This window comes from Mesoplodon bidens, assembly GCF_964165515.1.
Source record: "Mesoplodon bidens genome assembly, chromosome: 3".
Taxonomy (NCBI): Eukaryota; Metazoa; Chordata; class Mammalia; order Artiodactyla; family Ziphiidae; genus Mesoplodon; species Mesoplodon bidens.
Genome location: NC_138178.1, coordinates 8,621,306 through 8,727,472, shown reverse-complemented (window position 1 = coordinate 8,727,472; position 106,167 = coordinate 8,621,306). Strand labels below are relative to the sequence as shown.

The window sequence follows — 106,167 nt, the reverse complement described above, 5'->3', positions numbered from 1 at the left end:
CCTGGCATCTGCTTCAGGGGAGGTGGGGACTCTAGTCCTGGAAGCTGAAGCATGCGGGGTCGGGGGGGTGGGGTGGTGCTCAATGGGTGACTTTGACTCAGCTGTCAGGCCAGGAGGGACCGTAAAGGCTGGAAGAGCCCCCCTTAGTGTAACTCTGGCATGGACACGTGGGCCATTCTGACAGTAGCCCCCGACTTGACATGTCCCCAGCTGATGCTCACTGTCAAAGCACAGACCCCTTGGCCTGGGGCCCCAGAGCCCTTTCAAGACATCGAGCAAGAGAGGCAGTCAGCCTTCCACGGGAGAGAGGCGGAGCTCAGTGTGTAAAGAGCCCCTCCTCTGGGCACGCTTCTCACGGCACACCCCGTGTAGGGGAGGAAATGCATTCCCAGCAATGGGAATGCTGATGGAATCCGAGCCCTACGGGGCCATCAGAGCCCAGTCCCTTAGGAGCTTTGTTCTTGACACTGTCATGTATTTTGAACCATCCAGAGAGTTGCCTTTGGGCATTGTTTAGAATCGTCCTAATAGTGACCATCCCTAGAGCCACCCACATGAAGCTCCCCTTTCATTAGACACATGTAGTAACATCCCACATGTACTTGGACCATTGGCAGGAAAAGAATGTTAATAGCAGAAAAATAAGCAAGGCACAGCAAACAAAATAAATGGGTTGTTTTCCAGTGGAGGGAAGTGCGGCTGGCACCTCTGCCAGCACTCGGTGGCTGTGAGCACACAGGGCTCCACTTCAACACTGGCTGACCTCACTTAACCAGGCGCGGGTGGCTGCTGCGTGATCAACCCAGGAGGGGCAATACCCATGAGGACACATCAGCAAGGATTCATCTGTCAGGTTGACTAGCTGTCACTTGAAAGAGGGAAGGGCCACGAGACGGAGCGATGTTGATGGGACTTGTGGGTGAGAAAGTGGGTGTGTGAAATACCTGTGACATCCTTGATACACTAATTCTTCTTGCTGCCTTTTTTAGTTCCATTCATTTCAACCATGAATATTGATCGAATACCTGCTCGAAGCCAGGCACCTGTGCTAGTCACACGCTCACCAGCTTTTAGTAAGTCTGCCCAACGTTTCCAAAGTACCTTACGCCTCAGGTCGGACACTGTGCATCCACTGTCCACGCAGAAAGGCTTAGGGAAGAATCTCAAGCCCTAGGAAGTTCTCTCGGACCCAGCCCGGAAGAAAAGGGCAGGAGCTCCAGAATTCACTGAATGGAGGATGGAGGCTTGCAATGGGATGTAAGCTTTGTTCTGGAAAAACAAGCTTACATTTCTTACATACCAAGGGTGGTGGCCTGAGATTTCTATCAGCTACACTGATGTGCTCCAAGGAATGGTCTGGCCATGGCTGGTCTCAAGTATAATCTCTCAGTTCTTCCAGAGATTTCTCTCCCTCTAGACTCTTTGGTGTCTACACTTCCCACCCTTTTTCATTTTCCACCTTCAGCTCGCCCACCTCTGGGGCTGATCACTGCACCTGGCTGTGCTGCAGAGGTGGCCTCCTCGTGACATCATCCCCCAGAGTATAACAAGCCACCCACCTCAAGGCAAAAGCATAATTCTAATGCAACTCTAATTTTATGAATATACTAAAACCCATTGAATTGTACACTTTACGTGGGTGAATTGCATGGTATGTGATCAACATCGCAAAAAAGCTATTACAAAAACACGTGCATAGGGTACTTCCCTGGTGACACAGTGGTTGAGACCCCGCGCTCCCAATGCAGGAGGCCAGGGTTCGATCCCTGGTCAGGGAACTAGATCCTACATGCATGCCACAACTACGAGTTTGCATGCCACTACTAAGGAGCCCGCCTGCCGTAACTAAGACCCAGTGCAACCAAATAAATAAATATTTAAAAACAACAACATCAAAAACGTGTATATACACATATATTACACAATATGGAAACAGCTTCAGGATACTCATCTATAGGGGTCATGGGGGTTGGGGGAGGGTCAGGAAGACTTTAAAGAAGCACTGATGGCTGAGGTGAAGCTTGAAAGATGAGGGTTTCCAGAACCCGGTTAGACGGAAGGCATCGTCAAAGGGCCCAGAGAAATGAAGCCCTTTTGAGAAATTGCAGGCAATGAGCAATAGCAGAGCACAGGAGCACACGGAGGGGCTGGAGGTAGCCACGGCCTAGGTCACGGTATAAGGGGTCTGGCCTCCATCCTTGTGAGACTAGTATGACAGCTGTAAGCACATATCCCGAGGCCAGTCCCCCAGTTCAGCCCCAGCTCTGGACTGAACCAGCTGCATGGCCTTGGGCAAGTCATTTTATCTCTCTGCGCCCAATTCCCTCCTCTGTCACACAGATTGATATGAGGATTGGAGACAATGCATCCATGGTTCTTACAACAGTGCCTGGCATGCACAGACCATTGTATATGTGTTTGATCTCATGACACAATAATGAACCATTGAATGATTTGAGCAGGGAAGTGACATGAGGGTTTTTTTTAGGAACACCACACCCGTGATGTGGAGGGTGAGAGGGATTAGACTAAAGTGGAGACACTTAGAGAAGGTTCTTGCATTCGTCCAGGTGAAGGATGATGTCGGCAGGGGGCAGGAAGCTCAGGAAAGGAGAGGACAGATATTTAAAAAGATTGAAGAAATAGAATCAGTGAGACTTGATGACTAATTAGCTCAAGGGAGTGACAGATTGGGAGGTGTGCACTTCAGGTGGCTCCTGAGTTTTTAGTTTGGATAACTGTGTGCATGGATGGTAAGATCATTCTGTGAGGTGGAGAAAACAGAGAACGTTCAAGGGGTGTGTCATTGGGCAAATCAAGTCCGGTGATCTGTGGATACAAACCAGGTCTTCTGATGTCAAATCCAGTGTTCTTCCCATTTTCCCACAACCGTAATTTTGTGACTATACTATGCCATCCCCACAGTCAATTTTAGAACACTTTCATCACCCCCAAAAAGAAATTCCATATGCATTAGCAGTCACTCCTCATTTTCCCCAACCCTCAAAGCCCTGGGCCACCACTAATCTGCTTTCAGTCTCTGGATTTGCCTATTCTGGGTATTTCACCTAAATGGAATCATACCCTATGTGGCTTTTGTGACTGACTTCTTTCACTTCCAATACAGTGTTCAAGGGTCATCCATGTTGTAGCATGCATGCATACTTCATTCCTTCTTATTGCTAAATAATGTCATGCTGTACAGATATACCATATTTTATTTATCCATTCATTGGTTGATGGACATTTGGGTTGTTTCTACCTTTTGGCTATTATAAATAATGCTGCTATGAACATTCTTGTGCATGTTTTTGTGTGGGCATATGTTTTCATTTCTGTTGGGTGGACACCTAGGTGTAGAATTGTTGGAACATATGGTAACTCCATGTTTAACTTCTGAGGAACTCTCACATTATAACTAAAATGTTCATTTACTTGCCTGTCTCCTTCAATGCTGTGAGGTCCCTTTGAGGAGGAGTTTCCACCTTGTTCATACCTGAGATGGTCTCTGGCACCGAACTGGTGCATAAATGTTTCAATAAACATTAATCAAGGAAAATACTCTGGGGTGAGGACATTAAAAGGAAACATTTATGAGCTCACTTCAATGGGCTGTTCATAAGAAGATACCTACACAGGGACCTGAAACTTCCAAGTTTATGTATCACTGGGTTCAGGGTCCTTCTCAAGCAGCAGACATGAATTCTGTGGTTCATTTGTGGATTGTCTCAGAGGGCAACCAAGATGGCCTTCATGTTCCCCTCAGTTTGACTGAACTTTAGACAGGTTTCTTTCTGACTGTAAGCCCCTGACCTCCCTTTTGTAAGAACATTTAATTTAGAAAACATGCACTTGTAAATTCTTACCTTGCACCTATGAAATGTATGCAAATCTTCTAACCTCTTGCCAGACATTCAAGCCAGGAAGTGTCTTTCTCAAGGACCTGGGAATCATGTTCTTGAAATGAAAACACCAAAGGAGATAGCACTTCTATCTCACACCAAAGGAGATAGCATTTTTGTCCTCTGTGGGAGGGTAGACACCTGACTTTAGTGGGCACTTTATTCCAATTGTGACGGCCAATTAGCAAACACAGGTGGCCTGTGTTTCCCTCTACCCTAGCTCTTAAAACCTCTCCACGTCTACCATACCATCCAGCAATTCCGCTCCTGGTTATTTATCCAAAGAAAACAAAAACACTAATTCAAAAAGACACATGCACCCCAGTGTTCATAGCAGCATGATTTACAATAGCCAAGATATGGAAACAACCTAAATGCCCATCAGCAGATGAATGGGTAAACAAGATGGGGTATATATACACAATGAGGTATTACTTAGCCATAAAAAAGGACGAAATTTTGCCATTGGTAGCAACATGGGTGGATCTGGAGGGTATTCTGCTTAGTGAAATAAGTCAGGCAGAGAAAGACAAATACTGTATGTTTTCACTAATATGTAGAATCTGAAAAGTAAAACAAATGAACAAATATAACAAAACAGAAACAGACTTACAGATATGGAGAACAAACTAGTGGTTTCCAGAGGGGAGAGGTATAGGGGGAGGAACAAGATAGGGGAAGGAAATTAAGAGGTACAAACTACTAGGTATAAGGCTGTAATGTACAGTGCAGGGACTATAGTCAATATTTTATAATAACTTTGTATGGAGTATATTCTATAAAAGTATCAAATTACTATGTGGTACACCTGAAACTAATATAATATTCTAAGTCAACTATACTTCAATAGGGAAAAAAAATCTCCAGCCCTTTGTTTCAGTAGAGTTGAGATCAGTCTCTCTCCTCTATTGCAATAGTCTTTTTATGTTTTATTTTTTAATTTATTTGGCTGTGTCGGGTCTTAGTTGCGGCACGTGGGAGCTTCGTTGCGGCACGCGGGATCATTCGTTGCAGTGTGCGAGCTCTTCATTGCGGCACTCAGGCTTCTCTCTAGTTGTGGCATGGGGACGGGGCGCTCCCGAGCATGTGGGCTCAGTAGCTGTGGCGTGCAGGCTTAGTTGCCCCTCAGCATGTGGGATCTTAGTTCCCCGACCAGGGATCGAACCCGCCTCACCTGCATTGGAAGGCAGATTCTTAACCACTGGACCACCAGGGAAGTCCCTATTGCAATAATCTTGGATGAATTCTCCCTTGCTTTGTCTGGTGCAGTTTTAACTTTGACAAGGGCACTGACTCAACATCTCATTTGATCCACCAGGGAAAGAGGGCATAACTCATGTAAGTGGAAATGATCCTTAGCAAGTGGGTCCGTGCAGGTGAGGTCACCAGATGCCATGGCCCAACTGTAAGTGTTATCCTGAACTAAATGTAGAAAAGCCCGTTGTCTATAACTAATACTAAGAATATATTATGTTCTTTCATTTCGCTTCATTTTCAATGGACCAATTTTGCCCCTGAGCACCTCCCCGTGTGGTAGAGGTGAGTTAAGGATTGTACCAAAAGGGGGACTCATGACCCTCGGAACCAGGAAGTCCTCAGAGCTCGGCCCCCTCGGGAGCCCTCACAGAGCACGTAGATGGACACCTTTCCTGCCGCCCCCTCAGTGAGAGGGAAACACCCTGTAGATGTGCATGTGAAGGCTTATTTGTTGGGCAAGAGAGTGATCGTTCACAAAAATAAAGTTTCAACTCACTTGAAGTCCCTCTGGATCTGACTGTGTTGACACAGGTGGGTGTGGAAAATGAGAGCTTCGTGAGGCAGGACAACATTTCTAAAACCTTTCTGGTTTCTTATTTTCCTGTGAAAGACATTCATTTCTCTAAGCACCTAACCAGAGTGTCATAGAGCTTCTTTATAGCTCTTTCCCTCATGTGCCATGGAAATATTATCAGTCCCTATGAAAACGGTGTCTAGAAGTCTCCCCCTGAAATTAAGTCTGGCAGGAGATGTCTCCATTCAGTGCCATCGGCATCACTAGGCTAATGTTCTGTTCTCAGTGGGACCAACGACTTCCTTGAGTTTATAGAGAATATTATAAACCTCTCTCTGTGTCTTGCCTTCCCCGCATGCCATACAAGGAAGCCAAGAAGCATTTGTCTTCCACCATCACCGCTAGGCTATATGACACATTAGCGGAGAAAGCTCTGAAAAGGGCATGGGGTGTTCTACAGCTGCATGGTGTCCTGCTGTGAATATCTGGGTTGATATTCAGCAGGCAAGCACTGTTATGGCTAAAACAAGTTACTAAAATATCAAAGTACTTCCTTATCAATTGTTCAGTAGCCACCTTCCTGAGCCATCTGTCACCCACTGTTGCGCTAGGTACCCCAGGCTCCCTCCCAGGACCCCTACTCTCCATAGTCCATTATCCAAGGGGATGATGCTTGGCCCAGCAGGGGACCCTGCTCTCCTCCCACAGCTGGCCTTGATTCTGATTGGTCAATGTCTGTCCTGGGTCAGCTAAACATATTAATATCCCTCTGAATGCAGAGATTTCTCATTGCTCACGAGTCATCTAAAATCACATTATATTTTTTCCCACCTCTCCTCTTTGCCACCTCTTATGTTTCTCACACCGAAGTACTATCCCTAACCCTCACCAAAGATCCCACACCTATTACAAAGACTCATGTGCACCGAGGTTTAAAGTATCTATACTTACAAAAGTGAAAAGTGGAAACAGTCTAAATCAAACAGCAGGGCACACATTATGGTGTATGTGTGAGAGAAGAGTATGTACCTATTGGAAATGTTATGAAAGATGGAGAACATGATGGTGTAATAGTTGCTGATGAGAAGCCACAACAGTGTAGATAGCCACATGCTCTACCAGAAAGGTGTTCCACCGTGACAGGTTCTCCTGGTTTGCTGAGGAATCCCTTTAGGGTAGGGGTGAGTAAAGTAAGTTAGTGATGTAAGGGAAAGGTGAGTTGGGCCCATTTTTCTGGAAGGAGATCCATCACCTGGAATGGGTAGACCCTCACTGTTGTGAGCATTAGTCACTTTGGCAGGTCTTGTGGGACGGGGAGGGGTTGGAGGGGTAGAGGAGGAAGAAGAGGGCGTGGAGGGATGTTTCAGGTCAGTGAAGGGGCGGGGGGGTCTTGGGCAGGTCCTCACCCAGCATCCCTTGGGCTTCTTGTCAGTGGAAACAGCAAGAGCTGATCACTAAGACTGCTGAGACTTGTCAAGCTTGGGCTGAAGACCTTAGACTGAGACTCACCTGGGGCTCATCTCTCCCCAAAGAAACAAACTGAAGGACCTTTGTTCTACTACCCGTGGCAGCAACTAGACCAGAACACGTAGCTTCCACCTCTGGAGCGCCCTGTGCCACCATGGTCACCTGTGCCCTAACCGTAGGAGCCTGAGCCTTCTGACCCAGACTCACTGGCTCCCACCTTCCTCAACAGCCTCTTGCCTTTGACCCATGAGACTGAACCACTGCCCACTTGCCGAGCCGCCCCAGGCTTTGGGAGGAGCATCTTGGTGCCTGGGTTATTGGTACACCACACCCCTAGCCTTCACTGCTCAGAAGTGGACCCGTCAGGGATTTAAAAAGCCTCCCAGTCAGAGTGGTTTCAAGCCCCTGTCCTGAAGGTGACACTTGAAGGTGAGAAGCCCACCCCCAAGGGTTTACTGCTCTACATGATGACAACAGCTTAGCAATTACAACCACTTAGGAACTGAAGATTTGACCCAGCCTGCTGACGGACTCAACTCACCGAGGCCAGGTTCCAGCACAAACCCTAATCTCACTAGGCCATGGTCCCAAGATTAACCTCCCAAGATGCAACCAAGGCAGATTGTAGGTCCAGCAGCCTGCAGGACCCGTGATGTACAATGGGAAAGAGACTGAACTTCTGGACTCTGCTCTTGCTGTCAGATGAAGAGACTTGAATGTTCTCACTCTTGGGATGGATGGATATACATTAGCTTTACTCTAGAGGGTTTAGAGATGTGGTTCGCAGACCTATGAATTCAGATCTCCCTGGTGCTTTAAAAATACCAACACTGGGGACTCTCCTGGCAGCCCAGTGGTCAAGACTCCACAATTCCACTGCAGGGGGCACCGGTCCGATCCCTGGTTGGGGAACTAAGATCCCAAATGCCACGTGGTGCGGCCAAAACAAATAAATAAAATAAATTATTTTAAATAATACCAACATTGGGCCTCAACCTCTAAGAGTCTTTGTGTGTGTAATTTGAAAAATTCATGTCTTTCACAAATGAATGTATCTATGAAACAGAATCAGGGACCTAGAGAATACACTGGTGATTGCCAAGGGAGAGGGGGGCTTGGAGAGGGATGGATTGGGAGTCTGGGATTAGCAGATGCAGACTGCTTTATGTAGAATGGATAAACAACAAGGTCCTACTGTATAGCCCAGGGAACTATATTCAATATCTTGTGATGAACCATAATGGAAAAGAACGTGAAAAAGAATGTATATATATGTATAACTGCGTCACTTTTCTGTAAAGCAGTAATTAACACAACGTTGTAATTCAACTATACTTCAATTAAAAAATTTGTTTTTAAATTTTGCAGGGACAGAGGTATTATCGATAACCTAGGTCTGCAGTGGCACCTAGAAAGTTGTGCATTTTTCTCAACAAAGGTGCGCTATCTCTCTGGAGATGAAATACAGAGCTGCTTTCTGGTTTCAGGATGGGCTCTCTGGGGGAACAGAAAGGCAAGGCCCAGGGAAGAGCATACAGATGAGGTCTGTGGGACAAGAAGTGTGGGCCAAGCTGACTGGGGTCCCTGGCCATCCAGGAATCCTGTGAATATAAGGCTTATATCCTGGGTTTTCCACAGTCTGGACAGCTCGGCACGACATAAGGCAGGCCCAGGGAGGAGAGAAACTAAGTCACGTCAAGAAGCTAGGGCCACGGCTGAGCCGTGTTAAAGGAAAACAGGCACACAGTCCCCCCCGTCTTGCCCAACTTGTGGGGACAGCTTTGCAGGCAAGACTGGGGTGCAAGGGGACTCTGTTAGGCTAAGTCCTACATGACAGGCCTGGGGGACCAAAAGGACTGGTAAATAGCAGGCAAGACCCCTGACCCTCTTCCTCCCACCAGACGCCAAAATGCATCTCACCAGAGGGAGAGGGCATCATCCTGTCACTCCCAGTGACAGCCCAGCCCTGGGGAATATTTTAGGGTGTAGGTTCCCCAAAGTTTGGACACCCTCTACTACAAGATACTCCAAGATGGAAGGCTTCCAGGGTCAAATAAATTTGGGGAGTACTATATAGACTCTATCCTCCTGCTTTGCGCCAGATTCACAATGCACAGACAGGAGCATATTAAAGGCTCTGACAAGGCCTGCAGCTGGAAAATCTGTTTTTGTTTAGCATTCCCCAAATTGAATTGACCACACCATCTTTATTCATGGAGTACCCTTTAACATCCCATGGCCTATTTTGTTTTATTTATTTATTTTTGGCTATGTTGAGTCTTCATTGCCGTGTGCAGGTTTTCTCTAGTTGTGGTGAGCAGGGGGCTGCTCTTTGTTGCGGTGCGCGGGCTTCTCATTGTGGTGGCTTTTTCTGTTGCGGAGCACAGGCTCTAGGCACATGGGCCTCAGCAGTTGTGGCACACAGCCTCAGTAGTTGTGGTACACGGGCTCAGTAGTTGTGGCACACGGGCTTAGTTGCTCCGCAGCATGTGGGATCTTCCCGGACCAGTGCTCGAATCTGTGTCCCCTGCATTGGCAGGTGGATTCTTAACCACTGCACCACCAGGGAAGCCCCCATGGCCTATTTTGGGAAGATCTGACTTGGTCATTTAATAACAAGAGAGTCTGTAGCTAGAATGGCATTTGTCAATAATCTAATTTCCAAGAACAAACATAATGTAACAAGTGTTACATAATAATTATATAGTACTGCCCTCAAATAATATACAGTCCAGGGCTTCCCTGGTGGCGCAGTGGTTGAGAGTCCGCCTGCCGATGCAGGGGACACGGGTTCGTGCCCCAGTCTGGGAAGATTCCACATGCCGCGGAGTGGCTGGGCCTGTGAGCCATGGCTGCTGAACCTGCGTGTCCGGAGCCTGTGCTCCGCAACGGGAGAGGCCACAACAGTGAGAGGCCCGCGTACTGCAAAAATAATAATAATAATAATAATAATAATAATATACAGTCCAAAAATGTGATACAAATGAAATTATTCACAAAACAGAAACAGACTCACAGACTTCAAAAACAAACTTATGGTTACCAGAGGGGAAAGGTTGGGGTAAGGGATAAATTAGGAGTTTGGGATTAACATATACACACTATTATAAATAAAATAAACAGCAAGGACCTACGATATAACACAGGGAACTCAATATTCTGTAATAACCTGTATGGTAAAAGAATCTGAAAAAGAATGGATATATGTATATGTACAACTGAACCACTTTGCTGTACACCTGAAACTAACACTATATTGTAAATCAACTTGTGGGATCTTAGTTCCCCGACCAGGGATCAAACCTGTGCCCCCTGCAGTGGAAGTTCAGAGTCCTAACCGCTGGACCGCCAGGGAATTCCCTGGAAACAGTTTTTTTAAATGACAATAAGCTGTGAGCACCTCAGGCACTGGGAGAGATAGAATTGTCTAGGAGAGCAGTCAGTGTAGGCAGGGAAGCTTCTAAGAAAGCCCTGGTGTAAAGGAAGATGTGAGATTTTGAAGGATGAACACAGTGTGCCTTCAACGGAGAGCAGGGGAGGAATTCCAAACTGGGGTTATTGGTCTTCTCATTTGAAAAAGCAAAAACTCCAACAAAGGAAGGATAGGTATAGATATGGACATATGAAAGAAGGAAAATCATCTTCCTCATGCATCCGACTTTGGGTCAACTTGGAAAGATTCTGAATTCAAGGTCATCTCTTCGGACCAGAGGGAACTTCAGGTGAAAATGGTGTCTTGACCTATGACCTGGTTAGACTCTGAGTAGCGCCGTTTGAAAAACAGCCCAACTTAGGGCATGGAAGCTCAAAAATCATTCTCCATTTGCACATGACCAAAACCTAAGCATATGGCAAATCTATCCTAAGAACCGTGACTCTTTACACCTTGTTGCAGAAGCACCATCCTTCACATCATCAGTTCTCCTGACGTCCCTGGTAGGACTCGGGGCAAGTGGCAACCTCTGTTCCCAGGGCAGGCTCCCACTCCAGCGCTCTGCTGCCAGACAATCCCTAAGAAAGGCTTCAAGCTCTGAAAGCTCTTGTTTTGTTTTAATTTATTAATTTATTTTTTACGTGGGCCATTTTTTAGGTCTTTTCTTGAATTTGTTACAGTATTGCTTCTGTTTTTTTATGTGTTGGGGTTTTTTTGGCCGTGAGGCATGTGGGATCTTAGCTCCCCGAGCCAGGGATCGAACCCGCACCCCCTGCATTGGAAGGCGAAGTCTTAACCACTGGACCACCCGGGAGGTCCCTTAATTTAGTTTTGTTTTCACTAAAGGAAAGCAAGAAAGTGGCTACTGCAAGACCTTAAAGGGTCTTAACAGCATGAGTTGTCAATTCTGGTGAAATTATTAAAAAGGAAAGAAGCACCCCCTCTCCCTACTACAAATCCTTGCCACTTGTACTTTTTGTCACAGCTAATTTCAAGGAGGACACCTAGTGTTGGGGCAGGCAGAGAAGCAGCCCCCGGAGGGCTGGGCAGGAGGGTTAGTGATCTATGAAGCTCTCATCCTTCTGGAAGTAGCTGGGGAGCGAGAGAAGCAGAGACTGGCTATTGTGTGGCATAAAAGGGGCAGGCACAGAGCTTTCCAAGCCTAGGGACAGCTGTTGGAGGAAAACATGAGAAGGGAGCTTGTGTACGATTGATCTCCTGTGATGTTCCAGGACCTGCATTACCACACTTGAGTGTCAGTATAACCCCGAGGCAGGAGGTGAGTGGGGATTTTCACCAGTTTAGGGATGAGGGTTGTTGGGAGCCCCCTTCTTCTTACTGGAGTCCTGGACAAATTAAAGAATAAAACAGAGTGGAAGGTGATGGTTAACTGTCACCTTTATGACTCAAAATCTAGAGGGTGAGGAACCAGGAATGTATAGAGTTCCAGTTGCCCTACATCGTCACCAGCATCGGATGCTAGTGTTTCTAATTTAGCCAATCAAGTGGGCTTTAGTGAAACCATATTACATTATGGTTTTAGTTTGTATTTCCCTAATAATTAAGGATATTGAGCACTTTTTCATGTTCTTACTGGCCATTTGTACTTATTCTTTTGTAAAGTTTCTGTTTAAATCTTTTGCCCATTTTGTATTGGTATGTCTTTTTATTATAGATTTTCTATATTCTTGGTATACTACTTTGTCAGATATAATTTTTTTTTTTTTTTTTTTTTTTTTTGTGGTATGCGGGCCTCTCACTGTTGTGGCCTCTCCCGCTGCGGAGCACAGGCTCCGGACGCGCAGGCTCAGCGGCCACGGCTCACGGGCCCAGCCGCTCCGCGGCATATGGGATCCTCCCAGACCAGGGCACGAACCCGTATCCCCTGCATCGGCAGGCGGACTCTCAACCACTGCGCCACCAGGGAGGCCCTAAATTTTTAATATATTTTTTAAATACTTGGTCAGTAAATATCTTCTCTAAGTCTGTGGCTTCCCTGCTCATTTTCATAACTGTGTCTTCTGATGAGCAGCAGTTTTTATTTTTACTTTTTTTATTTTTATTATTAGTTTCTGCTTTATAACAAAGTGAATCAGTTATACATATACATATGTTCCCATATCTCTTCCGTCTTGCATCTCCCTCCCTCCCACCCTCCCTATCCCACCCCTCCAGGTGGTCACAAAGCACCGAGCTGATCTCCCTGTGCTGTGCGGCTGCTTCCCAGTATCTACCTTACGTTTGGTACTGTATATATGTCCATGCCTCTCTCTCGCTTTGTCACAGCTTACCCTTCCCCCTCCCCATATCCTCAAGTCCATTCTCAAGTAGGTCTGTGTCTTTATTCCTGTTTTACCCCTTGGTTCTTCATGACATTTTTTTTTTCTTAAATTCCATATATATGTGTTAGCATGCGGTATTTGCCTTTCTCTTTCTGAGTTACTTCACTCTGTATGACAGACTCTAGGTCTATCCACCTCATTACAAATAGCTCAGTTTCGTTTCTTTTTATGGCTGAGTAATATTCCATTGTGTATATGTGCCACATCTTCTTTATCCATTCATCCGATGATGGACACTTAGGTTGTTTCCATCTCCGGGCTATTGTGAAGAGAGCTGCAATGAACATTTTGGTACATATCTCTTTTTGAATTATGGTTTTCTCAGAGTATATGCCCAGTAGTGGGATTGCTGGGTCGTATGGTAGTTCTATTTTTAGTTTTTTAAGGAACCTCCATACTGTTCTCCATAGTGGCTGTACCAATTCACATTCCCAGCAGCAGGAGCAGCAGTTTTTAATTTTAATAAAGTATGACTAGTGACCATCTTTTTCATGGTTTGTGCTTTCTGTGCTCTAAGAGCTCTTTACCTACTCCAAGGTTTCAAAAATCTTCTCTCTTTTCTTATACAAGTTTTATTTTTATATCTATGATCCATCTTGAATTTTTTTTAATTTTAGTTGCTTTATTTTTATTTATATATTTATTTAATTGAAGTATAGTTGATTTATAATGTTTCTGATGTACAGCAAAGAGATTCAGTTATATATATATATATATATATGTATATACACATGTACATATATATTCTTTTTCAGATTCTTTTCCATTATAGGTTCTTACAAAGTATTGAATATAGTTGACTGTGCTATACAGTAGGTCTTCGTTGTTTATCTACTTTATATATAGTAGTGTGTATCTGTTAATCCCAAATTCCCAATTTATCCACCCCCTTTCCCCTTTGGTAACCATAAGTTTGTTTCTGAAGTCTGTGAGTCTGTTTCTGTTTTGTAAATAAGTTTATTTGCATCATTTTTTTTTAGATTCCACATGTAAGTGATATCATGATATTTGTCTTCTCTGACTTAACTTTTTAAAAATTAATTAATTAATTAATTAAATTGCGCCAGGTCTTAGTTGCAGCAGGCAGGCTCCTTAGGTGTGGCTCGCCAGCTCCTTAGTTGCAGCACGTGGGCTCCTTAGTTAGTTGCGGCAGGCGGGCTCCTTAGTTGCGGCACATGGGCTCCTTAGTTGCAGCATGCAAACTCTTAGTTGCAGCATGCACATGGGATATAGTTCCCTAACCAAGGATCGAACCCGGGTCCCCTGCATTTGGGAGCATGGAGTCTTATCCACTGCGCCACCAGGGAAGTCCCCTGTCTGACGTACTTTTGTGTATGGTATGAGATAGGAGTCAATATTCATTTCTTCTCCTTATGAATATCCAATTGTTCCAGCACCATTTGATGAAATCTTTTTCTTTCCCCATAGAATTGCTTTCATGACTTTGTCAAAAATCAGTTAACCATATTCCTGCGGGGATATTCTGTTCCATTGATCTGTTTGTCTCTCCTTATGTCAGTTATGGCACCACACTGCCTTAATTTTTGTAGCTTTTTATAGTGTCTTAAAATCACATAGTGTAAGCCCTCCAACTTTGGTCTTCCTTCTGCTATTCTAGGTTCTTCTATATTTCCATATACATTATAGAAACACTTGAAGGAGATTAATTTGGAGAGAACTGCAATTTTAACAATATTAGGTCTTCCAATCAATGGACATGACCTCTCTCTCCATTAATCTTGATCTTCTTTAATTTCTCTCAGCAGTGTTTTTTATGGTTCAGCGTAGAGGCCACGCACAGCTGTTGTAGGTTTATCCCGAAGTATTTTATGTGTTTTTTAAAAAGGAATTTAAATTTTTTATTTTCTGCTTGTTTGCTGCTAATATATAGAAACACTATTTATTTTTGTATGTTGACCTTTTATCCTGCAACTTAGCTAAATTCCCTCACTATAGTAGTTTTTGTAGATTCTTTAGGATTTTCCATATCCACAGTCTTATCGTTTGTGAGTAAAAGTTATCCTTTTTTTTTCTAACCTGTATTCTCTTTATTTATTTTCCCATATTGCAGCAGCTAAAGCTTATGGTGCAATGTTGAATAGAGATGTTAGAGAACCATCTTAGGGAAAAAGTGTTGTTTTTCATCACTCAGTATGACGTTAATGGTTGGTTTTTTGCAGATATCCTTTATCAGAATGAGGTAGTTTCCTTCTATTCCTAGTATAATACACTGAGAGACTTGTTATTGTTAGTAAATTTTGTGAAATGCTTTTACTACATCTATTGAGATACTCGTATGATTTTTCTTTTATTCTGTTAATGTGATGAATTATATTGATTGACTTTCAGATGTTAAACCAATCTTGTATTCCTGGGGTAAATCCTACTTGGTTATACTGAATTATCCTTATTATTTATTGCCGAATACTGCTCATATTTTGTGTAGGATTTTTGCATCTATGTTCAAGGGTATTCACCTGTAGTTTTCCTGTAGTATCTTTACTGATTTTGGTATCAGGTAATGCTGTCCTCCTAGAATGAGTTAGGAAATATTCTCTCTACTCGTCTGTTTTCTCAAAGAGTGTGTGTAAGATTCATATTATTTCTTCTTTAAATGGTTGATACATTCACTAGTGAAATCATCTGAGCCTGGAGTTTCCTCTGAGCCTGGAGTTTTGTGGGAAGTTTACAAATGACAGTTTTCCATGTTGTTAACAGATACAGGACTATTCAGATTTTCTATTTATGCTTGTGTCAGCTTTGGAAACTTGTATCTTTCAAAGAATTTTTCCATTTCATCTAAGCTGTCAAACTTATTGGCAGAAAGCTGTACATAATTTCCTATTACTAAACTTTTTGTGTTTCAATGACTTTTTTAAAAAAAGATTTATTTATTTATTTATTTAGCGGTACACGGGCCTCTCACTGCCGTGGCCTCTCCTGTTGCGGGGCGCAGGCTCAGCGGCCATGGCTCATGGGCCCAGCCGCTCTGCGGCATGTGGGATCCTCCCAGACCGGGACACGAACCCGTGTCTCCCGCATCGGCAGGCGGACTCTCAACCACAGCGCCACCAGGGAAGCCCTCAATGACGTTTTCATGTCCGCTCTTTCATTCGTAATATTGGAAATTCAAATTTTCTTTTTTCTCTATCAGTCTTGCTAAGTATTTATTGACTTTATTAATCTTTTCAAAGAACCAACTTTTGTTTTCATTGATTTTTCCCCATTGTTTGTCCATTTTGTGTTTAATTGACTTTGACTCTTAGATCTTTTCTTTTACTTTTTTTGTTTAATTTGTCTTATTTTTTCTAGCTTCTTTTAAGAGGGAAGCTTAAATCATTGATCCAAGCTTATTTCTTTTCTTCTTTCTTCTTTTCTAATGTAAACATTTAAACTCATAGATTTTCCTCTCAGCACTGCTTTAATTGCATACAGCAAATTTTGATATGTTGTATTTTTATTGTCATTCATTTCTTAATGTTTTCTAATTTCCCCTGTGATTTCTCTGACCTGTGTGTTGTTTAATTTCCAGGTAGTTGGGGATTTTCCAAGTTATCTCCTCCTGAAACATTTTATGGTCAGAGAATATACTTAGTGTGATTTCAGTCCTTTGAAATTTATTGACACTGGTTTTGTGACCAGCATATGGTGTATCTTGATAAAAATTTGGGTTCACTTGCAAAGAAAAAGTGATTTCTACAGTTGTTGAGTGTAATGTTCTATAAATGTCAGTTAGCCTCTAAAAAAACTTTGAAAAACTATGATTCTCCTCACACATTTTAAGATATTATCTACAGTTCTGTTATAAATTTAAATAATTACAAATAATTTTAGAGATGTTATAGTCATTAACATTTTTAAGTTAACATTGCTCTCTTTTAAACATATTCAAGGAACTCTAAATACAGTAGTGATTTTATAGCCACCATCATCCATTTGAAAAAATACATAAATGCTCTTCTTTAACAATTGGAAATTTGACATATTTTCCCTTTGCCCTTTGAATTCTTTTTCTTTTTTTTTAAATTTATTTATTTATTTTTGGCTGTGTTGGGTCTTCATTGCTGAGCCCGGCCTTTCTGTAGTTGCGGCGAGCCGGGGGCTACTCTTCGTTGTGGTGCACGGGCTTCTCATTGCGGTGGCTTCTCTTGTTGCAGAGCACAGGCTCTAGGCACACAGGCTTCAGTAGTTGTGGCTTGCAGGCTCAGTAATTGTGGGGCACGGGCTTAGTTGCTCCACGGCATGTGGGATCTTCCCGGACCAGGGCTTGAACCCATGTCCCCTGAATTGGCAGGCAGATTCTTAACCACTGCGCCACCAGGGAAGCCCTGCCCTTTGAATTCTTATATCAGTCCACTGGGATGAAATAGCAAGTGCTAAGGCCCTAGGGCCTTTTCATTCGCTTCTTCACAAAGTATTTTCCTAATGCAATATGTCTTTAAGCTTGTAAGTCTTTCATTTATCACTCTGTCACACTCTGTACATTTTTCTTTCTGAAACCATGGTCCCTAGTGTTAATTTCTTTTTCTGGATTGAGTTTTATTACAATTAATATTAGTGCATAACTGATCAAGTAATTGTTATCTGTTATATGGTAAACAAAGGTTATTTATAGATGTTAATCGTTAAACATTTCCTTGTGAATTGAGCATAGTTGTTCTTCACAAATTAGATTTTATATATATATATATATGTGGATGACTCTTACTTATTGCTAGATTGAGACAAGATTCAGCAATATTCTTCCTACTTTTTCATTTTCATTGGTAGAAAACTGATGAAGCTTTTTCCCATAAATAAATAGATGAAGCAGAGGGTTTTATTATTATAGCAAGGTCACTCTTTGAAATTCTTCAAAAGTTTTCTGAGTTGTATGCCAAAAATCACATAGGTGATCTGTCGTCAAATGTCATTCATAAGGACCTATCAGCTGACAGATCTATTACATCTTTTTTCAATTTTGATGAAAGCAAATTGGAAACCACCAGAGTTGGAAAAGCTTGTGTTACCTGTCTTTAAAGTTATTTGCTTTCCCAGCTTCTGGAAAATTGAATAAGAAGGATTTTATCAAGAGTTCTAAAATTATTTATTATTAAGCATTTGCTAATAAATTATTTTAACAAAAATTTCATCACAAGCATGTACATATATATGTATATACATACATATATAAATATGCATATATATATAAATACACACATATATAATTTTTTGCCTTACATATATATTTTTATCAAATACTGGAGCTGCATATTTTGCTCTTTACTTTAGGGGAAAGCCTGACACCTCACCAAATTGCAAAGTGCATTGTGTCCCCTCATCATAAAGTCAGGCCAGCCCACACAGACTTTTTTTTTTTAATTGTAAGATACAATGAAGCATTGAATCTTTTTATTTATTTGTTTATTTTTGGCTGTGTTGGGTCTTTGTTGCTGCACGCGGGCTTTCTCTAGTTGTGGTGAGCGGGGGCTACCCTTCGTTGCGGTGCGCAGGCTTCTCATTGCGGTGCCTTCTCTTGTTGCGGAGCACGGGCTCAAGGCGCGCAGGCTTCAGTAGTTGTGGCACGTGGGCTCAGTAGTTGTGGCTCGCGGGCTCTAGAGCGCAGGCTCAGTAGCTGTGGCGCACGGGCTTAGTTGCTCCATGGCATGTGGGATCTTCCCGGACCAGAGCTCGAACCCGTGTCCCCTGCATTGGCAGGTGGATTCTTAACCACTGTGCCAGCAGGGAAGCTCCACACACAGACTTTCTGTCATCAAATGTCTGACTTTATTTTTCAGATTAAAGAAATCTGCTAATCCACTTCCTGGAACAACCATCTCACTTCTGAGTTCTGCTTCTAGGTGAGACACAGAGCTTTGCCATGAGTTTGTCTCTGTGATGAAATCATACCTGTTCCTACACCTTTTCTTTCTGACAGTCTCTTTGCTTTATTCTCACCAGATTTTACTCAGAAGGAGATACCCCTGGCGTGTTTTTTTAACCCCCTGGAACAATGAACCTCAGTAAGATTCAGGGAGGTTGTGGGAGCAGGTGCAGGTCTTTTGTTAAAAAGTGAACAGGGGGGCTTCCCTGGTGGTGCAGTGGTTGAGAGTCTGCCTGCCCATGCAGGGGACACGGGTTCGTGCCCTGGTCCGGGAAGATCCCACATGCCGCGGAGCAGCTGGGCCCGTGAGCCATGGCCGCTGAGCCTGCGCGTCCGGAGCCTGTGCTCCGCAATGGGAGAGGCCACAACAGTGAGAGGCCCACGTACCTAAAAAAAAAAAAAAAAAGTAAAAAGTGAACAGGTGAGAGGGGAACCCACACCTCCATCTGGTGATGTTCTCGGGCAGGGAAGTTTTAGGAAAGAGGACATGTGCAAGTTGAGGAGCTAGGTCTTGGTCCCCTTAAAACTCTCTGTGGTGGCTTCCCTGGTGGTGCAGTGGTTAGGAATTCACCTGCCAATGCAGGGGACACGGGTTCGAGCCCTGGTCCAGGAAGATCCCACATGCCGCAGAGCAACTAAGCCCATGCGCCACAGCTACTGAGCCTGCGCTCTAGAGCCCGCAAGCCACAGCTACTGAACCCGCGTGCCACAACTACTGAAGCCCGTGTGCCTAGAGCCTGTGCTCCACAACAAGAGAAGCCACTGCAGTGAGAAGCCCGCGCACCGCAACGAAGAGTAGCCCCTGCTCACTGCAACTAGAGAAAGCCCGCACGCAGCAACGAAAACCCAATGCAGACAAAAGTCATAAATAAATAAAAGAATAGATACTTAAATACCTAAAACAACTTAAACAAACAAACAACTCTCTATGGCCCAAACACTTAGGAAGACCTCAGGCACTTCTCTTATGTCAAGAATGAGGAGAGAGAGAAGAGAAAAGGTCTGAGACACCTCAGGCAGGCACAGATTTAGAGATCAGGGACGTAAAGAGAAACCAGCAAAGGAGATTGGTAAGGAGTTGCTGGTCGGTTAGAAGGCTCAAAAGAGTAAGATGGGTTGATGGCAGAAGTAACTCCATACCTCTGGTCAACCATATACATCTGGCAGAAAGAACCGCGTACATCTGATTCTCAGCGGGATCTCTAAGGGTTTGGAAAGCCCTTCTTTTGGAGAGTCCCAAAGTGCTTTGCTGAGACCTCTCAGGTGAATTTGGCAGAGGGAAGTGGGAGTCCCCCTGAGGGACCAGGGGTCACCTGGGCTTCTTCTTCCTCATCCATTACTTCCTTGTCTCAAGCGCCATCCACTTTTGTCCCTTTTTCTCTAAATGCATTTGCTCTAATTGAGGCTACCGTTTCAAACCCTCTGACACTGGTTTTCCTGCCTCTAGTCTCATTCCTATCTCTCTTATCTGTCCTGCAAACTATCGTCACACTTACCTTTCTACAGTGCAAATCTGATCATATCGCACCACTACCTAAAACCCTCCTGGGATGCACAGCACAGTAATGGCAGCTGCCACCCCCTTCTTTGTCAGTAGAGCCAAGATTTTTGTCCAGTTCTCTGTCAGCCGTTGGCTTCCAGGATCCCTGGACTCCCATGTCCAGCCCCAGGGATGGGTGTTGATTAGTCAAGCCAATCAAGTAATCTCTTGCTAATCCTTGACTTAAGAAAGGGCATAAGAACTTGAGAGATGAGAGCAAGCCTGCTAGAATGGGGGAGATTCTGGGAAAGGATTCTTAGTTTTTAAAAAGAAACACAAAGAAGGGCTCCTGAGTCCTGAAAAGGAGACACATAAAAGACATACAATTCTTTATTTTTTTTTTAGAAACTCTTTCTTTTTTGTCAACCTATTTCTATTTTAAGAGTTTGTGGAAAAACAGCTTAAGACCACTCAGTGGTTGTTCCTACCCATTCAGTGGCCTGAGCAGTGGCAGGCTGAGCACTCCAGTCTTCAGTGGGGAACTGCTGAATAGGCACAGGGGGCGCCTGCACACTTTCAGACCAGTCCACCACCTCAGGCTGAGGAGCAGGGAACTCAGGAAGTGGGGCGGTCCATTCACCCTGAAATTCCTCCTTGGTCACAGCCTTCTCAGCTGCCGCCTGCTCTTCCTTTTCAACCTCTTCAGGATCTCTGTAGAATTAGAGATCAGGCATGGCCTCCCATGGGTGTTCACGGGAGATGGTGCCACATGAGCAGAACTTCCCGGGCAAGCATCCACCACATCAGACCCCCTGAGTGAGCTCCCTTGTTGTTGCATGGGATGGCAACGTCCACATAAAAAAGAGATCCAATTCTTTTTTGCCTCTGGATGTTGCCATGTGAGGATGCAATGCCTGAGGCCACTGCAGCCATGTTGTGACCATGAGAAGAGTGAGCAACATGATGAGGATGGAACAGGAAAGAGGTGAAAAAACCTGAGCCTTTGAGGACACTGAATATATTGTGCCCTTTCTCTGGGCTTCCAGTTATATGAGTTAATCCATTTTGTTTATTGGTGAAACCTCCAGAGGCAACTTCTTCTGTCACTTGCCACCAGAAGCATCCTGAGTGACTCACCACTGAATAGTGAATACATTTCAAATTACTTCGCATGGTGTAAGAGGATTTTCGTCATCTGTGCCTGTTTACCTCTTCAACCCCCTCTGCCTCTGTCTGGCATATCACCCCCTGCCATGCCATGCAGATTCTCCCTTTCTTCACATTCTCTTTCTGGTGAACAACCTTTTCCTACTTGTCCACCTGGCAAAGTCTTTCTAATTCTTCAAGATTATTCTCAAGCTCCCCCTTCTTTTCAATACCTCCCTTTCCACATAGGAGAGACCTTCTCTTCCTCATGTCCCCTCCTCCCCTCCTCTCCCCTTTACCTGCTTTTCCCCACGCCCCACATCAATTTTAGGACCAGTCTCACCCCATGCATTTAGATTTTAACATGGTTTCCCTCCCTTCCCAGCCGCCTTCTCTAGTCGACTCTGAACTCCTTGAGAGCACGGACCACGTCTTATTCAGTTCTGCTGCCCCCAGGAGTCACGACAGTGCCTGGCACATCATGGTCACTTAATGAATACCTGTTGAAGGGGATTTCTGTGGGGAACTTGGATGAAAGCTGAGAGAAGCAAATCTCTTTGCTTCCACGCAAATCTGAGAGCACAGGACTGGAATGCTATTGTGCGATGTGAGTGTGTGTGTACACACACACGTTGGCCGGTGTCTGGGTTTCTCTGTTGAGGGATTGCGTGAAAAGGTGTCTTTGTGAACAGTACAAGTGTTAACAAGTGGGTGAACGTAGGCTTGTGTGAGTGAAGTCTTCTGCGTAAGGAAGTGTGAAAGGGAGTTTGTGTGACTGGGGAGTCTGGGAGACTTTTTGGCGTGAAATTCTGAGGGTTGAGTCAGAAGTGTGGAAGGAACATATGTAAATTTTTCAGATCACTCAAAATGTTGGTTAGCCCCAGATCTTTTTCTCAAGCTGTCTTTGCCATCTATTAAGCCCTAGTTTCCAACGCTCTAATGATTTCATTCCCACTCACCCTGTCCAGGTTTTCCACATGCCTTTCAAGGAATCTGAATTTAATGAGGCAAAATGCCCTAATAACAAGCAGATCATCACCTATTATATGTGTAACCCTGGTGTTTAAAAAAAAAGTTATGAGGATATGAGGAGTGAATGGGAACAATCTGAGGGCCTCCAACCACAGGATGATGGAAGATATGTGCGTGTTTTTGCTTTTGTTGGTTTTGTTTCAGAGGAAGATGCTTGGTCCTATCAGGGCAATGAGGGACCAACACAAGATTATGGGCCCAAGGGTCACCCTTGCTGAAGCTGGTCTGGGACACCCCTCTTCTGACCTGGGGGTGATTTTCTTTGTTTTTATTGATAACATGGACCTCATTTGTTTTATTTTATTTATTTATTTTTATTATTTATTTATTTATGTTTGGCTGCACTGGGTCTTCATCGCGGCACGCGGGCTCTCTAGTTGCACTGTGCAGGCTCTGGAGCACGCGGGCTCAGTAGTTGCGGAGCACAGGCTTAGTTGCAATATGTGGGATCTTAGTTCCCTGACCAGGGATCAAACCTGGGCCCCCTGCATTGGGAGAGTGGAGTCTTAACCACTGAACCACCAGGGAAGTCCCTGGACCTCATTTTTAAGAACTTCTCTATCAAGTGAAGTCTGAATAAGCTTCTCAACAAACAATTAAGAGCAGAAAAGAAGTATACCCAACACTCTTATTTATTCTTCAAGACCACCCCATGAAGCCCCATCTTACAAATAAAGGAACCGAGGTCTGGGGAATTCCCTGGCGGTCCAGTGGTTAGGACTCGGCACTTCCACTGCAGGGGGCCTGGGTTCGATCCCTGGTCGGGGAACTAAGATCCCACAAGCCGTATGGTGCAGCCAAAAACAAACAAACAAAAACAAAAAAAGAAACTGGGGTCTGGAGATGTTAAGTGACTTTGCATGGTGGGTAAATAATAGAGCTGGGATTTCACCTCCAGCCTGTCAGAGGGATCCCTGAGGAGAGCTGGGGACCGTTTTGCTTTTGGTTTTGTTTCTTTGGCTCTGACATTGGTCTGGGAAATGCCCACAGATCAGGAAATGCAGGTTCAAGACCAGGAGAGATTTTCCAAGGCACGTGGAGGAGAAAGCTATGTTTCCTCAGAGGTGAGCCAATGGCCAGACCCCAGGGCTGAGTCACAAAGCCCCCAGAGTCAGGGCTGAACTGTGTGCAGGAAGGACTGGCCTAACTCTCTGCTGGGGAGTGACTTGAGCAGCCGTGGCATTAAGGCAGAGGGGCATCATGCACAGGTGGGTGGGGCTCCATCGGGGGCCCCTTTCTAAGTCTTTCCAAGTGGGGAGAAGCCTAAAAATACATAAACAATGTTATATATGGTCTTTTAATGCATTATTCCAGTGACAAAGTGGCAAGGGCTCAAGAGCCCGCCTGCTGGTGTTCAGATCCTGGCTTCTCCACTTTCTCGCTGTGTGACCTTCGGCAAACTACTTACCCTCTGTGTGCCTGGGTTGTCTCTTGTAAAGTGGGGATAATGACTGTAGAGTCATTACGAGAATTGAAAGCATCAGTGAGGTTGAGTGCTTACAGTGGTGTTTGGCACGTAGTAGGGCATAATGCAAGTGTTAGCTGCTACTGCTGTTGCTGGTTAAAGGAGAAATGGAGGGCTTCCCTGGTGGCGCAGTGGTTGGGAGCCCGCCTGCCGATGCAGGGGACACGGGTTCGGGCCCCGGTCCGGGAGGATCCCACATGCCGCGGAGCGGCTGGGCCCGTGAGCCATGGCCGCTGCGCCTGCGCGTCCGGAGCCTGTGCTCCGCAACGGGAGAGGCCACAACAGGGAGAGGCCCGCGTACCGCAAAAAAAAAAAAAAAAAAAAGGAGAAATGGATATTATTAAAAAATAATTGACTGCCAAGGTGCCTCCATATATGGGGCCAAAGGTGCTGACTGGCCAAAGGCTCTGACAAGTCCTGCAGCTGGAAAATCTGTCTTTGTTTAGCATTCCCCAAATTTAATTGACCATGCCATCTTTATCCCCCGGGATAAGGGGAAGACTCAGCAGTTCAATTTCTCCATGGCTGCCCCACGCCATCCTCTGACAGCAGAAGTTCCCCAGGCCCTCTCTGTAGATGCCCCTGTGACCAAGCTGCAGGCTGTTTTGTTGTGAAGCTGTGGCTGGTTCAGTGTCACACCAGCCATCTGGCCTCTGCTCCCTCTCCTTCCCAGCCTCCCCTCCCCTCCCTCACTCTCGTCTCCTGCGGTTTCACTCCCCAACAGAGTCAGTGCAGAAGCTTTTGCGTCCACCTCTGAGACTTAAGGAATCAGAGCTCACATAGACACTTCCTGTCAGGCATCCTCTACATTCTACCAAGGAAAATAAACCACCACCACGATTTTCTTTGTGATTGTAAGTACAGACCATCAGCAGGTATTCTGAGTGTGGTGTGATAGAAAGCGTCTGATCTAGGAATTAGAACTCTGGGATTTTCCAATCTCATCTCTTGCACAAACCAGCTAAATTACTCTTCAGAGAGTGGATTACCGAAAAATGGGGCAACACATGTTTGTCCTCATATATCACATTTGTGAGGATTAATAAGCATTATAGGGACTTCCCTGGTGGTGCAGTGGATAAGAATCCACCTGCCAGTGCAGGGGACATGGGTTCGTGCCCTGGTCTGAGAAGATCCCACATGCCACAGAGCAACGAAGCCACAATTACTGAAGCCCGCACGCCTAGAGCCCATGCTTCGCAACAAGAGAAGCCACCGCAAAGAGAAGCCCGTGCACCACAACGAAGCGTAGCCCCCGCTCGCCACAACTAGAGAAAGCCCACACGCAGCAATGAAGACCCAACTCAGGCAAAAATAAATAAAATTAAATATTTTTTAAAAAGTTAAGCATTATAACTCACACTTGTTGAATGCCTACTACAGTGTATGATCTCTTTTGATATTCCACCAACAAGCTGGATATTTCTACTTTGAAAGACAGGCCTCATTACTTCCATTTTTCAAAGGAGCATTCTGAGACCCAGAGAGGTTAAGTAACTTGACCAAGGTCACACAGCTATTTAATATCAGAGCCAGGAATTAAATGCAAGTTTGTCTGACCTCCAAGCTCATCTTTCCACTGTACTGTCCTGCTTGTCCAGTGAGGAAATGCATATGAAAATATGTTAAACTCCACAAAACATAGATAGTAAAATGTACTCTGTCAGAGACTTCCCTGGTGGTCCAGCAGTTGGGACTCTGTGCTCCCAATGCGGGGGGGCCCAGGTTTGATCCCTGGTCAGGGAGCTGGATCCCGCATGCCACAACTGGGGATCCCGCATGCCGCGGCTGAAGATCCTGTACACCGCAGCGAAGACCTGGCACAGCCAAATAAATAAAAAATACTAAAAAAGAAATAGTAGCATCAAAAAGTTTTTTTAAAATGTATTCTGGGAGTTGAAGACACCGCTGACCACATTTATCCTAATAAAGTCTATTGTCTTTGAGGCCTTTTGTTCTGGAAATGAGACACAAAATCAGTGACTTAGACAAAAGTTAGTCTTTTAAGTATATCCTTTTGGCCCCTAACTCCTTCTTTCCACTAGAGATACCTCTACACATTGCCACAATTTTTAAAGTTGTCTCAGACCGGTAACAAATATTGGCCATCTCTAAGCAGGTGTCCTCTCTCTCCCCGCCTCGGTGGCAGCCAGCAGGTGGCGTGTGGCTCACATTCTGTCCCCAGAGCTTGTCCCCAGGTCTTGGCTCCAGAGCAGGGGCCCCAGGGTCAGGGGTGGGGGTGGGAGGGTCACAGCTCTTGCTGCGGCCATTGGCCCAGCCCATCTTTCGTGTGTGCTCTTGTCCACTGCATGCCGGGCCTCCTGGCTGCCTGCATGTCTCTGAGCCCTGGAGAGCCTGCCAGCACGGCGCATGACTGTTGCCTGTGGTCATGATCTGTGGCTGTTGTTTGTAACCAAGAGTTTTGATGGACATTGATGTATATAATTAAGTGGATTCTGTGACTGTATCAGCATCTCCACTGCACCTCACAGCAGCTCCTTTCTGGGCTACAGAGTACACCACAGGTCTCGGGGGTGTCCCTAACTTAATCGAGATCAACAGTGGGCTGCATCAAGGAAAAAAATAAGGATGTTAACTAAATTTATGGTAGTCATTTTGCAGTATATATGTAAATCATCATTATGTTGTGCACCTAAAACTAATACAATGGTATATGTCAACTATATTTCAATTTTATAAAATAAGGATACATTTTTAGAAAGAAAAGCAGAAAAGGGAACAGCCGTCCATCACACGTGAAAGCAAGCCACACTCTGCACTGGGCAGGGCCAGGCTCACGGCACCTTCTCTGTCCTAAAGAAGCACCGTGTGGGGACTTCCTGGTGGCGCAGTGGTTAAGAATCCACCTGCCAACGCAGGGGACACGGGTTTGAGCCCTGGTCTGGGAAGATCCCACGTGCCGCAGAGCAACTAAGCCCATGCGCCATAACTACTGAGCCTGCGCTCTAGAGCCTGCGAGCCACACGACTGAAGCTCATGTGCCTAGAGCCCTGCTCCGCCACAAGAGAAGCCACTGCAGTGAGAAGCCCGTGGCACCGCAACGAAGAGTAACCCCGCTCTCTGCACCTAGAGAAAGCCTGCATGAAGCAACGAAGACCCAACACAGCCGAAAATAAATAAATAAATAAATTTATTTATTTTTAAAAAAAGAAGCACCGTGGGTGCACCCCAAGCACGGCTGCCCCTAGACCAGATGCTTCTTGCCCAGGTGCAAAGGACTTGTTTGCTCTACTGACTCCGGGCATTCATCCAGAGCACGCAGGCAAACAGGAGCTGGGGTCAAATCTGACAGGCCGCCTGTTTTTGTAAATAGAGCTTCGTGGGGTCACGGCTACGTGTGGTTCCCGGCTGCCTCCCTGAATTGTTGCAATAGACACAGTATAACCGGTGAAGCCAAAAATAAATATTTTTGACTCTTTGACCCTAGACAGAGAAAGATCACTGACTCCTGACCTAGGGCAGAAATCCGGAGAAGGGCAGAGAGAGTTTTGCTTGCACCCCTTACTGAGCAGTCTCTGAGTCACTCTCAGTTTCTTCCTGTTCATTTCTTTTACTTTAAAATTTTGCTTTAATTTCTGAATGGGGAGTGCATTCACCTGGTTCAATCAAAATCAAATAACAGAGAAAAGTCCTGGTCCTTCCCCTCCCCACCCAACTCTGTTCCAAGAAATGACAGTTCTCAGGAGAATTGTGTGTATACCAGCTTTCTTTTTTGAGGTTACAGAAATGTTCTAAAATTGACTGTGGTGATGGTTGCACATATCTGTGAATCTACTGAAAGCCACTGAATTGTGTATTTTATTAATTTATTTAGTTTTGCTGTGTTGGGTCTTCGTTTCTGTGCGAGGGCTTTCTCTAGTTGCGGCAAGCGGGGGCCACTCTTCATCGCAGTGCGCGGGCCTCTCACTATCGCGGCCTCTCTTGTTGCGGAGCACAGGCTCCCGACGCGCAGGCTCAGTAGTTGTGGCTCACAGGCCTAGTTGCTCCGTGGCATGTGGGATCCTTCCAGACCAGGGCTCGAACCCGTGTCCCCTGCATTAGCAGGCAGATCCTCAACCACTGCGCCACCAGGGAAGCCCCTGAATTGTGTATTTTAAATGGGTGAGCCTTCTGATATGCAAAATATCTCAATAAAGCTGATATTCAAAAAAATCAACAGTGCAGAATATGGGTGCATGTTAATTAAATTTAATCTGCACCCTTGGAGTGATTAGTCAGCATTGAAGCATCCCCACCAGGAACTCATGTTCAAGTACTTTTTTTTTTTTTTTTTTTTGCGGTATGCCGGCCTCTCACTGTTGTGGCCTCTCCCGTTGTGGAGCACAGGCTCCGGACACGCAGGCTCAGTGGCCATGGCTCACGGGCCCAGCCGCTCCGTGGCATGTGGGATCTTCCCGGACCGGGGCACAAACCTGTGTCCCCTGCATCGGCAGGCGGACCCTCTACCACTGCGCCACCAGGGAAGCCCCATGTTCAAGTACTTTAGCTATCATTATCTAAATCTGCACCAGAGGGTTTGTAATTCCCATAAGGGAAGATAGAAACAGTGTTCCATCCTTAGTAGCGTGTCGCTTGTGGCTAGAAAGAGTGTGTGGGCACAGCTGTACTTGCATGTACAACACAGAAGCAAACAGCCACCAGACCCCAATGGTATGGCATTCTAGGTCCAGGGACCCTCATTCACAAGGACCCTGTGGCCGGATCAAATGACAAGGCTCACCTGCTCTCAGGTCACTGTTTCCTACCCCGGGATGGCAGAGGAGAGAGATCTGAGATGAACAGACCAGGTTAGATGACTGTCTCCTCTGTCCCTGTGCCAACAGCTGTTTGAATCGGTAGCAGAATTTATCCTGAGACTTGCTTTTATTGTCCACTTGACAATTGTTGGAAGCAGGTGACACTCAGATGTTGAATAACTAGTGAGGCTTGGCATGTCCACGGTCCTGGGGCACGTCCCCTCTGGCTGCTAGATTTGGGAAGTGGTGAGGAGGAGTCCCAGGAAAGAGGTGGGAGCCACTGGGATGGAGAGGCGGCACTTGGCCTGGGGGGCGGTGATGGAAATGCTCGGGACAATGGCTGTCTACCCACTGTTATGACGGTTTTTCTGTATTTCAGCAGCAGATACAACTGCTCTGGTACACATGGGCTCAGTGCCAGTTCTGGTGAAAGGCCAGTTTTAGCCTATGTCACCTTGCATCACTGTTACACACCTCCCGTGACCCTCTTCCCTTTTGCTTTTCTATCCCCATTTGTTGTCTTTCCTTTGTTCCCAAGGCTGTTCCATTTCTCTTATCAAAAAGGAGGAAATGTCCCACTAAGATGTTAGGATTTAATGCCAGACTTCCCGAGGCACTTGAGTTTTAAAAGAGAATGTCTAGGGACTTCCCTGGTGATGCAGTGGTTAAGAATCTGCCTGCCAATGCGGGGGACATGGGTTTGAGCCCTGGTCCGGGAAGATCCCACATGCCACGGAGCAGCTAAGCCCATGCGCCGCAACTACTGAGCCTGTGCTCTAGAGCCTGCAAGCCACAACTACTGAAGCACGTGCGCCACAACTCCTGAAGCCCATGCGCCTAGAGCCCGTGCTCCGCAACAAGAGAAGCCACCGCAATGAGAAGCCCACGCACCACAACGAAGAGTAGCCCCCGCTCACCGCAACTAGAGAAAGCCCGCGTGCAGCAGCAAAGACCCAACACAGCCAAAAATAATTAATTAATTAATTAATTAATTAAAAAATAAATAAAGTCAATTCCCGTTTTTTTTTAAAAAAAGAGAACGTCTAGGAAGAGGCTCGATCCTCAAACTCATGGCTAGGGTGGAACTTGTGACATAGGTGGAAGGTGATTTGAAGTGGGAACCTTCTCAGCCCTCTTGCAAACACATGACAAAGAGGGTCAACCTGTGTGGGACCTGCCTTGTTCAGGATAATGGCATTAGAACTAAAACCCAAGAGTGGCTTATGTTTATTTGGAATAATTTTGTCCCTCTGAACTTCCAGAACCAAAAGTATCCTTCTGAAGAAGATAGAATTGATAATTCAGAGACAGTGTCTTAGCCCAAGACTAAAGTATTGTGAGATGGAGAAGTTTCCAGGTTGGAACAGTGAGGGAATTTACATAATGATAGAGATGTACACCACCTCCCTCCACCTACCCTATTTCAGTAAGGTAGTCAACTTTCAACTGTCCTTACAAGTCTGAGCTAAGAATTTTACTTTGGTCAAAAATATCCAACCCAGAACCACCTCATACCCATTAGGACGGCTACTATAAAAATACCAAAAGTAATAAGAGTTGGAGAGGATGTGCAGAAATTGGAACCCTTGTGCTCTTTTCGGTGGGAATGTAAAATGGTGCAGCTGCTGTGGAAAACAATGTGGTGGGTCCTCAAAAAATTAAAAATAGAACTACCATATGATCCTGAAATTCTGCAAAAGAATTGAAAACAGGGTCTCAAAGGGTTATTTGTATGCCACGTTCATAGCAACTTTATTCACAATCGATACAAATGGGAAGCAACCCAGGTGTCTGCAGATGGATGAATGGATAAGCAAAATGTGGTCTATCCATTCAGTAGAATACGATTCAGCCTTCAAAAGAAGGAAGTTCTGACACTTGCTACAACATACGTGAACCTTGAGGACAGTATGCTAAGTGGAATAAGCCAGTTGCAAAAAGACAAATGCTGTATGATTCCACTTATATGAGGAACCTAGAATAGTCAAATTCATAGAGAGGGATAAAAGGTAGACTAGTGGTACTGTGGGTTGGAGGGAGGGGTAAGTGAGGAGTAGGGGGTTAGTTTTGCAAGCTGAAGAGGGCTCTGGAGATGGATGGCAGTGATGGTTGCACAGCAATGTGAATGTACTTAACAGCACTCCAATGTACACTTAGAAATGGTGAAGGTGGTAAATTTTATGTGCATTTTACTAGATAAAAATTTTTAAAGCATATCCACCTAAAAAATAGATATCAAATTCAACACAGTCAAACCTATTGTGGAGCTTCTGATGAGTAACCAAACTTCTCAGTCACAGTCACCTTCTTTCCCAGCATCCCTGTCCCCCAACATATATGAAAGAGGTACTGGTGAAGAGGCGAAGAGTGCAGTGGAGTGAGAGGTGGCTGGAACACTCAGGGAAAAACACGTCAGCAACCGGAAATTGGGGCCAAGGCTGCACAGGCCAAGTGTGTTTAAGAGGGACATGCTCTCTCTCTCTCTTTTTTTTTTTTTTTTTTGCTGTACGCGGGCCTCTCACTGTTGTGGCCTCTCCCGTTGCGGAGCACAGGCTCCGGACGCGCAGGCTCAGCGGCCATGGCTCACGGGCCCAGCTGCTCCGCGGCATGTTGGATCTTCCCGGACCGGGGCACGAACCCGTGTCCCCTGCATCAGCAGGCGGACTCTTAACCACTGCGCCACCAGGGAAGCCCTACTCTCTCTCTTTTTTTGATGTACAATGTTGTGTTAGTTTCTGCCATACAGCAAAGTGAGTCAGTTGTACATATATATATATATATCTGCTCTTTTTTAGATTCTTTTCCCATATAGATCATTACAGAGTATTGAGAAGAGTTCCCTGTGCTAGACAGTAGGTCCTTGTTAGTTACCTATTGTATATATAGCAGTGTGTATGTGTCAATCCCAATCTCCCAATTCATCCCTGCCCACCCACTCCCCCACCTTTCCCCCCGGTAACCATAAGTTTGTTTTCTACATCAGTGACTCTGTTTCTGTTTTGTAAATAAGTTCATTTGTACTATTTTTTTAGATTCCATATATCAGTGGTATCTGATATTAGTCTTTCTCTGTCTGACTTGCTTCACTTAGTATGATAATCTCTAGGTCCATCCACACTGCTGCAAATGGCATTATGTCATTCTTTTTTATGGCCGAGTCATATTCCATTGTATGTAAGTACCATATCTTCTTTATCCATTCATCTGTCGATGGACATTTAGGTTGTTTCCATGTCTTGGCTATTGTAAATTATGCTGCTGTGAACATTGGGGTGCATGTATCTTTTCGAATTAGTTTTCTCCGGATATATGCCCAGGAGTGGGACTGCTGGGTCATATGGTAATTCTATTTTTAGTTTTTTAAGGAACTTCTCCATAATGGTTGTACTAATTTACATTCCCACCAACAGTGTAGGAGGGTAGAGGGACATACTCTCTTATGTAAGAGAAACAGTTACAAGAATGAGGGACTTCCCTGGTGGTCCAATGGTTAAGACTCTGCACTTCCACTGCAGCGGGCAGGGGTTCAGTCCCTGGTCGGGGAACTAAGGTCCCATATACTGTGCAGCACAGCCAAAAAAATGAGAAGTTTGGTGCTTATATTGAATAAGCAATAAATAGCAAGGGTCTCATATGTGAGGGCACTGTGAGCGCTAACAGAGGTGCCCAAAGGAATAGGCAGGACCTTCAAGGGTCTTACTATCTCTATTCAGGAAGGCAGGATATTTACAAATGGGAAAATCATACTTTCAGGAAATGTATTAAGTGCCAGGTGGTGGTATGTACTATACATACAGGATGGGTACAAGAGTTGAGTTGAAGGAGAGATTAATTCAGGTTGTGTTGGGTTAGTAAGAAAAAATTTTGACAGGTAAACTTGAGATGGTATGAACCGTTGCGCTGTATTACTCGAATTAGCTTTGGGAAATGTTATCATGTTTTGTTGATGCAATCATAAGCTTTTCAAACTCATTTAATCTGTGGTTTAAAAGGGGCCGAGCTCCAAGCAGATACCAGGAGCAAAGGTTTCTGGTTTTCCTATGATTAGCCCCAAATATAGAAAAAGAGGAGCCTTTCTTTTTGTTTTGTTCTGTGCTTTGAGTACCTCATATACTCTTTTTAGATGGGTCTCTGGTGAAATAAACATAAGCCCAGGATAAATCCCCTTCACCCACTGTGAAGCCAGGCTCTTGTTATTCTTCCAGGCTTTTCCTTATTCTGCCAAGATCTAGTGATATTCCTATCCCAGCCCAGCAGTTTCCGGCAGACATCGGCTCCCACCTTTCCAGGGGTCCCATAAGCAAAATAAGCAGTCAAGTTCATCCTGCTACTGTCTTCGTTCCATACTTGGTCCTGTTACACCGAGTGAATGTGAAAGCGTGGGTAATCGTTAGTCAAATCCATTTCACCTGCCTCCACTAACCAAGGTCGTTTTAATTGTTGCTGTAAGATGTTTGCCTGAGTTCTTGTCCCAGAACTTGGAGTCAGCTGTGTCTGCTTGGAGGTGAACTGGTTAAGACCGGATAGGACCAACGACCCTCCAACTGGGCATGCGCGAGTCTCTGTTAAGTGACCTTCTGACATCAGGGGGCTGAAGACACCACCCTGGGTCTGTGCGCCTGCCTTTCTGAACGTGCAGAGACCTGAGGCTTAGGCACACCTGCACAGAATAACAGTGATGACCTGACTGCACCTTTCCCCGTGCTCCCCACCTCCCCATGCCTCAGTCCGCCGCGCTGCCTTATCCCATAAATAGCCCAAGCCCCTTGCCTTCCAGGAGGCAGATCTGAGACTTTGTTCTCCCGTCTCCTCTGTTTGCTGCAAACCTCGGGTCTCAGCATTTCGGCTTGAAAAACCTTTCTAGAAACTGGTGCAAAACGAACCTGGTTCAGTAACAGATGCTTGGATATTGTTAGATAGCTAGTAGGCAAAAGGGACACGGCTAAGATGGGAAATGTTTCCCAATTGACTAGTTGGAGTTCACTCAAAAATGCACAGGGGGGGCTTCCCTGGTGGCGCAGTGATTAAGAATCCACCTGCCAATGCAGAGGACACGGGTTTGAGCCCTGGTCCGGGAAGATCCCACATGCTGTGGAGCAACTAAACCCGTGCGCCACAACTACTGAAGCCCGTGAGCCTAGAGTCCGTGCTCGGCAACAAAGAGTAGCCCCCGCTCACGGCAACTAGAGAAAGCCCGTGCACAGCAACGAAGACCCAACGCAGCATGCATGCATGCATGCATAAATAAATAAATAAATAAATAAATAAGCAAGCAAGCAAGCACAAGGGAAGTGACAAATTCTGCTGTCTGGTTTTCCTGATGAAGTCTACTTTCTCACATTTATTTTAAATTCAAAATTAGTTTGAAAAGTTTACAGAACAGTGCCCCATACATGCTGTTTATGCTGGCTTTCCCTATGTACATTTTATTTCCAATTATTCCATAATTCTTAGACCCTGTCAGGGATTCTCATGTCTTCCCCAGTATCTAGCGAGACCTGAGCTTAAACTGGGTGTTCTTACAGAGAAACCGACAAAAATGGTGAAGCTAGATTTAGGAAAACATGTGCATAGCAGAATGACAAAAAGGGGGACTCTTTCTTTCTTATTAAAGCTTTAACTAGAATTTTTAAGAATAAGGAGTGGGACTTCCCTGGTGGTCCAGTGGTTGAGACTCCAGGCTCCCAATGCAGGGGGCCCGGGTTCGATCCCTGGTCAGGGAACTGGATCCTGCATGCCACAACTAAGACACGATGCAGCTAAATAAAAAAAAAAAAAAAATAGAATAAGGACTGTGGCTCCTTGCTGCCCTCAGCTGGTGTAGAAATACAGTGCTCTATTAAATTCCCCCAGTCCACACCACTTGAAATCCAAATCAAAAGTATCTAACCATACGATATTTATTTTTCTCTTTCTGACTTACTTCACTCTGTATGACGGACTCTAGGTCCATCCACCTCACTACAAATATCTCAATTTCGTTTCTTTTTATGGCTGAGTAATATTCCATTGTATATATGTGCCACATCTTCTTTATCCATTCATCTGATAATGGACACTTAGGTTGCTTCCATGTCCTGGCTATTGTTATAAAGCAGAAACTAACACACCATTGTAAAGCAATTATACTCCAATAAAGATGTTAAAAAAAAAAGTATCTAAGCATTTTCCAAGACCTTGAAAGAGGTTAGATTTCATTCGTAAATGCTGCCCTGCCCAATATGAATTGGCAGAGAAAGTTACCCTGGTCTTCTCTCTTTAGAGAAAAAGACTTGGAAAGATCCAGTCTTTAAGGAGGTTGGTTGGGCAGGAGTGGCCATGGAAGGAAATCCTGTGTCAGAACATGAGTCTCCACCCCCAGTTTTACTCCCTGATGCCCTTCTTAGGCCCTCCACTAACTGTGCCTCTAATATTCATTGTGCCAGATTTGAAAAGAAATCTCTCACAACACAAAATTGGGAGGTGGTGGGCTTTGCATTTCAGAACATTAATCCCTGCTTGGGTAAAAAGCTAATTGAATGAAAGAAACTGATCAAACAGACTTCAATTATGCATCACCTTTATTAGTTGCAACCCCAAGTTTTCCTTAAAACAGTAATATTTCACTTTTACTAATTTTATGTCCATTAAAGCCACGCCACCGTGCTGCAGAATTACCCGTATGCAATTAAGTACCGGATCTGTGCACTTCGATTTTGTTATCAAGTGGATAGAAAAGATTACATCATCTCATTGAGAAAAGGTTTTCCTCCGAGACCTTGTTCCATCCTGGTTTTCTTGAAAAGAGTTCGAGCAAAGGGCTATTTCAAAGGTTGATTCTTTCTCCTTTCACAACGCGTGCTCGAAATCTCCAAACATCCTGGAAATAATACCAAACACAATGAGTTTATGGGACACTTTGATTTGCCTATTCACCATAAGACAAAGTGGATTACTAGCATCTACAAGTGGTTAAATACAAAAAAGAAAAAAAAAAGTCCACAATAGTCATAACAGTAAATAAACCACATTCTGAGACTCCAATCAATGTACCTGCCAACATCTAAAATCATGTTTTGTAAGCCAGGACAGTGAGTCCCCACTCGTGTCAGTCTTGTTTTACTTGGCACTCGTGTTGATTACAGGTGTTGGAACTGGCTTTTAAGTCTGGTTGCGATACAAACAGTTTAGTACCCAAGCTCCTGCTTTCCTTGGTGATGTTTGCCTGCCCCATTCTGAGTTTTCTACCCCTGATTCGATCATTATCATGAAAATGATGTCCTGGGCTACTGGTTTGGTTTTTTTCTTCTTTGTTCCTAATAAAACAACTCAGACTTCCTTGTTTATTTTTGAGCAAACAGCAAGGTATCCTGGGAAGAACGATTTTGGAACTGGACCTGACTCTGAAATCTCCATCACTTACATAATTGAGGGCAATCTCTTGAACTCTTCATTTTCTCATTAAGAACTTGGAGCTATAATGACTGCTCCACTGGGTTTTGGTGAAGAAAAGAAGAAAACGGATATGAACGTGCTTTTGTACCTGACAAAGAACTCTACAGCAAAAGTTAGTATTGTTCTTTTAAGTAAAGCCAATGAACTACAGCTGAGAGAGTAACGAAAAATACAGGAACTGATTCATTTAGTACAACTGTGACAGACTTCAAACATAATATATACATTTTTTTCCTGCCTTGAAATTCAGGGTGTTGGATGGAAGCTCCAGCTGGCAAAATATGTTGCCTTTGTAGGACATTTAAGTACTGGACAAAGGGAGAAGGATAAGACTTCCAGGATGTGCAAATGTGAGACCAGAGCATTTTCAGATATGGGATACATTCATACATTCTAAAGAGAAAAGGGGTTAAGGGTAGAGGAAGATTTGTGCGCTGGGAAGTTGTTTCAGAAGGTGGTACCCTGCCTTTGGTGAGCAAGGCTCTTCAGAGTACTAGAAGGCCCTGAGTTATCATTACACTCAGCCTACTTGGGGGTCATGTCGCCCCCAGAATAGATGCACTTCGTTATCTAATGCAAATGCACATTTAACAAGTAGGGTCAGCTTCTTGGTTCTGATGCTAAAATGTACATAATCTACGATGCAAATAAGTTTATTTATTTGCCTTGACTGATAACTTGTTATCGATCAGCAGCAGCATGGAATGTTCACCAGTTAAAAACAGATTATCTACAGATGAGGTGTATTAATTAGGAAAGCATATGAAATACTGTCTCACGCCCGCTATGACAAGCACCAGTGATCTCTCATCTCTGCTACATGCAGGCTCGCATTAAACTCCGGATGCAAACTGACCCAAACAAACACTTGCTTGAGAATTGCTTTCTGGGAGTCTTACTGGAATTCCAAACGCATATACTCTCTTTACAAACAAAGGAGGCCTATGATTGACAGCCCAAACCTTTAAAATGTGTGCGTTCAGAAGGTAGCCTTGTCCTCCATTTCCTCTCCTCTGAATTTGTTATCTACTTCCTCTCCTACCTGTCCGTTCTGCAACACAATGGCCTGCGTACCACAGGACAGCCCAGAGACTTACAGGATTCAGGTCTCCCACGCTGGGGAAGCAAGTAGTACAAACAAACTCCACTGTCATTCTTAGGTCTCAGCAATGTTTCCGAAACAAGCTCTAAACCCAAGCATTTTACACTTCCAAATTAAATCAGGTATAAAAATTATTAAGCATCTGAAGAAAAGAAAAAACCAAGATCTTTACCTTGTTATTTCATACAAACATACCTTCAGGCTGACGTCTTTCACTCCATGGATTTTACTGGCTACCTCTAAAACTTCCTCTCCAATGTTTTCTTGACTGGTACCCTTCACATCGATGTAGTGGCAGTTGGCATCCGCAAAATGGCAGGAAATTGCCTGTGCAAAGTGAATCGGTTCATGTTACAAAAACAAACAAACAAAAACCACCCCGTTAATACCAGCAACCAAGCAAGGAGGCTTCTTTTAGAAAGTCAGTTCTGTCACTGAGCATTTGATTTCTAGATTGAATGCTGTTCCCATGTGTCCTAAATCAGTCTCTTGATGGCTCAGCTGCTTTTTTTCCCACCCAGCTAAAGGCTAATTGAGAAATTACATGACGTTTTTCACTAGCTGTGTTATTTATTTTCCAAAGGTATATATGGGGCAGGGAACAGAATTATGTAAGTAAGAAGTCTTTAACTTTTTAGCATTTGATTTTTCTAATGAGTGGATACTGCCAAGTCCTACAAAGGAATGTATTGCAGGGTTTCTTATCACCTCAGTTACAGAAGTTACTCAGTTAAGTTTGTAATGAGTTAGTATTTCAATGGCCACAGATTATGGGGTGAAAAAACTGAAAAGACCTTGCAAACGAAATAATAGGCAGACACCCCTCTTGAATCAGAAGGATGTTTAAAGTTTGATCGCATTCACATACAATACCCACCTTATTTGCTTCTGAAGGTAAGATGCAAGTTCCTTGGTTCTCCCCATTCTTGAAGGACTTATAAACAGATCTAACTTGCAAGGCGGTAGTTAAAACTCACCTTCCTTGTCATAGGTTAGTTATCTTAGGGTGACCGCACCCATCAGAAGAGCTTCCTACTTTGCCCCAAATATCAAATTTCTAGGCAGCTGAGTCACAGACTTTATTTCCCATGGAAGCCCTAGTGCTATACCAAGCCATATTGGAGCCTGAGGCAAAAGGGAAAAAATGTACAGTCCTACCTGTACCCTTTTATGTATTTTTTAGTGGTTAGTATTTCCCCAAACATTAAAGCAGTTAAAAAATATTGAAAAATTATAGTCAGTATATTAAAACACATTATTTCCAGCGTAGTGCCTGTACCCCTTTGCACAGTTCTCAGGGTCATGGTAGTGGAGGGTCTGACCTCATCTTTAAAATTTTGGCATTGTGCTCACCATGGATTTTTTGGCATTAATTTTGATTTTTTTAACTACTACATTAAAATATTATGTAACTGGACTGCTGAGGTTTTGGGGTACCCCTGAGGGGAGTGCCTTCTTGTCTCATGGTCCTCCCTCACCAGGCTCATTGAGCCTGGTGGATATTTGAATGAATGGAAGATGAAATCTGACAACTAACCCTCAGCCTCAGGGTGACAAAAGGGATTGTTGTGACAGACTGGAAAACTTCACTCAGCCCCAAAGAAGCCCCTAATACTTAGTATAAACAGCCATGTCATCGTAGGGAAATGTGAGCCCATAGTATCGTCAGATCTGTGGAATCTTAGAGAGGCAAGAAATCTGGGAATTTATGAGAAATTATATCCATTTTTAATGTAAGCACTGAAATCACGAAATGGAAAACACTGAGGCTAAGGGGTGAAACACATGGCCACGTCTGATTTCCAGGTGGCCAGTTCAGACCTTCCTTTCCGATCACTAATATTTTCCCCAGTAGCAATAATATTACAAACGTTCCTCTTATATGAGCTGTGTACATTCCAGATGTTCTTATTTGGTATGTCCGCCTTTGTTTTTGCCTCTGAAACCATAGGCGAGCAGCTTCCAATTAAGGAAGCTCTCACTCTGAAGCAATTCCATGAATGTTCAGGAGGCTGGGATCCTGAGGTCACCTGGCTCCTTGCTGCTGTGAGCAAGAAAGCATGAGGGAGGCAAATAGATTTCCTGCTAAGTAAACCAGACTAAAGGGCAGTTTAGTTAAAAGTCACAGATTCTTTAACTTTGAATATATCATGGCACTTTTGTTCCTGACCCGTCCATCTTCAGAAAGAGCTGTGATGTGAATGTATACCTTCCGGAATCCTTGACTTTTGTTCCGACCAGATCCATGGATGAGCAAAGGATGAAAGAAAACGGTGTCTCCTTTCTCCATCAGGAGGTGCACCCGGTCATTATTTTTGTCATAGTCCTGGATCCCGTGGAACATGATGTTAACCCCTCCCTAAAACACGAGAGAAGCCAAGTCCAGATGTGAGGAAGCCACTAACTAAAACCCTTATCAGTGACTCATCAGGAAAAAACAAAGCTTCTCCAAGTTCTTCCAAGAGAAACAGATAAATAAATTAGATTAAAAAAAGATAACTTACATATACCAAAGCTTCTCAGATGACTGGTTTTAGAAAGCCACACGGTGATGTTAAAATCTTGGACTTTTTAGACCGGATGAAAAATTTGGAATTTCCACCTACCCTTCATTACTGAATTATAAATGAAGATCTAGATCAGCTTTGCATTTTGTGGTAATGCAGGAGACCACCTTTCCAGGTTAACCCATAATCATTCTTTCCCACCTGGAACTTGGCATAAATCATTCTTCTGTTACTCAGGAGCATCTCTGAGAAGCTAACTATTCTCCCAAACCAGGGGAGAGAAAATACTCAGTTTTTCTGGGCTGAAAAACCACTCATGTCACATGCAGAGTAAAGAAAGAATAGTAAATTATAACATTATGGGGACTTCCCTGGCGGTGCAGTGGTTAAGAATCTGCCTGCCAATGCAGGGGACGCAGGTTCCATCCCTGTTCCGGGAAGATCCCACATGCCACAGAGCAACTAAGCCCGTGCGCCACAACTGCTGAGCCTGCGCTCTAGAGCCCACACGCCACAGCTCCTGAAGCCCGCGAGCCTAGAGCCCGTGCTCCGCAACAAGAGAAGCCACCGCAATGACAAGCCCGCGCACCACAACGAAGAGTAGCCCCCGCTCGCCGCAACTAGAGAAAGCCCACGTGCAGCAACGAAGACCCAATGCAGCCAAAAATAAATAAATAAAATAAAGAATAATTTTTAAAAATAATAAAATAAATAAAACATTATGTTTGTTTATAACTATTTTCAAAGTTAGTCACTGTATTAGGTAATGGTTATGTCTTTATGGAAGAAGCTAAAATGAGAAGTGACAAAGTGCAAACCTTTATGGGTCTTTGGAGGGCAGCATCCCATTTCCTTTCCTAAGACTACCCCAAATACAAATTCTGTTTGGGGAATGACTACTTTTGTACTGCACAGTATTGGGACTTTGACCCAGTGAGCTTCTCTCTGTGCACAGGGTTGATATGTAACCAAGATAAGCTAATCTGACCTCCCACTGTGGCCACTTCGAATCTGAGCAGAGGATCGAAGAGACCGGACCGGACGTAGTCAGGGTTCACTGCCCATGCCAGGTACAGCACCCAACTGTTCCCACCGAGCAAGGACTCCGGCTTTCCTTCCCCATCCCCCAACCCCCAGAGCTGGCCAGCCTTCCCACCGATTCTGCCTGCCCCTGCAGCCCTCCAAAACATTCCCTTCGGCTGAAGTCAGTGAAAACCCACTTCTGTTGCTTGCACCAACCTTTCCTAAACCTCAACTTAATCGACGAATTTCAGATTTTATATCAGAATCTAGACTCAAATATTTTCACTTAGCACTAATCCTCAGTGCAAGAATTCTAACTAGGGGCTTCCCTGGTGGTTCAGTAGTTAAGAATCTGCCTGCCGATGCAGGGGACACGGGTTCGATCCCTGGTCCGGGAAGATCCCACATGCCGCGGAGCAACTAAGCCCGTGCGCCACAACTACTGAAGCCCGCGCACCTAGAGCCCACGCTCCGCAACAAGAGAAGACACTGCAGTGAGAAGCCCGCACACCGCAACGAAGAGTAGCTCCCACTCGCCACAACTAGAGAAAGCCCATGCGCAGCAACAAAGACCCAATGCAGCCAAAAATAAAATTAATTAATTTTTTTAAAAAAAGAAGAATTCTCACTAGTTGGCACAGAAGTCCTGAGAGCCATATTCTTTACATCCCACAGAACCGTGTCTATTCTGTCTGCCTTAACAACAGGTGCTCTTCCCACCTTGATCATCATTATGGGATTTTTGAGACATTATTGCCTTATACCTAAAATGCTAAGAGTCTCCTCTCTGTTTTTTCTGCCTCTGGACTCTTACACCTGCAGTACATTCTGTGCCAGACCACAAGGTTATCGCCTTGAAGAACCAATTTGATCTCATCACTCATGGGCCCCAAAGCATTAAAGTCCTCCAGTATCATCAGCTGAATCGATAAACCGTGAACAGCCGCGCAACAGGATACTACTCAGTCCTCCCCAGAGCCTCTCTCTGCCGGTCTGTTCAGCTGGAAGGAGATGATCCCACTTCTTTACTGCGAGACCCACCAGTCAGGGTGTAAGGCTCATGTGGCACTTGGCATACACATCTGGTGTTGCCGTGTTTGTGTCTTACCTCTGCACTTAAGCTTCATAATCTCAGATCTTTTATAGCATCACCAAAGTTCCCCACTTTGGTTGGCTTTCAAGCACTTGTTGAAAGAACAAAGACAATCATTTTATCTGACATCCTTGAATTTTCCCTGATCCTTATTCTAAATCCTAGAAGAATGTTTTGCTAAGAAAGGAAATGTCATCTTATTGGCAAAGCTCCTTATGTATACCGATGTGAAATCAAAACAACAAAAGATTCTGATCAAGACTCAGCCACCAGGCAGACTTACCTCCCACTGGGGATAATCGTGTGTTTTCAAGGGGCCTTTGTGTGTCCCTGGGAGCACAACCAGACAGCCGTTGTTCCGGTCGATGTGCTCCATGGCTGTCCAGGCACAAACGATGCTATTGCTGGGCCTGAAGGGGAAATAGTGCAGATCCTGGTGCAAGGGGTGACGGGATGTCTTCTTGCCTAAAACAGAACCTGCTGTTAAAAAATAAACTCAAGTCTCAGAATTCTTCTCCTCTGCCTGAAAAACCAGAACAATGACCTATCCCTGCAAAAGCAAACAGATGAAACAATGCTAAAGAAAACCAGCCTCAACAGGTAAGCACCAAATTGGAACATTGAATCAGCACAGTGACTGTCTTTTTTTTTGGCCATGCCACGAGGCATGAGGGATCTTAGTTCCCCAACCAGGGATTGAACCCATGCCCTTTGCAGTGGAAGCATGGAATCCTAGGTGCTAGACCACCAGAGAATTCCCATCAGCACAGTAACTCTGGATCCTGTAATTCTTTCTGGGCTTCGGGTAGCCAAGGACTACTTTACACTGTTTTCTAGCATGCTATACACATGTCATCATCTCTGTTGTGCTTTATTCCTTCCTAACTCTGGTTTGGGCACAGAGCTTAGTATTCCCAAAAAAAGGCTGATTAATTAAAGAGAGTGGTCAAATCTGAGGTCCTCTGATAGCCTTCAAAGTGCCTGGTACAAAAAAAATATATTCGTTAATTAACTAACTAACTAAATAAATAAATAAAAGGCCTCTCAGAGGTTTCCCCACCAAACTAGAAGCATTTGGTGTACAATCAATGTGGAGAATCAGAGATACTGGGCCCACGTTTACATTTTTCCCTAGTTTTGCCCTCTGAACGTGGTTCCCCCAGGCCACCGGATCTCTCCAGGCAAGACACCCAAGGAGGGAAAGACTTGATGTTAAACTACAGACCTGTCACGTAAACCTCTCCCAGCCATCAGGAGGAGGACAAAGTAGAAAAGGATCAAGAATCTCTAATGGCCGATTTACTACCGCTGGTACAGCTGAATTTCTCAGTGTGGCCCAAGAGCCATCTGCATTAGCATCTCTGGGTATGGTTAATAAAAATGCAGATTCCTGGGTTCTGTTTTCTGAATCAGTCTCTCTAGGAGGGAGGTCTTAGAAGCTACATTTTAGCAAGCACAGGAAATTTTAAGAATAACTGTGGTATCTGATTTATAAGCATAGTTTTAACTTTGGTAGTAATAATAATGTCTTTAGATCAGGAAGGCAAAGTCCACACTCTCATGCAGGGGTGAGACTGGTAACAAGGCTTAGAGATGTTGAATAACAGCCTCTGGGGTGTAGGGACAGTCGTGTTTACTAAACTGCATCTTTCAGAAGCCAGTTGTGTAAAAACCCAGCGATAACCCTACACTTCAATGTTTTTATGATGTAAGCTATCTTAAGACTTAAACAAAAGTACATATATTCATTTATGCAGAGTTTAGCAGTTGTACACATTGCAATTAGTTAGAACATCAACCTTATGTACTTAAACACTTTTTGTTGTTGTTGTTGCTTCTACTTTAGAAATAAGAGCTCTTTACCAGAATCTGGAGGTTTGTTTATCAGCATTGTATGCATGGCCATAATATTGGGTCCAGTGAAGCACTCCACATATTTCAGAATCTAAGGGAGAGGGGAAAAAGTTCATGGGGAATCAGACACATAGGCAGGTGGCACAAAGTACATCTATCTCTAGAAGAACTCAGATGGCAATTGTTTAAAACAATCCATCGATATTTCACAACCTTGCAAACAAACCATGGAAAAGTCAGCAACTGGAAATCACTGGAAATTGACAACACTCTGAACTAAACAGGCTTTTTGGAGCCAGCTGGAAACCTGAGTACTTCTTCTACAAGAGAGACCTGAGTCTCTGTGAGACACCAACTGCAAAGGGCAGAATGCCCTCTTTCCACCAAAGCTGTTGGCAGTTGCCCAGTGAGAAGGCAGCTTCCTTTCCCTTCACGGAGACTCTTCGTAAGAAGGGACCACGAAAGGCCTCGACAGGTTTGCCGCTGTCATGAGTAACCCCGAGGGCAGGAGAACAGGGGCCTGGAGGCCACTTCACAATCAGCATGGCCATTAATTCAACAACTCCCTCCTAAGGCCTCTGAACCCAGGCAGAGTGACAGTAAATAGGGACACAACAGTGAACAAGATAAGCAGGTTCCTGCCCCAAAGGAGTTTATATGCTGGTGGGAAAAAAGATGTTAAACACATAATGACATGGGCCGATGTGGTTGAGACCCACGCTCCGAGGAATAAGCTGCAATGGGAGCAGGTGACAGGGAGGACCACCTCCTGCCTCAGACCCACTAGAAAGGGGTAAAAAGAAGAAAGGACTCAACATTGCCTGCCTCCTACCTGCCAGGGGCTTTCTATATATTGACACATCAGCTCGGTTAAGCCTCACAATAGTCCCTGAAAATTAATGCCCCCATTCATTAATAATACTTTGAAATGAATGCCCCACTTGAATAAGATGCCTACATTTGCAGAGCCAGTTAAATGAAAAAGATGGTATTCAAACTCCCTTTCTGTCTGACTCCAAAAAATGAAGCACATTCTACGGCTTTCTCACTATTTGATCTCTTGTGTTTGGCAGTTGGAGTATGAAACACTTGAAATGTTACAGAAATCTCAGGAGTCAGGCCTCATGCTTGTTTTTTTAATAAGAAGTTTGTTTTTGTCTTTTTTTTTTTTTGGTATTCACTTAGGCTGCTATTTTCTAAACCTTCGTCATTCAAGAGCCATCCTCACCGTTTCTGTCCTGCTTTGCAGAATTGCCCAGTATATTTAGCCGATATTCTCCCTAAATTAAATTAACTCACTTCTTTTACTTAGTTTTTTTTTTCTTTTTAAAAAAAAATTTTTTTTTTTGGCTGCGTTGCGTTTTCGTTGCTGTGCACAGGCTTTCTCTAGTTGCGGCGAGCGAGGGCTACTGTTTGTTGCGGTGCGGGGGCTTCTCATTGCGGGGGCTTCTCTTGTTGCGGAGCAAGGGCTCTAGGTGCGTGGGCTTCAGTAGTTGCAGCACGCAAGCTCAGTAGTTGTGGCTCATGGGCTCTAGGTGCGTGGGCTTCAGTAGTTGTGGCACACGGGCTTAGTTGCTCCGCGGCCTGTGGGATCTTCCCGGACCAGGGCTCGAACCCGTGTCCCCTGCATTGGCAGGCGGATTCTTAACCACTGAGCCACCAGGGAAGCCCCTCTTTTACTTAGTTTTATCCTGATTAATAATATTCTTGAAATCATGGATTTGAGGTGCTGGTTCATTTTTCCAATACATATTAAAATAAATACCCAGCTATTAAAAGAATGCCTACCGGGCTTCCCTGGTGGCGCAGTGGTTGGGAGTCCGCCTGCCGATGCGGGGGACGCGGGTTCGTGCCCTGGTCTGGGAAGATCCCACATGCCGCGGAGCGGCTGGACCCATGAGCCATGGCCGCTGAGCCTGCGCGTCCGGAGCCTGTGCTCCGCAATGGGAGAGGCCACAGCAGTGAGAGGCCCGCGTACCGCAAAAAAAAAAAAAAAAAAAAAAAAAAAAGAATGCCTACCTCCTAAAAATCATTGCATGAACCACCAGATACGTGGTTCACACGTTACAGAGGTAGGAAATCTGAAAGCCCCGATAGAGCTTAATCTACTACATGTTGCCTGTGATTTCCAGCTTTTTATCCTTGATCCACCCACACAACTTCCATTTCTATAACAGGACTTGAGGTTGGGAAGCATGCATGGCTCAGAGGGGCCACTTCTCCTCCCACCCCCAACCCAAGGGGCCCGACATCCCAGGTGGCTCAGCTGTACAGTCTTTCTTCATGAATCAGATTTTTTAACAGCACTTGAGGTTATAGTTTCTAATAAGTACTTTGTGCAAAGTGTCCTTTCAAACCATTCTAAATAAATGGTCATAAACTGTAGTACATTTATGCAATGGAATACTGTGCAAGTTTACAAAGTATAAAGTAGATCCATAGATACTAATATGGAAAGATGTCTCAGATCTATTGCAAGTGGAAAAACAAAGTGACAACCAATATGTTCCCTGTCACACAAAAGGTGGGGTTATACAGATATGCTTGATTATACCTGAAATAATTCTAGATGAATACATAAAAAAACTGAACAGTGAGTGGTGCTGGGGGTGGGAGAATTCACTTTTCATTTCATGTCCTTCCATACTATTTGGATATTTTTATAAATATGAACTACTCTTAAATAATAATTTTTTAAAAACTAGTTTACATTTATTTGTTTGCTTTTTTTTTTTTTTTTTTTTTTGGCCGCGTTGGGTCTTGGTTGCTGGGCGCAGGCTTTCTCTAGTTGCGGTGAGCAGGGGCTACTCTTAGTTGCAATGCATGGGCTTCTCATTGCGGTGGCTTCTCCTGTTGTAGAGCACAGGTTCTAGGCACTCAGGCTTCAGCAGTTGTGGCGCGCAGGCTCTAGAGCGCAGGCTCAGTAGTTGTGGCGCACGGGCTTAGTTGCTCTGCGGCATGTGGGATCTTCCCGGACCAGGGCTCAAATCCGTGTCCCCTGCATTGGCAGGTGGATTCTTAACCACTGCGCCACCAGGGAGGCCCTAGTTTACATTTAAAAACAAACTCACACCTCTACTGACCAGATCATAAAACAAAAAGAAAAAATAAATGGATATTACAATAAATAGCCTCAGCACTATCACCCCTGTGGAAGTGCCTGTATGAAGTGTGAGAAGGGCTCTCTCTTACCACAGAATTCCTGCTCTTCTTCACCAAAAATAATTAGCAAAAGCAGGATTTCTCAGTCTTGGCACTACTGACATTTTGGGCTAGATAATTCTTTGTTTGCGGGAAGGGACTCTTCTGTGCATTATAGCATCCCTGGGCCCAAATAACAGCATCCCTGACCTCCACCCATTAGAAGCCAACAGGACACCGTTCCTCCTGCCTGACAAGCAAACATGTCTCCAGACACTGCCAAATGTCCGTCTCTGATTGAGAACCACCATTCCAGTACCCCAGTAGAAAAGGGCTAGATAAAGTTTAAATAATAATAATAATAATAATATTTCAGAGGCAGGCATGCAGATGGGCAGTTAGCTTAAAGAGAAAGAACACAAGAAGGCCTTGAACCTCAGGGAGGGTGCAGTATCTGAAGAGTTCCTTATCTTCTTGGAAATCTTGGACCTTGGTAATCACTTTCTCACTTGGCACATACTCTGATTTTGCAATGGTCACATCTCTCATCACCATCAATCCCAGTGGTTTCACCTCCTTTCTGCAGATTCTTTCAAACTCTTCCCTAAAAAATTCAATTGGTAAATGATGTCATTACCGCAGGCTCCAAGCACCTCCCTGGCCTTGTTCTGTGGAAAGACTCGAAGGTTTGGGGGTGGGTTTTCTGCACCAAGTTGGCCTCTAGCCCCAGGTTGAATAGTTCTGATGGGAGGAAGCAGAAAATGGCCAACTCAGGAGTGCCTGCCTCCTAACTGTGAGGCTGAAACTTGCTCCCAGAATTCAAATATTCCTTAGCTTAGCAGACCAGTGGGGAAATATGTGTGAGTTGGTTTCAGCTGAATAAAAGAGCCAACACTTCCCCTAGCACTACATTAAGCCAGGCCCTGTTTAAAGTATTCTCTCTCTATTTTACCTATTTAGTCCTAAAAACAGCTCTAGGACATAAGTACTGTTATTTCCCCTGTTTTGCAGATATGGAAACAGGCATGGAAAGGTTAAGGAATTGCCTCATACACACAGTGTTAAGCGACGGGGCTAAGATTAAAGCCAGCCACCCTGGCTCGAGCCCAGGTTCTAACAAACCACTTCCTAACAAGCCCAATCCCTGAAAAATATCTGTACAGACACAAGCTAATCTTACTCATATTCCCACTACACACATATAATACATATTTCTGTTATATAACAAATAGTGTTACTGTACCTAAAATATTGAATATCAGCATCAGACACCAAATTTTTAATGACAAGAAATCCATTTTCTTCATAAAATTTTCTCTGTTCTAGGCTTAGAACATTATTATCCCGAGTATACCTAAAGGAGAAAAAAATCTCAATTTAAAAATCACAACCTAACAATATGCATCAAGAACCTGAGAAATGTATGTACTCTTCCACTAAGCATTTTTATTTCGAAGACCTCAAGGAAATAATCTGAAAAAAGTTTTAAAGCTTTAGATCCAAAGCATTAATTACTGTCACCAAGAAATGGAGGAGTAATTAACTAATCATATTATATCCATTCAATGGGACAGGACTCAAGCATTAAAAATAAAGAGCATAGGGCTTCCCTGGTGGCGCAGTGGTTGAGAGTCCGCCTGCTGATGCAGGGGACGCGGGTTCGTGCCCCGGTCCGGGAGGATCCCACATGCCGTGGCTGGGCCCATGGGCAATGGCCGCTGGGCCTGCGCATCTGGAGCCTGTGCTCCGCAACGGGAGAGGCCGCAGCAGTGAGAGGCCCGCGTACCGCAAAAAAAAAAAAAGAGCATATAATAACATGGACAATGCCTATTAAATTAAAATATGATGACAGTGATGTAAAACCAAGACAGTTTGTTTAAAAAAAAGACTATAAGGAAGTACAAAAAAAATTTTTAATAGTGATTGCCTTTATGTAATGTCATTATAGATGATTTTTTAAAATTCCTCCTATTTCTCTGATTTTAAAATTTATTCTGTAATGAACATGTATGATTTTTCAGATGGGAAACTAATATATTTTATATTTTTAACTGTCTAGTTCATGCATTCACAGAAGAAATAAAAGTAACAAAAATCTAAATAAGTGTACAGCACACACACACAAACTCAGATCACCCTGTCCATTACTCTGGTTTGGAACTGTGACCCTATGAGAATATTCCATGGAGATCAATGTTTTCCACTTCAAAGGTGATTTTAAGACAAACCAAAGATGCTGGCTAATACATCAGACTAACCAAACAACAGGCTAATTTAAATGAGATATACCATGCCTGAATTTTACAAAATAAGATTATGCACTTTCTCACATTTTTCCCCCTTTCTGAATTTTAAAATACATATAGAAAAAGTCAGGGTCTTCAAAATTTTCCATGATTGTTAGAACAAATCCTGGAAATGGAGAATTTGTATAATGAATTCTCATCGGGCAACATGTATTTTAAATCCTAGTTACCACTAGAAAAAAAAAAAAACCTTTATATACATTGTATGGTTAAAAATTAAAATTAGATCTACTCACTGGAATTGTTGAGGATGGAAGCTGGCAGGAGAAACAGTCCCTGAAGTGTGGTGCGCTATCTAGGGTGTGAATTAAGGCAAATGAAGTAAAATTTAGGTGTCAACCTTTTCTAGAAACCGTCTGCCCCGGATTGGTTTTCACAAGGGAAGACGGGCTCTGAGTAGTCCCCAAGCAAACTGATTACACATGTAAGTTCTGTTGCACTGCTGCTTACCTCATTTCATTTCACAACAGCCTGAGGAGGTGGCTGCGAGCCAGGAGCTTTATTATTCCTGTTGCACAGAGCAGGAACCCTAGGCTAGGAGAGCTCAGTAACTAGTCCAAGGTCACCCAGCAGAAAACAGCTGAGCCAAGGCTTCCACACGGTATTCAGAGTTTCCATCTATTTCATTCCCCCCCGGCTATTTCTCCCACCAAACTACTGAACGAACAAAAATGGAAAGGCTCTATTCTAGAAACGTGTGCCATTCAAAAGAGGAATTTAACTTAGTAGGAGTCTAGTCCAAAATATTAGCAATATTGGCTGATCATTAGAAAAAAAAAGTCTACCTTTATAGAAAATGTTTGCCAACCCTGGCTCAAGACTAGGAGCTGTTGGGACTTCCCTGGTGGCGCAGTGGTTAAGAATCCACCTGCCAATGCAGGGGACACAGGTTCGAGCCCTGGTCCGGGAAGATCCCACATGCCGCGGAGCAACTAAGCCCATGCGCCACAACTACTGAGCCTGCGCTCTAGAGCTAACGAGCCACAACTACTGAGCCCCCATGCCACAACTACTGAAGCCCGTGCGTCTAGAGCCCATGCTCTGCAACAAGAGAATCCACTGCAGTGAGAAGCCTGCGCACCATAATGAAAGAGTAGCCCCCGCTCACCGCAACTAGAGAAAGACCACGCACAGCAACGAAGACCCAACGCAGCCAAAAATAAATTAATTAATTAATAAATTATAAAAGAAAGAAACAAAACTGAGTCATTTGTAGTGAGGTGGATGGCCCTAGAGTCTGTCATACAGAGTGAAGTAAGTCAGAAAGAGAAAAACAAATACCATATGCTAACATATATATATATATGGAATCTAAAAAGGAAAATGGTTCTGATGAACATAGGGGCAGGACAGGAATACAGATGCAGATGTAGAGAATGGACTTGAGGACATGGGGAGGGGGAAGGGTAAGCTGGGATAAAGTGAGAGTAGCATGGACATATATACACTACCAAATGTAAAATAGCTAGTGGGAAGCAGCCACATAGCAAAGGGAGATCAGCTCGGTGCTTTGTGTCCACCTAGAGGGGTGGGATAGGGAGGGTGGGGGGGAGATGCAAGAGGGAAGAGATATGGGGACATAGGTGTATGTATAACTGATTCACTTTGTTATAAAGCAGAAACTAACACACCATTGTAAAGCAATTATACTCCAATAAAGATGTTTAAAAAACCAAAAAGACAACCCAAAGAACAGGAGAAAATGTTTGCAATCATATATCTGATAGGGGGACGTGTATCTAGAATATAATAAAGAACTATTACAACTCAATAATAAAAAGATAAATAACCCAATTAAAAATTGACAAAAGAGGGACTTCCCTGGAGGTCCAGTGGTCAAGACTCCACGCTCCCAAGGTAGAGGGCACAGATTCGATCCCTGGTTGGGAACTAAGATCCCGCATGCTGCACAGAACAGCCAAAAAAAAATAAAAAAAAAAAAGAAAAGAAACACTAGTTGCCTTAGATTTAAGAGCAGCAATACAGCCTTTCACAGGCCTCTGAATTACCTATGGTTTCCCAAAAGAAAAAAAAAGTCTATAAAATAAACAATGACTCCAAGAAAAATATGATCCACATAGTAGAGTATCATTTTAAATATCTTAAAGAACTAGAAATTCCTTTTTGTTTTCTATCCAGTAATCACAGATGACTGACTTAGCATCTTGGTTTTTTTCTTCTCATTTTTTTCATTGTTTCTTTAGCTTAAAGAGTTACTTTCAGAATGTCACTTCTCTTAAACATGTTACCTTTTTGAATGATGTCTTTATATAAATGGGACAATATAATAGTCAAGGAGATGGGAATTCCCTGGAGGTCCAACTGCGGAGGGCCCAGGTTCAATTACTGGTCGGGGAACTAAGATCCCACATCCCACAAGCCACGCGGTGGGGCCAAAAACAAACGTCAAGGAGAGAGGCAGGCGCCAGGAGTCAGAATTACCAGCTACTGTGTTTTCCCCAAGGGAGAGAGTTAACCTCTTTGTCAGCTGTTCTCAGCAAAATGCCGAGACAGTCCCGATATCAGTCCCGAACCGCAACGAAGAGTAGTAGCCCCCGCCGGCAGCAACTAGAGAAAGCCCACGCGCAGCAACGAAGACCCAACGCAGCCAGAAATAAATAAATTTAGTAACAAAATAAATAAAAATAAAAGTATTGACAGTCTGGACCCGGAAACCTTAATCTAGTTCCAGTTATATCTAGTCCCAGTATATTGGTGGTTCTCACAATTAAAATGTATCAGAAACAAGTGCAAACAGATCGCTGGGCTCCATGCCCAGGTATTTTGATACCACAGGTCTGAGATGAGCCTGAGTATCTGCGTTTTTAACAATTGCCCAGGTGACGCTGATACTGCTGGTCCGGGGACTGCACTTTGACAACCACTGCTTCCCTTAAATGACCTTGGTCAGGAGTTTTCACCTCTCCTAGCCTCGACTGTTTTCTCAACCGTAACAGGAGATTACAGAGTCACCTGGGTTCCCTTCATCAGTTTGTGGATGAGATTTTAAATTTACAACGGTTCTGATTCATCAAGGCTTGGAATTCGGCAGAGAGAGCAATAGTGAAAGTAAAAGAAACAGCCAGTAAGATCGTTTTAGGAAGGATTTCAGGATCCTAAATATAGCAGAACAGGTCACAAGGGAAAAAAATCCCAGGCCCAGTTTTCTGCGGAGCTTCCAAAAGTTCGCGCTGAATGAGAACGCTTAAACTGAGCAGGCAAAAACAATTCTATAAAGCAACTTGACTTCTATGTCACAGTGACGTCTCTCTGGATCCAACGCCCGTAGCGCACACATGCTCTCGGGGATTAACTTCTCAAGGCCTGACCAGGAGCGGACACAGGGCACCCAGCCCTTCTCCAGGAGACAGTGTAAGCTCCACGGGGCTCCCCTGGAGAAGGAAGAGCTGGGAGGCGGCTCCGCCCTGAGAGGGCTCCGCGGCTCCTCCAGGTAGCTCTGCGCCCCCGTTTACGGTCTCGGTCTCTGGGCAGCCGCGGCCATCAGGCGCGGCCAAGTGCAGAAAGCGACAAGCCAGCAGAGAGCAGGCCCGCTCGGTAACGACTTCCCAACCGCCCCCGCCCCCAAAGCCGGGGAACAGAGGCCCTGAGGGCCGGGAAGCCTGCAGCGACGCCACTCCAGTCGCTGGGGCCAGCAGTCCCGGGCCTACCGGGCGGGCCGGTCCCCTCTGGGGCCTTGGGGACCACCGGCTCCTGGGGACGCACCTGTCCTCGCCCCCAGGGCCCGGGAGAGACGTGACCATCACGGGGACAGGCGGCGCGGAGCAAGGAAGAGCCGGCGCGGCGGCTGTGTGATGCGCCCTGATAGCCACCACCCTTCCTGCTCGAGCCCCGCGCACCCAAAGGATACGACGGCCCCGGCCGAGCGGCCGCCGAGGTGTCGCAGCAAGACGCGCAGGCGGGCGGAGGCGCGATCCTTGTCCATGGCATCGGGCGGGGGGACACCCGGTGGCCCGGCCTCGGCCGCACTTAACTCTGCGGGCGACCCCGCCTCCGCGCGGCGGGCGGGGCTTGGCGCGGATGCAGCTCAACCCGGGCCGCGGGGCTCGGGGAAGCGCCGCCTCCGGGGAGCGGCCAAGGGCGCTTCGCGCAGCTTCACATGGCGACTACAGCGCGGGGCCGCTGCCTGCGCACCTTGCTTCTAGCCGATCGCAGAGGTCATCTTTGTCACACAGAGCAGGAAGCTAGTCCCCAAGGGCTCAGTCACTAGGGTAAGATCGCCCAGGAGGAAATCCAGCCAGAACATAACTCATGCTTAATGGCATAGTTTCCACTTATTTTATGCTGTATGACTGATCCTTCCACTAAACTGCTGAAGGAATAAAACTTCAAATGTTCAGCCCTAGAAGTAACATGTGCTTTCCGAAAGAGACCTTTAATTTAGTGGGAATCCAGTCCGAAATATTAGAAACAGTTTGGTCATTTTAAAGAAGTGTAGGAAATAAATGATTCTATGAAATGTCTAAACCACGGTCTAGTATAACATTATTTTTTATTTTTTTTATTTTTATTTTTTTGGCGGACCACGCAGCATGCGGGATCTTAGTTCCCCGACCAGGGATGGAACCCGTGCCCCCTGCAATGGAAGCGCGGCGGGGGGGGGCCCTAACCACTGGACTGCCAGGGAGTTCCCTAATTTTTAATTTAGTAAAGAACTAGAATTTTTTTTCCCCCGATGGGATGAGTTTGGGGATGAGTGCGTGAAACCATCACCACCATCAAGGACATAAACATCCATCGCCTCTCAGTTTCCTCCCACACTGTTTATCTCATTTGTGTATGTGTATGTGTGGTAAGAACACAACATAAGATCTACTCTCTTAGCAAACGTTAAGTATAGGATGAAGCATTTTTAGCTACAGGCACTGTGCTGTATTGCAGATCTATGTTTTCTCTTGCATAACTGGACCTTTGTACCCACCTCTCCATGTCTTCCTCCCATATGCCCTGGTAACCATCATTCTCCTCTGTGCTTCTAGGAGGTTGACTTTTTTTTTTTTTTTTGAGATTGACTCCTTTAGATTCCACATACAAGTAGTATATCATGTAGTATTTGTCCTTCTATGATTAGCTTATTTCACTTAGCGTTATGCTCTCAAGGTTTATCCATGTTGTCGCAAATGGCAGGATTTTCTTCTTTATTAAGGCTGAATAACATTCCGCTGTATGTATATACCCCGTCATCTTTACCCATTCACCCATTGATGGACACTTAGGTTGTTTCCATATCTTGGCTATTGTAATAATGCTGCAGTGAACATGGGGTTGTATGTATCTCTTTGAGATCCTGATTTCAGTTCATTCGGATAAATACCTAGAACTGGGATTGCCCAATCATATGGTAGTTCTATTTTTAATTTTTTGAGGTACCTTTATAGTGTTTTCCATAGTGGCTGTAAGAACTAGAAATTCTTTCCATAAGATCTCTTTTCCATCTAGTATCTACAGATGGCTGGCTAAGAATGTCCTTGGGTTTTTTTTTCTCTCATTTTTTGTTTCTTTATCTTAAAGAGTTACTTTCAGAACGTCTCACCTCGTAAACATGTTTTGATTTCTTAATGATGCCTTTATATCATGTGGTGAAACTGCCATAGTCAAGGAGAGAAGCAGAACTCAGAATTACTGTAAGCTGCTGCCTGTTTTCTCCAAGGCAGAAGGGAGAAAGGACTGTCTTTGGGCTTCCACCTCTGGATTCTTTATTCTCTTTCCATATTTCCTCTTACCCACACTCCCAGATTCTTTTACTTAACAGGAGGTCCCTGGGCCTTCCCTTGTTAGCTCTTAACCTCATTCCCCTCAAACTTCTCATCCCGTGGCTGGAGCCTGACCCTGAACTTGTCGAATGGATTTCTAAGGGTTTTCAGGAGATACACTTGTGTTTATCATCGTTTGAAACGAAGTATCTGGCCTTTGATAGGTACAGGAAAGAGAATCTTCATCTTTCTGAGAAAAACCCCTGACGGAACGGGAATGGTCAAATAGGTATCTCCTTACTGCCCTCGCGTGGTGAAAAGTGGAGACTGCTGGGAGGAGGAAAAAAATATGTCAATTCAGTCCACCTCTACCTGAATTTTTTTTTTTTTATGGAACTGTAGTTGATTTACAATATCGTGTTAGTTTAAGGTGTACAGCAAAGTGATTCAGTTATACATGCATATATATGTATATATAGTCTTTTTCAGATTCTTTTCCATTATAAGTTATTACAAGATTTTGAGTATAGTTCCTTCTGCTATACAGGAAGTCCTTGTTGTCTGTCTTTTTTTTTTTTTTTTTTTTTTGCGGTACGCGGGCCTCTCACTGTTGTGGCCTCTCCCGTTGCGGAGCACAGGCTCCGGACGCGCAGGCTCAGCGGCCATGGCTCATGGGCCCAGCTGCTCCACAGCATGTGGGATCTTCCCGGACCGGGGCACGAACCCGTGTCCCCTGCATCGGCAGGCGGACTCTCAACCACTGCGCCACCAGTGGCCCTGTCTATTTTATATATAGTAGTGTCTATCTGTTAATCCCATACTCCTAATTTATCCCCTCTCCCCCTTTAGCAACCATAAGGTTGTTTTCTGTGTCTGTGACTCTTTCTGTTTTGTAGATAAGTTCATTTGTATCATATTTTAGATTCCACATGTGATATCATATATTTGTTTTTCTCCGTCTGACTTAGTATGATAATCTCTAGGTCCATCCATGTTGCTGCAAATGGCATTATTTCCTTCTTTTTTATGGCTAAGTAATAGTCCATTGTATATATATACCATATTTTCTTTATCCATTCATCTGTTGATGGACATTTAGGTTGCTTTCATGTCTTGGCTATTGTAAATAGTGCTGCTATGAACATAGGGGTACAAGTATCTTTTCAAATTATGGTTTTCTCTGGATATATACCTAGGAGTGGGATTGCTGGATCATATGGCAACTCTATTTTTAGTTTTTTAAGGAAGCTCCATACTGTTCTCCATAGTGGCTGTATCAATTTACATTCCCACCAACAGTGCAGGAGGGTTCCCTTTTCTCCACACCCTCTCCAGCATTTACTATTTGTAGACTTTTTGACGATGGCTGTTCTGAGTGGTGTGAGGTGATTGTTGTTTTGATTTGCATTTCTCTAATAATTAGTGATGATGAGCATCTTTTCATGTGCATGTTGGCCATCTGTATGTCTTCTTTGGGGAAATGTCTATTTAGATCTTCTGCCCGAATTATTTAAAGATTAAGACATTTATCCTTACAGGCCTTGAGAGAAGCCTTGGCTTTCCTGACCAATGAGAAATCAGAATGAAATGAAGTTATCTACACCTGTATTTTTAATGTTACCCTAAAATATCCTCATTTTACAAGTGTGTGAAAATCCCTGCCCTCTCTACCATCAGCCATTTACACAATGGTTGTGTATAAGTTTATGACTGTTAGAAGAGATGAGGAAATCCCTGAGTGCTTTCAGTTGTTATCTGCCTTTTTAAAATTAGAGGTAATGCTGGGGTTAAATTTTCCATTTAAGATTCCATTGGGGCTTCCCTGGTGGCACAGTGGTTGAGAGTCCGCCTGCCGATGCAGGGGACACGGGTTCGTGCCCCGGTCCAGGAAGATCCCACATGCCGTGGCTGGGCCCATGGGCAATGGCCGCTGGGCCTGCGCATCTGGAGCCTGTGCTCCGCAACGGGAGAGGCCACAACAGTGAGAGGCCCGCGTCCCACAAAAAAAAAAAAAAAAGAAAAAGATTCCATTGGGAATTAAAACAATAAATTGTCCTTTAGGTAAAGTGGTAAATGTTACTAGTTTTTTGTTTTGTTTTGTTTTATCTTTAATGTTACTAGTTTTTTAAAATAGCAATTTGGGGGAGTTCCCTGGTGATCTGGTGGTTAGGACTCGGCGCTTTCACTGTCGTGGCCCACATTCAGTCCCTGGTCGGGGACCTGAGATCCCACAGGCTGTGCAGCAAGGCCGAAAAAAAAAAAAAAAAAGGTAATTTGGATTATTTGGAAATTCCCTACGTAAGCATCTTTAGTAATTGTGTTATTAAAATAAAAACAGTTTACAACCATTGAAACAAAACATTAATGGAATGTGAACATTATCACAGGAGTGACAGTTTCTTCTTCAGCGTTTGTTATTTATTCATTTCTTATTAAATAAAATATTTATTTTCCCCCTTCAAGCAATGTACTTAGTTTACCCAAATATTGAAAGTAATCTTGAAGACAAATGTTTAAACAAAACAGTTTTCAAAATCATCTAAGGAATAGTTTTTCCCAATGTGTAAGATGTTAAAGGAAATGATTTTTTAGATAATAGCCATATATTTGAGCAGCTAAGAAAAATTACGGGGCTTCCCTGGTGGCGCAGTGGTTAAGAATCCGCCTGCCAATGCAGGGGACACGGGTTCGATCCCTGGCCCGGGAAGATCGCACATGCTGCGGAGCAACTAAGCCCGTGTGCCACAACTACTGAGCCTGCGTGCCACAACTACTGAAGCCTGCACGCCTCGAGCCCGTGCTCCGCAACAAGAGAAGCCAAGGCAATGAGAAGCCCACGCAAGGGAGAGTAGCCCCCGCTCGCCACAACTAGAGAAAGCCTGCGCATAGCAACAAAGACCCAACACAGCCAAAAATAAATAAATAAAATGAATAAATTTATAAAAAACAAATTAGGACCTAGGAAAACCTTGGATTAAATTGTTCAAGTGTTGTGCACACTAAGAAAATTTCTTCCTATGAATGAGAAAATGTAATCAATTCCAGATTGAAAAATGCCATTTCCTTTTGAGAAAAACAGATATGACTATAGGCCACGTTATTTGGTAGCGAGTTTTTTTTTTTTTAATTGGAGTGTAGTTGATTTACAATGTTATGTTAGTTTCAGGTGTACAACAAAGTGATTCAGTTATACATATACATATATTCATTCTTTTTCAGATTCTTTTCTCATATAGGTTATCACAGAATAATGAGTAGAGTTCCTTGTGCTATACAGTAGGTCCTTGTTGGTTATCTATCTTATATACAGTAGTGTATATATGTTAATCCCAAGTTCCTGATTTATCCCTCCCCCTTGGTAACCAGAAGCTTGTTTTCGATATCTGTAAGTCTGTTTCTGTTTTGAAAATAAGTTCATTTGTATCATTTCTTAAAATTAGATTCCACATGTGATATCATATGATATTTGTCTTTCTCTGTCTGACTTACTTCACTTAGTATGATGATCTCTAAGTCTCCATCCATGCTGCTGCAAATGACATTATTTAGTTCTTTTTTAGGGCTGAGTAAGTGAGCTTTAAAGTGCACTTAAGGAGTTCCCTGGTGGCCTAGGATTCCGGGCTTTCACTGCTGTGGCCGGGGTTCAGTCCCTGGTCGGGGAATCTGCAAGCCAAAAAAAACACACCAGAAGCCAGCACACTTGCCAGCTACCTGCAGCTCTGCTGTTGAAGGACCGTTCAGTGCTCCCAGCAAAAGCCGGCCCTCCCCTTGTGCATCCCTTGTCTTGATGTTTCTCCTCCTCTCCTTCTCCATCTTGTTGGGTCCTTCCCCCATCAGCATACAACATCCTGTTTTCCCCCCTATTTTATAAAAGCCCCCGTTGGCCTCACCTCTCCTTCCAGCTGTCACTCACATTTCTCTATCTTTTTGCAGCAAAGCTTGGGAAAATTGTATAAATTCACTGTCTTCAATTTTTCTCATCTCATTTTCTTTGGAAGCCAGTCAATCTTTTAGCCTCATCATTTCACTGAAACTGCTGTTGTCAAGTTCACCAGTAATCACGAGCTCGTGGAGCATCCAGTGGTCAGTTCTCATTTCGAAACTTACTGGACGCCTGAGCAGCTTTGGACCCAGTGAAACACTGAAGGGACCACTTCCTGCTCCTTCTCAGCCTCCTTTGCTGGTTCTTCCTCATTCCCTGGGCTCCCAATTCAGTCCTTTTGTTGCAGGAAGGGGGCCCCCTTCCAGGGCCCGAGGTAGGCTCTTGTCTAACGCTCGGAAGTGAATTGTCCGAGGAGACACACGTGCTGGCCAAGCAAGAGACCTTATTGGGAAGGGGCGCCCGGGCGGAGAGCAGGAGGGTGAGGGAGCCCAGGAGGACGGCTCTGCCACGGGGCTCGCGGTCTCGGGTTTTATGGTGATGGGGTTACTTTCCCAGTTGCCTCTGGCCAGTCATCTTGCTTAACCCGTAGTCTGACTCAGGGCCTTTCGTGGTGGCTGGCGCAGCTCTCAGCCAGGAGGGATTCCAGCGCGAGGGTTTGTGGGAGGTTAGCAGGACATATTGTCTCCCCCCTCCTCCTTTTTCCCCACCCGAATGCTTCTGGGTTAGTTTTACAAGACATACTATGGGCTGGGGTCTCCTCCCTCCTTGTGGCCCCTCCCGAATTCTCCCGGTTAGTTTTCAGCAGCAGCACCATGTTCTTTATCGGGACCCCGTGATGTGAGACAGTTCGGGCCAGCGGTTGTCTTCGTGCCTGGCCCAGGCGGGTGGTTTCCGTCAATGGTTGCTTAACACTTTGACATCTGTCTTGTATAAACTCTAGTTCCCTCCGTAATCTCCAGCCTCATGATGTTAAGTTCCTTCCGTAAACTGCTGATCCCTAAATGTATATCTGTGGCCTGGACTCTCCAATAAATTCCCAACTCTGTGTATCCAACTGCCTACTTCACGTCGTCACTAGGGTTTCTAACAGACGTCTCAGAACAGAATTTCCGACCTTCCCTCACAGCGGAGGCCCCTCCAGAAGATATGTCCATGTCCTAACCCCTGGAAAGGGTCATTGTGACCTTGTTTGGAAAAAGGGTCTTTGCAGATGTCGATTGAAAAGAAAATGCATAGGAGAATTATGTTTTATTCGGCGGACTTGCTGGCCATAAGCCCAGGAGAGAGACAGCCTCTCAGAGAGGTCTGAGCGACTGTAAAGGAGGAAGAGCCAGGATACAGAGAAGTTTTTGCCAGAAGAAAACCAAAACCAAACCAAAACAAAACCCAGGTAGTTGGAACGTCAGAAGACTACCGTTAGTTACAGAAAAACGAGCTGGGCCAAGTTAATGAATTCAGCACTTTTCTTTTGTATGGAAAGATGCAAGAGTCTGGGCTCCTTGAAATCATTCCTCTGATGTGCACCCTAACTGTCTAGGGCTGGTATCCCGTGTTTTCTCCACCCTGAGGGGACTCAGGGTGCACAGGCTGGGGCGGCTGCAGTGACTGCTGGATGATGGCCACAACATCCTTTGTTTCCTGTTATGGAAGGTGACTTTTTTTGTCCACACAGATGTGATTAAGTTAAGGATGTAGCCATGAGCTTATCCTGGGTGAGCCCTAAACCCAAGGAAGAATCTCTCCAGGTGACTTTGACATATCACTATCCTCACTCCCATCCCACTGGGAACCACTGATTTCTGGCATTTTTGTGGTGAAGGCAGAGTAGGGAGGAAGGAAACAAGAAAAAAAAAAATCACAGACACACACACACACAGCACTCGTTTCCATTCCTTTAGCTCTGACTTACAATTTCTACATCTGTCCCATAAAGATCATGGTCTTCTCTTATGAAAATAATTTAAGAAAAACCATTGACCGAAACCACCTGCCTGGGCCAGGCATGCAGATATTTCTAAGGGCACAAATATAATTAAGCTGTGTGTTGAAGTTATAATACAAACCTCCTATAAATCATTTCCAGACAAAGAGATGCAAGTTTATTTTCTCCAAGCCCATTTCTGATGTCAGCCATAATTAAAACAAGTCTGAAGAATTGAGACAATGTGTGGTGCAGAGAGGTTTTTAATCTTTCAGGAGGAACTAGAAACTAAAGGCTGTATATGTACAAATTCAGCAGAAAATGAAAGGATAAAATTATCACTTTATGGAATTGTTAGGACTGAAAAATGTCAAGAGGACTAGGGTAAATTATCCAACATGAAATGAAGATAAATCAACCAACACAACTTCACACACTTCTTGGGTACCGAATTTGTGCAGGGCTGTCTACAAAGTACAGGGAAAAATAGAGAGGGATGCGGGTAAGCATTCATGTTAGCAGAGGGTCCACAGTCTAGTTAAATAGGAAGACAGTAAGTACCTGGCAAGGGCTTCAGGATCTATACAAGGCACTTCTCCATGGGGAGTACATGCAGCCAGAGGGGACAGGGGACAGGGAGAGAAGTTGGTACCAGAGACCCTGGGAGCTGGTGGGTCAGAGGGAAACACTATAAACCAGGGGAGGGAAAGATCCTTAGAAGATGTGTCAAGTCCAGAATTTCTCTGCTGTTTCACAGTTCAAGGATTTGGGGATTGGCTGTTTCTCTAAAATACCGCTTATAACCTGCTGGTTTATCCTTGCACGTCAGAAAAGCAGACTATGCCACAAGGCACCTGTAGGCCCAGGCTTGCCAGGTGCCCAGGGCTCAGCAGTGAGTGATGAAGCAATCTTCCTCCCAGCCGGCGCTACTTGGCAGGGCCACGTAAGCAATGCTTGTTAACTGATTTTCAGTAAGTGCCCTACGTATGAACCTTCAAGTGTCGAACTTTCCCAGATGAGAACGTGCGTTTTCATGTCCAGTCACGTAAGTTAGTTCACGTGTCCGGCGTACACTGTCACGTGTGTGCATCCTCTACAAGTGGTCGTGCTTTTGTGTACTGTACAGTACTGTATAGAGTACAGTAGTGCAGTATGTTTATTTCAAGCTAGATCCACGAGAGGACAACCTCATTGAACTCCTTGCTGTGCAACACGAGCTTACTAATGATCTGATGGGATCTGCCTCCAGAGAAAGGACGAAGAGAGACGAGAGGAGGAAGTAAACTGAAAAACTGAAGAGATTCACGACGCAGGAGACGGCAAGGGGTTTTTCTTTATTTGAGGAGGCACTGTGAGTTTCTCAGGCACAGGACCCGAACGTAGACTGGTAGACGAAGGTTGCAGCAGCCATTCAGAATGCAATCCAGTGCTACTGTGTCATCTCTGATGAGAAGAAAAGAGCTACTACCCAGACATCACTGGATCGTTTTTCAAGAGGGTAGGTAGACTTGAATTCAGCAAGGAACCAGAACCTGTGCCATCCACGTCAGGCGTGCGTGAAGTTGCAGCTCGCCCTCCATCTCCTGTTGCTGACGACCCTTCAGCTCTACCATTGCCCACCTCCTCTCCCTCCTCCAGTCAGTTACTCTTCTTGCCTGTTCACTCGATGCCAGCCCCTGGATGCCAGCTGCTGTACTGTACTACTGGGCTTTTCAAGGGACTGTACTGTAAGATTAAAAATATTTTCTTTATTTTTTGTTTGTTTTTTTATGTATTATTTGTGTGAGAAGTATTCTAAACCTACTACAGTACAGTACTATATAGCTGATTGCGTTAGTTGCATACCGAGGTTAACTTTGTCGGACTTATGAACAAATTGGACTTACGAACGTGCTCCCGGAACGGAACTTAAGTACTGTGTTTGAACCAACACTTGTCACCTCGAACAGGAGTGAACATGTAGGTTTTCGACATTTCAAGGATTAGTGTTCAACAAAACTGAAGGTGAGTGAACTGGAGACAATTAGAAACATCTTCGATATTTCTGTTTCAATGCCTGAGTATCCTACGGCCATACAAGGGGATACTACATGAGGGTTGAAGTGATCGGGGATAGTTCTGGCATTAAACATGATAAGAAATTAGGTCCAGGGTATATTAAGTGAAAAGAAACATGTTGCACAACCATATATCTAATATATGCCAATTTTTTAAAAGCTCCATTACTCGTTTGGTATTTCTCTTAGTTTTGTTCACCTCCATTATTTCAGACTCTGGAAATTCTCTTTCATTCTTCCCTTAAAATATAAAAACTGCCATGAAAACACTCTGGCCAGAGTCAAGGCAGTCTGCTTAGCTGAGGACAGTGTGTACCTGCTAGGACAGTGTGACGTCCTTCACCTGCCACTTACAGTGTCACCATGTCTGCAGTCTACCTATGTGAGTGGCTTGGTCACAACCAAACCAGACTGTGTATATATATATGTATGAATGTGTGCCTGCTTGTGTTATACATGGAGAGAAAGCAAGTGTGGTAAAATATCAACAACTTAACATTTCTAGGAGTGTCCACTCTACTAGTTCTTCAACTTTTCCATGTTTAATTTTTTTCAAAATAAAAAGTTGGGGAAAAGAAATAAATGTTCCCTGGACTTGAAGCACCACCCCAAAACTTCTTAATGTAGGTAGACTTACTAGACCAATTTCACTGGCATAAGGTGGCCATGGCCACTTACTTTTATAACTTAAAAAAAAATTTTTTTACCTTTTTTTTTTTTTTTTTGGCCGTGCTGCATGGCTTGAGGGATCTTCGTTCCCTGACCAGGAATCAAGCCCGTGTCCCCTGCAGTGGAAGCGTGGAGTCTTAACCACTGGACCGCCAGGGAAGTCCCTTTAACTTTTAAAATTGTCCAGGTTGGCTGTCTTCTGATTCTTTTGTATTATTTATTAATGTACTAGAAATAAAATCTGCCATTTTATTAAAAAAAAAACCCAGCAATGCTCAGCTATTATCATTTTCTTCATTTTTTCAAAATGGACCAAAGCAGGGCTATGTTTGAGACACCAGTTTTATACAGCTCTGCTTTAAGAACCAGGCAAACTATAGGACTTGATCATTGGCAGTGACCAACATAACGTTTCATAGGTCTCCATAAACTTCAGTGTGAGCATGCTGACGTCCCTGAAACGCAAAGAGGAGACAGTACACTGACCTCCGCCACCAGATCAGCACTCTCATGGGTTTTCTGTTTCCTCACACAAAGCTTCGACGGGGTTTTGATATGCAGTCCTCCCAAGCACAGACTCCCTCCAAAGGCAACAGGACTAGGACCGTCAAAAACCACTGAAAAAGGTCAACTGTATTTTCAGAGTTGGACATCAAATGTTTAAGGACTGTGAAACATAGGAACCCTATTCCCCCGGTGTTTGCTGACCAACCCAAAGCAATTGGCATTGATTGCAGACTTGGATTCCAGTAATTCTTTTTTTTTTAATATTTATTTTGGCTATGCCAGGTCTTCGTTGCAGCATGAGGGATCTTTAGTTGCAGCATGTGGGATCTTTAGTTGCAGCATGTGGGATCTCTAGTTGCAGCATGTGGGATCTAGTTCCCTGACCAGGGATCGAACCCGGGCCCTCTGCATTAGGAGCACGGAGTCTTAGCCACTGGACCGCCAGGGAAGTCCCCCCGGCAATTCTTGAACGTGTCTAGACACCTGTGAACTCGCCATCTTACCGATTGTTTCACTGGATGAAAGCCAGACAATCCACCGACTCCCAGTCTTTCAAGACACGGAGACTAAACCAGAGGCAAAATGATATTCTGATGCTCCACTTTTAAGGTTAGGGCTTTGTGGGTTTTCCTGGTGGACCCTGGCATGTTTAATAATTGCATGGTTCACTGTGGATCTTTAATGAGAAAAGGTACAAATTACCGTTCAAAGTAAATTATATTGTCTACACAGCCATTCCCTAATCTAGAGGAAAAGGGTGAGTTGGTGTGGAAATGAGCAGCTCAGGGAGATATATACACACTTACACACACACACACGTGCGCACACGACAGTTAAGCATCTGAAGCATCAATATCTATGCTTGCTTTATTACTTCTAAAAATTAAGAATAGTCTAGTATAGCTATTCTGGTCTTTCTTTACAGAATAACACTGTAAAATTTAGAATTCAGATTAACTCTTTCAAGGGCAATGCTAAATTCAGGCTGGAAACTGCTGGCTTATACATCTACAATCAGAATGATTTTGAAACACTTGCACTTATAATGCATGCAGAATTTGGAAACTACAATATACTAAGTTATTTAAAAGGCATGCAGAATTTGGAAACTACAATATACTAAGGCATGCAGAATTTGGAAACTACAATATACTAAGGCATGCAGAATTTGGAAACTACAATATACTAAGGCATGCAGAATTTGGAAACTACATCATAAGGCATGCAGAGTTTGGAAACTACGATATACTAAGTTATTTAAAAATACTGAGCCCCAAAGTACATATCACTTAACACAGTATTTGTTGCTTTTCCTGGACTGAATCACAATAAATCCTTCAACACAGCCTGTGCAATTAACAGACCCAGCTTTGATACTCACTGGCAAATGACTCCTGTTTCCTGAAGGAATTACTGAGCTCCCCAGGGTCCAGGCTCTGTAGGCTGTCCTCACCAATGCCATGCATTCTAACAAACTGTATTTTTGGATGCCAAAACATCATAGGGTTGAAAGGCAATAAATCTCTATACCAAGATGAACACACCTCAGTGTGAAGTTTTAAAGTGCTACCAGAAAGTCAAATAATTGCCTATTTATGAACTGTTCACCGAATTTTAAAAGTCTCCATAGATTTTGCCAAGAACTCAAATACTCAGTGACAATCACTTGATTCTTCAAAGAACGTGCAAGATAACTTGGGGGGGGGGGTTCTTTGTTTTGTTGGACCCAGATGTCAATAAACAGAATGGTCAAGACTTGAAAATTCCCGGAAAAGCGTGTGGTAAAAGCAAGGTCTCTCCCTCCCTCGGTGCCTCTGCAACGAGTGTGCCTAGCCACGCAGGGCGCTCACTTAAGCAGGCTTCCCTAGTCCCACACCCCCCAAATTCTGATGCTGTTGGCCTGCGGTGGGCCCAACAGTTTGACTGGGACAAGCATCCCCAGGTGATTCTGATGCAGGTGTGATGTGGACTCGCTCTCTAAGAAACACCCCTTTAAAGCCCAGTTCTTTCTCCTCGATTACACGGACTTCTAAGTACCCAGCATTTTCTCTTTATAAACATGAATCTTCACGAAGATGATTTCCTCAGGTGCATCATTCAATTGGCTCACTTCCTCTCAGCAGACCTGCCACCAAGGAAACCATCAGCATTCAAGACATGATCAACATTGAAAGTAGTTCAGATTTAGCCGTCACGCCTGTTATTTAAAGAAAGAAAAAAAGCTCAACAGTATGTTTCTCTTACTCAGGTTTCCAACACATTTTATTTTGCAGACCACCTGCTTGTAGCTTTTGAGGACCAACATGGGTTTTAATTCCTATAAAACGTCCAATTAATTTCAGTTCTGCAGCAGCCCCTCGGTCCCGCGCACCGAACTTATGGCTTGAGTTCCAGTAACACGTGCGAAGAGGCTGCGCTTTGGCCCCTGAAGAAGGACGCGTCCAGGGTGGAGCCTCTTCCGGGGCTTCGCCTCCCAGGTGGTGGTTTCCTTTGGCAAGAAGTCTGGCTGTTCTCTCGGCTTCGGCGCCTGCAGGCAGGAAGCGCTCAGAAGCTTCCAGCGCAGACGCGTGAGGAATCAGTGCACTTGTGCTTGAGGACAGGAGCCCCCTCCTACTCGTTCCGTAGGTGAAAGTATAAGGAAGCCTCTGTTTTTAAGTTAACACCGATAAACACCTTTTTAGATTGCCTGTTTGTTCTAGAACTACAAAATTTACCTCAAGAAAATATAGGTCCCGTGACTTAAAAGTTTTATAAAACTAAAATCTAGTTTTCCCCCCAATAAACTGTATTTTAGCCAAAACCCTCCCGATGCTTCTAAAGTAATACTAAAAGGGGCATCTGATTATACAAGAGCAATAACAAAAATTAAATATTTATTTGAATAACAAGTTGACGTCCGAGCTGCACAGCTGGCAATACGCGTTTCCACACAGATCACAGGAAGCGTGCACGGAAAAGTACTGGTGCAAAGGACAAGATAACGCTAAGGATCAGGCTAAACAGCTGCTGATTCGAAGAAATCAAAAGGCCTGAAATCACCATACAAAATATAAAATGTATTAAACACTACTATCCACAGAACAGTCTTTATTTTTGATTATATTTAAAACTTATTTGTGTAGCTAATTATATGTTGACTTGTAAATGAGTATTATACATGAACCCCCTTTCGGAGGGCAATTCCTTGCTGCGCTATCGAACATCTACTTACATTGCAGAAAGTGTCCTTTTTTGCTACTGATAAAGAAAACAGTTAATGATATTACTGTAAGTATTAGGAAGGCTACAAAAAAAAGAAGTAACATTTCTTTTTTGTCTTCAAAGTGCTTCCCATGCAGAGTTAAGCACTTGCCTGGTTTAACTGAATGCACTCTTGGGTCAAAGAGATGCTATGGAATTAGAAGACTCAAAGGACTCATGCAACCCTCTCGCTACTGGGATACCATTTTGTCACTCACTCACCAATTCTGTCTTTCCAGAATACCATTCCAGACGCTTCAAAAAGGATCAGACTGATAATGATAAATATACACAAAATGAAAAGACACAAACTGCTATTTGACACTACAGTGGGTAATGTCTGTGCTACGTGAAAGCACCTTTAAAAAGAGCCTACTCGGCAAGAGATAAGTGTCTAAAGATTCAAAATGAATCAACAGTATTGGATAACAATATAATTCTCAACTCAGAAGCTGCCTCAAGATTAGGTGCATCTTCAGTTAATGTAACGGGAAAAAAAGGCAATGGATTTTATTTGATTAATTGCATCCACTCACAAATCGACCTAAGGTCACCAGATGTGTAGACACAATGAGATTTTTGTCATTGTTGTTTATAGTCTTTAATTGAAATGATGATAGAGGAAATAGAGCTATTTAAAAACAAAACCACACAGCTGCCTCGGCCTAGATTAAGAGGTGGCACCAGGTGTGGGGTTCACATTCTGGGTGGCCACCTGTGGCGCGACCTCGATGATCCGGGGTTTGTCGATGATCCTGGCCGTGCGGTTACCCTTCTCCACGATCCCAATAATCCATGCTTGGTGGCCTTCACCGTATTTGGGGGACTTTATCTCTGCGCAGAACCGAGCTGCTTGCTCACGCGGTAAACAGATTAGAAGGCCTCCTGGCAAAGGGAAACGAAAGAAGAAAGGATGACCGTTAACCGTGATGCTGTGTCTGCAGTCTCCCCGCCACTCTCTCTCTAGGAAACATCCGCGCTGAGCTACGTTCTAGGAAGAGGCCGGGTGCACTGTCTTCACCTCTTCCACACTGCGCAGTCATTAGGCAGCCCCTTGGTCAGCTCCTACTGTATTTCAAGACACACGCAACCAACTTTAAATCGTGAAAACGCCCCACCTGAGAATCGTCTGACGCTGTGCAGGTAGGAGTGAGGTGTCTGAGGCTCAGGAGTGTACGTGGAGGCTATCTTTTCCAGGCTGCGCTGAAAGGATTGTTTAAAAACAAGAGAGCACTTCTCCTTTTCTATTTGATTCTCTACATGGAGTCCTCATTTTATAAAAAAAAAAAAAAAAAGAAAAGAAAAAAAAAAGGCTTTTGGTATATATATGTTTTTAAATTTAAAAATTAAGGTCAGGGGGCTTCCCTGGTGGCGCAGTGGTTGAGAATCTGCCTGCTAATGCAGGGGACATGGGTTCGAGCCCTGGTCTGGGAAGATCCCACATGCCACGGAGCAACTAGGCCCGTGAGCCACAACTACTGAGCCTGCGCGTCTGGAGCCTGTGCTCCGCAAGAGAGGCCGCGACAGTGAGAGGCCCGCGCACCGCGATGAAGAGTGGCCCCCACTTGCCACAACTAGAGAAAGCCCTCGCACAGAAACGAAGACCCAACACAGCCAAAAATAAATAAATAAACAAATGTGGGGTTAAAAAAAAAAAAAAAAAAAAATTAAGGTCAGGAAGAAAGTGTGCGTGCCTCAAAGTATCTGGGTTCTGTCCCTGGTTCTGTCATTATCTTCCAAATGGAAAAAATATAAGATATATGAAAAGAAATCTTCATTGGTACTTGAGTAGCTAGGCCAGAATATTTCATATATTTGTAAGTAGAAGAAACACAAATCAGGAAAAAATCTATACTACACTTTTACAAAAAAGGAAAGACTTCTCCTATTTGAAAAGAGACAGGTTGCATTCGTTGGGAATATTCGTTAGTTTCTTCCAATGGATTCCACGCCCTCCAGGTAGCAGGAGCTGTTCCACTAGCAGCAGTTCAGTTGCCCTCGGGGAGCTTATTTCTAAGAAATGGATTTCGTATCTATTTCGAGGCCAGGAAGTGGCAGGATCCTCTCTGCTGCCATGAGAGGCCCACCAGAGACCCCAGGTCCCCCCTAAAGGGCTGGTGCGTGGGTGGGGCTTTGTGGTCTTGGCCTCTGGGGGTCAGAATTTCTCACAACCAGGCCCACCCCAGACTGACTGAATTAGGTTTCCTAGGGGTCTAGTCTAGGCATGGGTATTTTTCTTAATGCCCAGATGATTCAACTGTTTTACCAGGGTAGGGAAACTACTGAGTTATAGAAAAAATAAAATAAGAAGTAAAAGAAACTAGGGGGAGAAACGAGGGTTGTGGGGTGGGGGGAGGCTGTAAAGATGAAACAAGAGATCCAGGTAAAAAGAAGAGAGAAAAAAAATGGTACTTTGGAGACACAGTATACTATTTCATCTCAAAACAGCAATTTTAGACTTTTTTTTGCAAGGAAAAAATACAGCCTCTTCAGTGTAACCTATGGGTACATGGGTTATTTAAAATGCTGAGTTGTCAATGGAAACTGAATGCTGACCCATTTTCCCCATATCCGCCCTCCCTCCCTCCCATCCCATCACCAGACACAAACACTGGACTGAAAATGACACTGCTCATCACAAGCAGGATGGCAGGAGATGCTGCAGGGGGCTGAGAAGCCTTGCAGCCAAAACCTCACGTGGGGTTGGGTGGTGTCCAGCTCCTGGACCTGGCTTCCTCCTCCTCGGGGACATCCCACTGGCCTCCCTGCTTAACCCTCAACCCGGCCTGCGGCCCTGGTACCTGATGTCTCTGGGCAGGTCCCGTGCATGAGGCCAAACATGTTCCCGCAGGCCTTGCTCACAGCTGCCATCTTGGCCAGGACTGGGAGGTTGTGAATCACAAAGGACACCTCATTCCTCTGCTGCTTGGCCAGGTTCTGTGCGTGGCCCAGGATCCCGAAGCCCGTGATGTCGGTGGCCGCGTGGGCGTTGAATGTGTGCATGAGTCCCGCCGCTGCCAGAGGACAGAGGAGCCTTTATCGTCTCGTGTCGTGAATGGAGACCCCGAGAAAACACCCTTCCTCAAACTCTTACATGTGCTTTGATCTCAGAACTCCTAATCGGTCAGCAACAGCATAACACGAAAGTGAAATCAACAAAACCTGGAGTGAAATTCTGAAAGTTGGTTTCTTAGTTCAGTTTGAACCACTCAGAACAGCAGGTTCAACCAACAGTAAATTCCCAGGAAACTAAAATATCTGTAGAGAGGAAATGCCATCTCAACTATCTCAAATGCTATCTCAAAAGGTAAACCTATCTAACTCTCCTAAAATCAAAGAACAAGATCTTTTAAGACTGTCTGACCTAAATTCAAGGTACTTTCCTGATGTCTAAAAGGTTAATCTCTTTTTTATTTTTTAATTAAAAAAATAAAACACTTTATTTTTTGGAGTAGTCTTAGGGTTAGAGAAAATTGAGCAGAAGTGCAGGAAGCTGCCGTACGGTGCCCCCTAGCCCCATTCCTCCTGCATCAACACCCAGCATCAGTGTGGTGCTGTGATGAATGTCAGAGAGTTGGAATCACACAATATTTGGTCTTTTCGGATTGATTTCTTTCACTTAGTGATGTGTACTTTAGGTTTCTCTGTATCTTCTCATGGCTTGATAGCTCACTTCTTTTTAGCACTGAACAATACCACTGTCTGGATGGACCAGTTTATTTATCTGTTCACCACCTACTGAAGGACTTGTTGGTTGCTTCCAAGTTTTGGCAATTATAAATAAAACTGCAACAGACATCCGTGTGCAGGTTTTTGGGTGGACAGAAGTTTTCAATTCATTTGGGTAAATACCAAGGAGCACAACTGCTGGATCACATTAGTAGATTTAGTTTTGTAAGAAACTGCCAACCTCTCTTCCAAAGTGGCTGTACCATTTTGCATTCCCACCAGCAATCAATGAGTTCTTATTGTTCCACATACTCACCAGCATTTGGTGTTCTGGATTTTAGCCATTCTAGTAGATGTGGGGTAGTATCCTGTTTTAATTTGTAATTCCCTAGTGACATATGATGTGGAGCATCTTTTCATATGATTATTTGCCATCTGTATACCTTCCTTGGTGAGGTGCCTGTTCAGATCTTTTTCCCATTTTTTAACTGGATTTTCTTATTGTTGAGTCTTGAGAGTTCTTTGTATATTCTGGATTATCAGTCCTTCATCAGACGTGTTTTGTGAAGATTTAGATTTTCTCCTAGTCTGTGGCTTGTCTTTTCATCCTCTCTCTCTTTCACCGAGAAGTTTTTTTATATTAATGAAGTCCAACTTGTCAATTTTTTCTTTTATGGATAGTGCTGGTGTTATCTTAGTAGTCATCACCAAATTCAAGGTCACCTAAATTTTCTTCTATGTTATCTTCTAGGAGTTTAACAGTCTTGCATTTTACATTTAGGTCTACAATCCATTTTGAGTTAATTTTTATGAAGGGTTTAAGACCTGTGTCTAGATTCATTTTTTGCCTGTGGATGTGTAGTTTTTCCAGCACCATTTGTTGAAAAGATTATCCTTTCTCCATTAAATTACCTTTGCTCCTTTGTCAAAGAGCAGTTCAACTATACTTATACGGGCCTATTTCTGGGCTCTCTATTCTGTTCCATTGATCTATCTGTCTCTTTTTTCACTAACACCATACTGTCTTGATGTCTGCAGCTTCATATGAAGTCTTGAAGTTGGGAAGTGTCACTCCTCCAACCTGCTCTTCTTCATCACTGTGTTGCCTGTTCTGGGTCCGCTGCTTCTCCATATAAACTTCAGAATGAGTTTGTTGATACTCACAAAATAACTTGCTGGAATTTTACTTGGGATTGCATTACTCCTATAGTTGCGAAGAACTGACATCTTGATACTGTTGAGTCCTCCTATCCATGTGCGTGGAATGCCTCCATTTATTTAACCTTTAATTTTTTTCACCAGTTTTGTAGTTTTCCTCATATAGAGCTTGTACATATTTATTTTAAGAGTCACACCGAAGTATTTCATTTTAGGGGGGAAAGTAACGGAAAGGCTAATTTGGAATGAAATATGCCCTGTGTTTACAGAAGTACTCTGGGGTGAATGCCTTTTTTTGGGGTACATTTCCTCTCTTTAGACCAAGATCTCTTTTACTTGGGTGCAATCTCAACGACACATGCAGAGAGAATCGACCCTTCTAGTCCATGGTGCTAGAAAAGCAACTAGGACGGCCCATCCTATTCACACACCTGCACCTGGTGCAGTGGGGCAGCCGATGATATTTAACAAAGCCAAGACCTGCACTTCAGCTCTTCCCAAGCTTTGAGGACCATAGTAGACAAGAGGACCCACTGAGTCCTACAGTCAATAAGAGGGATTCAGTTTTTGAGGCACCGATGACCAATTCTTCCCTGTATGGGGAATTACTGTTGCTCATTTTTACTACGGAAATTTCAGCGCAACACAAAGTAGAGAGAGTAGCAGCCCACAACGAACTCCCACGTACCCAACAAGACCCCGCATCAACCAGCACCACCTTTCTTCTGGGGCCTCACCTACTCCTGCCCACTTGTTGGGGGATGTGGAGGGTCCGGGGCGTGGGCAACTTTAAAGCCAACCCCAATCATATCACTTCGCCTATACATACAGTATTTCCGTGTGTGCCTCTAAAAGATAAAAAAACTGGTAACAGCCACAGTATCATTATCGCACCAACCAAATTAATGCTACATTTGATTGTTCTCTCTTAAACTTTTTAATTTTTAACAGTTTCCCCTCCTTTTCCCCCCATGTCATTTATGTGTGGAAACCTAGCCATTTTTTCCTATAGCATCTCCTGCATTACGGATGTGGTGGTCTTCCCCGATGCTGACATGTTCCACCACCTTCCTGATTTCCTGTACGGGTGTTTAGGACCAAGGCTCCAAGAGACTCAGGTTCATTTTTTGCTGGCAAGAATACTTCATGGGGGTGGGGAATATCTCAATGAGAACCTTTCACCAAAAGGTTTTAGCAGCCACTGATGTTTGCTGTTGAGGTTCATTAAATCAAGGGAGCAGCAAAAATGGCAACTTTGTAATTCCATCATTTTTCCTGTGTTTATTAGATGTGACGTCTATAAAGAATTTTTTAGAAAATATGGTTTCCCTGAAATACACTCCATACAAAACAGGTAAAATAAGGGGTTGATTCCTTTTATTTCAGAAGAAGTTGGTGCCCTAGCAACTTTCAAAGGTGACCAAAAAAGTTTTAATTATCATTTGTTTAGATACTTGATATGGTCACTGTTGTCTTTGATACTCAAACTGCACCCCCCTCTCCACTGTGACGGGTGGGAGCCCCTTCAAGCTGTGGGGAAGTGACACGACCCCACTAGTCAGTGACAGTGCCACCACTTTCAGGCACAGGGAGTCCCGGCTTAGCTTCTGTACTTCCTGTCCCCAAACTGGAATCTGCCATTTCCCCAGGGAGTCCTGGCACTTTTTAGTGGAGAACATTAACTTTCCGAACAGAATCTGGGCACTCGGACTTCAGGCCTGCTGGTTATCACTACTTCTAGGCCTTTTCAATAGGCACGGAAATAAACATTTTTACAGAAAAAAAAAAAAATCCTGAGTTCACACTGATAATTCCGAATTAAAGATTACACTTAGCTTCTTTGATCTTACTACTTCTCTCTTCTTCTTAAAGTCTTTGTTCCTAACTACATTAACTTATTTGCTTTATCTTACTATACCAACATTCTCACAAACACAAACCCACTGATGACAATGAAATATTTTTTTGGATTTTTGTTCTGAGGATGTGCCCTGAAACTACCAGGCTCAAAGCGATTTGAAATAATTCTTCATGTGACTTTGCCACTAACTTAGAAATATGTTGAACGGCCTTAAAAAAATGTGGTTCGGATTTGTAAAATATGCTCTTTTAATTTAACTTTTAAGTATAGAAAACTATATAAAACATTTATTTCCAAGTCAAACTTACAAAACAAAGCATGTTCAGAGAGGGTCTGCTTCCTCCCTATTCCCTCTTATATGTAACAATTTGTATTAATGAGTTATTTTTTCCATTGTTTCTTTTTGAAAGTATAAAATACATATTATTACTTCATATTCATTTATGAACATACAAAATGTAGCATACTACATACATGCTGTCCTTTGCTTTTTTCATCTGGCCATATCCTAGAGATAGCTCCCTAGTAATAAAGCTTTCTTGTTCCTTTTTATAGCTGTATAGTATTCCTCTGTGCATGGAGATGAGATAATACAATCAGTCACCTAGTGATGGACATTTGGACTGTTTCCTTCTTTTGCAGTTATAAACAGTGCTTCAATGAATAGCCTTGTACACATGTCATTTCATACTTTGGCCACTGTAGCTCTGGGACAGATGCATAGAAGTGGGACTTCTGAGTCAAAATAAACGTACACAGAATTTTGCTACATATGACCAAACACTCCTGCATAAGTGTTCTGCCATACTGTATCCCTACCAACAATGTCTACAACTTAAGGATGGGGAATCTTAAATGCTCAAATTATAAACAAACTAATAACCCACGTGGGTAAAAATAAATCCATTACAAATTACTTTCTTATTGTTAAGCTACTTAATTTGAAGGACCAAAAAAAGGAAAAAGACTCCTCAGATATTTTGAACGGCACAGGAAGAGAAGTACGAATGAAAAGCCTTGGTTGTAAGTGATGAGAACACCTGAGAACACAGAATTAAATAATTACAATTCAACTTAATGTTGAATATTGCCAAAGAAATACTCCTGGAATGCAGGAAAAAAATTATTAAAAAATTTGACCTCAAAATAAATTGTTCAAAAGTAAGCAAAAAGTAATTTAGTTATGGTATATCACTCTGGTAGAACATCTGGCCATTAAACATTATACTAGGGTTATATAATATGGAAAAAAGAATTTAGTGATATTAAATGAATAAAAGCAAATTCCAAATATAAGTAAAATGTACACTAACCATTAGTTTACAACGTCAACAATAAGACAACAGTAAACCACCAACCAACCAAAGGGAAAAAATCCTGGGAAAATACATAAAAATATTAACAGAAGCTGTTTTTGGCTGGTGGGATTATGAACAATATTTTTTCTCTCTTTTTTTTTTCATTTTCTGAAAACTTTTCTATAGTTAGCATGATTTTCTTTTTTTACAGTAGAAAAACTATAGAAAATAAACAGGAAGAGAAAACATATTAAAGAATCTTTAAAATGTAGCATACTCTCAAGAACTGTGGTATACTACCACTCTGGGAATCATTTAGCACCTTCTGGAAAAGCTGAGGCAGTACTGCCCTCTTTCCTACACATGTGCACCAGGAGTCCTCAGCAGCAGTCAGTCATGGAGTGGAAGATTATACAGCAGAAATACAGCGACACACACCAGGGATGACACTCAGGAATATTAAACAGTGTACAAAACAGCAAAAAATAAAACAAAATAACAGACACAGGTATGATTTAATAAAGCAAAAAATGCAAAACTAACTTATTGCTGAAGGGTACAAGGCTATGTGGCAAAAACAGTTTAAAACACATGAGGATAAACATTAGATTCAGAACAGCGTCGCCCCTTTTCCCGAGCTGGGTGTGGGAGGGGCCCCTTGGGGCTTATAAGGCCAGGTTCTCTTTCTCACATGAGATGGTAGACACATGGGTACTGTACTGCTGTTCCTTAAGCCCTGCACATATTTTATAAAGTAACTTTTGTATCAACTCAGTATCTAATAAAAATTTTTAATAAAGAAGGTGGGAAAGGCAGATGCTGGAAAAAAATCTCTTTTCACATTTTATTTTTTTAATTTTTAAAAATTAATTAATTAATTAATTATTTTTGGTTGCATTGGGTCTTTGTTGCGGTGCGAGGGCTTCTCATTGCAGTGGCTTCTCTTGTTGTGAAGCATGGGCTCTAGGTGTGCAGGCTTCAGTAGTTGTGGCACACGGGCTCAGGAGTTGTGGCTTGTGGGCTCTAGAGTTCAGGCTCAGTAGTCGTGGCGCACGGGCTTAGTTGCTCCGCGGCATGTGGGATCTTCCCGGACCAGGGCTCAAACCCATGTCCCCTGCACTTGCAGGTGGGTTCTTAACCACTGCAACACCAGGGAAGCCCCCTTTTCACACTTTAAAGTGACTTTAAAATCAGAGTTTCGGAGAAGATCTTTTGAGATCCCCTGTTCAACAGTCAAATTTCTTCTTCTTTTTAAATAATTGAAGACTTCATGGCTTAAGTATTACATATATTGGGTTCAGAGCCATTTGTGCTAAGTTGTAGAATGAGAGGGATGAGATTTCTGACTGCTGGCTCAGGGAACCCCGAGTAACTAAATAAACAGGGACTGTTTTTAGGATAAGATTTTTGAACTTCATCTAGAACTTCGTCTTCAAGTATCTTCAAAGTTCCAAAATAGGATGCCACACAACCCAAACCCAGGTCCTTAAATACAACATGCAATTAATGACGAGGAAGAAAACTGATATTTCCAGAATAAAACTGTACCAATTTCTATCACAGGCTTATGTAGATAGAACAAGTGGGAGAAACAGTGGCCTTTATAAAGTTGGACAGATTTGGGTTTGAGAATAGACCTGCGTGTATTTCTTACATGTATTTCTTTTCAGCCAAAGGAGGAAAAACAGGATCCAATTCATAGGATTGTTAAAAAGATGTCCATGAAGTACCAAAAAGAAAGGCTAGCAGAGTTCACTCATTCCATCCAGGTTTAGTGACCCCTGTGGTGTGTCCTTCACCCTTCTAAGTGCTGTGGACACTGCAGTGAACGAAACAGAGCTCCCTGCCCTCCTGGAGCTCACATTCTAAATGCTGGCTTGCTTCCAATTCCTCTGTACAGAGCGACCCACACAGATGCTTTTCCAGAAAGGGTTCCTCTGGCTGGTCAGAGGTTAGGACTTCAAAGACACCCAACAAGGGCTTCCTTCTTAATTATAAAATATACCTGGTGCTTTCTATACAGGTATGAACACTAATAAAAATCCATTGTAAGATGCTTAAACTGCATCAGGTGAGTCCCTTGGCAAGCCCTGCTGCTTCCCAGAAGATGAATTCTGGCCCTTTCCTGAACTTTCCTGTTTTATTTTACACTACTTTTAAGATTCTTAGCATAGTACAAAGTACTGGTTCAATTACTATGCACAAAGACTGTGGAGATGGCCTTGATTTCTTACTAAATCATTAAGAAAAGGATAGAATATAACACTTAAAGGCATTATAAGCAGTAGTTTCAAAGCATTAAAAGCGTATCTGGCTTCAAATCCTAGGTCCCCATCGATTAGCTGTGTGACCTCGAGCAAGTTACTTAACCTCCCTGTGAAATGAGAATAATAGTAGCTACCTTGATAAGGTTGTCAGAAGAATTCAATGAGAAAATATGTCAGGTTCCTGGTACATAATAACTACCAAATCAATGGTAACCACTATTATTATTATTACTTTCTAATCAGTATTAAGAAGCTAGAACTAGAAATGAAATGTCAAGAAAAAATCATGGCATGAGTGTCATTACTCATTTATATACACAAATCTGGGAATTAAAACTATGACAAGGTTAACACTTTAAATTAATAAGTCAGTCAAGTATTTCTGAAAACATGCTGTATACAGTTCTCTTCTGTTTTTCTTGGGGTACAGAGGAGTTCAGGGCTGCCCGTAATCACAGGAACGTAGAATTGGAAGCAACAGAGAGAAAACGTGACCTCAGCTCTCCATGTCATAGATTCAGACAGTGAACTGATGACTTCATCCATACTTCTCTGCTTCTCCCCGGTGCCTGGCACTGTCCCCATGGTGAGCGATGCTAAGCCAGAGGGGACACAGATGCTGGCACAGGCACAGTGCCCTGGAGAACTTCAGACGCACAGGTCAGAGAGGAGTGGCTGGGGACAAACGCTCATGGCCTCACCACCTGACCTAGCGCACGGTTCAGGCCAGTGGCCAGCCGTTTACTTCCTCTAAGGTCAGTCACATTTACCCCACGCTTCTGTCAAGAACATGCGACATAGCTGGAGTCCCACCGGGGCTCCAGGCACCGACAGAGGGGGCTCTGCAGTCACTGGCCCAACCTGGCCCATGGCCAGTTCCTCCAGCTAAGAATGTATTCTGGTTTTTTGTTTTCTGTTTTTTTAAAAAAAAAACGTGTTCAAAGAGTCATGGGGGGGCGGGGGGAAGAAAATCAATGCAACTGAGACTGTCTGTGGCCCACAAAGCCTAAAGTGTCTCCCGTCCTGGCCCTGCTCAGAAAGCTGGCCAACCCCTGCGAGGCGAGCCCTGGACGCACCTGTCCTGTTGAGCCTGGCCATGTTCATCATCGCCTCCTGGTACGCCAGCTCCACATCCTCCTGGGTGACCACCAGCTTGATTTTATTCCACTTCTCAGGCTAATGACAGGAACACAGGTGAGGGAGCAAAGAGAGAAAAAACGTGATCAGTCTTGTTTCTAACCGCTGAAAGAGCGTATTTTTTCCTTAGCCATCTTCTGGGGAGTTCTGCTTCCCTAATTCCGCACACAATGTTAAGCTTTCTAACTCTTCCCCCCGTGACTACTGCTTTAGGTGGCCGTTAGATATATCATCTGGCATCTTCTCTGTCCTCAGCCACACCTCTGTAGTCAAACACTGCAGCGTACTAGAAACTTGAAACCAGCAAGACAGTTTTGAATGTCCTTGGGTTCTCTTCTCCATCTCCCCTAGTAAGCGGATGGCTTTCATTTTTCATGTAATTTATACTCCTACTGACTTGCCCTGAATTCTGGGATCAAGTCCTCTTGAGGGACAAATGAATGGGAAACAACTTCAACTGTATCAGCTATGAGGACAGCATGGGTGACCACAAAGCACATCCTCTCAAAGACTGCCGTCTTCCCCCTTCTTCCTCAGTCTGACTTTCAAAGGACCTGGCGTCACGATGCTGAGTTCATGACACACAGTCATCACGGTCCATTTTAATAGCCAGCATTTGTGCGTTTGTTCCTTTCTTGGTATTAACCCAACATCTACTGCCCAACAAGTAACTTAAGTCTATCTCTGCGTCCCTCCCTTATCCCCCTGCCCCCATCTCTCCCTCAGAGGTAACAATGATTCTGAATTTTATACTTGTCATTTCCCTGCGTTTCAAAAAATAGTATCCTTGTACGTATAGATGCCCAAACAATAATACGCTTGGGTTGCTTCCAACCTTTATGAAAGGGTATTGTGCTGTTACTTTGTCTTTGAAACTTGCTTTTTTCAATTCTGAGCATCTTTAAGAAACTTGTTAAAAAAAAGCAAAGGCAGTGTCAAGTTGGGGGTGGGACAAACAGAAGGATCCCAGAGCCCCTCCTCCTGGACTCCTCTCTGCCTCACCTGGGCAGTCGTATTGGAAAGCACCTCTGGATCACTGCCCTATAAAAGCCCTGTGGTCTGACTCACAGGTGATCACAGCTGATGGGAAATCTCCCCATCCTCACTGGATGAGAAGGGAAAAATAACTAAAGAATGCGGCCTCCTTAAAAGATTTTCTCTGCTCTGTTTGTCAAGCTAAGATATACCTGGTTGATGAATAACATAAAATTGTTCTTTTTCAATTGCTTCTCAGGACTGATGGTTTCAGATGACAGTTGTAGAAATTAAAAGCATTGAGATATGTGAGAACAGACCACAATCATATTAATTTTTGAGTTGTTATGGCAATGAAAAGCCTTAAATGAAGAACAGCTGATCATAGCTCACTTGAAAAGTGACTCAGGATAAATATCTTCATATTCTAGATGCTTTCTCCACGACATAATTATTTATCAAAATGTTCTGAGTTACTAATTAGCTTAAAAAGACAAAACAAGCAACCAGAAATGACCAAAAAACTCATGACTAAAATAATTTAAACTGTCAATAAGCCTGGCCTTATTTATACCTCAAATATCAAACCTTGCACACATTCTCCTCTGTATTATTATTATTTTGGCCCTGTCGCGCGGCTTGCGGGATCTTAGTTCCCGACCAGGGATTGAACCTGGGCCCTTGGCAGTGAAAGTGAGGAGTCCTAACCACTGGACCGCCAGGGAACTGCCTCCTCTGTATTATTTTTTAGTGATGTTTAAGTATGAAAGACACACCCATCTCAGCACCAAATGAACAGATAAACCGCACTCACTGTCCCCCAAATTCTCGTTATGGATTATCTCTGAACCCCGAGCAGGGGATTACCTACTTCAAGCATTCAATACATGAAAACTGGATCTAATAAAAGAATAGGGACAATTCCCGGGATTTCTGAAGGCCTAGACGGACAGCACACTCCCTGGTACTAAAACTAGAAGAGCTTATTTTAGAAACCACACTGCTGAAACCGGAAGGTGAAGGTCACTCACAATGTCCAGCCACTGGTGCACGGCCACAGCCACCTGCGTCCCCAAGGGCTTGGTCAGCACAAGCACATCGCCTGGCACTGCGTTATCTGGCCTGAAGAAGAGAGCACAGGCAGGTCCTTGTCAAGTCAACCGAGGAGATAAGTTCATCATTGTCGGTGAGACAGGAGAAAGAAAAGGCTGGTAAAACCACATGTGTGTTTGCAAACACTCACTTATATTTAAGCCAACTAATGCCATGTATTAGAGCTTTGTCGTTTACTACTAGGATGACTGACGAACAAAACATTAAATGAAAAGTGAGGAGGCCACGGACTTCGACAACACTTAGGCCAGTGACTTATCAGTTTCCCAAAAAAGCAAATCGCTTAGTCTTCAAAGGCCTCATCAGGCCCTGATTCATCCATGCTCTTGTGTACTTTTTTTTCTTTTTTTTTTTTTTTGCGGTACGCGGGCCTCTCACTCTTGTGGCCTCTCCTGTTGCGGAGCACAGGCTCCAGATGCGCAGGCTCAGCGGCCATGGCTCACAGGCCCAGCCGCTCCGCGGCATGTGGGATCTTCCCGGACCGGGGCACAAACCCGTGTCCCCTGCATCGGCAGGCGGACTCTCAACCACTGCGCCACCAGGGAAGCCCTCTTGTGTACTTTTCAACACAGACTCACCAGGGTTCTGAGGCAACAAGGCTTCTGGAACAAAAACTGTTGTTCTTTTTCTTTCTTTCCTTCCTTCCTTCCTCCCTCCCTTTCCTTCCTTCCTTTCTCTCTCACCTCTCTCTCTTTCCTTCCCTCTCTCTCTTTTTTTTTACAATCACTTATATGATAGAGATGCAGGTGGGATTTCTCAGGATGTGGGATTTGGCTAGAATCTGTGGGTCTAATGTTTTGGTGATTTCAGCATCAATGTTTCAAACTCAGAGTTATGACCAAAAAGCTTCCTACTTGGTACACAGGGTCCCTGGTTGGTCCCTGTCTTAAAGACAGAAGGCAAATGCTGAAAAAAAGGCAGCCCTAAAAGCAGAAAGACTGTCCCCCCTCAGACAAAACTCCCATCTCACTTGTATCCTCACGACCAGGGCATGGGTCTAGCACTCATGTCTTTCTTGTCCAAGTTCAAGGAGCTGTCCACACAGCCATCCCGTCCCCTGACAGCGAACAACTCAAATACTCATACAGGTCAATTAAAAAGCCAGGGGCACAGACTTAAAAATCAACAACTAGGGCCTCCCTGGTGGCGCAGTGGTTGAGAGTCCGCCTGCCGATGCAGGGGATACGGGTTCGTGCCCCGGTCTGGGAGGATCCCATATGCCGCGGAGCGGCTGGGCCCGTGAGCCATGGCCGCTGAGCCTGCGCATCCGGAGCCTGTGCTCCGCAACGGGAGAGGCCACAACAGTGAGAGGCCCGCGTACCGCAAAAAAAAAAAAAAAAAAAAAAAAAAAAAAAAAATCAACAACTAGCTCCTCGACTCATCCTGTAATATCTATATCCATTGTTAGCTTTGAAAAATATTAATTCTGGGAGGATATACCAGAAACTCATTTTCCAAAAACGGGACCTTAAGACATAAATGCCTTTCAATTCTGACTCAGCTGTACTTGAGAGCTGATGTGTGCTCTTGTGCGTCAGTGGTTATGTGCAACCTACAAATTTGTATCAGCAAGTGAAGTATGATAAAATTGCTGGGTTATTTTTAAGTTTGTGGGCAGTCTTTTACAAAATAGAATCACCTGCGTAGGTGCATTCTTATTTTACAAAGTAAGCATACATGTTGTTGACAAGAAATTCATTGAAGCCTGTTTTATTATTTTTTTCCTCTCTCATTTTTTGACTACAGCTGGGTTCCTTTTCTGTGGGAAAGCTGGAATGGGTGAGACAGGTGCAAGTTCTCTTGTCCCATCTAAGTGGAAAGTTTGAGAACTACCAACATAAAACATAGGAAAATAAAACCTGGATGTAGGTAAAAGGCAAGACCCTTAACACGGACGTACCCATCAGTCAAAAAATGGACCAAAGACATGAATACATGAAAATGACACTCACCCTTACTCTCAGGAGTAAGGCAAAGACCAAGGAGGCTGTCACCAGGCTGTGCTAGTTAGGATGGGGCAAGCCAGCACTCTCACCCATTGCTGGTGGAGCCTCTATGGAGGGCAAACTGAAGACATCGATCAGAATTATGGTGCACAGGCAATGGACCCAGCAATTCCATTCTGAAAAATTTCTTACCAAGAGTCACACATGCAAGATGATCTATGCATTGGAGTACTATGTGTCATGTCAACATAACTGAAGATAATCTGAATGTCAAGAGTTACTTGGTTAAAAATATCCAAGACTGGTAAAAGTGTCTGCCTCAAGAAGGGACCCTGATGACTGAGGGCAGGTGAGGGATTCTGCACCGCAGGGCCGTTCACACCCCTGGAATTCTGCACACAGTGCCTGCTCACAAAATCAGATAAAACAAGTGGAGCTTTTGCTTCCTCTGAGAATAGGACAAGGTGGCTTTTCTTAATAAGACATCAAGCACGAAAAGGGCCAACTTCTGTTAAGAGAGAAACTTCTCCAAGGATCTGGAAATGGCCAGAGGGCACAAGAAAAGATGCTCATAGCATTGGCCACCAGGGAAATGCAAATCAAAACCCAGTGAGATATCACCTCATACCCACTAAGACAGCTATTACCAAAAAGACAGTAAAACAAGTCCTGGTGAGGATGTGGAGACATCAGGGTCCCATCCATGGCTGTGGGGAGGTAAAATGGTGCAGCTGCCTTAGTTTGTTCCTCAGGTTAAATAGTTACCACATGACACAGTAATTCTTGGGTATCTACCCCAGGGCATTGGAATGTATATCCACACAAAAAAACTTGCACACGATGTTTACACCAGCATCACTCACCACAGGTGGAAATAACTCAAAGGTCCATGACCTATGACTGGATGAATAAACTGTGGTCTGTCCATACAATGGAATGTTATTCACCCATAAAAAGGAATGAAGTAGTGACACACATGCAACATGGATGAACCCTAAAAACACGCTAAGTGAAAGAAGCCAGACATAAAACATGTTGCATGATTCCATTTATATGAAATGTCTAAAACAGGCAAATCCATGAGACAGACAGTAGATCTGTGGCTTCCAGGGGATGGGAGAGGAGGGAGTTGGGAGTGGCTGCTGTGGACACAAGGTTTCTTTCTTGGGGAGACGGAAATGTTCTGGAATTGGATAGTGGTGATGGTTGCACAACTTCGTGAATACTAAAAACCAATGAATTGCGTACTTTAAAATGCTAAATTTCATGTTATGTGAAATTTTGTTATATGAATTATACTTCAGTAAAAAAAATCTAAAACCTGCAAAATGGATGTACCTTAAAAAGATTATGCAAATATTCTGTGAAGTGAAAGAAGCCGGGATGGAGATGGGAGATGGAGATGGGAGATGGAGATGGGAGATGGAGATGGGAGATGGAGATGGGGGCTGGCGGTGGGGTGTGACAGCCGAGGGGGTGGATGGAGTTTCTCGCTGGGGCAATAAAAGTGTCGTGAAGTCGACTCTAGTGAGGGTTGCAAAACCCTGTGACTATACCAAAGACCACTGAATTTATAAACACTTTAAGTAAGTGAACTGTATGGTATGTGAATTAGTATCTCAATAAATATATTTTTTAAAAAAGAAAGAGAGAGAGAGACAGAACCTGGCCAGGGAACATGAAACCAAAATCAACTTACATGATAAATTCGTTGGGCTGGCAGACAGTTGTAGCCACACCTCCTAAAACAATCCAGGGATTTAGCACTGTTTGGCCGCCGGTTACAGATGTTCCGGCCTCCTCTGCTGCATCTTTAAAACCCTGTATAATTAGGGGCATCACTTTATCCCTTTCCTACGGTTTAAAAGGACACAAATTAAAAGTCACATCATTCAGTTCAAAACCCAGAAAAGAGAGTCTACCCCTGTAGTTATAAAAAGATCATAAAACCCTTACAGGAAGCCCTGAGGGTTTACAGAAGGGGCAGGGAACAGTTCACATGGGAGCCCTTTTATCAGAAGTTGGAAGAGGCTCTAGGTCACAACGCGAATGTAGCCCAGACCACAGAGGAGTAAACACCGGAACAGCTGGGTACACAGGGCTGCCCTGTACCTGAGCCAGCTCTCTGAACGGTCCTTAACCATCCCGTGACCAGCTAACGCGTGCCCACGCGCCCGCTCCAGGTGTCTGTGTGCAAGCAGTGGCCCGAGAGCACGCGGTGAGGGCAGAGAAGGGCCTGCTGAATGCTCAGTCCTACGCGCAGGGCAAACTTCTGGCGGGGACGAAACCAATTACCTGTCAAAAATAATCTAAACAGGAGTTCACCTCTGGGCCAAGGAGGGGGTCAGGCAGCGAGGCCACAGATGCCAGCGGGTGAGCACAGGGAGCACAGGGCACCCCAGCCCCACCGCCGTCCACGTCACCAGCCAATCGCGGCCGAAGAGGCGGGTGCCTGGCCCGGAGGTGCTGTTACTGCGGCCTAAACGTCACCACAACACACGCGCGCAAACGTGCTGGCTTCAGTTCGCCCAGGAGAGAGAAGCGGAAGCAGCGGGTGGGGATGGAGACACGAAGAGCCCAGCCTATTCTACTTCGCTGCTAACTGCCAAAAAGCAGAGGGCGGGTGGGACATGGACAGCCTGACTTCACGGCGGGGAAGGAGGGCCAACCAGACAAGTGATAGGACCACAGCCGGGGCCGAGGATGCGGCCGGGCCGGCTGCTGCTTACCCTGTCGGTCATCTTATTGCTGATTCCAAGGAGCATCAGCATGTTGTCGCATTCTGTGACCCCCATGGCGTAGAGGTCGCTGAGGACGTTGGCACAGGCTATCCTGCCCTGGAAGAGAGGGGAGACGTGAGCAGGCGCCACAGGGGGACTTGCCGGGACGTGGTCCTCGGCTCCGTGCTTCACGGACTCTCCGCCTCTCCTCCATCACAGAACCACTCTTGGGCATTCCCGTTACCACCTCTCCTTTCTCGTGCAGCACCCATCGTCCCCAGGTTCTTTCCCGTTCTAAACTTTAGGGAGAAGTCTGCAATTTATTTGGGTGCGGAACGGAGTGGGAGATGTCGGGGAAAAGCTTGGAGTGCTTGGTCTCAGAGGAGCCGGAGTGAAAGTGCTGGGAAACAACTGTGCTAAAGAAGACGTGCAGCCGCCGCTTCTCCCAAGCAGATCCTTAAAAATGTCACCTCTATGGGTTATAGAGAAGATGGGTTTTATATACCTAGACGGAGAAGTTTGGGGAGCTTCTTGTACGAGATAAACAGGAAAATCATCTTGGTTGAGAAACAAAAAGACAGAGGAAATAAACGACACCTAGGCCTGAAATCAGATTGTTTTCTAAAGACAAAGGGAAGCATTTCCCAGTAAACTATAAGGTTTTATTGAGGAACTCTGAAACAGTACTCAACAGAAATGTGGTAATAAAGATTTTCTACCGCCAACAGACATTTAAAAAATTTTTTAAAGTTGCCTTTCTCCAGACAGTAAAGGAGAAAACGACCCATTTTTCTTTCTGACATAAGGGTAATCAAACCACAAGTTACTGTCACTTTCATTGCCCGTTTACGTTGTCTCACGACCTCCTGGCAGGTCGGCAGGGAGCCTGATCCCCTCCTGTGACTCACTCGAGGTAACAGCGCAGCGCGGGAGGCGCCAACCCCAGGCTCGGGCTGCAGCGATCTGCTGCGCCTTCTGCGTGGGCGCTCGGGTCCTTCTACGAGATGCTGGCAGAGGATGAACTCCGGTCCTAGCCCCCTGGGCCCCCGGACAGGTGGGACACCGGGGGAGCGGCGTGCGCAGGCTCTCAGGACCGCTGCGCCAGAGGAGGGGCGAGAGACAGGTTTCTGGGAGCGTGCGTGCTTGTCGCGGGTACCCGAAGAGAGGAGCGCTCCCTCCCCACCTTCAGGCCTCCTGGCCTCAGCCCCTACGTGCGGGGCTCGATCCCAGTGCCCCTGGCACAAGGAAGGGCCTCCGGCACTTTCTAATGATAGGATGCTGCCAGTCTCTTCATCGGCTCCTCCCAGCTGCCAGGGTGTGGAGGGTCCAGCTGGGAAGAAGGCGGGGCTGCTGGCAGCAACCCTGCCATGAGCAGGAGGGGGTGTCCGAGCAGAGCGTGATCAGTAGGCAGATGCACACGCTACACAGTGGAATAAGACACAGGGAGGGGAATGACCAGAGTCAGGATAAACGGTCAGGTTTAATGGTGATGAGATGCTAAGCTCTTTCTTTCTGGACAGAGACATCTAGGATCAATCCTATTACAGAGGACGGTGAAACACAGGAGTGTGGCATTTGCAAATGTCAAAGAAACAAAAGTACAAGGAAATAAAGAAGAAAACTACAAACACATCAGTCAACAGACACGCTTAACAGGCCACAGGTGTTCTGCCACAGACACATAAGCACGTACGAAAGCAGCAGGGGACGCCCCCCGTCCACCTTAACTGCCTGCCTCATGCACAGTGCCAAGTGTGAGCAAGGGATCGACCAGATCAGATCCACAACCACGGGAGTCAGGGCAGGGGTAGGATGAGAGCAATCTGTGTAGAACGAAAACAAAAAAACCCACACAAGAATAACAAAACCCCAGCCACCACCCAAAACCAAACGAGTAAGCGGTTCCAGATGTAAAAACACGTCGGGTACACTTACCATCATGTAAGGGTCATCGACGATGGGATAAATGTAATCTGTGGTTTGGACCAAGGAAAGACCGCCGTGCCTCAAAGGAATGACACAGGTATCCATCCCGATGCCTGCAAAGATGGGGGTCATCATCATCCAAAAGTCAACAGGAAGAGCCATGTCATTTTGTATCTGCAGTGTTCTGAACAGGAGGGTTTTGCATAAGACACTTATGAACACTGCTCGCAGCCAACAGAGCAACGTGTTTCCTATCAAGAAGCGTAACTGAAATAAACGTGAAACAAAACTAGCTTAAGATAGAAAATGAGAACACAATTTGTTAGTCATGAAGACTCAACTTCAACACGGTACAATTTTTAGACTTTAATGATGCCTTGAACAGAAATTTTCCTTTGTGTTACTGTATCATGTGACTGGCACCATACAGAATCTCTGTAAAGATGAGAACAGCACGAATGGAACTTGGGTTGTCTTCTCCATAGTTACTTAGGAGTATATCTTTGGGCATGATGCTGTTTTTCCAACAGAAAATCTGTAAAATATGTTACACATACAAAATGCTATTATAGGGCTTCCCTGGTGGCGCAGTGGTTAAGAATCCGCCTACCAATGCAAGGGACACGGGTTCGAGCCCTGGCCCGGGAAGATCCCACATGCCGCAGAACAACTAAGTCTGTGCGCCACAACTACTGAGCCTGCGCTCTAGAGCCCGTGAGCCACAACTATAGAGCCCACATGCCACAACTACTGAAGCCTGCGCGCCTAGAGCCTGTGCTCCGCAACAAGAGAAGCCGCCGCAGTGAGAAGCCCACGCACCGCAACAAGGAGGAGCCCCCGCTCGCCGCAACTAGAGGAAGCCTGTGCCCAGCAACAAAGACCCAACGCAGCCATAAATAAATAAATAAATAAATAAATTTTAAAAATGCTATTATACTACGTTTTAGTCAAAAATGACAAAAATAAGAAAGGAAGGAAGGAAGGGAGAAAGAAAGAGAAAGAGGAAGGAAGGAAGGAAAGAAGAAAGAAAGAAAAGGACAAATGCTAGAACAAGTATTCATTGACTCCAGTCAAGCATGTACATAAACACTGTGGCTCCCAAGAAACCTTAAAATTCCATGCATTCCACTCATGAGAAACTTATGTCACCTCTACTAACTTAATGAGCAGGGAAAGAAAAATTTGCTTAACAAGCCTATGGGATATATTTCAACTTATTAAAAATTGTTTCTAAACATTTAGAAAGATAACACAGACAACTGATGGGCTAATTAGAAACAGTTCCCTTTTCCTGAAATCAGTTTAGAAACAGTCAAGACTAGCTACTGCAGGCTACATTAAAAAAAAAAAATCACCTGTAATGCAAACACTTCAAATTCAGACTGGCCTCTCACCAGGTAAGCCTAATGGAGTGCTTTCCTACACTCACCTCTCTCAAGAGGATGCCCTCTGGCCCTTAGGAAGTATTTCAACCTTGCAGCCCAATGGCCAAAAGCAAAGGACAAATCCCATGAAGCGCGAAAGGAAGCAGGTAGATGTTACCTTCTCGATTCAGAATTTCAAACGCAATAAGAATAAATCACACCCGAGTCACACAGAGAGGACTACGTGTGGCTTTCTTTCACAACTACCCCAGCACCGTGTCAAGTCCTGATCCGTTATTACTAACACTAAAATAAAATTGAGTTTAGTGAAAGATCACTCTGTGAAGGCAGGCTGATTTTTTATTACTACGCCAGATGGCAAAGCAGAAACTCTTGGTGGAAGATCCAGTTAGGGAATGGAGGACTTTGCTTCAGAATGGCAAGTCTCACAAATTTGTGACAATGGAACGCTCATTACCAGTGATCAGAAACTATGTGATAATTCAGCTCAGCGATGCATGTATGCAGAAATGCCCTCTAGCGATGTTCTACAGCACTCAAGAGGAAACAGGGCAAGAACCACAATTAAACTCACATTGACTGCTCCCCCAAACTGATCATTCCAACAATTGGGTGTTCCAAGTCTATTACCATTCACTTTGGAAAAGAGGGAAGAAATACTGTTTTCTTTTAGATTTTCATATAAACTATAGGACTACTGAAAGAGACACTAAAAAGAGTTGCTGAAAGTTAGCTTTAAATGTTTTGTAATGTGGGAATCTTAAACTGGAATTCAATCTTTTTGATTTGTAAAGCAGTTAATTTCTCTTGACACCCAGCATCACAGCGTGTGAACCATGACTCCCCAGCACGCTCCTGGGGCTGACAAGAAGCTTCCATCACCTACAAGTCCTCTCTCTCTCCACCAGGACACCACTCCGTGTTAGAAGGAGGGTCAAGGGCTGTCCATGTGGGAACCACCAGCCACATGCGGTTACCGAGCATGTGAGATGGGGCAATTCCAAAGTGACATGCGCTGCACGTGCACACACTCGATTTTAAACACTTAGTACCGAGAAAAACCAACGTCTTGTTAGCAATGTTTTATATTAATTATGTATTGAAATTATAGTTTTTATATACTGGGTTAAATAAAATATATTAGAATTCAATTCCCCTGATTCTTTTTTTTTTTAATGGAACTATCTGTACTAGAAAATTTTAAATGACACAGGTGGCTCACCTCATCTTTGTTTGGGACGGCACTGGTCTGTAGTGACTGGTCTACAAATCACCTACCAAATTTCAAGAAAGGAAGAGAGAGAGGGTGAGAATGGGACAGGCCATGGGCCTTGCAAACGAGGGTATCAAGTTGAGAGAGAGAGGGACAGTACAGGCAGAGGGCAGGTAAATGCTAGAGTAGAGGGAGCCTCAAATACCAGATCGAGCAAGGTGTATGTAATCATCAGTGGGCGGTGACGGGGAATTCTAGGTTTCAGCAAGACTGAAACTACCCATCAAAAATACATTAAAAAAAACCCAAATCATCACTCTACCCCCACTGCCAGCAGCCATCAACACATGGCAGCTCTTAAGCATCAGGCAACAGAGGTACCAAGTACTAAGACACATTTATCTTAACATTTCTTTAGTTAGAATATATTTAATAAAAGTGTATATTTAACAACTGTTACGGTTCATCCTTAGAATCCAGGAAATATGATACTCTTTTAGAAAAAAATTTTAAAAAACAGGTCAACAGACTTGTGTGTATACATTATATAAACATACATATATACATACATACACAAGTATTATGTACATGGGTACAGATGCACATGGTACATATACATACATACACAGATAAGTTCTGGTACTCACAACAGTTGCAAACAGTATTATTACCCCATTTTACAGATGGGAAAACTAAGGTTCAGGAGGGTTACGAACTTACACAGAGTAACATTTCTTTCTCTTTCTCCTGCCTGTACCCTTGCTGTCGACATCTGTCCCCTTTTGCCACTGCTGAGTTACAGCTGACGCAGCTCCTCTCCCCATGAACACGTCTGGACTTAAAAACCAGATGACAAGCAGCATGGTGGGCGGAGGAATTGGAAGATGTGGATGCCAGTTCCTGACCCCCACCAAGTGACAGGGAACAGGTTACCCGGCCTTCCTGAGCTCCATGGAGTGCTCAATAAGTCAACGGGGGCGGTTACAGAGGGGAATGATTACTTTATCCATGAGGTTTTGACTGCATTTGTCTTTGCCCATTCGGTAGCTTATCCTTCCCGACAAAGTTATCTAAGAGCTTTCTCAGTATGTTCTCATTTCTTGACAAGCAAGCTGACATCCACTCCACCCCATTCATGTGGTATTTCTCCACGCTGAGACATCAGCTAGATAAGGACGATTTTCTAACTGAGCTCCTGCAAGCCCTACAGGCCCCGAGAGTGCAGGGTGTGAATTTTCCTTTCCTACCCAAAGCAACTGTGCGTTTATCTGCTTTATACATCAGGAAAGAAAGGAGTACCCTAGGTTCAAAACCAATGTTGTAAGACAGAACGTGACCATAAAAGAAATGCAATTAAAACCTTATGTAAGAAAACTGATCAACTCATACACCGTAACTACAAAACACCCACAAACTCCTAGAATACATGTCAAACACTCAAAAGGCAAAGTGATCACAGTCTTGCATCATGTACTTAACAAAGCACACAAGAGAAGCTAACAAACAGCATCCCAGTAGCCTAGAATTTCTTTCTGAGCTCTGTTGTTTGAGAAAAGGCAAACCACTAATGACAGCAGGAACTGGGTCAAGGAAACGCGGCTCTCAAGTCCAGATGCCGTCCTGGGGTCCAGACCCCGTCCAGGGTTCTCACCTGCTGCGTCTCCCTCCTCCCCATGGGAGCTTTTCAAACAATGCCTGCTGCACAGGAACCCCGAGTTCCTCCCAACCCAGGCACTGCTCTCTAAAGGTGTCCTGCACGACACCTTTCCTACTCTGATTTAATAAAAAATGCTTTTACTGTAATACAATTGTCTCAATCGCATAGTAACAGTTTAAAAATGGTTAGAGCACATTTCTTCATGTTTTTCAAGTAAGTCCTCCAAATAAGTTACAATAAGGTAACAGTTACCATTGCTTTGCTCTTTGAATCCTTCTTGCAGAAACTTAAAAAAAAAGAAAAAGGCAACATGAGAGGAGAAATCTAGTTTTTAACTCACTGACTACATTGCAGCCAAGATGCTCTACTCAGGGAAATATGAAAGAAACAGCGGTTCACATACCAAGCCTTGGCATAACTGCTCCAAGAAACTGCTCATCTTCTTGGAAGTGGTTCTCCTGTAAGGATTCCAGCAATTTCTGCAGGACATCTTGGGGCACTTTGCAGCCGGTGCCCTTCAGTTCAGTGAATCTGGTTAACCGGAAGCTCTTGTCCAATTCATAACTTTCCGGGTTAAAGGACTCCCGCGCAGACATGGTTCTCGGGCGCACACACCTCACCGCTGGGTTCCTCCCCTCCCTCTTCTATGCGGCTGGTTTCTTTACAGATCCACCTGGGTAGCACCGAAACACAAAGACACCATTAAAAGAGTTCTTCTTACCAGTACCCGCCAAGAATCTAGTGAGTGAATACAGGACAGTGAAAAGTAAACATGAAAAGGGCTGCAATCACCAAGACCACAGGGAAGCAGCCATCTGGGACCACAATAGTTTGTCACAGTGATGCATAAGCTAGAAGAAGTCATTTTAAAAGGTGACTGTGGGCTTCCCTGGTGGCACAGTGGTTGAGAGTCCGCCTGCTGATGCAGGGGACACGGGTTCGTGCCCCGGTCCGGGAAGATCCCACATGCCGCGGAGTGGCTGGACGCGTGAGCCATGGCCGCTGGGCCTGCGCGTCCGGAGCCTGTGCTCCGCAACGGGAGAGGCCACAACAGTGAGAGGCCCGCGTACCGCAAAAAAAAAAAAAAAAAAAAAAAAAAGGTGACTGTACCATTAGAGACATATTCTGTGGAAGGAGATCTGATGTCTGTGTTGTTATAATGGTGGCTCTGAGGGGCTGCAAGGAAGACGGAACTATGGGCCAGCTGACTTACAGGACACAGTGCCATCTTGAGTAAAAAGTCCCAAACGTTCTTCTAGCCGGCAGCATTACAGGAAAACTAGTCACTTCACCTATCAACCAGGAAGTACTATGGTTTAGAAATTAAATGCCCTGGCTAAAGTGACTTTTCAGGAAGACCTTTTGCCATCTTTTGCTATCTCACAAAGAAAAATAATAGGCCTAACAGATACTTTTGGTGAAAATGACATTGGTGGATATGCATTTGATGAAACTCTTTACGATGCTAAGTTCAGTTTTAGAAAAACAGGTTTTCATTCTGAGCCAGAAGTACACGACATGATCCAAAACTAACAGGAAGCCTCTCTAAAGAACACAACTTGAAAACTGGAATGGCTGTTTAACACAGCAAAGCTCATTTTCTACAAGAGAGCAGTGGAAAGTTTTCTGATGTTTTAATTCAGTGCTATTTCCTAGAAAGCAAACATCCCGCCCAACTAACTAGTACACACACACATCATTGATAAAATATGCTACTGCTCATTACTGTTTCACTGCAGACCTGAAGTGATAAAATAAACTGTACTAAATCACTAGCATTTATGGTACTTCGTATCTCTAGAAGTTTCTGGAACAAAATTTTCTAAGCTTGAATCCTTTGGGGCTAAACAAAAACCTTCCACGTGCTCCCGGGGTTTACAAAACTTCCAGACTGATACTCTACTGGGCATAGAATTACAGACACCCCAAGTTTTAGGGTCAGTTTCCCCTATAAAATTTATCATTAACGTAATTCCCATTTATAGAGTTTTCGATCCCGTGCGAAGCCCATCACTCATTTAATATAAATCTCCTAGAGCCTGAGTTTGGGCAGTAATCCAAACTGTCTTTACAAAACCATGTTTGGGGTGAGCAATGATTTCCGTTTGAAACCTACAACCGTAAAGGAGTAAACCTTCCGACATTCCAAGAAAACCACCTGTCCGAAAGGAGGGCGCCAGGAGAGCTAAGTTATGGAGCTGGGAATTTTGAAGCCATTTTAGAGTTAGGAAAAGTCCAATAGCAGTTTGACTTGGAAGGGTTTGGAACAAAAACAACAGTCCTTTCCTCATCAAATGCCTCGCACTTAACACCGCCTCACTCCTACCAGGAGAAAAAAAAAAAAAACCCAACTCACGAGGCATCCAGTTATTTTCCTACCTCCAATCCCTATCCAAAAAAAAAAAAAAAAGGCGGGGAGGGGCACTTGGTATTCAGGGGGCTAACTTCCTTTTAAATCTTCCTAGGTTTTTAAGGGCAAAACGTTTAAAACACCTTAAGCCCAAAAGGCACTCAGGAGTTTTAGAATTCCAAATGGAACGAGGGACGTAAATCACACACCGCATCCGAATCCTAAAAAAAATAAATTCTTACATTTTTTGGACGGGATGAGAAAGTGGGGGTGGGGGGGAGGGGGACGTGAGGAAAGGCGTAATAATGGTGGGGGGCTGGCATAACACGCAGACGACTCCAACCCCGAAGCCGCCTGTTTACACCTTTAAACAATGACATGAATATTTAAAAACAACGGTTAACCCTTTCTTTCTCGGCTACGTTTTCATTTTTTCAAACGAGGGCGCCAAGCTGGCCGCAGAGCTGAAGGAGCACGGTAAGTGGGGGCGGGAGAGGGGGCAGCCCCGGCCCGGTACCTACCTCCCCCCAGGTCCCCAAGCCTAGGAAATAAACAACGGAGGGCACGCGGCGACGTGGGCGCAGGGGCGGCGCACCCCCCGGGAAGCACACGTCGGGGCGGCGGCCGGTGCGCGCAGGGCAGCGCTCGGGGACACCTTAAATCCCCGGCTGCCGCCTTTAAAGGCCACCCGGGCCCAGGCTCTTTGTGCGGTGCGGCCCGGTGGAGGCGGAGCGGAGCGGCCAGCGGGGCCATGCCCGCCCGCCCGCTCTCTGTCCCGGCGGCAGCGGCGGGAACAGCGCGGCCCAGGCCGCGGGGCGGGCGTGAGGCGCGCACGGCCCAACGGCCGCGGCGGGTCCCCTGGCTCGCGGGCTGGCCGGGCCGGGACGCCCGGGGTCAGGCTGCGCCCGCGGGGCCGGAGGGAGGGCGCGCGCGGACGGGGGGGCGGGGAGGGCCCGGAGGCGCCGCGCGCCGCGCCCCGGGCACCGGGCTGGGCTCTCCCGCCGCGCGCGCGGGCCGCCGCCGCCGCCGCACAAAAATGTCGGCGGGCGAAAAAATTAACCCCTGCGTCGCCGCCCTCCCCCTCCACTCCTCCCCCGCCCTCTTCTCCCTCCCTCCTTCCTCGGCCCCGCGCGGCGGCGGCGGCGGCGGCGGCGCGGGCGGTGCTTCTTTTTTAAAGCGGCCCCACCAAGCCCTGGCTCGGCCCCTCTCCAGGCTGCGCTGCAGAGCGCCGACCGTGCACGGCTCCCGGCGCGCCCAGGCGGCCCGCGAGGGGATCCGCACGGCCGCCCTGGGCCTGCGGACGAATATTCCCCTTTAAGCCTGGTGTCTCGCCCCCCCTCCCCGAGCTAGGCGCTTACCGGTTCGCTTTGCGCCCTCCGCCTCCTCCCGCGAACGGGACTCCGCCGCTCCCACAATGCACCGGGCGCCGCCGGGCTCCCTTAAGCGTCGCCTGAATAAAAAGGCCGCTCCCGGCGGCAGCGCGGAGGGCGGGAGGGCCCCGGGCCGCGCCTGGGCGCCGCGTGGGCTCGGCCTGGCTCGGCGGGCCCCTGCCGGGAACGGGGCCGCCGTGCGCCGCGCGCGAGGGGCCTTTAAGGGCCGGCTCCCTCCCTTTAAGAGGCGGCGGGCCGCGGCCAGAGCGGCTCGGTAGCTGCGTGCGGCCCGGCAAGGGGGCGGGGGCGATGTGCAGGCCCGAGCGCGGCAATGATTGGTCTCGGGGGAGGGGTGGGGGGTTGCAAGCCCGAGGAGAGGTGGCATCCGTTGCATGATGCAAAAAGGATTGATTTCAAAAGTTGCGAGTTGCATTGGCAGCAGCCTTTGGCGCCCGGGCCACCTCCTTTTCCTTGATCCGCTGGAAGGGCCGGGAATGTCCCAAAACCTGGCCGGGCTCAACCGCGCTGCATTCTGCGGGACCCTGTACCTGCTCCCCCGAGCGCTGCCGTTGTTCCTACCGGCAGACAATAAGCGTGGAAACAATTTGAAAATCGAATCGGAGCAGAGGAAAGGCCTCTTCTGCTGCGATGAAGGACTTCGAAACACAGACGGCGCGTTTCGTTAATAACGAGTCTCCCTTCTATTGTTCAGCCTGGCTCGGGAGTTCATATGAGCCGTAGTGAACGTGCACACGTCCTGCAAAGTTTCTTGAACGTTTCATGTGCTTGGTAGGAAGTCAAACCTTAAGGTTCCTTAGTTACATTGTTTTCTCTCCACGGGTTCAAGTAAACATGGCAGTCTAATACTGTTTGTGTTTGAATGGACACCCATAGGAGCGATTCAGCTTCTGAGATTACTTTTTTCAGGTTTTCAACTTTCTAAGGCACTGCTGAATAAAATAAAGCAAAATGATTTCCTATGACGTCTTTTAGGGCTCCCCTTAAAACCGAGAAGTGAAGGAGGGGATGCCGGTCAAAGTTTTCTAGAGTGGTTCAACGTTTTCCAAATGTATTTTGGGGCAGGAGTGTTTTTTAACCGAAAGGTGCTGTAGGTTCTGTTGTCAGGTTTGTAGGCTACGCAGATGCCCTTTTCATTCTTAAAATTTCTGCTTGGCAATTCTCCAGGGTTTTGATCTAGGTGAGGATGCAATCGTGATGCAGTCTAGGATGCAGTCCAGGCTCACGCAGGCTCCTCTCTGTCTTTTCTCTGCAGCCCTACAGGAAGTTAGGAAAGAACATAGTAGCCTAGATTCTTTGATGTGTTGGACTTTTGTCAGAGTGGCATAACCCACTGGTTGACAAACCTAGATTTGCCTCTGAATCGCCTGGGGAACCGCAGGTACAGACAATCCCCAGGCAACACTCCAGACTTTCGGAATCAGGGAAGGAGGATACAGATATCTTAACTCCCCTCATCTCCTCCCTTTTAAAATCGATTTTGTGAGTTGTTTGGGGCATTTTGGTGTGTTGTGTGTATTTTTTAGCAAAACAATGTCACAACTAGAAAAAAAGATTTTGGGGATTGGGGGAAGGTGACAACAGAGGTGAGTAGGGCCCTCTGTGAGGATGCATGTTTCATGCTGAGGAGTTTGCTGTTTATGCCGTAATCAGCAGAGTTTGTCAGATTTGGATTTTACAAGTTTAGCTTGTAAAAGAAGGCTGTACCACATTTGAGAGGATGCCCTCTCCCAGAAGGGAGAATGGGGCCACATCTCTAGTGAGGAGGGAATTGTACTAGTCCAGCATGGGGTCGAGGGTATCCGAACTGAAGTTGCAGGAATACAGACAAAGGAAGGAATTTCAGGTGATTTCGTGTATGGTTGGTGGAAGAGGCGTAAGATGACACCCAGATTTCTAGTTTGGGGGGAACCGGGTGAGTAGTGAGGCTACTAGTTGAAACAGGAACTTATTAGCAAGAAAACAGGTTTGGGGGTTAGTCCAGCTTTGGAAATGTTAAATTTCAGGCGCCAGCCAGATACTCTAGGCAGAAGGCAACTGGTAAAACTAGGTCTGGCCCTAGGAGTAGGGGTGGACTCTGAGTCTGAGATGCAAATGTGGGCACCATCAGCATGTAAATAGAGTTTGAAGCACCGGAAAGGGGTAAGATTAACCAGGAGTGAGAGGAGAGGAAGAAAAAGAAAGAGACCTTGGACAGAGCCCTGCGGAGTTTCAAAACTGAATGTCTGGGCCAGCAAGAGGCTGATCCCCGCTTTTGTGTGGGAGGCGAGCGTCCTCAGAACTCACTCCTTCCTCCCCCAGGCCCTGGGGTTGGAGCTCTCCGGCAGCTCCAGGTCAGTTTGAGTCAGATTCTCCCGAGCAGAGTTTGTAGACTCTGGTCTAAGCCACGATGCCTTGATTAGCCTGGAGCCAGGCTACAGTGTTGGGGACAGATGCTCCACCAGAGCTCTCATCCTTCCCTTCCTTTGCCCTAAACACAAGCCTCTCTCTGTGCTTCCCCCCATCAGCTTTTTTTCTTTCTGTGAGTCTTCCCCAGGTGGTTCATCAGAGCCCCATCCTATTGGGAACCATCTCCCCTGAGTTCTCAGATCCTACTGGCTCCAACTGAAAGGTGGTTCTCCTGGGTTGCATTACCTGGTGGAGGCTTGTTAAAAATACACATTTACCAGCCCCACTCCAAAGATTATATTGATCAGGTGTCATGGGTGGAATTGTGACAAAGATGATTTGCTTGGCCAAACTTCAGTCAGGCTCCTGAACCTTCTCCTAGGCCAGACCCATCTGTGCGCTTCCTTGTAAAATCCAGTTTTAGCAAATCTGATCACCCTCAGTATCTGATCAGGGTCCTCAGCCTCCACCATCCCCCAGGTAAACATCTGATCACCCTGGCCTTCCTGCAGCATGTGCTTCTAGAGCCGTGCTGTCCAATAAATACGGTAACACTCCATGGTGCGTTTTGAGTGCCTGGAATGTCCCAGCTGAGATGTGCTCTCTGTCAAAAATGCACTGGATTTTGAATACTTAAAATGAAAAAAGAATGTAAAATATCTTTGTGATTTTTCTATTGATTCATCTTGAAATAGAATATTTTGGATATGTTGCATTACATAAAATATATCATTTAATCTCTTTACTTTTTTTTTTTTAATATGGCCACCTGACCATTTAAAATGACATAGGTTGCTCACAGCCTATTTCTACTGGACAGCTTGGCTCTCTATGATGCCCCAGTCCCCAGAGCCACAGACACAGGCATTCAAGTACTTACATGAGTGTTCCACAGGCGCTTCAAATCGAGCATGTTCCAGACCAAAGCAATTCTTTTCCTTCCAACCCTGCCCCCCCTCGCCCGCCTATCAACACCCCCTCTATTTGCCATCTTGGTGGATGGACGGGTATCTGCTGCACTGCACACGCTAGAACCCTGGCAGTCATCCCCAGCTCCTCCCTTTCCATTTCCAGTCTTCACTGTTACCCGTCAGTTCTACCGCCTTGATACTGTTCACATCCAAACCCTCCACTCCCCTCCCACAGTCCCTGTCTCTGTTCATGTCTCATCTCTCCCCTCAACTACTGTCAAAGTCTCCTCTAATTTACGGGGTTTCTGCTGTGATTTTCACCGGTCTCCGTTCAGTCCAAAGTGATTAATGCTATGGGAATGATATTGATCCAAGGCAACCCTGATCATGTTCTTTCTTTCCCTGCTCAAAACCTTTAGGTGGTTTCCGTGCCTCTGGCTCCATTTCTCAAAGTATGGTACTCATTCATGGGTGTGCGTGATTTTAGGGGGTACAGGGAAGAACATTGTATAGTTACATACACATTTTAACACACACTGGAAAGATATAACTAACCTATAAAACCTGTGATTTTGTGGGTGTTATTCTTTAGGACAAAAAGTGAGTCAACTTAAAGTTGTTTTTTTTTTTAAGAATATTTGCCTTATTTTATTTACTTATTTATTTTTAATGATAATTCCCAAAGTTTATTTATTTATTTATTTATTTATTTAGGCTGCACCCGGTCTTAGTTGCGGCACGCAGGATATTTTTTCAGTTGAGGCATGTGGACTCTTATTAGTTGCGGCATGCATGCGGGATCTGGTTCCCCAACCAGGGATCCAACCGGGCCCCCTGCATTGGGAGCATGGAGTCTTTCCCACTGGACCACCAGGGAAGTCCCTAAGGAACGTTTTAAAGAAAAAATAGCACAGTCTAAAGTAATGGCATTGGCCAAGTAAATGCATTTCAGATACATTTCAGACTCAGTATGGCTTAAAAAAGAAAAAAAAGAAAAAAATCCACGATCCAGCTCTCTAGAAGGTACCCTCTTCCTGTTCTTCAGCCATGCAACCATGCTGGGTGCTTACAGATCTCCAGGCTCACCTTCTCTTTCTACATTTAGCCTCTCGGCAGGTGCTAGTCCTTTGCTTGTACCACCTTATCTCCCCTTCTGGCAAATAAGAACTAACCCTATAAAACTCCCCCCCCCCCGAGAGTCTTCTCTCTGAGGAGTTGTCTGGCTTCTCCAGGGAGAACTCCATCTATGGTAGGCAGCATAGTGGTCCCCAAAGATATCCACATCCTAATCACCTGTGACTGTGTTACCTTACCTGGCAAAACGGACTTTGCAGATGTGGTTTTTTTTTTTTTTTGGCCATGTCACACAGCATGCGGGACCTTAGTTCCCTGACCAGGGATCGAACACATGACCCCTGTAGTGGAAGTGCAGAGTCTTAACCACTGAACCACCAGGGAAGTCCCATTAAGGATTTTTTTTTTGATGAGATTTTCCTGGATTATCTGGATGGACCAATGTAACACCAGGATCCTTATACAGGAAAAAAGGGAGGCAAGAGAGCCTGAAGAGTTGTGACAAAGGAAGCAGAGGTCACAGTGATATGAGGCCACAAACCAAGCTATGTGAGCAGCTTCCAGAAGCTGGAAAAGGCAAGGAAATGGATTCTCCCCTGAGCGTCCTGAAGGAACCAGCTGCGCCATCCTATTTTGGTCCTTATCGTAGAACTTATCCTGCTGATTTGCAATTATTCCATGTACCTAATCTCTCCTCCACACCTCCCCCTGCTTCCCCCTCCCACTAAAAGCCACGAGCTCCTGGGGAGACTGAATGCCTTTGTCTCCCAGTGCCTTGGGCATTCTCTGGGCTGTGGTAGGAGTGACAGGAGAGTTACTCTGGAATTGGGGGACGAAAATTATAAGAAGGTAGGAGTCGTCAACATTGTCACGTGCTACAGGAAATCGACATAAGGGCCAAAAATAGATCATTGGATTTAGTGGCCTTGGGGTACTTGAGTGCAGGTGGAAGACGGGGTGTAGGGGGCCGAGGAGTGAGTGCGGGTCGGCAAGTGCAGATAATGAGTGTAGACACCGCTTTTAAGAAGCATGCTGGAGAAGGGGCACAAGAAGAGAGACATTTACTTGAGCGGGAGGAGGGGTTTGTTTTTTAGAACCTGAAAAGCTCTGAACAGGTGCATAAAAGCAAAGCAAAGGAGACTAAAGATGTAGGAATGAGGGCTTCCCTGGTGGCGCAGTGGTTGAGAGTCCTCCTGCCGATGCAGGGGACACGGGTTCGTGCCCCGGTCCGGGAAGATCCCACCTGCCGCGGAGCGGCTGGGCCCGTGAGCCATGGCCGCTGAGCCTGCGCGTCCGGAGCCTGTGCTCCGCAACGGGAGAGGCCACAAGAGTGAGAGGCCCGCGTACCGCAAAAAAAATAAAAAGATGTAGGAATGAGGAAGGGTAGCTGGTAGAATAAGATCCTGGAAGGAGGGGAGAGGCGAGGCATTCTGGTACCTGGATGGAGACAGAAGAGGAAGCAGGTATGGATGCTCTGGTAGCTAAGTTTAGTGGGTGGGTTGTACAGTGTTTGTTCTGCTTTCCTCATGGGCTGTCAGTTCCATGCAGACAAGGACCACGGCTATGGGTTCCACATAGTGACAACAGTTAACACTTCAAATCGCTTGCTGTGTGCATGCCAGGCAGGCTTCTAAGAGCGCGGCATAGATAAATTCACTTTATCCTCATAACAACCGGATGAAGTAGGTACCATTATTATCCATTTATAGGTGAGGAAATAGAGGCACAGAGACAGTGAGTAACTTGTCCAGAGTCACAGTGGCAGAAAGGGGAGGGCTTGGATTTGAACCCAGGCCATCTGTCTTCCAAGTCCACACTCGAAGATGCAGGCACCCACTAAGTAGTTGTCAAGTGACTGAGAACGCAGCCTGCTTCTTATGCTCCCCCTGCAAATAGCAGGATGGTTTACTCTCCTGCAGCTACCTTCCCCCTCCCCCAAGTGGGGTGTTGTCCATCTGCATTGTCCTCGCACACAAAGGAGGCCTGACTGAAAGGGGCACAGTCTGCTGGACCAGGGTTGAGGTCACACAGATGCTGCTCAGTTCCATTAGGAGGACACCTTGCTCTCCCCTCTCCCTCCCTCTCAGCCCAGGCCAGACTAGGATCCACTAGGCCATCCCTTGCTCCCCAGCAGATTACAGGAATGTTCCTTCCGCACCGCCCATCACCCGCTGCGGGCCTGGCTTTGCAGCCCTAGAACTGTCTGCTAGCAGGGCTTAGGGCCTGGGGGCGAGTGTCAGAACCCCGATGGAAGGTACGTTTCTGTGGGGGGCGGAGGGAGGCAGAAATTCAGATGCAGAAGCAGGAGTGCCGGAGGTAATAAATTCAGAGCCTGGAAAGGCAACATGGAGCCTTGGGCTTCCCTGGTGGCGCAGTGGTTGAGAGTCCGCCTGCCGATGCAGGGGACACGGGTTCGTGCCCCCAGTCTGGGAAGATCCCACATGCGGCGGAGCGGCTGGGCCCGTGAGCCATGGCCGCTGAGCCTGTGCATCCGGAGCCTGTGCTCTGCAACGGGAGAGACCACAACAGTGAGAGGCCCGCGTACAGCAAAAAAAAAAAAAAAAAAAGATGGGGCCTTGGCAGCTCTCATGGGAAAGCAAAGTAGCGTCTGTGCCTGGAACCACTCACTGCGGGCCCCCTCACAGCCAGCATCGTCCTGGTGGGCAGGTTCTAGAATGGAACAAGATCCCTAAGGCAGATTTTAGCTGCATCCTGATCTTTTGGGGGCATTCTCTGTTTTCCCCTAGGCCTTTGTCTAAGCTTATTCTTTTTTTCTTTTATTCTTTTTTTTTGTGCGCGGGCTTGTGGGCTTTCTCTAGTTGTGGCGAGCGGGGGCTACTCTTTGTTGTGGTGCGCGAGCTTCTCATTGCAGTGGCTTCTTTTGTTGCAGAGCACGGGCTCTAGGCACGCGGGCTTCAGTAGTTGTGGCACACAGGCTCAGTAGTTGTGTCTCGCAGGCTCAGTAGTTGTGGCTCGCGGGCTCTAGAGCGCAGACTCAGTAGTTGTGGCTCATGGGCTTAGTTGCTCCGCGGCATGTGGGATCTTCCCGGACCAGGGCTCGAACCTGGGACCCCTGAATTGGCAGGTGGATTCTTAACCCGTGTCCTACCAAGGCAGTCCCTAGGCTTATTCTTGTAACTACACATCTTTCTAGATCAATCTAACTCTCTCAAGGGCTAAGGCTGCAGATCCTTGTCTATATAAGAGAAACTGGCTCTTTTTTCACACTATGAAATTTTCCAGTGATCCAAATCCCAGTAAAAATGGTAACAGCTTAAAGGCCAATCAATTTTTTTTTTCTTGAGTGACATAAACATGCTTTCTCCCTGTTTTTAAATATCATTTCTCTCATTTCACCATTCTATTTTTTAAAAATATTTATTTATTTATTTGGCTGTGAGGGATCTTTGTTGCTGCATGCAGGATCTCTTTTTTTTTAAGTTGTGGCACACGGGATCTTTATTACCTCATGCGGGATCTTTTTTTTCTTTTTAGTTGCAGCATGGGATCTTTAGTTGAGGCATGCAGGATCTAGTTCCCTGACCGGGGATCAAAGCCAGCCCCCTGCATTGGGAGCGTGGAGCCCCAGCCACTGGACTGGACACCAGGGAAGTCCCTCATTTCACCATTCCTGCCTGAAAAGTCAGGTGAACAATAAGCCTTATCTTTGAGCAGCTATTAGTTTGCAGGTGCTGTGCTCAGTGTTGGGACTCTGTGAACAGGTCAAGATCCCAATCAATGAAAGAGAATTGCTGTAATACCAAGTGCTAAGTCAAGGTCTCAGGGATTTCTTTCTTTCTTTTTTTTTGGAGAGGAAGGGCAGGGGGAGATCTATGAAGCTTCTGAAATTACGTGCAAAGCTGTACCTACTTGTGCATTTCTGGGAAGAGAGTTCCTAGCTTTTATCAGCTCCCCGGAGGGGTCTGTGACACCCCCCCCCCCGCAAACTGAGTAATATGGTGGCAAGTGCTGGGGGGAGAACAGAATCTGAATTGAGAGGAGCAATTGAAAATATAGGGAGTGCATTATTATTCCATTAGTTCATTATTGCTACAGTCATTACAATAATCATTTATTTTCTTCAGTGGTCTTTTACAATCTTTGGTAAAAACCATAGCTTTTTTGGCAAGAAAAAAAGGTCACAAGAAATTCAAGTCATGGTGTTTGACTTAAGAAGAAGTGAATCGGTTATTTGAAAAGGAAGGAAGCTCGTTGGAGTAGACCCCATAGTTAAGAAGTCCCCTGCAAGCCCCCTGGAGGGTCTCCCCTCTCCCCACCAAGCCTGGGGCTCCCCGTGAGACTCACGTCCTGCAGCACCCCGCATGCATGGCTCTGAGTGTGATCAGCCGAGGAGGGTACTCTCCACTGAAATACAATGAACAATATGATGCTTTCCGAAATTCTGGCTCTGCACTACCCAAAATGTAGCCACATTCCACAAGATCCCACCATGCTGTGGTGTTGTCCCCGACGAATCCCATTTTTCTTAAGCACAAAAGTGATTAATTTGGCACTATAAAGTGAAGATTTCATTGTTCGCACCCCGAGAGTAGCAAAGGCTACAAAATTAATTAAGTTTTCCCTTTGTCTCTTTGATACATGAGAGATAACACGGAGGGAAATAAAACCAGTTTATTTTCTTTAACTGCATTTTCACATCCCTCTCTCTTCCTGTCTCCACTGATTAAAATGAGTGAGGTTTTGCACATAATTTCCAAAAATGCATAGATTACTCCGCCCCACCCCACCCCACCCCGCTTCCCCTAAATCCTGAGACCCTGAGAGCCATCCACTCCTGATTCATTTTCCAGTTTTTCCCTCCACCATTCCATTCCCTCTTCCATTAAGGAAAGCTGCTCTTGCCCTGTAGCCAGAGATCCTATCCCAGCCATTTCCAGCTTCCTGTCCTTCAGGGGTTGCTTCTGCAATATAATAAATGAAGGGTCTTGGTTACTTGGTTCGGGTGCCTTTCTTCCCGCTTTTCTGAATGACATGTAATTGGCTCTCCCCTGCCCCCTAGTGTCTAAGTCATATTGTAATGAATGATGAGTGTTAGAAGCCCAATTCTCCCTAGTATTTGGTGGGGGAGGAGAAAAGAGAGGAAGAGGTGAGGAAGGGGAGAAGCAGAGAACACAGGTAGAGATGATGTGTCTGTGCAGATATAAGATTCAGGCTTCCTGTCTATTTCCTGCTCTCACAATTGGTTAAACAAAAATTGGCTCCAGTACCAAGCCCTAAGTGGACTAGAGTTCACTGTTTTGCCAGCAGAGGAGCAGCTATTTATTCACGTTCTTTGTTCCCCATACTTAATCCGTGGCTGACTTCGCCCTTTGCTCCCCAATACACCATCTCCCTTAATTATCTCCTCTGCTGTGAGGCTGCTTGGGAAAAGAACTACAGATTGAGTTCATCCTACCCGAGGGCTCCTGTCCTTGTCTGGCACTTGCTCTGCGTTGCAATGTGTGAGGCTTGCGCTGGACACGGCTCAGAGGTGGACCCGGCCTCGGGGCCTCCAGACACGAAACTAGACATACAGGATACAAGTGAGGAGTCATAAATAAATAACGGCGGAGGCAGAAATCGGTTTTAGTTAAAGTTTCTCAGGGCACCCACATCTGGAATGCAGGGACCATGTCTGGTTTTGGATGTGGTTCAGGTTTGGCCCTCCTTGGCTTGAATTTCTCTGAGCTGAGCCAGTCTACCTGGCTGCGGTGGTACTGTTTTCTTCAAAGAGAGTGAGCAGGCATGTTTCCATTTCCATGCTTGGTGGCCGGGTCCAAACAACACGTGGGTGGTTGTACTGGATGAGCCTTAAGATCCTTTTCTACCTGGAGATTCTGTGATTCATTTAAAATGGGTGTGCACCCCTGACAATTTGTTGGTGGTGATTTCCTCTGCTGGGTCTGGCTTCCTGTTGATTCTACTTTACCGAATATTGCTCAAATCCATTCATTATTTTCCTCCACCAGTTCTTCCTAAGTTCATATTTCATTTGCCTGAATGACTTGCAATGGTCTCTGCTATGGACTGAATGTTTGTATCCCCCTAAAATTCATATGTTGCAGCCCTAACCCCCAATGTGATGGTATCAGGAGATGGGGCCTTTGGGAGTTAATTAGGTTTAAATGAGGTCATGTGTGTGGGACCCCTATGATGGGATTAGTGCCCTTATAAGAAGAGAAAGAGACCAGAGCCTTCCACCTCTGTGATGTGAAGATACAGCAAGAAGGTGGCCATCTACAAGTAGGAAGAGGGTTCTCCCCAGATGCTGAATCTGGCAGTGTACTGTGATCTTGGACTTCCCAGCATCCAGAACTGAGAGAAATAGATATTTGTAGTTTAAGCCACCCAGTCTATTGTATTTTGTTATAGCATCCCAAACTAAGACAGTCCCCAAACTGATGTCTCTGCTTCCACACTATGGTCCCAACCCTCATGCACATTAAAATGCATAGATTTAATAATTAATGCTTTCACACACATACTCACAAAAAAATCAACACTTATCAAAGAAATTATAAGAGTTTCTCTTTATGTCCTCAGAACAAGAAGGAGCTCTTAAATAAGTTGCAAAAAGCATCAAGTAAAAAGAAAAAAAATGATAAATTTGGCTATATTGAAATTA

The 106,167-nt window shown here is 44.9% G+C and overlaps 2 protein-coding genes across 6 annotated transcripts; both read right to left on the bottom strand.

Annotated features, from left to right (window-relative positions):
* Positions 1 to 35,200: 35,200 nt before the first annotated feature.
* On the bottom strand, positions 35,201 to 53,131 carry PHYH (phytanoyl-CoA 2-hydroxylase). Its single transcript, XM_081227281.1, has 9 exons — positions 52,987 to 53,131; positions 49,355 to 49,413; positions 48,056 to 48,166; positions 47,248 to 47,416; positions 43,681 to 43,762; positions 42,101 to 42,282; positions 39,404 to 39,553; positions 37,390 to 37,521; positions 35,201 to 35,517 (listed from the first exon to the last, which is right to left on the bottom strand). The coding sequence occupies exons 1-9, from the start codon at positions 53,059 to 53,061 to the stop codon at positions 35,464 to 35,466; spliced, it is 1,014 nt and encodes a 337-aa protein (XP_081083407.1). The 5' UTR covers positions 53,062 to 53,131; the 3' UTR covers positions 35,201 to 35,463.
* A 13,577-nt stretch (positions 53,132 to 66,708) lies between these two features.
* Positions 66,709 to 95,444, bottom strand: SEPHS1 (selenophosphate synthetase 1). Of its 5 annotated transcripts, none has more exons than XM_081227725.1 (9): positions 95,140 to 95,437; positions 91,835 to 92,104; positions 87,186 to 87,289; positions 85,260 to 85,367; positions 84,230 to 84,384; positions 80,503 to 80,593; positions 78,436 to 78,535; positions 69,908 to 70,120; positions 66,709 to 67,991 (listed from the first exon to the last, which is right to left on the bottom strand). In XM_081227725.1, the coding sequence occupies exons 2-9, from the start codon at positions 92,025 to 92,027 to the stop codon at positions 67,777 to 67,779; spliced, it is 1,179 nt and encodes a 392-aa protein (XP_081083851.1). In that variant the 5' UTR covers positions 92,028 to 92,104; positions 95,140 to 95,437; the 3' UTR covers positions 66,709 to 67,776. The 5 variants fall into 5 exon arrangements, with proteins under 5 accessions (XP_081083851.1, XP_081083852.1, XP_081083853.1 ...); XM_081227726.1 differs by lacking the exon at positions 95,140 to 95,437 and adding an exon at positions 94,303 to 94,591; XM_081227727.1 differs by lacking the exon at positions 95,140 to 95,437 and adding an exon at positions 92,645 to 92,934.
* Positions 95,445 to 106,167: the final 10,723 nt, after the last annotated feature.

Coding starts and splice junctions, on each gene's coding strand:
- PHYH (XM_081227281.1), bottom strand. CDS start 53,061: ATGGACAAGGATCGCGCCTCCGCCCGCCTGCGCGTCTTGCTGCGACAC. Junction 48,167..49,354: donor TTCCATCCTCAACAATTCCA/GTGAGTAGATCT, acceptor TTTCTCCTTTAG/GTATACTCGGGATAATAATG. Junction 39,554..42,100: donor ACGATTATCCCCAGTGGGAG/GTAAGTCTGCCT, acceptor CTCGTGTTTTAG/GGAGGGGTTAACATCATGTT.
- SEPHS1 (XM_081227725.1), bottom strand. CDS start 92,027: ATGTCTGCGCGGGAGTCCTTTAACCCGGAAAGTTATGAATTGGACAAG. Junction 78,536..80,502: donor TGCACCAGTGGCTGGACATT/GTGAGTGACCTT, acceptor TCCTGTCATTAG/CCTGAGAAGTGGAATAAAAT. Junction 67,992..69,907: donor GACCTGCCCAGAGACATCAG/GTACCAGGGCCG, acceptor TCCCTTTGCCAG/GAGGCCTTCTAATCTGTTTA.